Raw genomic sequence first — 144,179 nt, 5'->3', positions numbered from 1 at the left:
GTAATAATAATATGCATATATTAGCAATCTAGGACAGAATATCAGTCTGTCCCTGATGTTTTTCCTGGAGAGAAGGGGCTTCTTTGCTGCCCTTCTTGACACCAGGCCATCCTCCAAAGTCTTTGCCTCACTGTGCGTGCAGATGCACTCACACCTGCCTGCTGTCATTCCTGAGCAAGCTCTGTACTGGTGGTGCCCCGATCCCGCATCTGAATCAACTTTAGGAGACAGTCCTGGCGCTTGCTGGACTTTCTTGGGCGCACTGAAGCCTTCTTCACAACAATTGAACCTCTCTCCTTGAAGTTCTTGATGATCCGATAAATGGTTGATTTAGGTGCAATCTTACTGGCAGCAATATCCTTGCCTGTGAAGCCCTTTTTGTGCAAAGCAATGATGACGGCACGTGTTTCCTTGCAGGTAACCATGATTGACAGAGGAAAAACAATGATTCCAAGCACCACCCTCCTTTTGAAGCTTGCAATCTGTTATTCGAACTCAATCAGCATGACAGAGTGATCTCCAGCCTTGTCCTCGTAAAACACTCACACCTGTGTTAACGAGAGAATCACTGACATGATGTCAGCTGGTCCTTTTGTGGCAGGGCTGAAATGCAGTGAAAATGGGATTCAGTTCATTTGAATGGCAAAGAGGGACTTTGCAATTAATTGCAATTCATCTGATCACTCTACATACCATTCTGGAGTATATATTTTTGGGATAGGTGGCAGCATTTTCACTTTGGATGAATTCCATGCCCATAGTGAACTGCATCCTACTCTGCAAAAGGTACAGGGATTGGACTGCTGAGGACTGGGGTAAAGTCATTTTCTCTGATGAATCCCCTTTTCGATTGTTAGGGGTATCTGGAAAAAAAGCTTGTCTGGAGGAGACAAGGAGAGCGCTACAGTAAAGCATCCTGAGACCATTCATGTGTGGGGTTGCTTCTCAGCCAAGGGAGTGGGCTCACTCACAATTTTGCCTAAGAACACAGCCATGAATAAAGAATGGTACCAACACATCCTCCGAGAGCAACTTCTCCCAACCGTCCAGGAACAGTTTGGTGACAAACGATGCCTTTTCCAGCATGATGGAGCACCTTGCCATAAGGCAAAAGTGATAACTAAGTGGCTCAGGAAACAAAACATTGAGATTTTGGGTTCATGGCCAGGAAACTCCCCAGACCTTAAACCCATTGAGAACTTGTGGTCAACTCCAAAGAGGCGGCTGGACAAACAAAATCAAATCAAAGTTTACAACAGGTATAGATAGACCTTGCACCGAATACAACAGGTGTAGACCTTGCAGTGAAATGCTGACTTACAGGCTCTAACCAATAGTGCAAAAAAGGTGTTAGGTGAACAATGGGTAAGTAAAGAAATAAAATAACAGTAAAAAGACAGGCTATATACAGTAGCGAGGCTATAAAAGTAGCGAGGCTACATACAGACACCGGTTGTCAGGCTGATTGAGGTAGTATGTCCATGTAGATATGGCCGCGCCCTCAGAGCATGCGCAGACCAGCTGGCCGGTGTGTTTACGGACATATTCAATCAATCCCTATACCAGTCTGCTGTTCCCACATGCTTCAAGAGGGCCACCATTGTTCCTGTTCCCAAGAAAGCTAAGGTAACTGAGCTAAACGACTACCACCCCGTAGCACTCACTTCCGTCATCATGAAGTGCTTTGAGAGACTAGTCAAGGACCATATCACCTCCCCTACCTGACACCCTAGACCCACTCCAATTTGCTTACCGCCCAAATAGGTCCACAGACGACGTAATCTCAACCACACTGCACACTGCCCTAACCCACCTGGACAAGAAGAATACCTATGTGAGAATGCTGTTCATCGACTACAGCTCGGCATTCAACACCATAATACCCTCCAAGCTCGTCATCAAGCTCGAGACCATGGGTCTCGACCCCGCCCTGTGCAACTGGGTACTGGACTTCCTGACGGGCCGCCCCCAGGTGGTGAGGGTAGGCAACAACATCTCCTCCCCGCTGATCCTCAACACGGGGGCCCCACAAGGGTCCGTCCTGAGCCCTCTCCTGTACTCCCTGTTCACCCACGACTGCGTGGCCACGCACGCCTCCAACTCAATCATCAAGTTTGCGGACGACACAACAGTGGTAGGCTTGATTACCAACAACGACGAGACGGCCTACAGGGAGGAGGTGAGGGCCCTCGGAGTGTGGTGTCAGGAAAATAACCTCACACTCAACGTCAACACAACTAAGGAGATGATTGTGGACTTCAGGAAACAGCAGAGGGAACACCCCCCTATCCACATCGATGGAACAGTGGTGGAGAGGGTAGCAAGTTTTAAGTTCCTTGGCATACACATCACAGAGAAACTGAATTGGTCCACTCACACTGACAGCGTCGTGAAGAAGGCGCAGCAGCGCCTCTTCAACCTCAGGAGGCTGAAGAAATTCGGCTTGTCACCAAAAGCACTCACAAACTTCTACAGATGCACAATCGAGAGCATCCTGGCGGGCTGTATCACCGCCTGGTACGGCAACTGCTCCGCCCTCAACCGTAAGGCTCTCCAGAGGGTAGTGAGGTCTGCACAACGCATCACCGGGGGCAAACTACCTGCCCTCCAGGACACCTACACCACCCTATGTTACAGGAAGGCCATAAAGATCATCAAGGACATCAACCACCCGAACCACTGCCTGTTCACCCCGCTATCATCCAGAAGGCGAGGTCAGTACAGGTGCATCAAAGCTGGGACCGAGAGACTGAAAAACAGCTTCTATCTCAAGGCCATCAGACTGTTAAACAGCCACCACTAACATTGAGTTGCTGCTGCCAACACACTGTCATTGACACTGACCCAACTCCAGCCACTTTAATAATGGGATTGATGGGAAATGATGTAAATATATCACTAGCCACTTTAAACAATGCTACCTTATATAATGTTACTTACCCTACTATTCATCTCATATGCATACGTATATACTGTACTCTACATCATCGACTGCATCCTTATGTAATACATGTATCACTAGCCACTTTAACTATGCCACTTTGTTTACTTTGTCTACATACTCATCTCATATGTATATACTGTACTCGATACCATCTACTGTATGCTGCTCTGTACCATCACTCATTCATATATCCTTATGTACATATTCTTTATCCCCTTACACTGTGTATAAGACAGTAGTTTTGGAATTGTTAGTTAGATTACTTGTTGGTTATCACTGCATTGTCGGAACGAGAAGCACAAGCATTTCGCTACACTCGCATTAACATCTGCTAACCATGTGTATGTGACAAATAAAATTTGATTTGATTTGATTTAAAGTGACTATGCGTATATGATTAACAGAGAGTAGCGCAAAAGAGGGGTTGGCGGGTGGTGGGTGGCGTAACACAATGCAGATTTGCCAGGTTAACCAATGTGCGGGAACACTGGTTGGTCAGCCCAAAACCCACAAATTCTGACAAACTCCAAGCATTGATTAGGCAAGAATGGGCTGCCATCAGTCAGGATGTGGCCCAGAAGTTAATTGACAGCATGCCAGGGTGGATTGCAGAGGTCTTGAAAACACTGTTGGTGTTTACATACTGGAGAGGGAATGCAAAACAACGACGCTGGACAGAGTGGATTTCAGTTGTAACAAAAGGCAGTTTATTGAGTCAAAAGATATCTTGTCCTGCAGATTTAACGTGCACGGACCTAGTCATTTGACTCAGTAAGGAGTCAGGTGAAAAGGGGCCTATACAGATGTTACAATAGTTTTTATACATTGAATAATGTAGGTACAGTCTTGTCGTGTCGCCTTCTGAATGGTCCCGAAAGGTTGGAGGCGGACCTGCTCTAGCCAGAGCAGGAGCCCCATTGGTGCACAGCAGAGTCTTCTGCTCTGGGCACCCGACCAGTAGAGGGGGGATGAAGTGTGTGTGTTTATGCAAGAAGGTATTTGTGTGTCAGGGGATCGTGAGGTAGTAGAACTGAGGGGGGCAGTTTTATGGCTGGGTGTGTGTGTTCGTGCGATGGGATGTCTGTGTGTCCTGGGGTCGTGAGATAAGAGAACTGAGGGGCAGTTTATGGTTGGGTATGTGTGTTTGTTCCTGTTTGGGCAGGGATACGTGCAATGTCTTGAGTCAGGCGGATTCGTTTGGCGCTGTATAATATATGAGCTATGTGTATGAATATATATATAACAACACTGCAAATATTGACTCTTTGCATCAACTTCATGTAATTGTCAATAAAATGCTTTTAATAACTATACCTCAGTATTCCATAGTAACATCTGACAAAAATATCTAAAGACACTGAAGCAGCAAACTTTGTGTAAATTAATATTTGTGTCATTCTTAACTTTTGGCCACGACTGTATACTGTGTCTTTGGGGAGCCAGGTTGGTTGTAGTTATAACTGCTGTATACTGTGCCTTTGGGTTTCCAGGTTGTGGGTTCCTCCATGCAGCTGATCGGAGAGCACCAGGCAGAGGACAGGCAGCTCATCTCTGATCTGGTGCTGACTAAGATGAACCAGGCTCAGCCAAGGACGGCCACTCGCTCTCCTGTCCAGAAACCGGTAAGGAAGCTATCACTGTCCTGTCCAGAGACCGGTAAGGAAGCTATCACTGTCCTGCCCAGAGACCGGTAAGGAAGCTATCACTGTCCTGTCCAGAGACCGGTAAGGAGGCGATCACTGTCCTTTCCAGAGACCGGTAAGGAAGCTATCACTGTCCTGTCCAGAGACCGGTAAGGAAGCTATCACTGTCCTGTCCAGAGACCGGTAAGGAGGCGATCACTGTCCTTTCCAGAGACCGGTAAGGAAGCTATCACTGTCCTGTCCAGAGACCGGTAAGGAAGCTATCACTGTCCTGTCCAGGGACCGGTAAGGAAGCTATCACTGTCCTGTCCAGGGACCGGTAAGGAAGCTATCACTGTCCTGTCCAGAGACCGGTAAGGAAGCTATCATTGTCCTGTCCAGAGACCGGTAAGGAAGCTAGCACTGTCCTGTCCAGGGACCGGTAAGGAAGCTATCACTGTCCTGTCCAGGGACCGGTAAGGAAGCTATCACTGTCCTGTCCAGAGACCGGTAAGGAAGCTATCACTGTCCTGTCCAGAGACCGGTAAGGAAGCTAGCACTGTCCTGTCCAGGGACCGGTAAGGAAGCTATCACTGTCCTGTCCAGAGACCGGTAAGGAAGCTAGCACTGTCCTGTCCAGGGACCGGTAAGGAAGCTATCACTGTCCTGTCCAGAGACCGATAAGGAAGCAATCACTACTGTGTATCTGCATCCCTCAGTAGACACTATATCTGAGTTGCAGGTTAAAGATGTGAGGAGTGAAATGGAGATGAAGTTTGATCTTTGCTGTCATGTTGTTTTCAGAACAGTTTGTCTTCGCTCACGGCGCCCCCTGGTGGGGAGACTCATTATCGGCCCTTCCTCATTGTACATTCTGTCATGTTTATCTTTATATGTCAACAGCCTTATATGTTACAGTTTTTCTCAATTACTTGAGCACATTTGTCCAATCAGAATTCACTTTTTGAAAACTAGTAACACGCAGCCCCAAACTGAAACACGGTGGCCAAAATAACCCACTTAATTTGCAAATTGCATTACACCCCTATAGTCGATGTCTGGACTCCCGCAAAAATCAAATTAGCATAATACAACAATTCCCATAAAAATCTGTCAGTTTAAGCTAGAGATATTAGTTTTTTTCAATTGGATGTGTCTCAATCCACCACATCTGCCGATGTCACACTTCCACGGTAAAAGTTGTGTTTGTCAGACCATGAGACATCGCACAAAATCGTCTGTAGCGTCCGAATGGTTTGGCCTACATTTTGCTATAAGACCACTACAAGCGTGTGAAGTTGGTACAGCCGATCTGCCAATTTCTGTCTGTAGCATATGAACAGATTGAGCTACACCAGTTTGAGCTTTTCCCTCTGTGGAAAGGTGAGACTCTCACAAACACATAGTTTGTTTTGCTCTAGGATGCCCACAGGCCTCACAACACTCATCTGAAGGTCCCCCAGTACCAGTTGAATAAAATTAATGGAAGTATACAGTGCCTTTGGAAAGTTTTCAGACCCCTTGACTTTTTCCATGTTTTGTTACGTTACAGCCTTATTCTAAAATTGATGAGGGGAAAAAACAATTTACTCAATCTACACACAATACCCCATAATGACAAAGCAAAAACTGATTTTTTAAAATGTTTGCTAATTTATAAAATAAACAAACCCGGAAATAACCCATTTACATAAGTATTCAGACCCTTTACTGAGTACTTTGATGAATCACCTTTGGCAGCAAATACAGCATCGGGTCTTCTTGGGTATGACGCTACAAGCTTGGCACACCTGTATTTGGGGAGTTTCTCCCATTATCTCAAGCTCTGTCAGGTTGGATAAGGAGCTTTACTGCACAGCTATTCAGGTCTCTCCTGAAATGTCCGGGCTTTGGCTGGGCCACTCAGGACATTCAGAGACTTGTCCCGAAAGCACCCCTGTGGTGTCTTGGCTGTGTGCTTAGGGTTGTTGTCCTGTTGGAAGGTGAACATTCGCCTCCGTTCATCTTTGCCTCGATCCTGACTAGTCTCCCAGTCACCGCCGCTGAAAAACGTCCCCACAGCATGATGCTTCCACCACCATGCTTCACCATAGGGATGGTGCCACCACCATGTTTCACCGTAGGGATGCTTCCACCACCATGTTTCACCGTAGGGATGCTTCCACCACCATGTTTCACCGTAGGGATGCTTCCACCACCATGTTTCACCGTAGGGATGCTTCCACCACCATGTTTCACCGTAGGGATGCTTCCACCACCATGTTTCACCGTAGGGATGCTTCCACCACCATGTTTCACCGTAGGGATGCTTCCACCACCATGTTTCACCGTAGGGATGCTTCCACCACCATGTTTCACCGTAGGGATGCTTCCACCACCATGTTTCACCGTAGGGATGGTGCCACCACCATGTTTCACCGTAGGGATGGTGCCAGATTTCCTCCAGATGTGATGCTTGGCATTCAGGCCAAAGAGTTCAATCTTGGTTTCATCAGACCAGAGAATCTTACTTCTCATGGTCTGAGAGTCCTTTAGGTGCCTTTTGGCAAACTCCAAGTGGGCTGTCATGGGCCTTTTACTGAGTAGTGGCTTCCGTCTGGCCACTCTACCATAAAGGCCTAATTGGTGGAGTGCTGCAGAGATGTTTGTCCTTCTGGAAACTTTTCCCATCTCCACAGAGGAACTCTAGAGCTCTGTCAAAGTGACCATGATCACCTCTCTGACCAAGGCCCTTCTCCCCCGAATGCTCAGTTTGGCTGAGTGGCCAGCTTTAGGAAGAATCTTGGTGGTTCCAAACTTCTTCCATTTAAGATTGATGGAGAACACTGTGTTCTTGGAGACCTTCAATGCTGCAGATATTTAGTACCCTTCACCAAATCTGTGCCTCGACAAAATCCTGTCTCGGAGCTCTACAGACAATTCCTTCCACCTCAAGTCTTGGTTTTTGCTCTGACATGCACTGTCAACTGTGGGACCTTATATAGACCGATATGTGCCTTTCAAAATCATGTCCAATCAATGAAATGTATGACAGGTGGACTCCAATCAAGTTGAAGTTGATACTGAATACTTTATACTATTATACTAATACTATTTTTGTTTTTTAAATTGAATCCATTTGCCAAAATTTCTAAAACCCTCTTTCCCTTTTGTCATTATGGGGTATTGTGTTAAGATTGATGAGGTTTTTTTTATTTAATCAATTTTAGAATAAAACTGTAACACAACAAAATGTTGAAAATAATCAAGGGGTCTGAATACTTTATATATGTATATGGATACTGCTGAGTGCCAAAAAAATGGGGTTTAATAAATGTAAAAAGAACGAACAAATGTTTCTTGGTCTTTCTTATATCTCTCAGATATAGGAAAGACACTTCAGAACAAACTTCCTTTAGATTTTTTTGGGGGGGCTAGCTGTTCCATGTAGCGAATATAAACTATTCACTGTGTTTGTATGGGCTAATAGCAGTAAGGCCCCAAAAATGTTTTCATCAAATATATACAGTACCGGTCAAAAGTTTGGACACACCTACTCATTCAAGGGTTTTTCTTTATTTGTACTATTTTCTACATTGTAGAATAATTATGAAGACATCAAAACTATGAAATAACACATATGCAATCATGTAGTAACCAAAATAGTGGTAAACCCTTTGCCTTGATGACAGCTTTGCACACTCGTGGCATTCTCTCAACCAGCTTCACATGGAATGCTTTTACAACAGTATTGAAGGAGTTCACACATATGCTAAACACTTGTTGGCTGCTTTTCCTTCACTCTGCGGTCCAACTGATCCCAAACCATCTCAATCTCAATCTCAATCACTGCCTCATCGCCTGTATCCGCCACGGAGCCGCAGTCAAACGACCACCCTCATCACTGTCAAACGCTCCCTAAAACACTTCTGTGAGCAGGCCTTTCTAATCGACCTGGCCCGTGTATCCTGGAAGGACATTGACCTCATCCCGTCAGTTGAGGATGCCTGGTCATTCTTTAAAAGTAACTTCCTCACCATTTTAGATAAGCATGCTCCGTTCAAAAAATGCAGAACCAAGAACAGATACAGCCCTTGGTTCACTCCAGACCTGACTGCCCTCGACCAGCACAAAAACATCCTGTGGCGGACTGCAATAGCATCGAATAGCCCCCGTGATATGCAACTGTTCAGGGAAGTCAGGAACCAATACACGCAGTCAGTCAGGAAAGCTAAGGCCAGCTTCTTCAGGCAGAAGTTTGCATCCTGTAGCTCCAACTCCAAAAAGTTCTGGGACACTGTGAAGTCCATGGAGAACAAGAGCACCTCCTCCCAGCTGCCCACTGCACTGAGGCTAGGAAACACGGTCTCCACCGATAAATCCATGATTATCGAAAACTTCAATAAGCACTTCTCAACGGCTGGCCATGCCTTCCGCCTGGCTACTCCAACCTCGGCCAACAGCTCCGCCCCCCGTAGTTCCTCACCCAAGCCTCTCCAGGTTCTCCTTTACCCAAATCCAGATAGCAGATGTTCTGAAAGAGTTGCAAAACCTGGACCCGTACAAATCAGCTGGGCTTGACAATCTGGACCCGCTATTTCTGAAACTATCTGCCGCCATTGTCGCAACCCCTATTACCAGCCTGTTCAACCTCTCTTTCATATCGTCTGAGATCCCCAAGGATTGGAAAGCTGCCGCAGTCATCCCCCTCTTCAAAGGGGGAGACACCCTGGACCCAAACTGCTATAGACCTATATCCATCCTGCCCTGCCTATCTAAGGTCTTCGAAAGCCAAGTCAACAAACAGGTCACTGACCATCTCGAATCCCACCGTACCTTCTCCGCTGTGCAATCTGGTTTCCGAGCCGGTCACGGGTGCACCTCAGCCACACTCAAGGTACTAAATGATATCATAACCGCCATCGATAAAAGACAGTACTGTGCAGCCGTCTTCATCGACCTCGCCAAGGCTTTCGACTCTGTCAATCACCAAATTCTTATCGGCAGACTCAACAGCCTCGGTTTTTCGGATGACTGCCTTGCCTGGTTCACCAATTACTTTGCAGACAGAGTTCAGTGTGTCAAATCAGAGGGCATGCTGTCCGGTCCTCTGGCAGTCTCTATGGGGGTGCCACAGGGTTCAATTCTCGGGCCGACTCTTTTCTCTGTATTTCAATGATGTTGCTCTTGCTGCGGGCGATTCCCTGATCCACCTCTACGCAGACGACACCATTCTATATACTTTCGGCCCGTCATTGGACACTGTGCTATCCAACCTCCAAACGAGCTTCAATGCCATACAGCACTCCTTCCGTGGCCTCCAACTGCTCTTAAACGCGAGTAAAACCAAATGCATGCTTTTCAACCGATCGCTGCCTGCACCCGCATGCCCGACTAGCATCACCACCCTGGATGGTTCCAACCTTGAATATGTGGACATCTATAAGTACCTAGGTGTCTGGCTAGACTGCAAACTCTCCTTCCAGACTCACATCAAACATCTCCAATCAAAAATCAAATCCAGAGTCGGCTTTCTATTCCGCAACAAAGCCTCCTTCACTCACGCTGCCAAGCTTACCCTAGTAAAACTGACTATCCTACCGATCCTCGACTTCGGCGATGTCATCTACAAAATGGCTTCCAACACTCTACTCAGCAAACTGGATGCAGTCTATCACAGTAGTGCCATCCGTTTTGTCACTAAAGCACCTTATACCACCCACCACTGCGACTTGTATGCTCTAGTCGGCTGGCCCTCACTACATATTCGTCGCCAGACCCACTGGCTCCAGGTCATCTACAAGTCCATGCTAGGTAAAGCTCCGCCTTATCTCAGTTCACTGGTCACGATGGCAACACCCATCCGTAGCACGCGCTCCAGCAGGTGTATCTCACTGATCATCCCTAAAGCCAACACCTCATTTGGCCGCCTTTCGTTCCAGTACTCTGCTGCCTGTGACTGGAACGAATTGCAAAATCGCTGAAGTTGGAGACTTTTATCTCCCTCTCCAACTTCAAACATCAGCTATCCGAGCAGCTAACCGATCGCTGCAGCTGTACATAGTCTATAGGTAAATAGCTCACCCTTTTTCACCTACCTCATTCCCATACTGTTTTTATACTGTTTTTATTTATTTACTTTTCTGCTCTTTTGCACACCAATATCTCTACCTGTACATGCCCATCTGATCATTTATCACTCCAGTGTTAATCTGCAAAATTGTATTATTCGCCTACCTCCTCATGCCTTTTGCACACATTGTATATAGACTGCCCATTTTTTTCTACTGTGTTATTGACTTGCTAATTGTTTACTCCATGTGTAACTCTGTGTTGTCTGTTCACACTGCTATGCTTTATCTTGGCCAGGTCGCAGTTGCAAATGAGAACTTGTTCTCAACTAGCCTACCTGGTTAAATAAAGGTGAAATAAAATTTAAAAAAATTGGGTTGATGTTGGGGGATTGTGGGGGTCAGGTCATCTGAGGCAAAACTCCATTACTCTCTTTCTTGGTCAAATAGCCCTTACACAGTCTGAAGGTGTGTTGTGTCATTGTCTTCTTGAAAAACAAATGTCAAAAATGTCAAAAACAAATAGTCCCACTAAGAATAAACCAGATGGGATGGCGTATCGGTGCAGAATGCTGTGGCAGCCATGCTGGTTAAGTGTGCCTTACATTCCAAATAAATCACAGACAGTGTCACCAGCAAAGCACCCCCACACCATCACACCTCCTCCTCCATGCTTCACGGTGGGAACCACACATGCAGAGATCATCCGTTCACCTACTCTACATCTCACAAAGACATGGTGGTTGGAACCAAAAATCTCAAATTTGGACTCATCAGACCAAAGGACCGATTTCCACCAATCTAATGTCCATTGCTCATGTTTCTTGAGAGGTTGAGATGTGTCTGTCACTAGAACTCTGTAAAGCATTTATTTGGGCTGCAATTTCTCAGGCTGATAACTCTAATGAACTTGTCCTCTTCAGCAGAGGTAACTCTGGGTCTTCCTTTATTGTGGCGGTTCTCATGAGAGCCAGTTTCATCATAGCGCTTGATCGTTTTTGCGACTGCACCTGAAGAAACTTTAAAAGTTTTAGAAATTTTCCACATTGACTGACCTTCATGTCTTAAAGTGATGATGGACTGTTGTTTCTCTTTGGTTATTTGAGCTGTTCTTGACCTAATATGGACTTGGTCTTTTGCCAAATAGGGCTATCTTCTGTATACCACCCCTACCTTGGTACAACCAACTGATTGACTCAAACAAATTTAAGAAGGATAGAAATTCCACAAATTAACTTCGAACAAGGCACATCTGTTAATTGAAATGCTTCCAGGTGACTATCTCATGAAACTGGCTGAGAAAATGCCAAGAATGTGCAAAGCTGTCATCAAGGCAAAGGGTGGCTACTTTGAAGCATCTCAAATATAAATTATTTTTTGATTTGTTAAACACTCTTTTGGTAAACTACATGTGTTTTTTCATAGTTTTGATGTCTTCACTATTATTCTACAATGTAGAAAATTATGAAAAAAAAAGAAAACGAGTAGGAAAATGAGTAGGTGTGTCCAAACTTTTGACTGGTACTGTATGTGTATATATATATTTATAGTTCACAGGATTTTAAAAATCAAACAGCTAAATTATCCTTGGTATGACCTTATTAAAACAATTCCATATAGCTTAGTATATAATTATAGTATGCACCATAATAGGTACAAATATTATTATATTATTTTTTCCTAAAATGATTTGACCAAAGATGACCAATGCAGAAAGAATGTCACTAAAGAGCATGAATATCCAGAAACAAAAGGCTTTTCTTGAACGTTTTCCATTTGAACTTAGAGCTGAACATTCTTCCTCTATGGGCCCCTCTATCTCTCCTTTGTCCTTGCCCTTGGCATCTTACTTGGTCCATTCTTGCAAAAAGAAATTCAGAGGTGGCCTCTTTTATGCATGAATAAGGTCTAATTGAACAATAAGTTTTGCACATGAAGAGAAGAAGAGCTTCACATTCATGGGAGTAATTTGTATCAGCTTTAGTGTTTGCATTGTGTGTGAAAGCAATGAGAAATTGCTTACACTTTAGCTAAAAATAATACTGTTGTGCTCATTAGGTTCTGATGGGGATCAAGTGGACCCCAGTTCATTAAAAGTGTCTTAGCAATCCAGAAAAATGTAAATATGTGTTACAGCTGTCACAGACCTGTATTGTACTGCTGATTATGTTGCTGATACCTGAGCTATTCTACCATGTAACTATAACCGTGCTACCTGATACCTGAGCTATTCCACCATGTAACTATACCCATGCTACCTGATACCTAAGCTATTCCACCATGTAACTATACCCGTGCTACCTGATACCTGAGCTATTCCACCATGTAACTATACCCGTGCTACCTGATACCTAAGCTATTCCACCATGTAACTATACCCGTGCTACCTGTCATGATGTATGTCTATGTCTCTGTCTGTTTCAGAGGGAAGTGGCAGAGCCAACCAAGAACCCCGGACAGTGGCGCCAATCTCAAGGTTGTTTACATTACATCCTAGACCGTAATGGTGTTACTGTAGAAACCAGTCAAGTTCAGGTCAAGTGATTGGCCAGTTAGAAATCTCAGGCTGGCCTCCTGAGTGGCACAGTGGTCAAATGAACTGCATCGCAGTGCTTGGGGCATCACTACAGACCCGGGATTGATCCCAGGCTGGCCATGACCGGGAGACCCATGAGGCGGCGCACAATTGGCCCAGCGTCGCCCTGGTTAGGCGATGGTTTGGCCGGCCGGGATGTCCTTGTCCCGTCGGGCTCTAGCGACTCCTTGCGGCGGGCCAGACGCATGCAAGCTGACTTCGGTCACCAGGTGTACGTGTTTCCTGCGACACATTGGTAAGCTGGCTTGCAGTTTAAGCGAGGAGTGTGTAAAGAAGTAGTGCGGCTTGGCAGGGTCGTGTTTCGGAAGACGCACACAAAAGTGCACTGTATACTGTATGTAACTGTTATGAATTTTGTGTTGTCCATTTGTTGTCTACTGTATTAAAACGTCACTTTAAACATGTACATGTTACTGCAACAAAATGTCCTCATGGGGATTATAAGCAAAGTAAAGAAAGAGCCATAAATGTTTAAGCCATCTGAAATATTTCTATGAGAATTAGAAAGCAACTTACATTTAGGTTTTCCTGCATTAAGTACCAATTTTAAATCAACCAGGATTTTCTGCAAGGCAACCAAATCCGATTTCAGCGTAACGTAACCTGGTCAGCGATAAGGGCAATAGCGTACATAGCAGTGTAATCTGCATACAGATGAATGTTACAGGTTTTTGCAGATAGACTGACATTATTTTTCTATTAGTAAAGAGGACAGGTCCCAAAATCGATCACTGCAAATCAAATCAAATGCTATTTTATTTGTCACATACACATACAGCAGATGTTAATGCGAGTGTAGCGAAATGTTTGTGCTTCTAGTTCCGACAATGCAGTAATAACCAACGAGTAATCTAGCTAACAATTCAAAAACTACTACCTTATACACACAAGTGTAAAGGGATAAAGAATATGTACATAAAGCTATATGAATGAGTGATGGTACAGAGCGGCATAGGCAAGATGCAGTAGATGGTATCGAGTACAGTATATACATATGAGATGAGTATGTAAACAAAGTGGCATAGTTTAAAGTGGCTAGTGATACATGTATTACATAAAGATGTAGTAGATGATATAGAGTACAGTATATACGTATACATATGAGATAAATAATGTAAGGTATGTAAACATTATATTAAGTAGCATTGTTTAAAGTGGCTAGTGATATATTTTACATCAATTCCAATCAATTCCTATTATTAAATTGGCTGGAGTTGAGTCAGTGTGTTGGCAGCAGCAACTCAATGTTAGTGGTGGCTGTTTAACAGTCTGATGGCCTTGAGATAGAAGCTGTTTTTCAGTCTCTCGGTCCCAGCTTTGATGCACCTGTACTGACCTCGCCTTCTGGATGATAGCGGGGTGAACAGGCAGTGGCTCGGGTGGTTGTTGTCCTTGATGATCTTTATGGCCTTCCTGTGACATCGGGTGGTGTAGGTGTCCTGGAGGGCAGGTAGTTTGCCCCCGGTGATGCGTTGTGCAGACCTCACTACCCTCTGGAGAGCCTTACGGTTGTGGGCGGAGAAGTTGCCGTACCAGGCGGTGATACAGCCCGACAGGATGCTCTCGATTGTGCATCTGTAGAAGTTTGTGAGTGCTTTTGGTGACAAGCCAAATTTCTTCAGCCTCCTGAGGTTGAAGAGGCGCTGTTGTGCCTTCTTCACGATGCTGTCTGTGTGGGTGGACCAATTCAGTCTGTCTGTGATGTGTACGCCGAGGAACTTAAAACTTACTTCCTCTCCACTACTGTTCCATCGATGTGGATAGGGGGTGATCCCTAAATGCTGAGCTGTAGTCGATGAACAGCATTCTCACATAGGTATTCCTCTTGTCCAGATGGGCTAGGGCAGTGTGCAGTGTGGTTGAGATTGTGTCGTCTGTGGACCTATTTGGGTGGTAAGCAAATTGGAGTGGGTCTAGGGTGTCAGGTAGAGTGGAGGTGATATGGTCTTTGACTAGTCTCTCAAAGCACTTCATGATGACGGAAGTGAGTGCTAGTCATTTAGCTCAGTTACCTTAGCTTTCTTGGGAACAGGAACAATGGTGGCCCTCTTGAAGCATGTGGGAACAGCAGACTGGGATAGGGACTGATTGAATATGTCCGTAAACACACCCGCCAGCTGGTCTGCGCATGCTCTGAGGGCGCGGCTGGGGATGCCGTCTGGGCCTGCAACCTTGCGAGGGTTAACACGTTTAAATGTCTTACTCACCTCACTCACCTCGGCTGCAGTGAAGGAGAGTCCGCATGTTTTGGTTGCGGGCCGTGTCAGTGGCACTGTATTGTCCTCAAAGCGGGCAAAAAAGTTATTTAGTCTGCCTGGGAGCAAGGCATCCTGGTCTGTGACTGGGCTGGTTTTCTTTTTGTAATCCGTGATTGACTGTAGACCCTGCCACATACCTCTTGTGTCTGAGCCGTTGAATTGCGATTCTACTATGTCTCTATACTGACGCTTAGATTGTTTGATTGCCTTGCGGAGGGAATAGCTACACTGTTTCTATTCGGTCATGTTTCCGGTCACCTTGCCCTGATTAAAAGCAGTGGTTCACGCTTTCAGTTTCACGCGACTGCTGCCATCAATCCACAGTTTCTGGTTTGGGATTGTTTTAATCGTTGCTATGGCACGTTCTAATGAACTCACTCACCGAATCAGCGTATTCGTCAATATCGTTGTTTGACGCAATACTTGAACAGACCTCAGTGTGGGAGCTTCTTGTTTTAGCTTCTGTCTGTAGGCAGGGATCAACAAAATGGAGTCGTGGTCAGCTTTTCCGAATGGAGGGCGGGGGAGGGCCTTATATGCATTGCGGAAGTTAGAATAGCAATGATCCAAGGTTTTACCAGCCCTGGTTGCGCAATCGATATGCTGATACAATTTAGGGAGTCTTGTTTTCAGATTAGCCTTGTTAAAATCTCCAGCTACAATGAATGCAGCCTCAGGATGTGTGGATTCCAGTTTGCAAAGACTCAAATAAATTTCGTTCAGAGCCATCGATGTGTCTGCTTGGGGGGAATATATACGGCTGTGATTATAATCGAAGAGAATTCCCTTGGTAGATAATGCGGTCGACATTTGATTGTGAGGAATTCTAAATCAGGTGAACAGAAGGACTTGAGTTCCTGTATGTTGTTGTGACCACACCACGTCTCGTTAACCATAAAGCATACGCCCCCGCCCCTCTTCTTACCAGAAAGATGTTTGTTTCTGTCGGCGCGATGCATGGAGAAACCAGCTGGCTGTACCGACTCCGATAGCGTCTCTCCAGTGAGCCATGTTTCCGTGAAGCAAAGAATGTTACAGTCCTTGATGTCCCTTTGGAATGCTACCCTTGCTCGGATTCCATCAACCTTGTTGTCAAGAGACTGGACATTGGCGAGTAGTATGCTAGGGAGTGGCACCCGTCTCGCCTGATGTGCCCGTCTCCGGCTGGGATCCATTCCGCCTGACCAGAAGACCCGCCCGGGAAAGTCATATTCGTTTGCCTCTTTATATTCAGTAGTTCTTCGTTGTTAATGAAACCTAAGACGTCGTAAAAAAACAAAAAACTGCATAGTTTCCTAGGAACGCGAAGCGAGGCGGCCATCTCTGTCGCCGCCGGAAGTGTTGTCCCAAGACACCTTGGGGTAACATTGAGGTAACTTCATTTGACACCATCAGAATGCACACATTGTGCCTTATCTGACAGACAGTTCCCAAAGCACTTGCAAGAAACCTGTTCAAGGCCCATTTCAGACAACCTTTGAATGAGTAGGGGATGGTCGACAGTATCAAAAGCCTTTGATAGGTTTATAAATATGTCAGCACAGTGATTCATATGATCTAAGCAATTTAATACAACATTTAAGACAAGCATAGCAGCTGAAACAGTGCTATGTCCACGTCTAAAACCAGACTGGTGCACATTAAGAATATAATTTGAAGTTTAAAAAGTTCCTAGTTGAGAGTTTGCCAGTGTTTCTAATATTTTTGCAATGCATGATAGTTTAGAAATCGGATGGTTGTTATCTCGATCAGATGGACCCCCACTTTGTAAAGGGGAGGATATGTTCCAACTTCCAGATCATGGATAGCATCAGTAGCCATTGTTAAATAAAAAATGTGAGTCAAAGGTTATACAATGAGGGGGCAGAAAGCTGCAGTAGAAAGAGATCAAGCGAATCAGCTCCTGTGGATTTTTTTGCATAACTTTTTTTGCAATTGAAATGTTTCAAATGGAAAAAAGAGTGAGTGGAGGGGCATTATTCTCAACTATCTTTTTAGCGGTGAATAAAGGACTTCCTAGTGGAACTTGAGGTATGTTCAGAAACCATTCTTTCAAACAGATGGCCCCAGCTGAGGATAAATGGTTATCAAAAATACCACAAATATGGGGGGGGGGGTGTATTTATCAAAGATTTGACCACTTTCAAGAATTGAACTGGATTTCCACCACTCTCAGATACACAATTCAATCTATCAGTCTAGCCTTAGCCCAAGCTAAGTTTCTTACCTTCATCTCTTATATGGATCATGCTTATCTACATGTCTTAAAGTAATGACGGACTGTCGTTTCTCTTTGCTTATTTGAGCTGTTCTTGCCATAATTCCACAAATGTACTTTTATGAAGGCACACCTGTTAATAATTTAAATGCATTCCAGATGACTACCTCATGAAGCTGGTTGAGAGAATGCCAAGAGTGTGCAAAGCTGTCATCAAGGCAAAGGGTGGCTGTTTGAAGAATCTCAAATATAAAATATATTAACATTTGTGTAACAGTTTTTTGGTTGCTACATGATTCCATATGTGTTATTTCATAGTTTTGAAGTCTTCACTATTATTCTACAATGTGGTAACTTTTTACTGGTAGTGTACATAGTGCAGTAATACATACAATAATATGTAGTACCGTAATACATGAATTAATACAAAGTACAGTAATACATAGTACAGTACAACGGCTGGCCATGCCTTCCTCCTGGCTACTCCAACCTCGGCCAACAGCTCCGCCCCCCCCCCCACCCAAGCCTCTCCAGGTTCTCCTTTACCCAGATCCAGATAGCAGATGTTCTGAAAGAGCTGCAAAACCTGGACCCGTACAAATCAGCTGGGCTTGACAATCTGGATCCTCTATTTCTGAAACTATCCGCCGCAATTGTCGCAACCCCTATTACCAGACTGTTCAACCTCTCTTTCATATCGTCTGAGATCCCCAAGGATTGGAAATGTCACATTCTTTCAAAAACGAACCCAGAATCAGACCAGGACAAGGAGAGTAGGAAGAAGATGAGTATTTATTTACAAGTGAATGTGAATGGGTAGATATATCCAGGTGGCGTAGCGGTGGTGAGTTGATGGGAGTAAATAGGTGGATCCAATGGGGTAGCGGAATCCTCCGACGACCAGGCGGGAATGGGGTAAATGATCCGGGTGAGTAACTGAAGACAGAACAAACGGAGGTAAGTTTAAGGCAGGCAATACGTAAAAAACAACAAAACAAATTCTATCCAACTTGAGGCTGATACTATGGCACAACCTACTGTTCATGGCTAACGATCCGGCAGGGAATGGATGTCAGGTCAGAGCTTTTGAAGGGGAGAGGTGATGATCAGGACAGGTGTGCAGATTACTGATGGGATACAGGTGCGGGTGAACATCGATCTCCCAACAAGCTAATTCGCCCGGCAACCAGACAGGGTGCGTTCCAGGACACCGGAAACACACTCCAGGACAGAAACACAGGCAAACACAGACTCAGGAAGCGGGATTTGTGACAGTACCCCCCCTCCGACGAACACCACCGGGCGGACTACCTGGATCGCCAGGGTGGAGGCGGTAGAAGTCACGAAGCAGGTCGTCATCAAGGATCTGTCGCCGAGGAATCCAACTCCTCTCCTCTGGACCATATCCTTCCCAATCCACGAGATATTGGAAACCTCGACCCCGCCGTCTGGAATCCATTATGCGGCGCACCGTGTAGGCAGGACCACCTCCAATCTTCCGAGGAGGAGGAGGACGAGGAGGAGGGGGCAACAGAGGACTGAGGAGAACCGGCTTGAGGCAGGACACATGAAAGGTGGGGTGTACTCGAAGCGTTGCCGGCAATTTGAGTCGGACCACAACAGGGTTAATGATTCTCTCCACCACAAACGGACCAATGAACTTTGGTGACAGTTTCCTCGACTCAGTCCGTAGAGGAAGATCCCGTGTAGCCAACCAAATCTTATCTCCGATGGTATAAGCGGGAGCAGGAATACGGCAACGATTCGCCTGGATCTTATACCGGTCAGAAACTCTAAGGAGGACCTTCCTGGCCCGATGCCAGGTCCGGTGGCAACGACGAATGTGGGCCTGGACAGAAGGAACCGAAAGATCCCTCTCCTGAGAAGGAAACAAGGGAGGTTGGTATCCGTACAGGCATTGGAAGGGGGACATCCCAGTGGCAGATGAAGGAAGGGTATTATATGGGCATACTCGACCCAGGGTAATTGAGATGACCAAGAGGTGGGATCAGAGGAGACAAGACAACGCAGCGTGGACTCCATCTTCTGGTTGGCTCTCTCCGCCTGACCATTAGATTGTGGGTGAAAACCAGAAGTGAGACTGACTGTAGCTCCAATGGCCAAACAGAAGGATCTCCAGACAGCAGAGGTAAACTGAGGACCACGGTCAGAAACAATGTCACTGGGCAATCCGTGGACCCTGAAAACCTCCCTAACCAGGATCTCGGACGTCTCTGTGGCAGATGGAAGCTCGGAGAGAGGGACAAAATGAGCAAACTTGCTGAATCTGTCCACAATGGTCAGAATGACCGTGTTCCCAACAGAAGGGGGCAATCCCGTGACAAAATCCAGGGCCAGATGCGACCAAGGTTGCCGAGGAATAGGTAGGGGGTGAAGAAGCCCAGAGCTGGGCCGATTGGTACTTTTGTTCTGAGCACAAACAGGACATGCGGCAACAAACCTCCGGGTATCTTCTCCCATGGCAGGCCACCAAAATCGTCTGCGCAGTAGCGCCATAGTCCGAGCAACGCCAGGGTGACAAGCTATCTTGCTGGCGTGGGACCACTGAAGAACAGCAGAACAGACCGACTCAGGCACGAACAACCGACCGGGTGGACCGTTACCGGGGCCGGGCGGCGTCCGAAGGGCCGCCATCACATCCTCCTCAATCCTCCATGTAACGGCTCCCACGACAAGGTTCTGGGGAAGAATCGTCTCAGTCTTGGCCCCACTCTCATCCGTCTTGGAGAACATCCGGGACAAGGCGTACGCTTTGCCGTTCTTCGACCTAGGTTCTGGGGAAGAATCGTCTCAGTCTTGGCCCCACTCTCATCCGTCTTGGAGAACATCCGGGACAAGGTGTCCGCTTTGCCGTTCTTCGACCCAGCCCACCTGGCCTGACGGGAGTTGAGACGTTTAGCCGATTGCACGTAAGCCAGATTCTTGTGGTCAGTCCAGACCACAAACGGTTGCTCCGCTCCCTCCAACCAGTGACGCCACTCCTCCAAGGCAAGCTTCACAGCGAGAAGCTCCCGGTTACCCACATCGTAGTTTCTCTCAGCTGGTGAAAGACGACAAGAGTAGAAGACGCAGGGATGGAGTTTACCATCAGTGGAGCTACGCTGGGACAGGATGGCACCACCCCCACATCAGACGCGTCCACCTCAACAACAAACTGACGGGAAGTGTCAGGTTGAGAGAGAATCGGCGCGTTGGTGAATCGGCTCTTCAAGTTCAGAAATGCTCGGTCTGCCTCAGGAGTCCAACAGAAAATTCTGGTGCAAGACGTCAGAGCAGTTAAAGGAGCAGCCACCCGGCTGTAATCACGGATAAACCTCCGATAGAAGTTCGCAAGTCCCAGGAATCTCTGGAGCTGCAATCTCGTACCGGGCCGGGCCCAATCCCGAACCGCCCGAACCTTCTCTTGGTCCATCTTGATCTCACCCCTGGAGATGATGTACCCGAGGAAGGATGTAGTGTGGGCGTGAAAATCACACTTCTCTGCCTTCACAAACAGACGGTTCTCCAATAACCGCTGCAGGACCTGCTTAACATGCTGGATGTGGCTGGAAAGTTCCTTGGAGAAAATCAGGATGTCATCCAGGTAAACGAACACAAACAGACCGATCATATCCCTCAGCACGTCATTCACCAAACCTTGGAACACTGCTGGAGCGTTGGAAAGTCCAAACGGCATCACCTGGTACTCGAAATGTCCCATAGGTGTATTGAATCCAGTCAACCACTCGTCCCTCGTCTTTGATCCGAACCAGATGATACGCATTGCGTAGATCAAGCTTCGTAAACACAGTAGCACCCTGTAAAGAATCGAAAGCGGAGCTCATCAAGGGCAAGGGGTACTTGTTATTGACCGTAATATCATTCAACCCCCGATAATCAATACACGGTCGAAGAGAGCCATCCTTCTTACTCACAAAAAAAATCCAGCTCCCAGGGGTGATGACGAGGGACGAATGAGACCTGCAGCAAGAGACTCCTTTATGTAGGTCTCCAGGGCTTCCCGCTCAGGTCGAGAAATACTGTATAACCGTCTCTTGGGAAAGGCAGCTCCAGGGAACAGCTTAATAGTACAATCATAAGGTCGGTGGGGAGGATCATTGTTACTCTAACTTCCGCGACGCATATAAGGCCCTGCCCCGCCCCCCTTTTGGAGAAGCTGACCACGACTCCATTTTGCTGATCCCTGCCTACAGGCAGAAGCTAAAACAAGAGGCTCCCACGCTGAGGTCTGTCCAACGCTGGTCCGACCAAGCTGACTCCACACTCCAAGACTGCTTCCATCACGTGGACTGGGACATGTTTCGTATTGCGTCAGATAAAAATATTGACGAATACGCTGATTCGGTGTGCGAGTTCAATAGAACGTGCGTTGAAGATGTCGTTCCCATAGCAACGATAAAAACATTCCCTAACCAGAAACCGTGGATTGATGGCAGCATTCGCGTGAAACTGAAAGCGCGAACCACTGCTTTTAATCAGGGCAAGGTGTCTGGTAACATGACCGAATATAAACAATGCAGCTATTTCCTCCGCAAGGCTATTAAACAAGCTAAGCGTCAGTACAGAGACAAAGTAGAATCTCAATTCAACGGCTCAGACACAAGAGGCATGTGGCAGGGTCTACAGTCAATCACGGACTACAAGAAGAAACCCAGCCCAGTCACGGACCAGGATGTCTTGCTCCCAGGCAGACTAAATAACTTTTTTGCCCGCTTTGAGGACAATACAGTGCCACTGACACGGCCTGCAACGAAAACATGCGGTCTCTCCTTCACTGCAGCCGAGGTGAGTAAGACATTTAAACGTGTTAACCCTCGCAAGGCTGCAGGCCCAGACGGCATCCCCAGCCGCGCCCTCAGAGCATGCGCAGACCAGCTGGCCGGTGTGTTTACGGACATATTCAATCAATCCCTATACCAGTCTGCTGTTCCCACATGCTTCAAGAGGGCCACCATTGTTCCTGTTCCCAATAAAGCTAAGGTAACTGAGCTAAACGACTACCGCCCCGTAGCACTCACTTCCGTCATCATGAAGTGCTTTGAGAGACTAGTCAAGGACCATATCACCTCCACCCTACCTGACACCCTAGACCCACTCCAATTTGCTTACCGCCCAAATAGGTCCACAGACGACGCAATCTCAACCACACTGCACACTGCCCTAACCCACCTGGACAAGAGGAATACCTATGTGAGAATGCTGTTCATCGACTACAGCTCGGCATTCAACACCATAGTACCCTCCAAGCTCGTCATCAAGCTCGAGACCCTGCGTCTCGACCCCGCCCTGTGCAACTGGGTACTGGACTTCCTGACGGGCCGCCCCCAGGTGGTGAGGGTAGGCAACAACATCTCCTCCCCGCTGATCCTCAACACGGGGGCCCCACAAGGGTGCGTTCTGAGCCCTCTCCTGTACTCCCTGTTCACCCACGACTGCGTGGCCACGCACGCCTCCAACACAATCATCAAGTTTGCGGACGACACAACAGTGGTAGGCTTGATTACCAACAACGACGAGACGGCCTACAGAGAGGAGTAGAGGGCCCTCGGAGTGTGGTGTCAGGAAAATAACCTCACACTCAACGTCAACAAAACTAAGGAGATGATTGTGGACTTCAGGAAACAGCAGAGGGAACACCCCCCTATCCACATCGATGGAACAGTAGTGGAGAGGGTAGCAAGTTTTAAGTTCCTCGGCATACACATCACAGACAAACTGAATTGGTCCACTCACACTGACAGCGTCGTGAAGAAGGCGCAGCAGCGCCTCTTCAACCTCAGGAGGCTGAAGAAATTCGGCTTGTCACCAAAAGCACTCACAAACTTCTACAGATGCACAATCGAGAGCATCCTGGCGGGCTGCATCACCGCCTGGTACGGCAACTGCTCCGCCCTCAACCGTAAGGCTCTCCAGAGGGTAGTGAGGTCTGCACAACGCATCACCGGGGGCAAACTACCTGCCCTCCAGGACACCTACACCACCCGATGTTACAGGAAGGCCATAAAGATCATCAAGGACATCAACCACCCGAGCCACTGCATGTTCACCCCGCTATCATCCAGAAGGCGAGGTCAGTACAGGTGCATCAAAGCTGGGGCCGAGAGACTGAAAAACAGCTTCTATCTCAAGGCCATCTCAAGCCTTGACTGTTAAACAGCCACCACTAACATTGAGTGGCTGCTGCCAACACACTGACATTGACACTGACCCAACTCCAGCCACTTTAATAATGGGAATTGATGGGAAATTATGTAAATATATCACTAGCCACTTTAAACAATGCTACCTTATATAATGTTACTTACCCTACATTATTCATCTCATATGCATACGTATATACTGTACTCTATATCATCGACTGCATCCTTATGTAATACATGTATCACTAGCCACTTTAACTATGCCACTTTGTTTACTTTGCCTACACACTCATCTCATATGTATATACTGTACTCGATACCATCTACTGTATGCTGCCCCGTACCATCACTCATTCATATATCCTTATGTACATATTCTTTATCCCCTTACACTGTGTATAAGACAGTAGTTTTGGAATTGTTAGTTAGATTACTTGTTGGTTATTACTGCATTGTTGGAACTAGAAGCACAAGCATTTCGCTACACTCGCATTAACATCTGCTAACCATGTGTATGTGACAAATAAAATTTGATTTGATTTGATGCTATTGCAGTCCGCCACAGGATGTTTTTGTGCTGGTCGAGGGCAGTCAGGTCTGGAGGGAACCAAGGGCTGTATCTGTTCTTAGTTCTGCATTTTTTTGAACGGAGCATGCTTATCTAAAATGGTGAGGAAGTTACTTTTAAAGAATGACCAGGCATCCTCAACTGACGGGATGAGGTCAATGTCCTTCCAGGATACCCGGGCCAGGTCGATTAGAAAGGCCTGCTCACAGAAGTGTTTTAGGGAGCGTTTGACAGTGATGAGGGGTGGTCGTTTGACTGCGGCTCCGTAGCGGATACAGGCAATGAGGCAGTGATCGCTGAGATCCTGGTTGAAGACAGCGGAGCTGTATTTGGAGGGCCAGTTGGTCAGGATGACGTCTATGAGGGTGCCCTTGTTTACAGAGTTAGGGTTGTACCTGGTGGGTTCCTTGATGATTTGTGTGAGATTGAGGGCATCTAGCTTAGATTGCAGGACTGCCGGGGTGTTAAGCATAACCCAGTTTAGGTCACCTAACAGAACAAACTCTGAAGCTAGATGGGAGGCGATCAATTCACAAATGGTGTCCAGGGCACAGCTGGGAGCTGAGGGGGGTCGGTAGCAGGCGGCAACAGTGAGAGACTTATTTCTGGAGAGAGTAATTTTCAAAATTAGTAGTTCGAACTGTTTGGGTATGGACCTGGAAAGTATGACATTACTTTGCAGGCTATCTCTGCAGTAGACTGCAACTCCTCCCCCTTTGGCAGTTCTATCTTGACGGAAGATGTTATAGTTGGGTATGGAAATCTCTGAATTTTTGGTGGCCTTCCTGAGCCAGGATTCAGACACGGCAAGGACATCAGGGTTAGCAGAGTGTGCTAAAGCAGAGAGTAAAACAAACTTAGGGAGAAGGCTTCTGATGTTGACATGCATGAAACCAAGGCTTTTTCAATCACAGAAGTCAACAAATGAGGGTGCCTGGGGACATGCAGGGCCTAGGTTTACCTCCACATCACCCGCGGACCAGAGAAGGAGTAGTAAGAGTGTGCCCCTAAAGGCTATCAAAACTGGTCACCTAGAGCGTTGGGGACAGAGAATAAGAGGAGCAGGTTTCTGGGCATGGTAGAATATATTCAGGGCATAATTTGCAGACAGGGGTATGGTGGGGTGCGGGTACAGCGGAGGTAAGCCCAGGCACTGGGTGATGATGAGAGAGGTTGTATCTCTGGACATGCTGGTTGTAATGGGTGAGGTCACCGCATGTGTGGGAGGTGGGACAAAGGAGGTATAAGGGGTATGAAGTGTGGAACTAGGGGCTCCATTGTGAACTAAAACAATGATAAGTAACCTGAACAACAGTATACCAGGCATATTGACATTTGAGAGAGACATACAGCGAGGCATACAGTAATCACAGGTGTTGAATTGGGAAAGCTAGCTAAAACAGTAGGTGAGACAACAACAGCTAATCAGCTAGCACAACAACAGCAGGTAAAATGGCGTTGACTAGGCAACGGGGCCGACAGATAAAACAAACAAGCAGAATAGAGTACCGTGATTAATGGACAGTCCAGCGTGCATCAGCTATGTAGCCAAGAGATCAGTGTCCAGGGGGCAGCGGTGGATGGGGCAGGGAAGCTGGACTGGCGAGTGTTATCCAGATTTTAAAAAACTAACCATGACTAAATAGCTTGTAGCTAGTTAGCTGGTTAGCTTCTGGAGGTTCTTGAGTGTGTTCTAAAAAGTAAAAATAATAGCGATTCCGTATCACATTGGGTGAGGCAGGTTTTCGGAAGGTATAAACAAATAAAAAATCGAAAAGAGATAGAAAGTAAATATGGGTCCAGTGAGTGTTTGGGACGCGGCGATTCAGACGGTTAGCAGGCCTGTGCTAACAACCTAACAGTTCGTAGGCCGGGGCTAAACAAGGTAGCAGTTAGCAGACCGGAGCTAACAAGCTAGCAGTTAGCAGGCCGAATTAGCAAGCAAGGAGATAGCAAGGGCAAGAGAGTTAGCCTTTGGGGGACGTCGCGATGGGATGAGTCTGTTTATTCCTCTTCATGCGGTGACATCGATAGACCGGTCGTGGGCCCGGGTATTGTAGCCCAGGAGTATGCTATGGTGGTAGCACAGGTGCTCTGGCCGGGCTAGTTTCTAGCTAAGTGGGTGGAAACGCTAGCCAGGAGTAATCATCCGGGGTTGCGGTTTAGCTAGATAGCTAGTTGTGAAGATCCAGCTGAAAAATGTTCCGTTTGCGGTGGGAATCCGGGGATGAAAAATAAATAGGTCCGTTATGCTCTGGTTAGAGTCGCGTTGTTCGAACTGGCGAGAGCTTTCCGAGCTAAAGGTTAGCTGATGACCGGTTAGCTGAAGACCGCAAGCATAGCTGGTGGTTAGCTGGCTAGCTTCAGTTGAGGGGTTCCGGTTCCGAAGTAAATATAAATACTTTAGGAAAAATAGCTACATTGGGTGAGGCGGGTTGCAGGAGAGTATTTGGAAGCTTAGGTTTAGCAAAATGTTTTTTAAGAGGTATGCAAAGAAAAATATGTAAAAACGAAAAATAAACGATATATACAAGGGACACGACACGACAGGACGACTTACTGCTAAGCCATCTTGGAATTACATAATACATAGTAGAGTAATACATACAGTAATACATAGTCGAGTAATACGTACAGTAATACATAATACAGTAATACATAGTACAGCAATACATTGTACAGTAATACATAGTACAGTAATGTAGACCATATATTATGCTCTGCTCCTTCATCTCAGTTGATGAGACATATTTTCAGATGAATTATAGTTTGATTCTCTGCTTGTGTTTATACATTGCGGACATAAATTTGAATATTACGGTATGTCTGTTCAACCTCCCCAAGTTCTCCCATGTCACCCCGCTCCTCGTACACTCTACTAGCTTCCAGTTGATGCTCTCATTCACTTTAGAACCTGTAGCTGCAATACATATGGAATGTATAAAGATATAATCTACTACATATAGAACTACATAGAACACAACATATAGAAGAGGTTACATATACGATATTCAACACACTATCCCACATCTCCCTGCATAAAACCACATTATGTTTTTTCATGCATATGTTGGTGTAAATGACGTTTTAATTATGTCTTTAAGTCTCATTTGAGTCACAAGCAACCAGACCACAACCTTCAGTCTCTAACCCTCTTCACCCTCCAACACATCGACTCTATTCCCTTGCTGAGACCAGTGATGTCTGCCTGTCTGTCTGCCTGTCTGTCTCCATACACTTGATTTAGAAAGATTTTAAACAAAAGCTTTTTGGTTTTTGTTAGGGTTTTTCTTTATTTTGTGTTTTGTATTGTATTTTCCACTATGTATTATAACATGATACTGTTCTGTGCCCTACATTTAGGGGGTGCCGTGCAGGCCCAGCCCACTCAGCCACAGAGTGTGGAGCCTCCAGCAGAGTTGGCCCCCAAGGTGTCCCCTCCGCCAAAGCCAGCCCCCCCTCTAGTTTTAAGAGCGGCCACCATCCCCATTCAAAAGCAAGCCTCCACTCCAGTGGCAAAACCATACACTGCTCCAGTCTCTAGGCCAGCCCCTGCCCCAGTGCAAAAGCAATCCTCTTCCCCTCCACCAAAGCCACCCCCTCCTGCGGTGGTAAAGACGACCTCTGCTCAAGTACCAAAGCCTATCCCTTCCCCGGTGCAAAAGCCTGCTCCAGCTCCAGCTCCAGCCCTTGCCCCAGCCCATGTCTCAGCCTCAGTCCTATCCCCAAACCTGGCCACTGTATCAGTCCCTGCTCCTGTCTCACCCCCAGCACCAGCTCCAGCCCCAGCCTGTGTCTCAGCCCCAGTCCTATCCCCAATCCTGGCCACTGTCTCAGTCCCTGCTCCTGTCTCACCCCCAGCACCAGCTCCAGCCCCAGCCTGTGTCTCAGCCCCAGTCCTATCCCTAATCCTGGCCCCTGTCTCAGTCCCTGCCTCTGTCTCACCCCCAGCCCCAGCTGCTGCCCCTGTCTCAGCTCCAACCTCCAGCCTAGCACCCGCCTTACTCCCAGTCCTATCCCCGACCCCTTCTCCTGTCTCACCCCCAGTTCCACCCCCTGCCTCACACCCAACCCCTGCCCCCACTACACAGCAGCCCAAGCCCCAGCCTCAGGTGTCTCCATCAGCAGCCCCTCCCCCAGGAAAGCCAGCAGAGCTGCCCCCTCTGCCTCCCAAGCCCAAGCCTATACCTCCTGTACGCCGCAACTCCAAGCCCCTGATCCAGCCCAAACCCCAGACCCCCCTTCCACCCATTGGCCTGAAGCCCAGTCCTGATGCTGTGTTTTCATCCAGAGTGCCAGGCCAGTCCCTGTCCCCAAAGAGGTCCCCTGGGAGGGTGCAGTCCCCTTTCTTGCCCCAGTCTCCAGCTAAAGCTCAGCCTCCAACGGTCCTTTCCCCAGACTTTCACCCAGACCCTACCCCTATTATGATGCCCATGTCCTCCACTGGCACTGCCATGGCCCCTGAGCCTGCTCCAGAGCCTACACCAGTCTCAGTTTCAGTCTCATTCCCATCCCCATTCTCATCCCCAGTCTCAGCCTCATCCCCAGCTCCAGTCTCAGCCTCATCCCCAGCTCCAGTCTCAGCCTCATTCCCAGCCCCAGTCTCAGCCCCAGTCTCAGCCTCATCCCCACTACCAGTCTCAGCCCCAGCCCCAGCCCCAGAATCAGCTAAAGCTGAACCTCTGGTTGAAGAACCGCCAGCACCCAAGGGCCATCCACTGCTGAAGTAAGAGCTTTAGCTACATTAAACAAAAATGGTGACGTGGTGATAATTTTGTCAGAGCCATTACCCTGATCTACTGTGTGTTTGTTCTAGTAAGCTTTAGGGTTAGATTTAAGGTCAGGTTTAATGTGATGTCTCTGTCTCAGCAGTAAATCCCTGACCAGGTTAGCTTCAGGGTTTAAGGTCAGGTTTAACGTGATTTCTCTGTCTCAGCAGTAAATCTCAGTCCCTGACCAGGTTAGCTTTAGGGTCCTCTATGGGATCGATGTCCCTATACTGGGACGGTTGTTGCTAACCTGCGCTAATGTGACTAGAATGACGTTGTAACAACAAACTTTCCAGGACATGGGCGTATCTTATATTGGCAGAAAGCTTCAATTCTTGTTAATCTAACTTCAGTGTCCAATTTACAGTAGCTATTACAGTGAAAACAATGCTGTTGTTTGAGGAGAGTGCAAAACAACAAAACACTTTAATCACGGCAACTGGTTTGATACATTCACTCACGTCTGAAGGTAAACAATGTACTTACATTCAGTAATCTTGCTCTGATTTGTCACATTTACATTTACATTTACATTTAAGTCATTTAGCAGACGCTCTTATCCTGAGGGTCCCAGAAATAAAATGTAGCATAGTTTTGTTGATAAAATCTATTTTTATTTTAAAATGTAGGAACTGGGTTCTACAGTTTGAACCCCTGCTGTCTCTGGCTCCACAACCACCCTGCCTAGCCATCTATAGTTGAAGTCGGAAGTTTACATACACTTAAGTTGGAGTCATTAAAACTCGTTTTTCAACCACTCCACAAATTTCTTGATAATAACTATAGTTTTGACAAGTCGGTTAGGACATCTACTTTGTGCATGGCACAAGTCATTTTTCCAACAATTGTTTACAGAAAGATTATTTAACTTATAATTCACTGTATCACAATTCCAGTGGGTCAGAAGTTTACATACACTAAGTTGACTGTGCCTTTAAACTGCTTAGAAAATTCCAGAAAATGATGTCATGGCTTTAGAAGCTTCTGATTTACATAATTTGAGTCAATTGGAGGTGTACCTGTGGATGTATTTTAAAGGCCTACCTTCAAACTCAGTGCCTCTTTGCTTGACATCATGGGAAAATCAAAAGAAATCAGCCAAGACCTCAGAAAAAAATGTAGACCTCCAGAAGTCTGGTTCATCCTTGGGAGCAATTTTAAAACGCCTGAAGGCACCACGTTCATCAAATCAAATCAAATCAAATGTATTTATAAAGCCCTTCGTACATCAGCTGATGTCTCAAAGTGCTGTACAGAAACCCAGCCTAAAACCCCAAACAGCAAGCAATGCAGGTGTAGAAAACAATAGTACGCAAGTATAAACACCATGGGACCACGCAGCCGTCCTATATCGACATAACCTGAAAGGCCGCTCAGGAAGGAAAAAGCCACTGCTCCAAAACCGCCATAAAAAGTCAGACTACAGTTTGCAACTGCACATGGGGATAAAGGAGAAATGTCCTCTGGTTCGATGAAACAAAAATAAAACTGTTTGGCCATAATGACCACTGTTATGTTAGAATAAAAAAGAGGGAGGCTTGCAAGCCGAAGAACACCATCCCAACTGTGAAGCACGGGGGTGGCAGCATCATGTTGTGGGGGGGCTTTGCTGCAGGAGGGACTGGTGCACTTCACAAAATAGATGGCATCATGAGGATGGGAAATTATGTGGATATATTGAAGCAACATCTCAAGACATCAGTCAGGAAGTTAAAACTTGGTCGCAAATGGGTCTTCCAAATGGACAATGACCCTAAGCATGCTTCCAAAGTTGTGGCAAAATTGCTTAAGGACAACAAAGTCAATGTATTGGAGTGGCCATCACAAATCCCTGACCTCAATCCTATAGAACATTTGTGGGCAGAACTGAAAAAGCGAATGAGAGCAAGGAGGCCTACACACCTGACTCAGTTACACCAGCTCTGTCAGGAGGAATGGGCCAAAAGTCACCCAATTTATTGTGGGAAGCTTGTTGAGGGCTACCTGCAACATTTGACCCAAGTTAAGCAATTTAAAGGCAATGCACCAAATACAAATTGGGTGTATGTATACTTCTGACCCACTGGAAATGTGATGAAATAAGTAAAAGCTGAAATATATAATTCTCTCTACTATTATTCTGATATTTCACATTCTTAAAATAAAGTGGTGATCCTAACTAAACTAACTAAAACAGGGAATTTTTACTCTGATTAAATGTCAGGAATTGTGAAAAACTGAGTTTAAATGTGTTTGACTAAGGTGTATGTAAACCTCCGACTTCAACTGTAGATGTGTGAACGTTAGTGTATAAGCTAATGATGTATGACATTGCTGAGAGTTTGTAAACTTAAATGTTGTATTACCATAGGATTCTTGTATGCTCTCTGTACTTTTGTAGTTGAAAATGTATCAATTGACAAATTTGGCACATTTGGGCAGACTTGATACAAAATACTGTGAAACTATGCACACACTCTGGCCTTTCTCTTGCATTTCAAAGATGATGAAAATAATTATAATAGAAAACGCATGTTTTTTTGTTTTCATTATCTTTTACCAGATCTAATGTGTTATATTCTCCTACATTCATTTCACATTTCCACAAACATTCAAAGGTTTAATGTGATGTCTCTGCGGTAAGTCCCAGTCTCTGACCAGGTTAGCTTTTGTGTAAGGGTTTAAAGTCAGGTTTAATGTGATGTCTCTGTCTCTGCAGTAAATACCAGTCCCTGGCCAGATTAGGATTTAAGGTTAGGAGTTATTATTAGGGTTAACGGTATGTCTCTGTCTGTTTCAGTAAGTCCCAGTCCCTGACCAATGCCTTCAGCGCTTTGGGAGATGCGTCGTTCTTCCGCTCCAGCTCGACCAGCTCCTCGGCGGGTGGAGAGGACGAAGCCAAGGCCGAGACCATCCGGAACATCCGCAAGTCCTTCGCCAGCCTATTCTCCGATTAGTCCTCTCCCACATGTTCTAGGACTGGCAGATGACTTCATTGACATAAACGTGACCCAGTCTGAGATTAACTGTGTGTAACTGTATAACTCCCAAGTCCCGCCTCCATCCCCTGCCTCTCTGTGTCTCTGAGGACTCAATTGGCAAGTTGAGTGTGATGATGTCAAAGTGCCAGCTACGTGAAGCTTGGCCCTCGGTCAGTGTGTGAGGAGGAGGAGATATATATGACGGTCTAATGCATGAAGATGACGGCTACATCAGTAGGTGTTGTGGAGCAGAATGGATGTTTGTGTTGAGTTGATGTTACCCATTGCCTCTAGATGTTGTAGCCTTAATGTGATGATGTGTTTTATTACAGATTCGTGACTGTGAGTGGTGACCCCTGACTCCTGTATCACCATATGTACTTCCTGTGTAGTACAGATATCTGCAGTACGTTCTTCATCATTAACAGTTGTTCAATAATAATACCTCTGTTGTGGCTGTTGACCACAGTCACTCATACATACAAGTAGACCTTTCCTTTAATCAGTCAAACCTCTCCTTTAAGGTGTCAGACCTCTCCTTTAATCAGTCAAACTTCTCCTTTAATCAGTCAGACCCCTCCTTTAGTCAGTCAGACCTCTATTTAATCAATCAGACCTCTACTTTAATCAATCAGACCTCTCCTTTAATCAATCAGACCTCTCCTTTAATCAATCAGACCTCTCCTTTAATCAATCAGACCTCTCCTTTAATCAATCAGACCCCTCCTTTAATCTGTCAAACCTCTATTTAATCAGTCAGACCCCTCCTTTAATCTGTCAAACCTCTATTTAATCAGTCAGACCCCTCCTTTAATCTGTCAAACCTCTATTTAATCAATCAGACCTCTCCTTTAATCAATCAGACCTCTCCTTTAATCAATCAGACCTCTCCTTTAATCAATCAGACCTCTCCTTTAATCAATCAGACCTCTCCTTTAATCAATCAGACCCCTCCTTTAATCTGTCAAACCTCTATTTAATCAGTCAGACCCCTCCTTTAATCTGTCAAACCTCTATTTAATCAGTCAGACCCCTCCTTTAATCTGTCAAACCTCTATTTAATCAGTCAGACCCCTCCTTTAATCTGTCAAACCTCTATTTAATCAATCAGACCCCTCCTTTAATCTGTCAAACCTCTATTTAATCAGTCAGACCCCTCCTTTAATCAGTCAGACCCATCCTTTAATCTGTCAAACCTCTATTTAATCAGTCAGACCCCTCCTTTAATCAATCAGACCCCTCCTTTAATCAATCAGACCCCTCCTTTAATCTGTCAAACCTCTCCTTTAATCTGTCAAACCTCTATTTAATCAGTCAGACCGCTCCTTTAACTCAGTCAAACCTCTCCTTTAATCAATCAGACCCCTCCTTTAACTTGGTTAGACCTCTCTTTTATGGTGCAAGACCTCTCCTTTAAGGTGTCAGTCGTCTCCTTTAAGGTGTCAGACCTTCATTTAAGGTATCCGACCACTCTTTAAGTTGTCAAGTCAACACCAGAACCGGTCAGTTTCAATAACGTTTCAGATCATCTGTCCTGTAAACACCTTGGTGTTCTACCAACCTGTCAGCTTATATCAACTATATAAACAGCCATCTAACATGTTACATTGTTTAATTCATGCTTTGTAAATGTTGTATTGTACTGTTACTGTATGTGAGTCATCCAGGAGTTTATTTTGTAATAATGAATCATTCATAATGTATTGTAGGTTCCTGTACTCTTTTATTTGTCCGTATGCAGTACTGCCTTGCATGACCAATATGACCCAGTGACCCTTGGTACCATAGTAATGTTACCTGTACATAGATGTCAATAAATTAAGATGTGGTAAATCGTTCCACTAATGTATCTGTATTACTGACTCCTCCATTTACAATGACTAACTTGTTCTGTTATAAATGGATAAATGCAGCTTTTTGTCCAGAAGGTGGTGGAAGGGACCATTAATGTGATATATTGTGGTAGATATCTCTATGACTGATATATTGTGGTAGATATCTCTGACTGATATATTGTGGTAGATATCTCTATGACTGATATATTGTGGTAGATATCTCTGACTGATATATTGTGGTAGATATCTCTGTGACTGATATATTGTGGTAGATATCTCTGTGACTGATATATTGTGGTAGATATGTCTATGACTGATATATTGTGGTAGATATCTCTATGACTGATATATTGTGGTAGATATCTCTACGACTGATATATTGTGGTAGATATCTCTATGACTGATATATTGTGGTAGATATCTCGATGACTGATATATTGTGGTAGATATCTCTATGACTGATATATTGTGGTAGATATCTCTACGACTGATATATTGTGGTAGATATCTCTACGACTGATATATTGTGGTAGATATCTCTTTCGGATGGGACGTTAAACAGGTGTCCTGACTATGTGGTCACCAAAGATCCCATGGCACTTATCGTAAAAGTAGGGTTGTTAACTCCGGTGTCCTGACTAAATTCCCAAACTGGACTTGATACCATCCTGGCCACCTAATCATCCCCAGCTTACAATTGGCTCATTCATCCCCCCTATTCTCCCCTGAGCCTGAAGAAATGTGGCTTGTCACCCAAAACCCTGGCAAACTTTTACAGATGCACAATCGAGAGCATCCTGTCGGTCTGTATGGCAGCCTGGTAAGGCTCTCCAGAGGGTGGTGCGGTCTGCACAACGCATCACCAGGGGCAAACTACCTTCCCTCCATGACACCTACAGCACCCCATGTCACAGGAAGGCCAAAAAGATTATCAAGGACAACAACCACCACTGGGACTGAGAGACTGAAAAACAGCTTCTATCTCAAGGCCATTAGACTGCTAAACAGCAACCACTAACTCAGAGAGGCTGCTACCTACATTGAGACCCAATCACTGGCCACTTTAATAACTGGATCACCTGTCACTTTAAATAATGCCACTTGAATAATGTTTACATATTTTACATTACTCATATCATATGTATATACTGTATTTTATACCATCTATTGCACCTTGCCTATGCTGCTCAGACATCGCTCATCCATATATTTATATATACATATTCTCATTCACCCCTTTAGATTTGTGTGTGTTGGGGAATTGTTAGATTACTTGTTAGCTATCACTGCACTGTCGGAACTCGAAGCAAACGCGTATCGCTACACTCGCATTAACATCTGCTAACCATGTGTATGTGACCAATACAATTTGATTTGAAGAGCCCTCACTGCTGCTCCATCAACCTATTTTTCCAACTTAATTGAGGAGAATAAGAAAAATCCTAAATGTATTTTTGATACTGTTGCAAAGCTAACTAAAAAGCAACATTCCCCAAGAGAGGATGGCTTTCACTTCAGCAGTGATGAATTCATGAACTTCTTTGACAAAAAGATCATGATCATCAGAAAACAAATAATGGACTCCTCTTTGAATCTGTCTTTCTCCTGTCTGTAACCCCTAACCATAACCCCCAACCCCCACCCCCCTAACCCTAACACTAAACCTAACCCAAATGACAGACTCCTCTTTGAATCTGTCTGCCCTAACCCCCCCTAACCTAACCTAACCCCTAACCCCTTAACCCTAACCCCCCTAACCCTAAACCCAAATGACAGACTCCTCTTTGAATCTGTCTGCCCTAACCCCTAACCCCTAACCCTAACCCCTTAACCCTATCCCCAACCCTAAACCCAAATGACGGACTCCACTTTGAATCTGTCTGCCCTAACCCCCTAACCTAACCTAACCCCTAACCCCTTAACCCTAACCCCCCTAACCCTAAACCCAAATGACAGACTCCTCTTTGAATCTGTCTGCCCTAACCCCCCCTAACCTAACCTAACCCCTAACCCCTTAACCCTAACCCCCCTAACCCTAAACCCAAATGACAGACTCCTCTTTGAATCTGTCTGCCCTAACCCCCTAACCTAACCTAACCCCCCCTTAACCCTAACCCCCTAACCCTAAACCCAAATGACAGACTCCTCTTTGAATCTGTCTGCCCTAACCCCCCTAACCTAACCCCCCTTAACCCTAACCCCCTAACCCTAAACCCAAATGACGGACTCCACTTTGAATCTGTCTGCCCTAACCCCCCCTAACCTAACCTAACCCCTAACCCCTTAACCCTAACCCAAATGACAGACTCCTCTTTGAATCTGTCTGCCCTAACCCCCCCTAACCTAACCTAACCCCTAACCCCTTAACCCTAACCCCCTAACCCTAAACCCAAATGACGGACTCCACTTTGAATCTGTCTGCCCTAACCCCCCTAACCTAACCCCTAACCCCTTAACCCTAACCCCCCTAACCCTAAACCCAAATGACAGACTCCTCTTTGAATCTGTCTGCCCTAACCCCCCCTAACCTAACCTAACCCCCTAACCCCTTAACCCTAACCCCTAACCCTAAACCCAAATGACAGACTCCTCTTTGAATCTGTCTGCCCTAACCCCCTAACCTAACCTAACCCTAACCCCTTAACCCTAACCCCCCTAACCCTAAACCCAAATGACAGACTCCTCTTTGAATCTGTCTGCCCTAACCCCCTAACCTAACCTAACCCCTAACCCTTAACCCTAACCCCCCTAACCCTAAACCCAAATGACAGACTCCTCTTTGAATCTGTCTGCCCTAACCCCCTAACCTAACCTAACCCCTAACCCCTTAACCCTAACCCCTAACCCTAAATCCAAATGACAGACTCCTCTTTGAATCTGTCTGCCCTAACCCCCTAACCTAACCTAACCTAACCCCTAACCCCTTAACCCTAACCCCCCTAACCCTAAACCCAAATGACAGACTCCTCTTTGAATCTGTCTGCCCTAACCCCCTAACCTAACCTAACCCCTAACCCCTTAACCCTAACCCCCCTAACCCTAAACCCAAATGACGGACTCCACTTTGAATCTGTCTGCCCTAACCCCCCCTAACCTAACCTAACCCCTAACCCCTTAACCCTAACCCCCCTAACCCTAAACCCAAATGACGGACTCCACTTTGAATCTGTCTGCCCTAACCCCCCCTAACCTAACCCCTAACCCCTTAACCCTAACCCCCCTAACCCTAAACCCAAATGACAGACTCCTCTTTGAATCTGTCTGCCCTAACCCCCCCTAACCTAACCTAACCCCTAACCCCTAACCCTAACCCCCTAACCCTAAACCCAAATGACAGACTCCTCTTTGAATCTGTCTGCCCTAACCCCCCTAACCTAACCTAACCCTAACCCCTTAACCCTAACCCCCTAACCCTAAACCCAAATGACGGACTCCACTTTGAATCTGTCTGCCCTAACCCCCCTAACCTAACCTAACCCCTTAACCCTAACCCCCTAACCCTAAACCCAAATGACGGACTCCACTTTGAATCTGTCTGCCCTAACCCCCCCTAACCTAACCCCTAACCCCTTAACCCTAACCCCCTAACCCTAAACCCAAATGACAGACTCCTCTTTGAATCTGTCTGCCCTAACCCCTAACCTAACCTAACCCCTAACCCCTTAACCCTAACCCCCCTAACCCTAAACCCAAATGACAGACTCCTCTTTGAATCTGTCTGCCCTAACCCCCTAACCTAACCTAACCCCTAACCCCTTAACCCTAACCCCCCTAACCCTAAACCCAAATGACAGACTCCTCTTTGAATCTGTCTGCCCTAACCCCCCCTAACCTAACCTAACCCCTAACCCCTTAACCCTAACCCCCCTAACCCTAAACCCAAATGACAGACTCCTCTTTGAATCTGTCTGCCCTAACCCCCTAACCTAACCTAACCCCTAACCCCTTAACCCTAACCCCCCTAACCCTAAACCCAAATGACAGACTCCTCTTTGAATCTGTCTGCCCTAACCCCCCCTAACCTAACCTAACCTAACCCCTAACCCCTTAACCCTAACCCCCCTAACCCTAAACCCAAATGACAGACTCCTCTTTGAATCTGTCTGCCCTAACCCCCCCTAACCTAACCTAACCCCTAACCCCTTAACCCTAACCCCCCTAACCCTAAACCCAAATGACGGACTCCACTTTGAATCTGTCTGCCCTAACCCCCCCTAACCTAACCTAACCCCTAACCCCTTAACCCTAACCCAAATGACAGACTCCTCTTTGAATCTGTCTGCCCTAACCCCCTAACCTAACCTAACCTAACCCCTTAACCCTAACCCCCCTAACCCTAAACCCAAATGACGGACTCCACTTTGAATCTGTCTGCCCTAACCCCCACTAACCTAACCCCTAACCCCTTAACCCTAACCCCCCTAACCCCAAACCCAAATGACAGACTCCTCTTTGAATCTGTCTGCCCTAACCCCCTAACCTAACCTAACCCCTAACCCCTTAAACCTAACCCCTAACCCTAAACCCAAATGACAGACTCCTCTTTGAATCTGTCTGCACTAACCCCCTAACCTAACCCCCCTAACCCCTTAACCCTAACCCCCTAACCCTAAACCCAAATGACAGACTCCTCTTTGAATCTGTCTGCCCTAACCCCCTAACCTAACCTAACCCCTAACCCCTTAACCCTAACCCCCCTAACCCTAAACCCAAATGACAGACTCCTCTTTGAATCTGTCTGCCCTAACCCCCCTAACCTAACCTAACCCCTAACCCCTTAACCCTAACCCCCCTAACCCTAAACCCAAATGACAGACTCCTCTTTGAATCTGTCTGCCCTAACCCCCCCTAACCTAACCTAACCCCTAACCCCTTAACCCTAACCCCCTAACCTAACCTAACCCCTAACCCCTTAACCCTAACCCCCCCTAACCTAACCTAACCCCTAACCCCCCTAACCCTAACCCCCCTAACCCTAACCCCCCTAACCCTAAACCCAAATGACGGACTCCACTTTGAATCTGTCTATTTCTCCAAAGTTCCGTTGTCCTGAGTCTGCACAAATCAAATCATATTGTATTGGTCACATACACATAGTTAGCAGATGTTGATGTGAGTGTAGCGAAATGCTTGTGCTTGTACCATGCAGTAATATCATGCAGTAATATCTAACAAGTAAGCTAACAATTTCACAACAACTACCTTATACACACACAAGTGTAAAGGAATGAATAAGAATATGTCCATATAAATATATGGATGAGCGATGGCCGAACGGCATAGGCAAGATGCAGTAGATGGTATAGAGATGAGTAATGTAGAGTATTTAAACATTATATAAAGTGTCAATGTTCCGTTGTCCTGAGTCTGCACAACACTGCCAGGACCTCGAATCAATGGACTCACTAAAGTTTTTTAATCCTATGTCTCTTGACACATTCATAAAAATAGTCATGGCCTCTAAACCTTCAAGCTGGACCCTTTTCCAATTAAACTACTGAAAGAGCTGTTTCCTGTGCTTGGCCCCCCTATGTTGAACATAATAAATGGCTCCCTATCCACCTGATGTGTACCAAACTCACTAAAAGTGGCAGTAATAAAGCCTCTCTTGAAAAAGCCAAACCTTGACCCGGAAAATGTAATAAACTAACGGCATATCGAATCTCCCATTCCTCTCAAAGATTTTAGAAAAAGCTGCCTTCCTGAAGACACACATTGTATACGAAACCGTTCAGTCTGGTTTAGACCCCATCATAGCACTGAGACTGCACTCAGGAAGTTGGTAAATTACCTTTTAATGGTGTCAGACCAAGGCTCTGCATCTGTCCTCGAGCTCCTAGACCTTAGTGCTGCATTTGACACCATCGAGCACCACATTCTTTTGGAGAGATTGCAAACCCTAATTGGTAAATACGGACATGTTCTGGCGTGGTTTAGATCTTATATGTCGGAAAGATATCAGTTTGTCTCTGTGGACGGTTTGTCCTCTGACAAATCAATTGTAAGTGTCGGTGTTCCTCAAGGATCCGTTTTAGGACCACTATTGTTTTCACTATATATTTTAACCCCTTGGTGATGTCAATCAGAAACATAATGTTAACTTTTGCGGACGATCCACATCTGTAGAGAGACGCAGACTTGGTCTCAGCCTTTATTGAAGACTCATCTCTTCAGTAGGTCCTATGATTGAGTGTAGTCTGGCCCAGGGGTGCGAAGGTGAAAAGAAAGGCACTGGAGCGACGAACCGCCCTTGCTGTTTCTGCCTGGCAGGTTCCCTTCTATCCACTGGGATTATCTGCCTCTGAACCTATTATGGGGGCTGAGTCCCTGGCTTACTGGTGCTCTTCCATGCTGCCCGTAGGAGGGGTGCCGGGTTGGCGTACAGGAAGATCGTGCCGTGGGGGAGAGTTTCCTGGGTTATACTAAGCCTTGTCTCAGGGTAATACGTTGGTGGTTTGCGGATATACCTCTAGTGTTGTGGGGTCTGTGCTTTTACCTGAGCCCTGGGACCATGCCTCAGGACTACCTGGCCTGATGACTCCTTGCTGTCCCCAGTCCACCTGTCCGTACTGCTGCTCCAGTTTCAACTGCTTTTCCTGCGGCTATGGAACTCTGACCTGTTCACTGGACGTGCTACCGTTTCCCGGACCTGCTGTTTCCGACTCTCTCTCTCTACCTTACCTGCTGTCTCGAACTCTGAATGCTCGGCTATGAAAAGCCAACTGACATTTACTTTTGAGGTACTGACCTGTTGCACCCTCGACAATCTTTGTAATTATTATTATTTGACCTTGCTGGTCATCTATGAATTTTTGAACATCTTGGCCATGTACTGTTATATTCTCAACCCAGCACAGCCAGAAGAGGACTGGCCACCCCTCAGAGCCCTTTTCCTCTCTATGTTTTTTCTAGGGAGTTTTTCCAAGCCACCGTGCTTCGACATCTGCATTGCCTGCTTTTTGCCGTTTTAGGATGGGTTTCTGTATGGCACTTTGTGACATCGACTGATGTGAAAAGGGCTTTATAAATACATTTGATTGACTGGACACATGATGCACCTGAGTTCAATTGCAAGCCTCATAGCAAAGGCTCTGAATACTTATGTAAATAAATAAATACACATTTCTAAAAACCTGTTTTCACTTTGTCATTATGGGGTATTGTGTGTAGATTAAATTAATTGTTTTCCTCATTAATCCATTTTGAATAAGGCTGTAACATAACAAAATGTAGAAAAGGTCAAGGGGTCTGAATACTTTCAGAATGCTCTGTAAATGTATGTTGGTATTACTGACGGTGGCTCGCAATAATGTCTAATATTTAACATGACACAAATTGTAAAATAAAACTGAGAAATGTATATAATTAAAACATTCTGAAGTGTATACATCAACTTGGCATGTTCGGTCCTATAGAAACCTATAGCTTGGGTTCAGCCCTATAGAAACCTATAGCTTGGGTTCAGCCCTACAGAAGACTATAGCTAGGGTTCAGCCCACAGCAGACTATACCTTGGGTTCATCCCTATAGAAGCCAATAGCTTGGGTTTGGCCCACAGCAGACTATAGCTTGGGTTCAGCCCTACAGAAACCTATAGCTTGGGTTCAGCCCTATAGAAGCCTATAGCTTGGGTTCAGCCCTACAGAAACCTATACCTTGGGTTCAGCCCTATAGAAACCTATAGCTTGGGCTCAGCCCACAGCAGACTATAGCTTGGGTTCAGCCCTATAGAAGCCTATAGCTTGGGTTCAGCCCAACAGAAGCCTATAGCTTGGGTTCAGCCCAACAGAAACCTATAGCTTGGGTCTCCAAAATTCAACCAAGCAAATTGAGGGCACACAATTAAAATTGTGAATAACAACACAGCTATGTATAGCCTACTTCACTATGGAAGAGGAGTCACAATACATGTCATGTTGATAGGACTTTCAGTTTGCTTCCATATAACTGGTTTCACATTCATCTCTAGGAAAACTCATGTAAAACAATGAATGTGTATTTTACAAACCCCTTCTCCAATCAGATGACTCATTTACCTAGCTCTTATCAATAGATCTCATCAATTTATAAATTACAGTGCATGGAGAATGCTATTTCTATCAGGAAAAAGGAGATGCTTTTTCCACTTGGAAACGGAAGGTTCGCTCCACCGTATTCATGGTCTCCTCGCGCGTAGGGGGAGGTCAAGGTCCGAATATAGCATTACTATAGCAACACCTTCATTTCTTAGATCTCCACCCAGAACAATTAGCAGGTGAATAGCATGCTATCGTCAAAAACTACGACACACCCACCCACACCATTCCAGCCGTACAACCAGGGTTGTGAACCGCAGGATATAAAGCAGTACTATATTGTCTGGCCTCAATCTATACATTAACCCCTATGTTAAAGGGAGGTGAAATAACACTCATATTACTCTGCTGTCAAACATTTTCTTTATTGAATGAATGGACTGCTGCTATTGAATTTCTTTTTGGAAATAATCATTCAAACTGAAAAGAAATTGGATAAATAAAAGCCAACATAGTGATTCTGATTTCCCATAGAATATACATTAAACACGGTAGTATAATATTATCTAAACACTATAGTTTAGTCTCCCCAGGCAGCTTCACTCAATACATTAGATAATAGAGACGACTACTGGTAGGAGCTCATTCCTCTGCACCTCTACAGGCTGACTGATAGATCACCCAGGGTCTGCTTTATTCTCTTACTATAGACGAATGATGTAGGATAATAAGGTCAACATCATTTTATACCATTAAAAGGATAAAGTCACTAAACCTCATAATGTGTGCATCCATCAACACTAAATAGTTCCTATAGAACTAGTTGCAACGTAAATGTAAAAGCCTCTAAATTAACACACCATACCTTCATGGACAACGAGTATGTAACAGACTTGGGGCTCTATTCAATCCGTATTGTGGAAGTTCAGCCTTACAGCAGCATTTAAATTTAAAGGTTACTGCGTCAGCAGAGACCGCATTCACAGTGGTCCTTCTGTAGCACAGTTGGTAGAGCATGGCGCTTGTAACGCCAGGGTAGTGGGTTCGATTCCCGGGACCACCCATACGTAGAATGTATGCACACATGACTGTAAGTCGCTTTGGATAAAAGCGTCTGCTAAATGGCATTTATTATTATTATTATTATTATTACAGTGAACACTGAATATGTCGGCTCAATCGAAAATGAAAGTAATTCCTATCACTTCAGCAATCCAGCTTGAATAGAGCCCCTGGGTGCATTGATTTGAATTCCACGTTTTGTTTCTTTTAAAAATGTCTATATGTGACCTAACTGTAACACATGTTGTGGCCTGGCTGAGAGGCTGTCTGATCTATCTAAACAACCTCAAACTGATTCTATAGATCCAATGAAAAGAAAGTAAAGGCATTTCACTGTACTTGAAAACTATGACCTTATGGTTCATTCTATAGATGTCTACCCCATTCATATAAAAAGCCTTCCAGAGATAAATTATCTAAAACATATCCAGAAAATATAGCAGCTTCTCTAACAGAACCATTACAGCTCTATGTACAGATTTACTATGTTATTTTCCACACAAATGTACCATGAGTAAAAATATCATTTAAAAAAAGCCTGAAACCATCAACATGAAAGGCTTACTAGTGAGTACATTTTATTGTCCAGTGTCGTATGTATGTTTGCATTTTGATATGAGCCGTTGGTCAGAGTGCTGGGGCTAGGCCTGGATAACAGGTAGTTAGGGCCCCAGGTTGAGGGCTCAGGGCTGGGCAGACACTGCACTGCTCTCCTCCCCTCCTGGACCAGACATCTGCATGAAGAGTTCTCTCAGTTCGCTGACCTCATCTTCCTGCGGCTGGGCAACACTGCGCTGCTCGCGCTCCTCGATGAAGTCCCACAGACGGACAGAGTTCAGGAACTACAAGACAACACAGGAGAAATCACACCAACTACTTTAATTTTTGTACCAGTTTAGTATTAGCATCATGTTAGTGTTGTATAGAGAGCTACGGAGCTGTGAGGGGAACGGCACCTCAGTACCTCCAGGCTCTGATCAGGCCCTACACCCAAACAAGGGCACTGCGTTCATCCACCTCTGGCCTGCTCGCCTCCCTACCACTGAGGAAGTACAGTTCCCGCTCAGCCCAGTCAAAACTGTTCGCTGCTCTGGCCCCCCAATGGTGGAACAAACTCCCTCACGACGCCAGGACAGCGGAGTCAATCACCACCTTCCGGAGACACCTGAAACCCCACCTCTTCAAGGAATACCTAGGATAGGGTAAGTAATCCTTCTCACCCCCCCCCCCTAAAAAGATTTAGATGCACTATTGTAAGTGGCTGTTCCACTGGATGTCATAAGGTGTATGCACCAATTTGTAAGTCGCTCTGGATAAGAGCGTCTGCTAAATGACTTAAATGTAAATGTAATGTAGAGGTTCAGTATTAGCAGTGGGCCCCCGAGTGGCGCTGCGGTCCAAGGCAATGTATATCAGTTCTAGAGGCACCACGAAAGACCCTGGTTCGATTTCAGGGTGTATCACAACCGGCCGTGATTGAGGGTCCCATAGGGGGATGCAAAGTTGGCCCAGCGTCGTCCAGGTTAGGGTTTGGCCGGTGTAGGCAGTCATTGTTCTTGACTGACTTGCCTAGTTATATAAAGTTTAAATAAATAAAAATAAAATCATGGTAGGGGCTCAGTATTAGCATCATGGTAGTGTTGTATGGAGGTTCAGTATTAGCATCATGGTAGTGTTGTATCGAGGCTCAGTATTAGCATCATGGTAGTGTTGTATAGAGTTTCAGTATTAGCATCATGGTAGTGTTGTATAGGGGTTCAGTATTAGCATCATGGTAGTGTTGTATAGAGGCTCAGTATTAGCATCATGGTAGAGTTGTATAGAGGCTCAGTTTTAGCATCATGGTAGTGTTGTATAGAGGTTCAGTATTAGCAATGTTGTGCTGCTATTTTATTGACCTGGCCAAAGCTTTTGATACGGTAGACCATTCTTGTGGGCCGGCTAAGGAGTATTGGTATCCCTGAGGGTCTTTGGCCTGGTTTGCTAACTACCTCTCTCAAAGAGTGCAGTGTGTAAAGTCAGAAAATCTGCAGTCTCAGCCACTGCCTGTCACCAAAGGAGTACCCCAAGGCTCCATCCTAGGCCCCACGCTCTTCTCAATTTACATCAACAACATAGCACAGGCAGTAGAAAGCTCTCTCATCCATTTATATGCAGATGATACAGTCTTATACTCAGCTGGCCCCTCCCCGGATTTTGGGTTAAATGCTCAACAACAAAGATTTCTTAGGGTCCAACAAGCTGTCTCTACCCGTGACCTTGTTCTGAACACCTCCAAAACAAATGTCATGTGGTTTGGTAAGAAGAATGCTGGTTTCCCCACATTACTATGTCTGGGACACATGATTCCATTTCTGTTAGTCACATGTCTGTGGAACTTGTTCAGTTTATGTCTCAGTTGTTGAATCTTATGTTCATACAAATATTTACACATGTTAAGTTTGCTGACAATAAACGCAGTTGACAGTGAGAGGACGTTTATTTTTTTGCCTGTCCCCGCAGGAGGCATTTTGCCTTTTGGTAGGCCATCATTGTAAATAATAATTTGTTCTTAACTGACTTACCTAGTTAAATAAATGTTCAATAATTTGTATTTATTTAAATTGCATCATGGTAGTGTTGCATAGAGTTTCAGTATTGTATTGGTCACATACACATGGTTAGCAGACGTTATTGGTCACATGGTTAGCAGACGTTATTGGTCACATGGTTAGCAGACGTTATTGGTCACATGGTTAGCAGACGTTATTGGTCCCATGGTTAGCAGACGTTATTGGTCCCATGGTTGGCAGACGTTATTGGTCCCATGGTTGGCAGACGTTCCCATGGTTAGGGTCCCATGGTTAGCAGGCGTTATTGGTCCCATGGTTAGCAGGCGTTATTGGTCCCATGGTTAGCAGACGTTATTGGTCCCATGGTTAGCAGGCGTTATTGGTCCCATGGTTAGCAGTTATTGGTCCCATGGTTATTTATTGGTCCCATGGTTAGCAGGCGTTATTGGTCCCATGGTTAGCAGGCGTTATTGGTCCCATGGTTAGCAGACGTTATTGGTCCCATGGTTAGCAGACGTTATTGGTCCCATGGTTAGCAGGCGTTATGGTTAGGTCCCATGGTTAGCAGACGTTATTGGTCCCATGGTTAGCAGACGTTATTGGTCCCATGGTTGGCAGACGTTATTGGTCCCATGGTTAGCAGACGTTATTGGTCCCATGGTTAGCAGACGTTATTGGTCACATGGTTAGCAGACGTTATTGGTCACATGGTTAGCAGACGTTATTGGTCACATGGTTAGCAGACGTTATTGGTCACATGGTTAGCAGACGTTATTGGTCACATGGTTAGCAGACGTTATTGGTCACATGGTTAGCAGACGTTATTGGTCACATGGTTAGCAGACGTTATTGGTCACATGGTTAGCAGACGTTATTGGTCACATGGTTAGCAGACGTTATTGGTCACATGGTTAGCAGACGTTATTGGTCACATGGTTAGCAGACGTTATTGGTCACATGGTTAGCAGACGTTATTGGTCACATGGTTAGCAGACGTTATTGGTCACATGGTTAGCAGACGTTATTGGTCACATGGTTAGCAGACGTTATTGGTCCCATGGTTAGCAGACGTTATTGGTCCCATGGTTAGCAGACGTTATTGGTCCCATGGTTAGCAGACGTTATTGGTCCCATGGTTAGCAGACGTTATTGGTCCCATGGTTAGCAGACGTTATTGGTCCCATGGTTAGCAGACGTTATTGGTCCCATGGTTAGCAGACGTTATTGGTCCCATGGTTAGCAGACGTTATTGGTCCCATGGTTAGCAGACGTTATTGGTCACATGGTTAGCAGACGTTATTGGTCACATGGTTAGCAGATGTTATTGGTCACATGGTTAGCAGACGTTATTGGTCACATGGTTAGCAGATGTTATTGTTAGTGATGACTATTTAACAGTCTGATGGCCTTGAGATAGAAGCTGTTTTTCAGTCTCTCTGCCCCAGCTTTGATGCACCTGTACAGACCTCATCTCCTGGATGATAGCAGGGTGAACAAGCAGTGGCTCAGGTGGTTGTGGTCCTTGATCTTTTTGGCCTTCCTGTGACATCGGGTGCTGTAGGTGTCCTGGAGGGAAGGCCGTTTGCCCTCTGTGATGCTTTGTGCAGACTGCACCAACCTCTGGAGAGCCCTGCGGTTGAGGGCGGTGCAGTTGCCCTACCAGGCTGATACAGCCCGACAGGTTGCTCTCAGTTGTGCACCTGTAAAAGTTTGTGAAAGTTCTAGATGACAAGCCACATTTCTTCAGCCTCCTGAGGTTGGAGAGACGCTGTTGAGCCTTCACCACACTGTCTGTGTGTTTGGACCATTTCAATTTGTCCGTGATGTGTACACAGAGGAACTTTAAAAAAAAAAAAAAAATTCACCTTCTCCACTGCTGTCCCGTTAATGTGGATAGGGGGGTGCTCCCTCTGCTGTTTCCTGAAGTCCACGATCATCTCCTTTGTTTTGTTGACGTTAAATGAGAGGTTGTTATCCTGACACCACACCCCGAGAGCCCTCACCTCCTCCCTGTAGGCGGTCTCGTCATTGTTGGTAATCAAGCCAACTACTTTTGTGTTGTCTGCAAACTTGATGATTGAGTTGGAGGTGTGCATGGCCACGCAGTCATGGGTGAACAGGGAGCACAGGAGGGGGCTGAGCACGCACCCCTGTGGGGCCCCAGTGTTGAGGATCAGCGAAGTGGAGATGTTGTTTCCTACCTTCAACACCTGGGGGCAGCCCGCCAGGAAGTTCAGGACCGAATTGCACAGGGCGGGGTTGAGACACAGGGCCTCAAGCTTAAAGATGAGCTTGGAGGGTACCATGGTGTTGAATGCTGAGCTGTAGTCAATGAACAGCATTATAGGTATTATTCTTGTCCAGGTGGGATAGATAGGGAAATGTGCAGTGTGATGGCGATTGCATCGTCTGTGGACCTATTGGGGTGGTAAGCAAATTGAAGTGGGTCTAGAGTGACCGGTAAGGTGGAGGTGATATGATCCTTGACTCTCAAAGCACTTCATGATGACAGATTTGAGTACTAATTGGCGGTTGTCATTAAGTTGGCGGTAGTCAGTTATCTTTGCCTTCTAGGGTACAGGAACAATGGTGGCCATCTCGAAGTATGTGTGGACAGCGATTGAATATGTCCGTAAACACACCAGCCACCACCGGACTCCGATAGTATATCTCGAGAGAGCCATGTTTCCGTGAATCAGAGGAAGTTACAATCCCCGATGTCTCTCTGGAAAGCAAGCCTTGCCCTAATTTCGTCTAGAGACTGGACATTAGCGAATAATATACTCAGAAGTGGTGGGTGGTTTGCACGCCTCTGAAGTTTGACCTGAAGACTGCTCCCTCTACCTCTTCTCTGGTGACGTTGTTTTGGGTCAGCCTCTGGAATCGGTGCAAATGCCCTGGGTGGTTTGGACAAAGGATCCGCTTCGGGAAAGTCGTATTCCTGGTCGTGGTGCTGGTAAATTGACGTTACTCTGATATCCAATAGTTCTTCACGGCTGTATGTGTTAATACTTAAGAGTTATGGGCTAACAATGTAAGAAATAATACATAAATAAACAAAATAATGCAGTTTCCTTAGGACTGGAAGCAAGGCAGCCCCCTGTCGGTGCCATTTTGGGATTAAGCGCCATTTGGGATTAGCATCATGGTAGTGTTGTATAGAGGTTCAGTATTAGCAATGGGACCATCTCGGAGAAATGACCTAGTGTTTAGAGCGTTGGGCCAGTAACCGAAAGGTTGTTGGATCGAAGCCCCGACAAGGTAAAAATCTGTCATTCTGTCCCTGAACAAGGCAGTTAACCCACTGTTCCCCAGTAGGCAGTCATTGTAAATAAGAATTAGTGGTGACAGTAGTGGTGATAGTCTTATCAGAGCAGTCATTAACCCATAAAATTGCACCTTTATAATAAAGCATTCCATGCATCTATCATCACATTTGCAGACTAAGAAGGCCTATTATTACTAATGTGATGATTAGATTGGATAGTCATAATTGAGCCTAATAATATAACTTAATCACTGTTGGCTGAGTAAGTAGTGGTGTAGAGTAGTCCTAGGCTATATCAGGTATAGTGCATTCAGAAAGTATTCAGACCACTTCCCTTTTACCACATTTTGTTACGTTAGTCTTATTCTAAAATGGACCAAATATGTTTTCCCCCCTCAATCTCAACACAATAACCCATAATGAAAAAGCGAAAACAGGCTTAGAAATGTATGCAAATTTATTCAAAATAAAATAAACTTATTTAGATAAGTATTCAGACCCTTTGCTATGAGATGAAATTGAGCTCAGGTGCATCTTGTTTCCATTGATCATCCTTGAGATGTTGATGATTTGGAAAGGCACACACCTCTCTATATAAGGTTCCACAGTTAAAAGTTGTTGTGACTATCATTAATGTGATGACATGATATTCATCAAATAATTACCTAACGTTGAATTATTACCCGATTAAACCCGATTAAATTAATAATGTATCATCCCTACCGGGCCTTCACGACTGGACTACCGACGTTATCTGCCCAACTGGCCCCTCTGTCGCGACGTTACCTGAACGCCCATCTGCGGCCCACTAATCGTTAGCTGTCTTATCGACTGCTATCTGAATAGGTCTATCAGACAATTTTTCTTGGGTCACTATAACTATATATATATTTTGCCAATTGGATTGATCCCCTCTACCACACGGAACCCCACTAATCTACCGACGGAAACGCACGGGGTGGCTAAAAACAGACCTCCATCCTACGCTAGCTTGCTACCGATGGCCCGGCTAGCTGTATGAATCACCAAGACCCCAACCAACCTCACTACTCACTGGACCCTTATGATCACTCGACTAAGCATGCCTCTCCTTAATGTCAATATGCCTTGTCCATTGCTCTTCTGGTTAGTGTTTATTGGCTTATTTCACTGTAGAGCCTCTAGTCCTGCTCATTATACCTTATCCAACCTTTCAGTTCTACCACCCCCACGCGATGACATCACCTGGTTTCAATTATGTTTCTAGAGACAATGTCTCTCTGATCATCACTCAATATCTAGGTTTACCTCCAGTGTATTCACATCCTACCATACCTTGGTCTGTACATTATAACTTGAAGCTATTTAATCGCCCCCAGAAACCTCCTTTTACTCTCCGTTCCAGCCGTTCTAGACGACCAATTCGCATAGCTTTTAGCCGTACCCTTATCCTACTCCTCCTCTGTTCCTCTGGTGATGTAAAGGTTAATCCAGGCCCTGCAGTGCCTAGCTCCACTCCTATTCCCCAGGCTCTCTCTTTTGATGACTTCTGTAACAGTAATAGCCTTGGTTTCATGCATGTTATAATAATAATAATATAATATATGCCATTTAGCAGACGCTTTTATCCAAAGAGACTTACAGTCATGTGTGCATACATTCTACGTATGGGTGGTCGCGGGGATCGAACCCACTACCCTGGCGTTACAAGCGCCATGCTCTACCAACTGAGCTACAGAAGGACCACTGTTAACATTAGAAGCCTCCTCCCCAACTTTGTTTTATTCAATGCTTTAGCACACTCTGCCAACCCAGATGTTCTAGCCGTGTCTGAATCCTGGCTTAGGAAGACTACCAAAAATTCTGAAATCTACAACATTTTCAGACAAGATAGAACTGTCAAAGGGGGGCGGTGTTGCAATTAACTGCAAAGATAGCCTGCAGAGTTCTGTCCTACTATCCAGGCCTGTACCCAAACAATTTGAACTTCTACTTTTAAAAATCCACCTCTAAAAACAAGTCTCTCACCGTTGCCGCCTGCTATAGACCACCCTCTGCCCCCAGCTGTGCTCTGGACACCATATGTGAACTGATTGCCCCCCATCCATCTTCAGAGCTCGTGCTGCTAGGCGACCTAAACTGGAACATGCTTAACACCCCAGCCATCCTACAATCTAAGTTTGATGCCCTCAATCTCACACAAATGATCAATGAACCTACCAGGTACCACCCCAAAGCCGTAAACAAGGGCACCCTCATAGATATCATCCAAACCAACTTTCCCTCTAAATACACCTCTGCTGTTTTCAACCAAGATCTCAGCGATCACTGCCTCATTGCCTGCATCCGTAATGGGTCAGCGGTCAAACGACCTCCACTCATCACTGTCAAACGCTCCCTGAAACACTTCAGCGAGCAGGCCTTTCTAATCGACCTGGCAGTGGTATCCTGGAAGGATATTGATCTCATCCCGTCTGTAGAGGATGCCTGATTTTTATTTTTTAAATGCCTTCCCCACCATCTTAAATGAGCATACCGCATTCAAGAAATTTAGAACCAGGAACAGATATAGCCCGTGGTTCTCTCCAGACCTGTGTCATGACGTTGCGCTCTTTGGGTACAGCAAGCCCCATCCCCCTCTCCCTGCCTCCCCCATGCCTCCTTCAACTAGGCTGCTGTGGTCAGAGAGAGGTCGTACATTCCTGAGGAGAAGACCCTGCCTCATGGCCACACAGTATAAGAGACAGAGTGAATTTTCATAGAGAACAAAGGAATTTCTTCCACTTCACAGAACATGAGGTCCGAACAAATTTCATGTTCCGGAGAAGGTATAAAAGATCGGTGAAGAACCCAGTTACGAACTGGTCCGTTTGTCACAACTTGGGGAAGCTCATGGGAGACGGTGTGGCCACATTACCATAACGCGGTTTATATAATAGCCTCAGATATGAGGTTTACATCCAATTGTTGTAAAAGATGAATGAGTGAGTATGATACTGTTTACACGATTTTACAATGTGATTTTGGACTGTTTAATGAAGGAAACTCCAATTCCCTTTTGAGTTGAACTAAATCAGAGGACCGCCCCTGAGCCCAGTTAGGGTCAGGCATCTTGGGACAGCCCCTTCTCTGCAAATCCAAATAAAACCCAACTTTGAGAAATTATCACCAGACCATGTTTCTCTCAAAGTACAACGGTTGCAGACCATTGCTGAATCTTTTAACCATACCACATGGTTAAACTCTTAGACTATCGATACCGACAGAATAAGAACAAGTCTTTGATATTAATTACTAGTCTGCAACTAGGAATTCAGTATCATTGAATGTGAAGAACGACAACCGCCGAAACATACATTCTACAACAACATGAATGAATGTCACTCTGAACCATCCACTATAACCACAACAGAGAGAGAGAGAGAGACTGAGGATTCTACAAAATAAACAAACTTTTCAACAGCGATCATGACGACACACTGAGCGTAAATATATATATTGATTGCAATTGTTCCCAGGTGAGTGAGCGTTCATGTGTAAAGGAATAGCATTTCAATTGTTATAATTATCAACTCTGTAGTGACTTCTCAGCTGACCCCCACTCCCCATTTTGTCCACCAAGCCGCGATGCCGGTTTAGCCCACTGGGGCACATTCCCTTATGATTTCTTGTAACCATATTGACTTTGTTTGTTTATGCATTTCTGTGAATTACTTACTTAATAATAAATAAATGATTTTAAGACAACTGATGTATGGATGACTCATAGTGAAGACTGGGTTCGTGCAGATAACCAACAATTTACGACGTTTGGAATGAGACTAACGCGAGTTAAAATAAATAATTCATTAATCAGAAGACTATTTGATCAGACATAAAATATCTGAAAAGTTATTTTAGGAAATTATAACTTTGTAATCTGAATATTTTCTTTGGTGCCCCGACTTCCTAGTTCATTTCTTGCGTCGAGCCATCCCGGATCCGGGATCGTGAATACAGCCTCAAGCTCATTACCATAACGCAACGTTAACTATTCATGAAAATCGCAAATGAAATGAAATCAATATGCTAGCTCTCAAGCTTAGCCTTTTGTTAACAACACTGTCATCTCAGATTTTCAAAAATATGCTTCTCAACCATAGCAAAACTAGCATTTAGCACTAGCATTTAGCGTTAGCATTAGCAGGCAACATTTTCACAAAAACCAGAAAAACATTCAAATAAATAATTTACCTTTGAAGAACTTCGGATGTTTTCAATGAGGAGACTCTCAGTTAGATAGCAAATGTTCAGTTTTCCTGAAAGATTATTTGTGCAGGAGAAATTGGTCCGTTCTCTGCGTCATGTTTGGCTACCAAAAAAAAACGAAAATTCAGTTATAAAAACGCAGAACTTTTTCCAAAATAACTCCATAATATCGACTGAAACATGGCAAACGTTGTTTAGAATCAACCCTCAAGGTGTTTTTCTACATATCTCTTCAATGATGTATCGTTCCTGGAAGTGTGCTTCTCCCTCTGAAACGCATGGTAAAATGATTGCAGATGAGAATTACGCACCAACTTAGACAAAGGACACCGGGCAGACCCCTGGCAAATGTAGTCTCTTATGGCCAATCTTCCAATGATATGCCTACAAATAACGTCACAATGCTGCAGACATCTTGGACGAACGGCAGAGAGCATAAGCTCGTTCACGGCACATTCACAGCCATATAAGGAGACGATAGTAAAACAGAGCCTCAAAAATTCTGCTAATTTCCTGTTTGAGGTTTCATCTTGGTTTCGCCTGTAAGCATGAGTTCTGTGGCACTCACAGAAAATATCTTTGCAGTTTTGAAAACATCAGAGTGTTTTCTTTCCAAAGCTGCCAATTATATGCATAGTCGAGCATCTTTTCGCGACAAAATATTGCGCTTAAAACGGGAACGTTTTTTTATCCAATAATGAAATAGCGCCCCCATAGCTTAAACTGGTTACTTACAGTTAAATGATGAATCAGTTTAATCGGTTGCAGTGCGTGGTCATCCTAGTCTGGTATGTTAATTCTTAATTAAAATGCTTTATACCCTCGGGTAGAAAGAGGTGTTTCTGTCTTGCTGGCAGGCTCTCTGGGTTCCCTGGGGCGTAGCTAGTTACGAGGCAAGGTATCACAATTTACTATGATCTGATAGAGAACTAAATATATAGTGTCCCGTGTCCATTGTTTTGTCGCGATACGAAACCTTCAGCCCCGCCCCTTGGCCGGCAGCGGGGTGCTAGAGGTGGTTAGTGTCCCGTTCCCTGGATTGGACAGGGCACTATAGATACTTCAGGTTATATCGGTATAACCAGGACCGCTCGCGTAGCCCTGCCTCTCTTTATTTGTCGATACGTTGTCTGCGTAGAGAGGTCTTTTGCCTTGTCACTCTCAACGTTCTAGCTCTAGCTGGGATGTGTGAACCCCAAGAGAGGTCTTTTGCCTTGTCACTCTCAACGTTCTAGCTCTAGCTGGGATGTGTGAACCCCAAGAGAGGTCTTTTGCCTTGTCACTCTCAACGTTCTAGCTCTAGCTGGGATGTGTGAACCCCAAGAGAGGTATTTTGCCTTGTCACTCTCAACGTTCTAGCTCTAGCTGGGATGTGTGAACCCCAAGAGAGGTCTTTTGCCTTGTCACTCTCAACGTTCTAGCTCTAGCTGGGATGTGTGAACCCCAAGAGAGGTCTTTTGCCTTGTCACTCTCAACGTTCTAGCTCTAGCTGGGATGTGTGAACCCCAAGAGAGGTCTTTTGCCTTGTCACTCTCAACGTTCTAGCTCTAGCTGGGATGTGTGAACCCCAAGAGAGGTCTTTTGCCTTGTTACTCTCAACGTTCTAGCTCTAGCTGGGATGTGTGAACCCCAAGAGAGGTCTTTTGCCTTGTCACTCTCAACGGTCCAGCTCTAGCTGGGATGTGTGAACCCCACCTTTATCCTCTAGACTCCTTTTACACCACTAATGGATCCTTGAGTTGTTATTAAGCCTTCTTCCTACCAGTCTCTATATGATTTCCCCTCAGGTTGAGTATTTCCCTTCTGTGATGCATCTAGTTTAAAGTGTGGAGACCTTTAGTCAACTTAGTCTCACTACTCTGCCCATCGGCTATGTATCGCTTGGATAATAAAACTTAGATCGACAAAACAATTAATGAATCACTACTGGACACACCTTCCTCCTTGTCTTTTAACCTCTTCAACCTATGGGGGCGCTATTTCATTATTGGATAAAAAAACGTGCCCGTTTTAAGCGCAATATTTTGTCACAAAAAGATGCTCGACTATGCATATAATTGACAGCTTTGGAAAGAAAACACTCTGACGTTTCCAAAACTGCAAAGATATTATCTGTGAGTGCCCCAGAACTGATGCTACAGGCGAAACCAAGATGAAACTTCAAACAGGAAATTAGCAGGATTTTTGAGGCTCTGTTTTTCATTGTCTCCTTATATGGCTGTGAAAGCGCCAGGAATGAGCCTGCCCTTTCTATCGTTTCTCCAAGTTGTCTGCAGCATTGTGACGTATTTGTAGGCATTACATTGGCCATAAGAGACTACATTTACCAAGTGTCCGCCCGGTGTCCTTTGTTGAAATTGCTGCATAATCTCCAAGCTGCTCGCATTCATCCATGTGATTGAGACAGAGAGGAGAATTCCAGGAACGATATAGCATGAAGAGATATGTGAAAACCACCTTGAGGATTGATTCTAAACAACGTTTACCATGTTTCAGTCGATATTATGGAGTTAATGTGGAAAAAAGTTTGTCGTTTTGATGAATGAATTTTTTATTTATTTTTTGGTAGCCAACCATGACGCAGAAAACGGACCGATTTCTCCTGCACAAATAATCTTTCAGGAAAAACTGAACATTTGCTATCTAACTGAGAGTCTCCTCATTGAAAACATCCGAAGTTCTTCAAAGGTAAATTATTTTATTTGAATGGTTTTCTGGTTTTTGTGAAAATGTTGCCTGCTGAATGCTAACGCTAAATGCTAACGCTAGCTATCAATAGCTATCAATACTGTTACACAAATGCTTGGTTTTGCTATGGTTGAGAAGCATATTTTTGAAAATCTGAGATGACAGTGTTGTTAACAAAAGGCTAAGCTTGAGAGCTAGCATATTTATTTCATTTCATTTCCGATTTTCATGAATAGTTAACGTTGCGTTATGGTAATGAGCTTGAGGCTTTATTCACGATCCCGGATCCGGGATGGCTCGACGCAAGAAGTTAATGGTAACTCACTTTGTCATGGAGTATTGGTCTCCGTTTCCAGTGTCCCGGTAGAGGGGAGTGTCAGAGTTGTTATCTCCCGTGCCGTTAACCTGTTAAGTCGACCCTCTACTTTTTCAAACATTATGTTAAAAATCGCGCAACATTTCAGCGCCCTGCTACTCAGGCCAGGAATATAGTATATGCATATTATTAGTATGTGTGGATAGAAAACACTCAGACGTTTATAAAACTGGTTAAATCACGGCTGTGACTATAACAGAACGTGCGTTTCATCGAAAAGTGCAGGAAAATCTGATCACTGAAAATGGAAATAAATATCCTTGCGCTACTTCCAGGAATTGTTCAAAGTGAACCGAATTAAATGAGGCCGAGGTTGCAGTGCCTACAGCTTCCACACGTTGTCTAGAGTCTTGTCATTTGATTCAGCTTTGATTCTTGGTCTAACCGAATCAAGGGAATCGATTCCCTCCGGTCTCCGACCTGATGTTTTGGTCGAGCTCTCTCCAAGACATTTTTTCGAGACGGACACCTATAGAATTGACATCGCCTCCTGATGAATTTTATCGCTTATTACCGTGTACTAATACCTAAAGTTGCATTACAAAAGTATTTCGAAGTGTTTTGTGAAAGTTTATCGTCGACTTTTTGAACTTTAAAAAATGATGTTACGTTATGAAACGCAATTTTTTTCCGTTTATCACACAGTCTTCATAGATCGATATCTAGGCTATATATGGACCGATTTAATCGAAAAAAAGACCCAATAGTGATTATGGGACATCTAGGAGTGCCAACAAAGAAGATGGTCAAAGGTAATGAATGTTTTATATTTTATTTGTGCGGTTTGTGTAGCGACGACTATGCTAATTATTTTGTTTACGTCCCCTGCGGGTCTTTTGGGGTGTTACATGCTATCAGATAATAGCTTCTCATGCTTTCGCCGAAAAGCATTTTAAAAATCTGACTTGTTGCCTGGATTCACAACGAGTGTAGCTTTAATTCAATACCCTGCATGTGTATTTTAATGAACGTTTGAGTTTTAACTAATACTATTAGCATTTAGCGTAGCGCATTTGCATTTCCAGAGCTCTAGATGGGACGCCTGCGTGCCAGGTAGGAGCAAGAGGTTAACTGTCTTGGGAGGGTGTTTTACTCGAGACAAAATAAGACTACCGTTTATTTTTGGAAACACTCTGTTTTTTGTCTTTTACAATCAAACACACTTCAAAATACACAATTTGTTACTTGGTTACACACAGCGTTACTCAAAAACAAGCAAATGCCTTAATGCTCTACAATGCCTGGTACAATGATAACACTTATCTCTAATAAAATATAATATTTCAACTTAATTACCTTTAAAAGATGACAGGGAGACCCACGAGCTCAGGAGCGGTGTTGCAGTCGGTCAGAGATCTTTTAAGAATCTAGTTAGGTAGCGACTCCCCTCTACTGGCTGAGAGGGGTTGAATTGGAGTCGGCGCTTTACTAAATTGAGAGATTCAAGTTTGGACTGGATGAGAGAACCCGCTGGTGATCCCCAGCCCCAATGGAATATCGAAGAGTCTGTGGCACGCAACAAGGCCGAGGTACTGAGCTCAATCGAGAGGTTACGTTTCTGAGACTTTCTCTGGATGTAATTTGCGTCAGTATACACGCACCAAGGCCGCAGGCGACAGGGTCAATTCAGATAACCATAGGTATAAGCAGGAGATCAACTAAAGAACTAGAGTGACTCTCAGTCCCGTTGAACTACCGCAGCGTCCGTACCATGCAACGAGGGTGAGGTACTGAGCTCAATCGAGAGGTTAAGTTACTGAGACTTTCTCCAGACTTATTGCATCAGTATACACGCACCAAGGCCGCAAGCGACAGGACAGCTGTTCAATAGTTAAACGGTATATCGGAGAGACACTTCTTAGATCCAACAAGTTAGAATCTTTAAGTCATTTGAGTCAGGTGCCAATTACCCGAAGTCAAACGGTTGTCTAAATGAATTCAGAATTCAAGAAGTCAGCGCCGAAGTATCGGCAGTTTCTCTATATATACCTTTTTATCCCTCACTCGAGGTCACGTGAGTGTCCTCCCCTCTACAAACTTGGAGGACACACAGCTGCTTGCCCACACATTAACAACAGTACATATATGGGCATCCATTTATGACAGTGCCCTTACTCTTATAACAGTACATATATGGGCATCTGTTTATGACAGTGCCCTTACTCTTATAACAGTACATATATGGGCATCCGTTTATGACAGTGCCCTTACTCTTATAACAGTACATATATGGGCATCCGTTTATGACAGTGCCCTTACTCTTATAACAGTACATATATGAGCATCCGTTTATGACAGTGCCCTTACTCTTATAACAGTACATATATGGGCATCCGTTTATGACAGTGCCCTTACTCTTATAACAGTACATATATGAGCATCCGTTTATGACAGTGCCCTTACTCTTATAACAGTACATATATGAGCATCCGTTTATGACAGTGCCCTTACTCTATCAGCAATGAGTCTAACAGCTGTTCCCATTCAGAGGTGTCACTTGAGGCAGAGGATGGTTCTTCCTGACACCAGTCTTGTTCAGTAGTTGGTTGGCTTGAGTCATCTTCTGGTGACGTTGCCCAATCCGGTATTTCAGTAGGCGTGGTCATCTCTGTCTCTACAATTGGTGGGTAAGGCAGGGGAAGAGGACCAGGAGGTAGATCCATTTGGAGTTTCACTGCAGTTTGATGTGGTTGTTTTGGGTTGTAAACTCTACATAAAGGCACAAAGACATTCTAGTTGCCTATGCTAGAGCATAAAGGAATCATCTGCTGCCTTACAATTTACAAATGGGCGTGAGGTGTCATAAAACCCCCATCCCAATCCATCTCCCCCTCTGTGGGAGAGACAGAGAGTTCTGTAGAGCTGATACACTGTAACCTGATCCTTTGTATCCTCACAGGAGAGTCATGACACAGTGCATGCCAGAGCAAAAACCAAGCCATGAGGTCAACGGAATTGTCCGTAGAGCTACGAGAAAGGATTGTGTCGAGGCACAGATCTGGGGAAAGGTACTACATTTTTTGCAGCATTGAAGGTCCCCTAGAACACAGTGACCTTAATCATACTTAAATGGAAGAAATTTGGAACCACCAAGACTCTTCCTATAGCTGGCCGCCCGGCCAAACTGAGCAATCAGGGGAGAAGGGCCTTGCTCAGGGAGGTGACCAAGAACCCGATGGTCACTCTGACAGAGCTCCAGAGTTCCTCTGTGGAGATGGAAGAACCTTCCAGAAGGACAACCATCTCTGCAGTACTCCACCTATCAGGTCTTTATGGTCGAGTGGCCATACGGAAGACATTCCTCAGTAAAAAGGCACATAACATCCCTGTTGGAGTTTGCCAAAAGGCACCTAAAGGACTCTCAGACCATGAGAAACAAGATTCTCTGGTCTGATGAATCCAAGATTGTGGCTTCGGGACAAGTCTCTGAATGTCCTTGAGTGACCCAGCCAGAGCCCAGACATGAACATCTCTGGAGAGACCTGAAATTAGCTGGGTAGCGACACTCCCCACCCAACCTGAGGGAGCTTGAGAAGATCTGCAGAGAAGAATGGGAGAAACTCTCCAAATACAGGTGTGCCAAGCTTGTAGCATCATAGCCAAGACTGTAATTGCTGCCAAAGGTGCTTCAACAAAGTACTGACTAAAGGGTCTGAGTATTATTGAAAATTATGTAAATGGTCTGAATATTTTCCAAATGCATTTTATGTTGCTTGGCATTTTATAAACACATTTCATGCAATTCTAATTCACTTTATGTACAAAAACACATTTAAGTGGTACTGACCCAACAATGATAAAGAGTAAATATGTGCACTCACCGGGGATAAGGATAAATCGCTCTGCTGTTTAGCCAATAAGACAGGCTATACTGTTCAGTCAATTAAGTCTAGAATTTGAATAACTGCAAAAGACAGTGTTTCTCATTCTTCACAGTAATCGCTATTTGCTTTCCAAACTATGATGAAATATTGCGAAATGCCTGGCTGGGCCTCTTTACTGACCGACGTAACTCCAAAAATTGTGGGCCCTTCCGACTATAGGCAATGCAATTTAAAACAATCCACAGCGTATTCCTTTTAAAGAAGGTAATGATTCTCTGTGGCTAAATCATGGTATAGTAGCCTATTCTGAATTATTACATTTATGTCTGTATAGACAGGAGTCTGATAATTCGGCTACATAATTTCGCGGATTTAATTCAAATGTACTTTAGGAGAAGATGGACAGGCCACCATGTCTGTAGTGCACTTGTGACTGAGTTTTCAAAACAAATGGCCACTCGATTGATGCAAATAATCATGATTCTGCCAGGTAGGCATATGCTACTTTGTAGTTACCTTTTAAATAGCCTTTCCTTCTACTCAAAGACTATTAGGCTATCATTAGTATTGCTAGCAGCTACACAGTGGTAGACATATAGGCCCTACGCACACTGCACACAAACAGAAAGGGACATTCCCATGCGGTTGTTGCCACTTCAGAATGCTGGCTTATTTTTTAGGTCAATTAAACATTACTGTTTGAATAAATCATGATAATAAAAAAAGATAATTGTGAAACAAGAACGAACCATGACCAGGTACATGTTTTCCCTTGGACCCTGGCGAGCAATTAAAATTGTGTCGCACTGCCAAAGAAAAAACGATCACAAACGCAACCGTTTTGGTCTCAGTATCGAACCAAGTGGTGATAGTGTTGTCAGAGCAGAGTCATTGAGTAATGATAGTAGTAGTGAAGTCTAAATCACAACAGAGTCATTGAGTAATGATAGCAGTAGTGAAGTCTAAATCAGAACAGAGTCATTGAGTAATGATAGTAGTAGTGAAGTCTAAATCAGAACAGAGTCATTGAGTAATGATAGCAGTAGTGAAGTCTAAATCAGAACAGAGTCATTGAGTAATGATAGCAGTAGTGAAGTCTAAATCAGAACAGAGTCATTGAGTAATGATAGTAGTAGTGAAGTATAAATCAGAACAGAGTCATTGAGTAATGATAGTAGTAGTGAAGTATAAATCAGAACAGAGTCATTGAGTAATGATAGTAGTAGTGAAGTCTAAATCAGAACAGAGTCATTGAGTAATGATAGTAGTAGTGAAGTCTAAATCAGAACAGAGTCATTGAGTAATGATAGTAGTAGTGAAGTCTAAATCAGAACAGAGTCATTGAGTAATGATAGTAGTAGTGAAGTATAAATCAGAACAGAGTCATTGAGTAATGATAGCAGTAGTGAAGTCTAAATCAGAACAGAGTCATTGAGTAATGATAGTAGTAGTGAAGTCTAAATCAGAGCAGAGTCATTGAGTAATGATAGTAGTAGTGAAGTCTAAATCAGAACAGAGTCATTGAGTAATGATAGTAGTAGTGAAGTCTAAATCAGAACAGAGTCATTGAGTATTGATAGCAGTAGTGAAGTCTAAATCAGAACAGTCATTGAGTAATGATAGTAGTAGTGAAGTATAAATCAGAACAGAGTCATTGAGTAATGATAGTAGTAGTGAAGTCTAAATCAGAACAGAGTCATTGAGTAATGATAGCAGTAGTGAAGTCTAAATCAGAACAGAGTCATTGAGTAATGATAGCAGTAGTGAAGTCTAAATCAGAGCAGAGTCATTGAGTAATGATAGTAGTAGTGAAGTCTAAATCAGAACAGAGTCATTGAGTAATGATAGTAGTAGTGAAGTCTAAATCAGAACAGAGTCATTGAGTAATGATAGCAGTAGTGAAGTATAAATCACAACAGAGTCATTGAGTAATGATAGTAGTAGTTTAGTCTAAATCAGAACAGAGTCATTGAGTAATGATAGTAGTAGTGAAGTATAAATCAGAACAGAGTCATTGAGTAATGATAGTAGTAGTGAAGTCTAAATCAGAACAGAGTCATTGAGTAATGATAGCAGTAGTGAAGTCTAAATCAGAACAGAGTCATTGAGTAATGATAGTAGTAGTGAAGTCTAAATCAGAACAGAGTCATTGAGTAATGATAGTAGTAGTGAAGTATAAATCAGAACAGAGTCATTGAGTAATGATAGTAGTAGTGAAGTCTAAATCAGAACAGAGTCATTGAGTAATGATAGCAGTAGTGAAGTCTAAATCAGAACAGAGTCATTGAGTAATGATAGCAGTAGTGAAGTATAAATCAGAACAGAGTCATTGAGTAATGATAGCAGTAGTGAAGTCTAAATCAGAACAGAGTCATTGAGTAATGATAGTAGTAGTGAAGTATAAATCAGAACAGAGTCATTGAGTAATGATAGTAGTAGTGAAGTCTAAATCAGAGCAGAGTCATTGAGTAATGATAGTAGTAGTGAAGTCTAAATCACAACAGTCATTGAGTAATGATAGCAGTAGTGACGTATAAATCAGAACAGAGTCATTGAGTAATGATAGTAGTAGTGAAGTATAAATCAGAACAGAGTCATTGAGTAATGATAGTAGTAGTGAAGTCTAAATCAGAACAGAGTCATTGAGTAATGATAGTAGTAGTGAAGTCTAAATCAGAACAGAGTCATTGAGTAATGATAGCAGTAGTGACGTATAAATCAGAACAGAGTCATTGAGTAATGATAGTAGTAGTGAAGTATAAATCAGAACAGAGTCATTGAGTAATGATAGTAGTAGTGAAGTCTAAATCAGAACAGAGTCATTGAGTAATGATAGCAGTAGTGAAGTCTAAATCAGAACAGAGTCATTGAGTAATGATAGTAGTAGTGAAGTCTAAATCAGAACATAGTCATTGAGTAATGATAGTAGTAGTGAAGTCTAAATCAGAGCAGAGTCATTGAGTAATGATAGCAGTAGTGAAGTATAAATCAGAACAGAGTCATTGAGTAATGATAGTAGTAGTGAAGTATAAATCAGAACAGAGTCATTGAGTAATGATAGTAGTAGTGAAGTATAAATCAGAACAGAGTCATTGAGTAATGATAGTAGTAGTGAAGTCTAAATCAGAACAGAGTCATTGAGTAATGATAGTAGTAGTGAAGTCTAAATCAGAACAGAGTCATTGAGTAATGATAGTAGTAGTGAAGTCTAAATCAGAACAGAGTCATTGAGTAATGATAGCAGTAGTGAAGTCTAAATCAGAACAGAGTCATTGAGTAATGATAGTAGTAGTGAAGTCTAAATCAGAACAGAGTCATTGAGTAATGATAGCAGTAGTGAAGTCTAAATCAGAACAGAGTCATTGAGTAATGATAGTAGTAGTGAAGTCTAAATCAGAACAGAGTCATTGAGTAATGATAGTAGTAGTGAAGTCTAAATCAGAACAGAGTCATTGAGTAATGATAGCAGTAGTGAAGTCTAAATCAGAACAGAGTCATTGAGTAATGATAGCAGTAGTGAAGTCTAAATCAGAACAGTCATTGAGTAATGATAGTAGTAGTGAAGTCTAAATCAGAACAGAGTCATTGAGTAATGATAGTAGTAGTGAAGTCTAAATCAGAACAGAGTCATTGAGTAATGATAGTAGTAGTGAAGTCTAAATCAGAACAGAGTCATTGAGTAATGATAGTAGTAGTGAAGTCTAAATCAGAACAGAGTCATTGAGTAATGATAGTAGTAGTGAAGTCTAAATCAGAACAGAGTCATTGAGTAATGATAGTAGTAGTGAAGTCTAAATCAGAACAGAGTCATTGAGTAATGATAGCAGTAGTGAAGTATAAATCAGAACAGAGTCATTGAGTAATGATAGTAGTAGTTTAGTCTAAATCAGAACAGAGTCATTGAGTAATGATAGCAGTAGTGAAGTATAAATCAGAACAGAGTCATTGAGTAATGATAGTAGTAGTGAAGTCTAAATCAGAACAGAGTCATTGAGTAATGATAGCAGTAGTGAAGTCTAAATCAGAACAGAGTCATTGAGTAATGATAGTAGTAGTGAAGTCTAAATCAGAACAGAGTCATTGAGTAATGATAGTAGTAGTGAAGTATAAATCAGAACAGAGTCATTGAGTAATGATAGCAGTAGTGAAGTCTAAATCAGAACAGAGTCATTGAGTAATGATAGTAGTAGTGAAGTATAAATCAGAACAGAGTCATTGAGTAATGATAGCAGTAGTGAAGTATAAATCAGAACAGAGTCATTGAGTAATGATAGTAGTAGTGAAGTCTAAATCAGAACAGAGTCATTGAGTAATGATAGTAGTAGTGAAGTCTAAATCAGAACAGAGTCATTGAGTAATGATAGTAGTAGTGAAGTCTAAATCAGAACAGAGTCATTGAGTAATGATAGTAGTAGTGAAGTCTAAATCAGAACAGAGTCATTGAGTAATGATAGCAGTAGTGAAGTCTAAATCAGAACAGAGTCATTGAGTAATGATAGTAGTAGTGAAGTCTAAATCAGAACAGAGTCATTGAGTAATGATAGTAGTAGTGAAGTCTAAATCAGAACAGAGTCATTGAGTAATGATAGTAGTAGTGAAGTATAAATCAGAACAGAGTCATTGAGTAATGATAGTAGTAGTGAAGTCTAAATCAGAACAGAGTCATTGAGTAATGATAGTAGTAGTGAAGTATAAATCAGAACAGAGTCATTGAGTAATGATAGTAGTAGCGAAGTCTAAATCAGAACAGAGTCATTGAGTAATGATAGAACAGTAGAGTGAAGTAGTAAATCAGAACAGAGTCATTGAGTAATGATAGTAGTAGTGAAGTCTAAATCAGAACAGAGTCATTGAGTAATGATAGTAGTAGTGAAGTCTAAATCAGAACAGAGTCATTGAGTAATGATAGTAGTAGTGAAGTATAAATCAGAACAGAGTCATTGAGTAATGATAGTAGTAGTGAAGTCTAAATCAGAACAGAGTCATTGAGTAATGATAGTAGTAGTGAAGTCTAAATCAGAACAGAGTCATTGAGTAATGATAGTAGTAGTGAAGTCTAAATCAGAACAGAGTCATTGAGTAATGATAGTAGTAGTGAAGTCTAAATCAGAACAGAGTCATTGAGTAATGATAGTAGTAGTGAAGTCTAAATCAGAACAGAGTCATTGAGTAATGATAGTAGTAGTGAAGTCTAAATCAGAACAGAGTCATTGAGTAATGATAGTAGTAGTGAAGTCTAAATCAGAACAGAGTCATTGAGTAATGATAGTAGTAGTGAAGTCTAAATCAGAACAGAGTCATTGAGTAATGATAGTAGTAGTGAAGTCTAAATCTAAATCAGAGTAATGATAGTAGTAGTGAAGTCAGAGTCATTGAGTAATGATAGTAGTAGTGAAGTCTAAATCAGAACATCAGAGTCATTGAGTAATGATAGTAGTAGTGAAGTCTAAATCAGAACAGAGTCATTGAGTAATGATAGTAGTAGTGAAGTCTAAATCAGAACAGAGTCATTGAGTAATGATAGTAGTAGTGAAGTCTAAATCAGAACAGAGTCATTGAGTAATGATAGTAGTAGTGAAGTCTAAATCAGAACAGAGTCATTGAGTAATGATAGTAGTAGTGAAGTCTAAATCAGAACAGAGTCATTGAGTAATGATAGTAGTAGTGAAGTCTAAATCAGAACAGAGTCATTGAGTAATGATAGTAGTAGTGAAGTCTAAATCAGAACAGAGTCATTGAGTAATGATAGTAGTAGTGAAGTCTAAATCAGAACAGAGTCATTGAGTAATGATAGTAGTAGTGAAGTCTAAATCAGAACAGAGTCATTGAGTAATGATAGTAGTAGTGAAGTCTAAATCAGAACAGAGTCATTGAGTAATGATAGTAGTAGTGAAGTCTAAATCAGAACAGAGTCATTGAGTAATGATAGCAGTAGTGAAGTCTAAATCAGAACAGAGTCATTGAGTAATGATAGCAGTAGTGAAGTCTAAATCAGAACAGAGTCATTGAGTAATGATAGTAGTAGTGAAGTCTAAATCAGAACAGAGTCATTGAGTAATGATAGTAGTAGTGAAGTCTAAATCAGAACAGAGTCATTGAGTAATGATAGTAGTAGTGAAGTCTAAATCAGAACAGAGTCATTGAGTAATGATAGCAGTAGTGAAGTCTAAATCAGAACAGAGTCATTGAGTAATGATAGTAGTAGTGAAGTCTAAATCAGAGCAGAGTCATTGAGTAATGATAGTAGTAGTTTAGTCTAAATCAGAACAGAGTCATTGAGTAATGATAGTAGTAGTGAAGTCTAAATCAGAACAGAGTCATTGAGTAATGATAGTAGTAGTGAAGTATAAATCAGAACAGAGTCATTGAGTAATGATAGTAGTAGTTTAGTCTAAATCAGAACAGAGTCATTGAGTAATGATAGTAGTAGTGAAGTCTAAATCAGAACAGAGTCATTGAGTAATGATAGTAGTAGTGAAGTCTAAATCAGAACAGAGTCATTGAGTAATGATAGTAGTAGTGAAGTCTAAATCAGAACAGAGTCATTGAGTAATGATAGTAGTAGTGAAGTCTAAATCAGAACAGAGTCATTGAGTAATGATAGTAGTAGTGAAGTCTAAATCAGAACAGAGTCATTGAGTAATGATAGTAGTAGTGAAGTCTAAATCAGAACAGAGTCATTGAGTAATGATAGTAGTAGTGAAGTCTAAATCAGAACAGAGTCATTGAGTAATGATAGTAGTAGTGAAGTCTAAATCAGAACAGAGTCATTGAGTAATGATAGCAGTAGTGAAGTCTAAATCAGAACAGAGTCATTGAGTAATGATAGTAGTAGTGAAGTATAAATCAGAACAGAGTCATTGAGTAATGATAGTAGTAGTTTAGTCTAAATCAGAACAGAGTCATTGAGTAATGATAGTAGTAGTGAAGTCTAAATCAGAACAGAGTCATTTATGTATAAATCAGAACAGAGTCATTGAGTAATGATAGTAGTAGTGAAGTCTAAATCAGAACAGAGTCATTGAGTAATGATAGTAGTAGTGAAGTCTAAATCAGAACAGAGTCATTGAGTAATGATAGTAGTAGTGAAGTATAAATCAGAACAGAGTCATTGAGTAATGATAGTAGTAGTTTAGTCTAAATCAGAGCAGAGTCATTGAGTAATGATAGCAGTAGTGAAGTCTAAATCAGAACAGAGTCATTGAGTAATGATAGTAGTAGTGAAGTATAAATCAGAACAGAGTCATTGAGTAATGATAGTAGTAGTGAAGTCTAAATCAGAACAGAGTCATTGAGTAATGATAGTAGTAGTGAAGTCTAAATCAGAACAGAGTCATTGAGTAATGATAGTAGTAGTGAAGTCTAAATCAGAACAGAGTCATTGAGTAATGATAGTAGTAGTGAAGTCTAAATCAGAACAGAGTCATTGAGTAATGATAGTAGTAGTGAAGTATAAATCAGAACAGAGTCATTGAGTAATGATAGTAGTAGTGAAGTCTAAATCAGAACAGAGTCATTGAGTAATGATAGCAGTAGTGAAGTCTAAATCAGAACAGAGTCATTGAGTAATGATAGTAGTAGTGAAGTCTAAATCAGAACAGAGTCATTGAGTAATGATAGTAGTAGTGAAGTCTAAATCAGAACAGAGTCATTGAGTAATGATAGCAGTAGTGAAGTCTAAATCAGAACAGAGTCATTGAGTAATGATAGCAGTAGTGAAGTCTAAATCAGAACAGAGTCATTGAGTAATGATAGTAGTAGTGAAGTCTAAATCAGAACAGAGTCATTGAGTAATGATAGTAGTAGTGAAGTCTAAATCAGAACAGAGTCATTGAGTAATGATAGTAGTAGTGAAGTCTAAATCAGAACAGAGTCATTGAGTAATGATAGTAGTAGTGAAGTCTAAATCAGAACAGAGTCATTGAGTAATGATAGCAGTAGTGAAGTCTAAATCAGAACAGAGTCATTGAGTAATGATAGCAGTAGTGAAGTCTAAATCAGAACAGAGTCATTGAGTAATGATAGTAGTAGTGAAGTCTAAATCAGAACAGAGTCATTGAGTAATGATAGCAGTAGTGATGCGCCTTACCCTCACGTTCCCCTCAGAGCCCAGCTGCTTGCGGGGTTTGTCCGGCTCGGCCCGTGTTCCGTCAGGGTAAGCATGCATGTAGAAACACTTCCCTCCAAACGGACAGGTTCCCCGGCCCTGGTCAAAGTACTTACACGCCTTCTTACTACAGAAGGAAGACAACAGGACAGGAGAGAACAGGACACTGGGCAGGGTTAGAGTTAGGGACCAGCACCCTGGTCAAAGTATTTGTATGGCTAACTGCAGAAGGAAGACAATGACTTTTCAATGATCCAAAACCAGCTCAGTTAATCCCTACCATGACAATGAGTCATCATAAGGCTGCATCAAATTTACATGATCCTAGGGGCATTGACAAACACAATGTAAGAAACACAATTTGTGTGCCCCTAATTGCATGGAATACCTCTGTTTATCCTACAGCTATTGTAAGCAGCCTATGAACCAGAGTTACACTGTTAGCACTGAGTGGGAAGACCACTTTATGCAGCTCACTATCAGCTCCAATGTAAATAACATGAGTAAGTCTACCTCTGATAAGCTTCCCAGTAAAACATTAAAAACAATCAAGCAACCCTGAAAAGTGCTAAAAATAACCCATATTAACATATGTAGCCTAAGAAACAAGGTCCATGAAGTCAATAAATTAAAATAAAATTACATTGGTCACATACACATGGTTAGCAGAAGGTATTGCGAGTGTAGTGAAATGCTTGTGCTTCTAGTTCTGACAGTGCAGCAATATCTAACGGCCCACGCTTGATTGCGTCCTACCTGACAGGTCGCTCCTACCAGGTGGCGTGGCGAGAATCTGTCTCCTCACCACGCGCTCTCACCACTGGTGTCCCCCAGGGCTCTGTTCTAGGCCCTTCTTATTCTCGCTATACACCAAGTCACTTGGCTCTGTCATAACCTCACATGGTCTCTCCTATCATTGCTATGCAGACCACACACAATTAATCTTTCCTTTCCCCTTCTGATGACCAGGTGGCGACAACATCTCTGCATGTCTGGCAGACATATCAGTGTGGATGACGGATCACCACCTCAAGCTGAACCTCAGCAAGACGGAGCTCCTCTTCCTCCCGGGGAAGGACTGCCCGTTCCATGATCTCGCCATCACGGTTGACAACTCCATTGTGTCCTCCTCCCAGAGCGCTAAGAACCTTGGCGTGATCCTGGACAACACCCTGACGTTCTCAACTAACATCAAGGCGGTGTCCCGTTCCTTTTCATGCTCTACAACATCCGCAGAGTACATCCTGCCTCACACAGGAAGCGGCGCAGGTCCTAATCCAGGCACTTGTCATCTCCCGTCTTGATTACTGCAACTCGCTGTTGGCTGGGCTCCCTGCCTGTGCCATTAAACCCCTACAACTCATCCAGAACGCCGCAGCCCGTCTGGTGTTCAACCTTCCCAAGTTCTCTCACGTCACCCCGCTCCTCCGCTCTCTCCACTGGCTTCCAGTTGAAGCAGCATCCGCTACAAGACCATGGTGCTACCACGGAGCTGTGAGGGGAACGGCACCTCAGTACCTCCAGGCTCTGATCAGGCCCTACACCCAAACAAGGGCACTGCGTTCATCCACCTCTGGCCTGCTCGCCTCCCTACCACTGAGGAAGTACAGTATCCCGCTCAGCCCAGTCAAAACTGTTCGCTGTCTGGCCCCCAATGGTGGAACAAACTCCCTCACGACGCCCAGGACAGCGGAGTCAATCACCACCTTCCGGAGACACCTGAAACCCCACCTCTTCAAGGAATACCTAGGATAGGGTAAGTAAGGGTAAAATTAGGTAATCCTTCTCCCCCCAACAAGATTTAGATGCAAGTGGCTGTTCCACTGGTTGTCATAAGGTGTATGCACCAATTTGTAAGTCGCTCTGGATAAGAGCGTCTGCTAAATGACTTAAATGTAAATGTAAATGTAATATCTAACAATTCCACAACAAATACCTCATAAACACAAATCTAAGTAAGGAATGGAATAAGAACATATAATATATGGATGAGCAATGTCAGAGCGGCATAGACTAAGCTGCAAATGATAGAATACAGTATATACAGTGGGGCAAAAAAGTATTTAGTCAGCCACCAATTGTGCAAGTTCTCCCACTTAAAAAGATGAGGCCTGTAATTTTCATCATAGGTACACTTCAACTATGACAGACAAAATGAGAAAAAAAATCCAGAAAATCACATTGTAGGATTTTTAATTAATTGATTTGCAAATGATGGTGGAAAATAAGTATTTGGTCAATAACAAAAGATTCTCAATACTTTGTTATATACCCTTTGTTGGCAATGACAGGTCAAATGTTTTCTGTAAGTCTTCACAAGGTTTTCACACACTGTTGCTGGTATTTTGGCCCATTCCTCCATGCAGATCTCCTCTAGAGCAGTGATGCTTTGGGGCTGTTGCTGGGCAACACGGACTTTCAACTCCCTCCAAAGATTTTTTATGGGGTTGAGATCTGAAGACTGGCTAGGCCACTCCAGGAGCTTGAAATGCTTCTTACGAAGCCACTCCTTCCTTGCCCAGGCGGTGTGTTTGGGATCATTGTCATGCTGAAAAACCCAGCCACGTTTCATCTTCAATGCCCTTGCTGATGGAAGGAGGTTTAGCTGGTATTATGTTGTTCCACTATGAGGTTAGCTGGTATTATGTTGTTCCACTATGAGGTTAGCTGGTATTATGTTGTTCTACTTTGAGGTTAGCTGGTATTATGTTGTTCCACTATGAGGTTATCTGGTATTATGTTGTTCTACTATGAGGTTAGCTGGTATTATGTTGTTCCACTATGAGGTTAGCTGGTATTATGTTGTTCTACTTTGAGGTTAGCTGGTATTATGTTGTTCTACTATGAGGTTAGCTGGTATTATGTTGTTCTACTATGAGGTTAGCTGGTATTATGTTGTTCTACTATGAGGTTAGCTGGTATTATGTTGTTCCACTATGAGGTTAGCTGGTATTATGTTGTTCTACTATGAGGTTAGCTGGTATTATGTTGTTCCACCATGAGGTTAGCTGGTATTATGTTGTTCTACTTTGAGGTTAGCTGGTATTATGTTGTTCTACTATGAGGTTAGCTGGTATTATGTTGTTCTACTATGAGGTTAGCTGGTATTATGTTGTTCCACTATGAGGTTAGCTGGTATTATGTTGTTCTACTATGAGGTTAGCTGGTATTATGTTGTTCCACCATGAGGTTAGCTGGTATTATGTTGTTCTACTATGAGGTTAGCAGGTATTATGTTGTTCTACTATGAGGTTAGCTGGTATTATGTTGTTCCACTATGAGGTTAGCTGGTATTATGTTGTTCTACTATGAGGTTAGCTGGTATCATGTTGTTCTGAGGTTAGCTGGTATTACGTTGTTCCACCATGAGGTTAGCTGGTATTACGTTGTTCTGAGGTTAGCTGGTATTACGTTGTTCCACCATGAGGTTAGCTGGTATTATGTTGTTCTACTATGAGGTTAGCTGGTATTATGTTGTTCCACCATGAGGTTAGCTGGTATTATGTTGTTCCACTATGAGGTTAGCTGGTATTATGTTGTTCTACTATGAGGTTAGCTGGTATTATGTTGTTCTACTATGAGGTTAGCTGGTATTATGTTGTTCCACTATGAGGTTAGCTGGTATTATGTTGTTCTACTATGAGGTTAGCTGGTATTATGTTGTTCCACTATGAGGTTAGCTGGTATTATGTTGTTCTACTATGAGGTTAGCTGGTATTATGTTGTTCCACCATGAGGTTAGCTGGTATCATGTTGTTCTGAGGTTAGCTGGTATTACGTTGTTCCACCATGAGGTTAGCTGGTATTACGTTGTTCTACTATGAGGTTAGCTGGTATTATGTTGTTCTACTATGAGGTTAGCTGGTATTATGTTGTTCCACCATGAGGTTAGCTGGTATCATGTTGTTCTGAGGTTTAGCTGGTATCATGTTGTTCTGAGGTTTAGCTGGTATTATGTTGTTCCACTATGAGGTTAGCAGGTATTATGTTGTTCCACTATGAGGTTAGCTGGTATTATGTTATTCTACTATGAGGTTAGCTGGTATTATGTTGTTCCACCATGAGGTTAGCTGGTATTATTTGGTTCTGAGGTTAGCTGGTATTACGTTGTTCCACTATGAGGTTAGCTGGTATCATGTTGTTCTGAGGTTTAGCTGGTATCATGTTGTTCCACTATGAGGTTTAGCTGGTATTATGTTGTTCCACTATGAGGTTAGCTGGTATTATGTTGTTCTACTTTGAGGTTAGCAGGTATTATGTTGTTCTACTATGAGGTTAGCTGGTATTATGTTGTTCTACTATGAGGTTAGCTGGTATTATGTTGTTCCACTATGAGGTTAGCTGGTATTATGTTGTTCTACTATGAGGTTAGCTGGTATTATGTTGTTCTACTATGAGGTTAGCTGGTATTATGTTGTTCTACTATGAGGTTAGCTGGTATTATGTTGTTCTACTATGAGGTTAGCTGGTATTATGTTGTTCTACTATGAGGTTAGCTGGTTATGTTGTTCTGGTATTATGTTGTTCTACTATGAGGTTAGCTGGTATTATGTTGTTCCACCATGAGGTTAGCTGGTATTATTTGGTTCTGAGGTTAGCTGGTATTACGTTGTTCCACTATGAGGTTAGCTGGTATTATGTTGTTCTACTATGAGGTTAGCTGGTATCATGTTGTTCCACCATGAGGTTAGCTGGTATTATGTTGTTCTACTATGAGGTTAGCTGGTATTATGTTGTTCCACCATGAGGTTAGCTGGTATTACGTTGTTCTACTATGAGGTTAGCTGGTATTATGTTGTTCCACCATGAGGTTAGCTGGTATTATGTTGTTCTACTATGAGGTTAGCTGGTATTATGTTGTTCCACCATGAGGTTAACTGGTATCATGTTGTTCTGAGGTTAGCTGGTATTACGTTGTTCCACTATGAGGTTAGCTGGTATCATGTTGTTCTGAGGTTAGCTGGTATTACGTTGTTCCACCATGAGGTTAGCTGGTATTATGTTGTTCTACTATGAGGTTAGCTGGTATCATGTTGTTCTGAGGTTAGCTGGTATTACGTTGTTCTACTATGAGGTTAGCTGGTATTATGTTGTTCCACCATGAGGTTAGCTGGTATCATGTTGTTCTGAGGTTAGCTGGTATTACGTTGTTCCACCATGAGGTTAGCTGGTATTATGTTGTTCTGAGGTTAGCTGGTATTACGTTGTTCCACCATGAGGTTAGCTGGTATTATGTTGTTCTACTATGAGGTTAGCTGGTATTATGTTGTTCCACCATGAGGTTAACTGGTATCATGTTGTTCTGAGGTTAGCTGGTATTACGTTGTTCCACTATGAGGTTAGCTGGTATCATGTTGTTCTGAGGTTAGCTGGTATTACGTTGTTCCACCATGAGGTTAGCTGGTATTATGTTGTTCTACTATGAGGTTAGCTGGTATTATGTTGTTCCACCATGAGGTTAACTGGTATCATGTTGTTCTACTATGAGGTTAGCTGGTATTATGTTGTTCTGAGGTTAGCTGGTATTATGTTGTTCTACTATGAGGTTAGCTGGTATTATGTTGTTCCACCATGAGGTTATCTGGTATTATGTTGTTCTACTATGAGGTTATCTGGTATTATGTTGTTCCACCATGAGGTTATCTGGTATTACGTTGTTCTACTATGAGGTTAGCTGGTATTATGTTGTTCCACCATGAGGTTAGCTGGTATTACATTGTTCTTCTATGAGCAAACAACCACTCCAAGGCTCAGCGAGCGAGTGACGTTTGAAACGCTATTAGCGCACGCTAACTAGCCAGCCATTTCACTTTGGTTACACCAGCCTCATCTCGGGAGTTGATATGCTTGAAGTCATAAACAGCGCAATGCTTGATGCACAACGAAGAGCTGCTGGCAAAACGCACGAAAATGCTGTTTGAATGAATGTTTACGCGCCTGCTTCTGCCTACCACCGCTCAGTCAGATACTTAGATACTTGTATGCTCAGTCAGATTATACGCACTGCATGACACGCTAGATAATATCTAGTAAAATCATCGACTAGTGCTTGATTAATTGTTTTTTATAAGATAAGTTTAATGCTAGCTAGCAACTTACCTTGGCTTACTGCATTCGCGTAACAGGCAGTCTGCTTGTGGAGTGCAACAAGAGGCAGGTGGTTATTGAGTTGGACTAGTTAACTGTGAGGTTGCAAGATTGGATCCCCCGAGCTGACAAGGTGAAAATCTGCCGTTCTGCCCCCACACCGTTCCTAGGCCGTCATTGAAAGTAAGAATGTGTTCTTAACTGACTTGCCTAGTTAAATAAAGATTAAATAAAGGTGAAAAAAAAAGGGTGTCTAAAAATATCGATTTCCGATTGTTATGAAAGCTTGAAATCGGCCCTAATTAAATCGGTCATTCCGATTAATCGGTCAACCTCTAATCCAGATACTGACTGTTAGCACTTGGTGGTCTATAGCAGCTTCCCACAAGAATGGGCTTTAGGTGAAGCAGATGAACCTGTAGCCATATTACTTCCAACAGTATTTAACATTAGATTGTCTCTAAGCTTTACAGGAATGTGGTTCTGAATATAGACCGCAACACCGCCGTTGGCAGTTCTGTCTTTTCTGTAGATGTTATAGCCATGTATTGCTACCAATGTATCATCAAAGGTGTCATCTAAGTGAGTTTCAGAGATAGTCAGAATATGAATGTGTACCAGTCAAAAGTCCATCATTACTATATATAGATATATACAGTGCCTTGCGAAAGTATTCGGCCCCCTTGAACTTTGCGACCTTTTGCCACATTTCAGGCTTCAAACATAAAGATATAAAACTGTATTTTTGTGAAGAATCAACAACAAGTGGGACACAATCATGAAGTGGAACGACATTTATTGGATATTTCAAACTTTTTTAACAAATAAAAAACTGAAAAATTGGGCGTGCAAAATTATTCAGCCCCTTTACTTTCAGTGCAGCAAACTCTCTCCAGAAGTTCAGTGAGGATCTCTGAATGATCCAATGTTGACCTAAATGACTAATGATGATAAATACAATCCACCTGTGTGTAATCAAGTCTCCGTATAAATGCACCTGCACTGTGATAGTCTCAGAGGTCCGTTAAAAGCGCAGAGAGCATCATGAAGAACAAGGAACACACCAGGCAAGTCCGAGATACTGTTGTGAAGAAGTTTAAAGCCGGATTTGGATACAAAAAGATTTCCCAAGCTTTAAACATCCCAAGGAGCACTGTGCAAGCGATAATATTGAAATGGAAGGAGTATCAGACCACTGCAAATCTACCAAGACCTGGCCGTCCCTCTAAACTTTCAGCTCATACAAGGAGAAGACTGATCAGAGATGCAGCCAAGAGGCCCATGATCACTCTGGATGAACTGCAGAGATCTACAGCTGAGGTGGGAGACTCTGTCCATAGGACAACAATCAGTCGTATATTGCACAAATCTGGCCTTAATGGAAGAGTGGCAAGAAGAAAGCCATTTCTTAAAGATATCCATAAAAAGTGTTGTTTAAAGTTTGCCACAAGCCACCTGGGAGACACACCAAACATGTGGAAGAAGGTGCTCTGGTCAGATGAAACCAAAATTGAACTTTTTGGCAACAATGCAAAACGTTATGTTTGGCGTAAAAGCAACACAGCTCATCACCCTGAACACACCATCCCCACTGTCAAACATGGTGGTGTCAGCATCATGGTTTGGGCCTGCTTTTCTTCAGCAGGGACAGGGAAGATGGTTAAAATTGATGGGAAGATGGATGGAGCCAAATACAGGACCATTCTGGAAGAAAACCTGATGGAGTCTGCAAAAGACCTGAGACTGGGACGGAGATTTGTCTTCCAACATGACAATGATCCAAAACATAAAGCAAAATCTACAATGGAATGGTTCAAAAATAAACATATCCAGGTGTTAGAATGGCCAAGTCAAAGTCCAGACCTGAATCCAATCGAGAATCTGTGGAAAGAACTGAAAACTGCTGTTCACAAATGCTCTCCATCCAACCTCACTGAGCTCGAGCTGTTTTGCAAGGAGGAATGGGAAAAAATGTCAGTCTCTCGATGTGCAAAACTGATAGAGACATACCCCAAGCGACTTACAGCTGTAATCGCAGCAAAAGGTGGCGCTACAAAGTATTAACTTAAGGTGGCTGAATAATTTTGCACGCCCAATTTTTCAGTTTTTGATTTGTTAAAAAAGTTTGAAATATCCAATAAATGTTGTGATTGTGATTGTGTCCCACTTGTTGTTGATTCTTCACAAAAAAATACAGTTTTATATCTTTATGTTTAAAGCCTGAAATGTGGCAAAAGGTCGCAAAGTTCAAGGGGGCCGAATACTACCTAGGATAGGATAAAGTAATCCTTCTCACCCCCCCTTAAAATATTTAGATGTACTATTGTAAAGTGGCTGTTCCACTGGATGTCATAAGGTGAATGCACCAATTTGTAAGTCGCTCTGGATAAGAGTGTCTGCTAAATGACTTAAATGTAAATGTAAATGTAATACTTTCGCAAGGCACTGTATATATATATATATATAGATAGATAGACACACACACACCTGACTCCAGACTTGAAGTCCTCTATCAGTCTGTTCTTCTCATCCTGGTCCTCCACCCAGTAACCACTGGGGATGACAAACTCAGACACCACTCTGCACTCTGGACATGACCTGACCACAGACAGACAGAGACACACAGTTACCCACAACATTGTATACTATGTCCAGTCATTCTGTGCTACTTCATAACTGCTGAGTACCACAATGCCACTACAGTGGCATCCTGTTGAAACTCTCTGAAGTGATCAGGGTTACATGATTAACTGATACAGTATTACTCAGTAATAACAGTGGAGGTTAGACATGCCTTAATATTAGCCCCCTGGTGGTTACTGTGGTAAATCAACTATCACATCCTCACTATTATGTAGAAGCTCCACTACCACAGTATATTAGCAACCATCAACACTTGATGATCTTGTTCTCAAACTGCTTGGTGTTTATAGTAGTTATCAACTCACTTGTTTTCAAACTGCTTGGTGTTTATAGTAGTTATCAACTCACTTGTTTTCAAACTGCTTGGTGTTTATAGTAGTTATCAACTCACTTGTTCTCAAACTGCTTGCTGTTTATAGTAGTTATCAACTCACTTGTTCTCAAACTGAGTAGGTTTTCAAACTGTATGTTTATAGTAGTTATCAACTCACTTGTTCAAACTGCATAGGAAGTTCTCAAACTGCTTGCTGTTTAGGTTATCAACTCACTTGTTCTCAAACTGCTTGTGTTTATAGTAGTTATCAACTCACTTGTTCTGAGGGAGAGGCAGTATGTGTGGCAGCAGGAAGAGAGGATCCCGAAGCGTCTCTCTGAGGCAGCGGCTTTCTCATAAACCACCTCCATACAGATAGAACACACCTTGTCCTGGCTGTGCTGCGCTGCAAACGCCTTCTCCATGTCCGCCTCAAACACCAACATACACATCTGACAGAGGCGGGTGATACATGTACCTATTAATATCCTAAACAGTATCATCTTCAGACAACAGTTTTCTTTGACTTGCCCATTGTCCTCCACATAGGACACACTTCTATCAACATAAAGATGCATCAGGCAGTTTAATTAGAGACTCCAGAACCACGTGGCCTCATACCTTCTGGTGAGCTCTCCTCTGCTCAGGGTCATGTGGGGGTTAGGGTTAAAATATGGGTCCTACCTTCTCGTGAGCTCTCCTCTGCTCAGGGTTGTGTGGGTGGAGCACCTGCAGACGGCAGATATCACACATATCACCGTGGAGATAGGGACAGGTGTTTCCGTAGTTACACTGTCCTGCAGCGGCGTAGGGACAGAGCTGTGGCTGGGGGCCAGCGACATGGTAGGGGCCGGCCGTGGCAGAACACTCCAGACCGGTCCTGATGGCATCCAGGTAGGAGTGTGGAGGTTTGGCATGGGCACTGTTGTCATGGTACTCCGTCCAACAGTCCACCTCTGAGCCACCCCCACCGAATGGCATCATTGTACTGTCACACCCCAGGGCTGGAACACACAGGCACAAACAGAGAGAGAAAGACAGTTAAAGTCAAGGCCACAGAACACTGGATTCACCATTGATACTACTGGCTGCATCACATGGACACCTCCTAGTGACAAACTACATACTGAAATGATTGGTTTAAATTTGAGACAACCATACAGTTGAAGTCAGAAGTTCACATACACTTAGGTTGGAGTCATTAAAACTTGCTTTTCAACCACTCCACAAATTTCTTGTTAACAAACTATAGTCTTGGCAAGTTGTTAGGACATCTACATCTACCGACAGATTATTTCATAAAAATATCACAATTCAAGGCCAGACCTTTAAACAGGGATAAATTCCAGAAAATTTATCATGCAACTGCATCATTTGAGGGACAAAGATCATACCTTTTGGAGAAATGTCCTCTGGTATGATGAAACAAAAATAGAACTGTTTGGCCATATCTATGACCATCGTTATGTTTGGAGGAAACATGGGGACAAAGGGAGAAATGTCCTCTGGTATGATGAAACAAAAATTGTTTGGCCATAATGACCATCGAAGAACACACCATCCCAACCGTGAAGCACGGGGGTGGCAGCATCATGTTGTGGGGGGGCTTTGCTGCAGGAGGGACTGGTACATTTCACAAAATAGATGGCATCATGATGACGGAAAATGATGTGTATATATTGAAGCAACATCTCAAGACATCAGTCAGGAAGTTAAATCTTGGTCACAAATGGGTCTTCCAAATGGATAATGACCCCAAGCATACTTCCAAAGTTGTGGTAAAACAGATTAAGGACAACAAAGTCAAGGTGAAACGTTTGACCCAAGTTTAAATTGTTTAAGGCAATGCTACCAAATACTAATTAAGTAAATACTAATTGAGTGCATGTAAACTTCTGACCCACTGGGAATGTGATGAAAGAAATAAAAGCCTCTCTCTATTATTATGTACATTTCATTAAAATAAATTGGTAATCCAAATGCATAATGCGCGATCACTTGTTCAGACGAAATGTCAAAACAGTTCTATTACAGATCGTAGAAGCATGTCAAACGATGTATAGAATCAATCTTTAGGATGTTTTTATCATAAATCTTCAATAATGTTCTAACCGGAGAATTCCTTTGTCTTTAGAAATGCAAATGGAATGCAGCCACCGCTCACGGGCACACGCGTGATCAGCTAATGGCACTCTGCCAGACCTCTGGCTCAAACAGCTCTCTTTCACTCCCCCTTCACAGCAGAAGCCTGAAACAAGGTTATAAAGACTGTTGACATCTAGTGGAAGCCTTAGTAAGTGCAATATGACCCCATAGACACTGTATTCGATAGGCAATGACTTGAAAAACTACAAACTTCAGATTTCCCACTTCCTGGTTGGATTCTTTTCTCAGGTTTTTCATATGAGTTCTGTTATACTCACAGACAGCATTCAAACAGTTTTAGAAACCTCTGAGTGTTTTCTATCCAAATCTACTAAGTATATGCATATTCTAGCTTTTGGGCCTGAGTAGCAGGCAGTTTACTCTGGGCATCTTTTTATCCAAGCTACTCAATACTGCCACCCAGTCACAAAGAAGTTAAGGGGAAACATTTAAATGTCTTGGAATGGCCTAGTCAAAGCCCAAAGCTCAACCCAATTGGGAATCTGTGGGATGACTTAAAGATTGCAGTACACCAGCAGAACCCATCCAACTGGAAGGAGCTGGAGCAGTTTTGCCTTGAAAAATGGGCAAAAAACCCAGGGGCTAGATGTGCCAAGCTTATAGAGACATACCCCAAGAGACTTGCAGCTGTAATTGCTGCAAAAGGTGGCTCTACAAAGTATTGACTTTGGGGTGGTGAATAGTTATGCACACTCAAGTTCAGTTTTTTTTGTCTTATTTCTTGTTTGTTTCACAATGAAAAATATTTTGCTTCTTCAAAGTGGTAGGCATGTTGTGTAAATTAAATGATACAAACCCCCCCAAAAAAATATTTTTTAATTCCAGGCAACAAAATAGGAAAAATGCTAAGGGGGTGAATACTTTCACAAGCCACTGTAGATGTTGGAACATCGCTCCCAGCAGCACTCGGAAGCACTGCATCTCAGTGCTAGAGGCGTCACTACAGACCCTGGTTTGATTCCAGGCTGTATCACAACCGGCCGTGATTGGGAGTCCCGTAGGGCAGCGCACAATTGGCCCAGCGTCGTCCGGGTTCGGCCGGGGTAGGCCGTCATTGTAAATAGATAGTTAAATAAAAGTAAAACATCGCTGTAGGGACTTGCTTCCATTCAGCCACAACAGCATCGGCGTTCCAATTCAGTCGGCTTTCCAATTCATCCCAAAGGTGTTAAAAATGGGGTTTAGGTCAGGGCTCTGTGCAGGCCAGTCAAGTTCTTCTACACCAATCTCAATAAACCATTTAAATTTGGACCTCACTTTGTGCATGCGGGAATTGTCATGCTGAAACAGGAAAGGTCCTTCCCTACACTGTTTCCACAAAGTTGTCTAGAATGTCATTGTATGCTGGAGCATTAAGATGTCCTTTCACTGGAACTAAGAGGCTTAGCCTGAATCATGAAAAACAGCCCGACCATTATTCATCCTCCAAACTTTACAGTTGCCACTATGCATTCGGGCAAGTAGCATTCTCCTGGCATCCACCAACCCAGATTTGTCCATCATACTGCAAGGTGGTGAAGGGTGATTCATAGTTAAATAAAAGTTAAATACATTTCCACTACTCCAGAGTCCAATAGCAGCGAGCTTTACACAACTCCAACTTTTGGCATTGCACATGGTGATCTTAGGCTTGTGTGCGGCTGCTCGGCGATGGAAACTCATTTCATGAAGCTCCTGACGAACAGTTATTGTGCTGATGTTGCTTCCAGAGGCTGTTTGGAACTTGGTACTGAGTGTTACAACTGAGGACAGACGATTTTAACGCGCTACAGCACTCTGCCGTCCCACTCTGTGAGCTTGTGTGGCCTAACACTTCGCGGCTGAGCCGTTGAAGCTCCTAGACGTTTCCACTTCCCAATAACAGCACTTACAATTGACTGGAACAGCTCAAGCAGGGCAGAAATTTGATGAACTGACTTGTTGGAAAGGTGGCATCCTATAACGGTGCCATGTCACTAAGCTCTTAAGTTAAACATTGGCAGTAGAATGGCCTGTCTATGAAGATTGCATGGCTATGTGAAGAAATGTGTTTCTTAGTTCTCAGCTTTTCATTTCCTTAAAACCAGTCAAACTCATGACATTTGGACATTTTGTACAGGAACAATCTTTCCACTGATCCACAGATCAATGTAAGACTATCTTGAAGTCTAATTGATTTAGTCTTCTAGGCCAGGTCAACAAGTTAAGACAGAAGAGAAGCTGCATATATCTAACTATAGTTGACAAACAAATGGCCAACCAAATGTTGGAAATTATAAGCAGAAACTTAATTTAAATTATAGTAAATTAATGATAGTAGGCTAAATATCTATGGTGGATCGAACTGTGCAGGTAACCTACTTTCTGAAGTGATCTTTTTGAAAATAGAAGAATATTTCAAAGATAAATACAAATTACTCTGTCTCTGTGTTGTGTAAGTCGCTCTGGATAAGAGCGTCTGCTAAATGACTTAAATGTAAATGTAATGTAAATGTAAGCGTCAAGAGGACGAGAAGTCAATAGACAACGATCAACGGAAATAGTGGTTTTTCTGTAATATGGAATTATTTATCAAATGGGTCAGAGACATAGGAGGAATTTGTCTATGCAGTGAGCCTGAAATAGGATACTTGTTATTGGGCCATTGGCTCAGTTGTACTGTAAGGACTTCTAATTGGTCAACCACAGGCTAGGGCTGGATTTTAAAACTAGATCCTGTCCCTTTGATCTGTGGAGATAATCACAGTGGAGAACCACAGGAGAGAATCACTGGAGAGCATCACTGAGGACAGGGGAGAATTGCCATCTACTTCCAAGCATGATTTGTCCTTTTTGAATAAACCTATTATTTTCCTCCCCTGATTTTCTTTGGGGTCTGTGTTATTAAAGAATAACATAAACTGCTAACAACAATCAGATGAAAACATCACACAACACCTATGACATTTTTTATTTCACCTTTATTTAACCAGGTAGGCCAGTTGAGAATAAGTTCTCATTGACAACTGCGACCTGGCTGAGATAAAGCAAAGCAGTGCGACAAAAACAACACAGAATTACACATAAATAAACGTACAGTCAAAAACACAATAGAAAAGAAACATAGTAAACTCTATGAACAGTGTGTGCAAATGTAGAAGAGTAGGGAGGTAGGCAATAAATAGGCTATAGAGGCGAAATAATTACAATTTAGCATTAATAATGGAGTGATTGATGTGCAGATGATGATGTGCAGGCTGAGATACTGGGGTGAAAAAGATCAAGAGAAGAGCAAGAGGGTAAGTAATGATAGGCTCACCTTGGGGTCATGATAGGGGCTGCACCAAATGTTTGATGTATTATAATAATTGATTGAGTTTGAGTTTATTTTTTACAGGGACAGTGCACATTAACCAACGTTTCAGTAAAGGCGCCGGTTTTAGCCAGCCAGCTCATTTTCAAGCGCAGTCCCTGGTTATGCTTTTGTTGTATTAATAGAAGGTGAAGGGCTATAAGACCCCTCCTCCACTACATTTATAGGGTCCTGGACTACAGATTAGCAATATATATATATGCATTATAAGGTTTAATATTGTTCCACAGTTCTTTTCTAGTCTCTGCCTCTAAGAAATGGTCTGAGAGATGTGTCAGTTATTGCAGTCAAAATAGGGTGTCTGTGAGAAAGCACCTCAAGGATAAAGGAGATTCCTAGACACAGAACCCTGCAAAGGACTGAAAGAGATAAGAGACAAGTCAGACATACCACTATAAAGCCACACGGAAAATTACTGCTGAGCCCTTAGAAAACACTGGAACTATTGTTCTCCCCTGCAAGTTTGTAAAACTGTTATTGTTCACTGTCTTTTTTACTGTTGTTTTACTTACCGATTGTTCACAGAATACCTTTTTTGCACTGTTGGTTAGAGCCTGTAAGTAAGCATTTCACTGTGAGGTCTACACCTGTTGGTTAGAGCCTGTAAGTAAGCATTTCACTGTGAGGCACGTGACAAATAAACTTTGCATGGGCTTGGTCTCATGTGAAGAAGGTTTTGAAGTAGGCAGTTACATCACTAGGGGTTGACTAAAAGCAACTTTTCCTATTTTGCAGAACTCAGGAGAGAAATCATTTGTATGTTTGATCCTTGACTTCTGTCTACAGCTGTATTTTGATTCAAATGTATATGATTTATAAGTGCACATTGAAAATTAATTATTAAATAGAAGCCCAAGAAAATAAGCCCAACAGTAATAATATGGGGATGAGGTAGTAGGGTGTGTTATTTACACATTGGATGTGTACAGGTACAATGATGGGTAAGCTGCTCTGACAGCTGATGCATAAAGTTAGAGAGGGAGATAAGACTCCAACTTCAGAGATTTTTGCAATTCGTTCCAGGAAGGAATAGTAAGTGTTGGCTTTGGGGATGACCAGTGCAATGTACCTTCTGGAGCGCGTGCTATGGGTGGGTGTTGCTATGGTGACCAGTGAGCTGAGATAAGACAGGGCTTTACCTAGCAAAGACTTATAGATGACCTAGAGCCAGTGGGTTTGGCGACAGATATTTATAGTGAGGGCCAGCCAACGAGAGCATACAGGCCGCAGTGGTGGGTAGTATATGGGGCTTTGGTGACAAAACGGATAGCTACATAGACTACATCCAGTTTGCTGAGTAGAGTGTTGGGGGCTATTTTGTAAATGACATCGCCAAAGTCAAGGATAGGTAGGATAGTCAGTTTACAAGGGTATTTTTTTTTATCTTATTTGTATTTTTTTACTTTTATTTTACTAGGCAAGTCAGTTAAGAACAAATTCTTATTTTCAATGACGGCCTGGGAACAGTGGGTTAACTGCCTTGTTCAGGGGCAGAACGACAGATTTGTACCATGTCAGCTCGGGGATTTGAACTTGCAACCTTCCGGATACTAGTCCAACGCTCTAACCACATGGCTACCCTGCCCCATGTTTGGCAGCATGACTGACGGAGGCTTTGTTGCGAAATAGGAAACCGATTTCTAATTTTGGATTGGAGATGCTTAATGTGAGTCTGGAAGGAGAGTTTACAGTCTAACCAGACACCTAGGTATTTGTTGTTGTCCACATATTTGAGGTCAGAACCGTCCAGAGTAGTGATGCTAGTCAGGCCGGAGGGTGCGGGCAGCAATTGGTTGAAGAGCATACATTTAGTTTCACTAGCATTTAAAAGTAGTTGGAGGCCACGGAAGGAGTGTTGTATGTCGTTGAAGCTCATTTGGAGGTTTGCTAGCACAGTGTCCAAAAGGCCTGATGTAGACAGAATGGTGTCGTCTGCATAGAGGTGGATCAGAGAATCACCAGCAGCAAGAGCGGCATCATTGATACAGTTGAAGTCAGGAGTGTACATACACCGTAGCCAAATGCATTTAAACACCGTTTTCAAAATTCCTGATATTTAATCCTAGTAAAATTTCCCTGTCTTAGGTCAGTTTGGATCAACATTTTAAGAATGTGAAATGTCAGAATAATAGTAGAGAGAATGATTTATTTCAGCTTTTATTTATTTCATAACAATCCCAGTGGGTCAGAAGTTTACATCCACTCAATTAGTATTTGGTTGCATTGCCTTTAAATTGCTTAACTTGGGTCAAACGTTTCCCGTAGCATTCCACAACCTTCCCACAATAAGGTGAATATTGGCCCATTCCTCCTGACAGAGCTGGTGTAACTGAGTCAGGTTTGCAGGCCTCCTTGCTCGTGCACGCTTTTTCACTTCTGCCCCCCAAAAAATATATGAGATCGAGGTCAGGGCTTTGTGATGGCCACTCCAATAACTTGACTTTGTTGTACTTAAGCCATTTTGCCACAACTCTAGAAGTATGCTTGGTGTCATTGTCCATTTGGAAGACCCATTTGCGACCAAGCTTTAACTTCCCGACTGATGTCTTGAGATGTTGCTTCAATATATCCACAATTTTCCACCCTCATGATGCCATCTATTTTGTGAAGTGCACCAGTCCCTCCTGCAGCAAAGCCCCCCCACAGCATGATGCTGCCACCGCCATGCTTCACGGTTGGGATGGTGTTCTTGAGCTTGCAAGCCTCCCCCTTTTTCCTCCAAACATAATGATGGTCATTATGGTCAAATAGTTCTATTTTTGTTTCATCATACCAGAGGACATTTCTCCAAAAAGTACAATCTTTGTCCCCATGTGCAGTTGCAAACCGTAGTCAAACTTTTTTTATGGCGGTTTTGGAGCAGTGGCTTCTTCCTTGCTGAGAGGACTTTCAGGTTATGTCGACGTAGGACTTGTTTTACTGTGGATATAGATACTTTTGTACCAGTTTCCTCCAGCATTTTCACAAGGTCCTTTGCTGTTGTTCTGGGATTGATTTGCACTTTTCACACCAAAGTACGTTCATCTCTAGGAGACAGAATGAGTCTCCTTCCTGAGCAGTATGATGGCTGCGTGGTCACATAGTGTTTATACTTATGTACTATTATTTGTACAGATGAACGTGGTATCTTCAGGCGTTTGGAAATTGTCCCAAGGACGAACCAGACTTGTGGAGGTGGACAATTTATTTTCTGAGGTTTTGGCTGATTTATTTTGATTTCCCCATGATGTCAAGCAAGCAACGAAGGACTGAGTTTGAAGGTAGGCCTTGAAATACATCCACAGGTACACCTCCAATTGACTCAGATGATGTCAATTAGTCTATCAGAAGCCTTCTAAAGCCATGACATCATTTTCTGGAATTTTCCAAGCTGTTTAACTTCTTGGCGCACCCATCCCGCTAGCGGGATCATTTTCCTCAACATCCGCTGAATTGCAGAGCGCCAACTTCAATTTAAATTACTACAAATATTTGATTTTCATGAAATCACAAGTGAAATATAGCAAAACACAGCTTAGCTTGTTGTTAATCCACCTGGCATGTCAGATTTCAAAAAAGCTTTACAGCTAAAGCAAACCAAGCGTTTATGTAAGGACATCTCTCTCAGCAGACAAAACATTACAAACAGCTAGCAAAGTAGATTTGTCAAGAAAGTCAGAAACGCAATCAAATTAATCGCTTACCTTTGGATGTTTGCACTCACAAGACTCCCAGTTACACAATAAATGTTCCTTTTGTTCCATAAAGATTATTTTTATATCCAAAATACCTCCATTTGGTTGGCGCGTTATGTTCAGTAATCCACAGGCTCGAGCGGTCACGACATAGCCTATAGGGAGGAGGTCAGAGACCTGGCAGTCTCATCGTTGTCAGTGATCAGGCCTACCACCCGGCCTACCACTGTTGTGTCACCAGCAACTTAATGGTGTCGGACTCGTGCTTGGCCAAGCAGTCGTGGGTGAAGAGGGAGTACAGGAGGGGACTAAGCACACACCCCTGAGGGGCCCCGTGTTAAGGATCAGTGGGGCAGATATGATGCCGCCTACCCTTACCACCTGGGCACGGTCCGTCAGGAAGTCCAGGATCCAGCTGCAGAGGGAGGGGGTTCAGTGCCAGGGTCCTTAGCTTAGTGATGAGCTTTGTGGGTGCAATAGGTTGAAAACAAAGTCACTATAAACAGACACCCCTTATTATTTGTAACTAATTTGCTTATGCATTTGTCTTAATCTAAATTGTATATACCACATGCTTTAGCATTATGCTTTGTCCATGCTTTAGTCATTAAGTGGCATTCAATCTTAGTCCTGTATTGACACTTTTCATGTTTGATGGTTCGTCTGAGTGCATAGCGGGATATGTTATAAGCGTCTGGATTATTGTCCCCATCCTTGAAAGGTGCAGCTCTGTTGCCTGTAATCCATGGCTTCTGGTTGGGATATGTACGTACGGTCACTGTGGGAACGACATCGTCGATGCACTTATTGATGAAGCCGATGACTGAGGTGGTATACTCCTCAATGCCATTGGATGAATCCTGGAACATATTCGAATCTGTGCCCGCAAAACAGTCCTGTAGCGTAGTATCCGCGTCATCTGACGAGTCCCTGGTACCTCCTGCTTTAGTTTTTGCTTGTAAGCAGGAATCAGGAGGATAGAATTATGGTCAGATTTGTATGCGTCTCTGTGTGTAGAGTAAAGGTGGTCTAACATTTTTTTTTAATCTCTGGTTACACATGTAACATGCTGGTAGAAATTAGGTCAAACTGATTTAAGTTCCCCTGCATTAAAGTCCCCGGTCACTAGGAGCGCCGCTTCTGGATAAGCATTTTCTTGTTTGCTTATGGCCTTATACAGCTGGTTGAGTGTGGTCTTAGTGCCAGCATCGGTTTGTGGTGGTAAATAAAACGTCTACGAAAAATATAGATGAAAACTCTCTTGGTAGATAGTGTGGAAAACACTTGGCAGACCAGCTGTTATTGACAAATAGTTTCACACCCACCCATCGTCCTACCAGACACAGCTGTTCCGTCCTGCCGATGCACAGAAAACCCAGCCAAAATAATATTATCCGTTCGTCGTTCAGCCACAACTCGTGAAACATAAATTTAATTTTTATGTTCCGTTGGTAGGATAGTCTCAGGCGGAGATCATCCAGTTTATTTTCCAGTGATTGCACGTTGGTCAATAGAATGGATGGTAGAGGCGGGTTACACACTCGCAGACAAATGCTCACAAGGCCCCCTGAATTTCCTTATTTTCTTCACACCAATGACTGATATTTGGAGGAGAAGTTGACTGATATGGCCGATTCTGTTGGACCAAACCTCAAATGCAACTAGCGAGTTGAAACCGCTTTGTCAGAAGGGAAGATGTGACCTCTCAATGTTGTTGGCGTGAGAGGAAGGGGAGGGGCTTGGTGTGGTGTGTAAACCATAGAGGAAGGTGCAAAGCGAGAGGTTTCACTCTTGATAAAATCTGTCCAAAATAAGGCCAAAGCTTTTCTATGGGCTTATTTTGTCCTTAAGCTTGTCGCCTGCCTTCCTACCTTTGAGACGACTCCCATTGTTACGACGGAGACGTGAGCATCTCGTCATTATATACAGATCTCTGGTGTAAATGGGAAGATGCACAGCACAGAAGGAGCGAACGAGACCAAAAAGACAACATGAGAACAAGCGGACAAACATTCATAAAAGTGAAAAATAACAAAACCTTGATTCTTGGTACAGGCATTTCCAATATCACGCAAAAACATAACATTTAAATGAATCCAATTAATTTGATATATCGCCCAGTCCTAGCGTCAACTCAAAAACAGAATAATAATGGGACACTGGTGTGCATGTAAATGTGGTCAGTGAGATTCCACCTTGCATACCTCGATCTCTCAGCACCAGCGGTTTCTTCCCCCCCTGATGCCTGGCTTGGGGAGCAGTGGGGGCGAGAGGTCCAGGCACCCCAGGGGGGATGAAGGCCCCAGCAGTGATGGGGTTTCTGTTAGGGAGGTCCATGGGCACACCTCTCCCTCCTCCTCCACCACCACCACCAGATGGCTTGATGTGGTCATACCTACAACACAGACAGTCCAAACACACACAATGATAATAAACACACATTTACTGAACACTATAGATGAGCATAAAACTCATACAGTAACTGTACATTCCAGCCCATCAGTGTGGTCAGGATATTGGATCTTACCTGCAGCGGTCTCCGTAGGCACACACACCTCTCTGGTAGAACTTACAGATGGTTGAAGGTTTACTGGTGGTCAGGTCATGAGAGAACATGCACCTATTCCCCTCTCGGCAGACTCCGTGGAGAAAATACCTGCATAGCAACACACACAAAAACAGCAGAATAAGCAAGCTAGCTAGCGTGTGGATTAGAGGTCGACCGATTATGTTTTTTTCAACGCCGATACCGATTATTGGAGGACCAAAAAAGCCGATATAAAAATACAAAATTAAATTATTATTATCATTTTTTTTATTTTTAAATCGGCCGATTTAATTGGTATGTATTTGTAATAATGAAAATTACAACAATACTGAATGAACACTTATTTTAACTTAATATAATACATCAATAAAATCAATTTAGCCTAAAAAAAAACATGTTCAATTTGGTTTAAATAATTCAAAAACAAAGTGTTGGAGAAGAAAGTAAAAGAGCAATATGTGCCATGTAAAAAAAGCTAACGTTTCAGTTCCTTGCTCAGAACATGAGAACATATGACAGCTGGTGGTTCCTTTTAACATGAGTCTTCAATATTCCCAGGTAAGAAGTTTGTAGTTATTATAGGAATTATAGGACTATTTCCCTCTATACCATTTGCATTTCATTAACCTTTGACTATTGGATGTTCTTATAGGCACTTTAGTATTGCCAGTGTAACAGTATAGCTTCCGTCCCTCTCCTCGCTCCTCCCTGGGCTCGAACCAGGAACACAACGACAACAGCCACCATCGAAGCAGCGTTACACATGCAGAGCAAGGGGAACAACCACTCCAAGTCTCAGAGCGAGTGACGTTTGAAAAGCAATTAGCGCGCACCCCGCTAACTAGCTAGCCATTTCACATCGGTGGCACCAGCCTCATCTCGGGAGTTGATATGCTTGAAGTCATAAACAGCGCAATGCTTGACGCACAACGAAGAGCTGCTGACAAAACGCAACAAAGTGCTGTTTGAATTAATGTTTACGAGCCTGCTGCTGCCTACCACCGCTCAGTCAGATTATATGCAACACAGGACACGCTAGATAAACTAGTAATATCATCAACCATGTGTAGTTAACTAGTGATTATGATTGGTAGATTTTTTAAAAATAAGATAATGCTAGCTAGCAACTTACCTTGGCTTACTGCATTCGCGTAACAGGCAGTCTCCTTGGAGTGCAACGAGAGGCAGGTGGTTATAGCGTTGGACTAGTTAACTGTAAGGTTGCAAGATTGGACCCCGAGCTGACAAGGTGAAAATCTGCCGTTCTGCCCCTGAACGAGGCAGTTAACCCACCGTTCCTAGGCCGTCATTGAAAATAAGAATGTGTTCTTAACCGACTTGCCTAGTTAAATAAAAAGGTATAAAAATTATATATATATAAAAAAATGTAATTGGCAAATTGGCACCCATAAATACAGATTTCCGACTGTTTTGAAAACCTGAAATCGGCCCCAATTAATCTGCCATTCCTATTAATCGGTCGACCTCTAACACACACACGCGCGTCAAAAGTGTGGACACGCCTACTCATCCAAGGGTTTTTCTTTATTTTTTACTATTTTCTACATTGTAGAATAATAGTGAAGACATCAAAACTATGAAATAACACATATGGAATAATGTAGTAACCAAAAAAAAGTGTTAAACAAATCAAATATGATTTATATTTGAGATTCTTCAAAGTAGTCACCCTTTGCCTTGATGACAGCTTTGCACACTCTTACAATTGTTTCAACCAGCTTCACCTGGAATGCTTTTCCAACAGTCTTGAAGAAGTTCCCACATATGCTGAGCACTTGGCTGCTTTTCCTTTGCTCTGCGGTCCAACTCATCCCAAACCATATCAATTGGGTTGAGGTCTGGTGATTGTGGAGGCCAGGTCATCTGATGCACTACTCCATCACTCTCCTTGATGAAATAGCTCTTACACAGCCTGGAGGTGTGTTTTGGGTCATTGTCCTGTTAAAAAAATATATATATAAATATAGTCCCACTAAACGCAAACCAAATGGGTTGTCGTATCGCTGCAGAATGCTGTGGTTGCCATGCTGGTTAAGTGTGCCTTGAAATCTAAATAAATCAGTGTCACCAGCAAAGCACCCCCACACCATCTCACCTCCTCCTCCATGCTTCATGGTGGGAACAACACACCATCACACCTCCTCCTCCATGCTTCACGGTGGGAACAACACACCATCTCACCTCCTCCTCCATGCTTCATGGTGGGAACAACACACCATCTCACCTCCTCCTCCATGCTTCATGGTGGGAACAACACACCATCACACCTCCTCCTCCATGCTTCATGGTGGGAACAACACACCATCTCACCTCCTCCTCCATGCTTCATGGTGGGAACAACACACCATCTCACCTCCTCCTCCATGCTTCACGGTGGGAACAACATGTGGAGATCATCCGTTCACCTACTCGGTGTCTCACAAAGACACAACGGTTGGAACCAAAAATCTCAAATTTGGACTAATCAGAGCAAAGACAGATTTTCCACAGGTCTAAATGTCCATTGCTCGTGTTTCTTGGCCTAAGCAAGTCTCTTCTTATTGGTGTCCTTTAGTAGAGGTTTCTTTGCAGCAATTTGACCAATAATGCCTGATTCACACAATCTCCTCTGAACGGTTTCTGTTGAGAGGTCTGTTACTTGAACTCTGTGAAGCATTTATTTGGGCTGCAATCTGAGGTGCAGTTAACTAATGAACCTATCCTCTGCAGCAGAGATAACTCTGGGTCTTCCTTTCCTGTGGCGGTCATCATGAGAGCCAGTTTCATCATAATACTTGATGGTTTTTGCGACTGCACTTAAAGAATATTTCAAAGTTCTCGAAATGTTCCAGATTGACTGACCTTCATGTCTTAAAAGTAATGATGGACTGACCTTCATGTCTTAAAGTAATGATGGACTGACCTTCATGTCTTAAAGTAATGATGGACTGACCTTCATGTCTTAAAGTAATGGTGGACTGTCATTTCTCTTTGCTTATTTCAGCTGTTTTTGCTATAATATGGACTTAGTCATTAACCAAATAGGGTTATCTTCTGTATACCACCCCTACCTTGTCACAACACAACTGATTGGCTCAAATGCATTAAGAAAATAAATTCCACAAATGAACTTAACATATCAAATGTTATTGGTCACATACACATGGCTAGCAGATGTCATTGCGGTTGTAGTGAAATGCTTGTGCTTCTAGTTCCGACTGTGCAGAAATATCTAACAAGTAATCTAGCAATTTCACAACATATACCCAATACACACAAATCTAAGCAAAGAATAGAATTAAGAATATATAAATATATGGACGATCAATGTCAGAGCGGCATAGACTAAGACAGTAGAATAGAATACAGTATATTCTATATATAATATATATAATACAATAGAATACGAGATGAGTAATGCATGATACATTTTTTTTTTTAGGTAGGTCAGTTAAGTTAGTCAGTTAGGTCAGTTAAGATCAAATTCTTATTTACAATGTTGGCCTACCACAGCCGACACTGGGCCAATTGGGACTCCCAATCACGGCCGGATGTGATGCAGCCTGGATTCGAACCAGGGACTGTAGTGACAGTATGGAGATATTATTAAAGTGACTAGTGTTCAATTTATTAGTGGCCAATGAAAGTCTGTGTATATGAGAAGCAGCCTCTCTGTGTTAGTGGTGGCTATTTAACAGTCTGATGGCCTTGAGACAGCTGTTTCCCTGTCTCTCAGTCCCAGCTTTGATGCACCTTTACTGATCTCGCCTTCTGGATGGTAGCAGGGTGAACAGGCAGTGGCTTGGGTGGTTGTTGTCCTTGATGACCTTTTTGGCCTTCCTGTGACATCGGGTACTGTAGGTGTCCTGGAGGGCAGGTAGTTTGCCCCCGGTGATGCGTTGTGCAGACCGCACCAACCTCTGGAGAACCCTGCAGTTGAGGGCTGTGCAGTTGCCGTACCAGGCGGTGATACAGCCTGACAGGATACTCTCAATTGTGCATCTGTAAAAGTTAGTGAGGGTTTTAGGTGACAAGCCAAATTTCTTCAGCCTCCTGAGGTTGAAGAGGCGCTGTTGCGCCTTCACCACACTGTCTGTGTGGGTGGACCATTTCAGTTGGTCTGTGATGTGTACACAGAGGAACTTGAAGCTTTCCACCTTCTCCACTGCTGTCCCGTCGATGTGGATAGGGGGCGTGGCTCCCTCTGCTGTTTCCTGAAGTCCACGATCATCTCCTTTGTTGATGTTAAGTGAGAGGTTGTTTTCCTGACACCACACTCAGAGCCCTCACCTCCTCCCTGTAGGCAGTCTTGTCGTTGCTGGTAATCAAGCCTACCACTGTTGTGTTATCTGCAAACTTGATGATTGAGTTGGAGGCATGCTTAGCCACGCAGTCATGGGTGAACAGGGAGTACAGTTGGGGGCTGAGTACACACTTTATGGGACCCCAGTGTTGAGGATCAGCGAAGTGGAGATGTTGTTTCCTACCTTCACCACCTGGGGGTGGCCCGCCAGGACGTTCAGGACCCAATTGCACAGGGCGGGGTTCAGACACAGAGTCTCAAGCTTAATGATGAGCAGCATTCCTCATCCAGATGGGATAGGGCAGTGTGATGGCGATTGCATCGTCTGTGGACCCATTTGGGCGGTAAGCAAATTGAAGTGGGTCTAGAGTGACAAGTAAGATGATCCTTGACTAGTTTCTCAAAACACTTCATGATGACAGAAGTGAGTGCTACGGGGCGGTAGTCATTTATTTCAGTTACCTTTGCATTCTTAGGTACAGGAACAATGGTCGCCATCTTGAAGCATGTGAGGACAGCAGAATGGCATAGGGAGAGATTTAATATGGCAGTAAACACACCAGCCAGCTGGTCTGCACATGCTCTGAGAACGTGGCTAGGGATGCCTTCTGGGCCGGCAGCCCTGCGAGAGTTAACATGTTTAAATGTCTTACTCACATCGGCCACAGAGAAGGAAAGCCCACAGTCCTTGGTAGCGTGCCGAGTCGGTGGCACTGTGTTATCCTCAAAGCGGGCAAAGAATGTGTTTAGCTTGGCCGGAAGCAAGATGTCGGTGTCCGCGACGTGGCTGGTTTTCCTTTTGTAGTCCGTGATTGTCTGTAGACCCTGCCACATACTTCTCGTGTCTAAGCCGTTGAATTGCGACTCCACTTAGTCTCTATACTCACAAGGCATACCTGTTAATTGAAATGCATTCCAGGTGACTACCTTATGAAGCTGGTTGAGAGAATGCCAAGCGTACGCAAAACTGTCATCAAGGCAAAGGGTGGTTACTTTGAAGAATCTCAAATATAAAACATTTTGATTTATTTAACACTTTTTTGTTATTACATGATTCCATGTGTTATTTCGTAGTTTTGATGTCTTCACTATTATTCTACAATGTGGAAAATAGTCTAAATAAATAGAAACCCCACACACACACACTTTGAAATTGTGGTGCCAGTGACAACAAAAAAAAATCCTCATTTAAAAAAAATTGAATTCAAGCTGCAACACAACAAAAAGTGGAATAACTCAAGGGGTGTGAATACTTTCTGAAGGCACTGTTTAGTCTAGTGAGTGTGCGTAGGATTAGTGTAAGACAAATCAGTGCAGATAGTTTGAGTACCATTAATTGACTAATTAGCAGTCCAGCTATTTAGCAGTTTTATGGCTTGGGGGTATAAGCTGTCACGGAGCCTGTTGGTCCAAGAGCCGATACTCCAGTACCGTTCGCCGGATGGAAGCAGAGTGAACAGTTGATGGATGGGTGGCTGGAGTCTTTGGGAATTTTTCGGGCCTTCCTCTGATGCCGCCTGATATAAAGTTCCTGGATGGCAGGGAGCTCGGCACTGGGCTGTCCGCACCACCATCTGTAGCTCTTTTAGTTTTTTATTTGTTTTTACCTTTATTTAACTAGGCTAGTCAGTTAAGAACACATTCTTATTTTCAATGGCGGGCTAGGAGCAGTGGGTTAACTGCCTTGTTCAGGGCCATAATGACAGATTTTGACCTTGTCAGCTCGGGGATTCGATCTTGCAACCGTCTGGTTACTAGTCCAACGCTCTAACCACTAGGCTATCTGCCTCTCTTTGCAGTCAAGGACGATGCATTTGCCATATCCAAGCGGTGATGAAGCCAGTCAAGATGCTCTCAATGGCGCAGCTGTTGAACTTGAGGATGCGAGGGCCCATGCCACATTTGTTCAGCCTCCTGAGGGGGAAGCGGCGCTGTCATGCCCTCTTCATGACGGTGTGGGTGTGTGTGTACCATGTTAGTTCGTTAGTGATGTGGACGCCAAGAAACTCGAAGCTACTGACCTGCTCCACAACAGCCTTGTCAATGTGTATAGGGCGTGCTCTCCCCTCTTTCTCCTATGGTCCACAATCAGCTCCTTGGTCTTACTGATGTTGAGGGAGAGGTTGTTGTCCTGGAACCACACTGCTAAGTCTCTGACCTCCTCCCTGTAGGCTGAATCATTGCCGTTGGTGATCAGGCCTACCACCGTCGTGACGTTAGCAAACTTAATGATGGTGTAGGAGTCCTGAGTGGCCAGACAGTCATGGATGAACAGGGAGTACAGGAAGTGACCCCTGAGGGGCCCCCGTGTTGAGGGTCAACATGGCGTAGTTGCCTACCCTCACCACCTGGGGCCGGCCCGTCAGGAAGTCCAGGATCCAGTTACAGAGGGATGGGTCAGTCCCAGGGTTCCTAGCTTGGTAATGAGCTGGGAAGGGACTATGGTGTTGAATGCTGAACTGTAGTCTATGAACAGCATTCTCACATAGTTGTGTCCCCTCATCCAGGTGGGAGAGGGCAGTGTGAAGCGCAACTGAGGTTGCATCATCTTTGAAATGCGAACTGGAGTGGGTCTAGGGTGTCTGGGATGATGGTGTTGAATTGTGTCATAATCAGCCATTCAAAGCACTTCATAATTACAGATGTGAGTCCTACAGGGCAACAGTCATTTAGGCAGGTTACCTTGGAGCGCTTGGGAACAGGGACAATGATGGTCAGCTTGAAACATGTTGGGATTACAGACTAGGCCAGATTGAAAATGCACATGATTAAATAGCTATATTATTGGTTCTTTGTTCTCTCATGTACAAATATTAATGTTTTCTGGAACCCGACAGCTTCACTGGAATGATCAAACGGCAAGAGACAAACAGGTCGTATAGGCCCGGTTTAATTGAGACTCTTCACAGGTAGGCTGGTAGTATTTTTTGAAATGATTATTTTTCACCTGATTTACAGTACACCTGTCTTAACTGAAAATTGACATAAATTTCATTAGCTAGCTACACTGACAGCTGTCAGGCTGAGGTTAGCATGTCAGCTAGCTACACTGACAGCTGTCAGTCAGTGGCCTATTTGTGGTTATTTCTCTGCTAAATGTGGAAATCCCCACAACATTCCCACTTCCAATTCCTGAATATATATTTGCAGGCTGCATCAGTCTTAGAGGTGGAACCAAATAAACAATGTCCACTCTCGGACAGGAATTACTGGAAATTGGTGCAGCAACTTCCTCTTAGGACGGCCTTTTAGTAATCCAACAATGGGTACGCCGCCATCTTGTCTATTTCAAATCTCTCATTAATCAAGACAGGCAAGTGTCATCATGGCGAGGCACTTTGGGGTGGACCCACCTGTCTCACTCAATGAGAAGATTTGAAATGGACAGATGGCGGCGTACACATTGTTGGATTACATAGAGAAAAATGCATTTTCTAAATTCAAATGCGCCACCTGCAACTACACACCGACATTTTAAAAGATACATGTTTGGCCGAAACGAGAACAAAGATAGTATAAGTTGGCCGAAAATTCTCTGTGCTACATCACAATACCTAACTTGTAACTCCCAGTAATGGAAACCATAAATCTTTGGTTAAATCACATGATCTGTTATAACACTCTGTAGCTGCACTTTTTGTAGCCTAGGCAGCCAATAGCAGGCAGCAGATCTGCAATATCATCTAGGATTGATGTGGATTCCAGGCAATACACTGGTGTTCCAGCTTGTACATAAAGCATTCAGGCTGCAAAGAATCACTTACCGTCCTAATGAAACCAGTTTTCCATTAACTTAGGACGTTGCACACCCTTGGCTGAATGTGGTGTGCAACAACCTACATTTTCCGAAAATGGTGGACATTTTTTTTTTATGAAGACAGTGCACATTTTTCCCGTTTTTTCCCCCAACAGCTGCCATTATAGCTAGATAGGGAGGGAAATGATGTCAACTGATTATTCGGAATGGCCGATTAATTAGGGACGTTTTCAAGTTTTCATAACAATCGGAAATCTGTATTTTTGGGCGCCAATTTACGATTATTAAAAAAAAAAGTTTTTTTATACCTTTTATTTAACAAGGCAAGTCAGTTCAGAACACATTCTTATTTTCAATGACTGCCTAGGAACTGTGGGTTAACTGCCTTGTTCAGGGGCAGAACGACAGATTACTAAGTAAACATCTGTACCTTGATGGTGTCAACTGTGTTTGTCTGCGTAATGAGAAAGCAGGAAAAAAATTAAAACTTTGGGCTATCTCTGGTTTAGTGATCAGTGACAACCGAGCTCACTGCCTAGCCTTAGATAATTACAAAGAGGAGATTCTCCTGATTAAAATGGTGCCTGACTTGAAAAAAATCTAAATATACATAATGAAATATTTGGTGAAATAGACCGGCATGCATCTCCATAGGAAAACAATGGGGGGAGCTCAGTGTTCCAAGGGCAAAAAGTATTTTGAGCTAGCATTGGATGACAACAGAGCTCGCTGCCCAGACTTACATGATTAGAAAGAGGAGATTCTCATGATTAAAATGGTGTCAGACTTGAAAAAAAAAAAAATCGAAATATGCACATTGCGAGATATTTCCATATAGGAAACAATGGGACGACCAGAGTTCAATGAGTCATTTTTTGTTGTTGTTTACAATTTAACTACCAGCAACGTGGGCAGGTCTCACATCATCACCACATCCACACTGCAAAATAAATCATTGCTTGCGCACCTCAGCGAGAGAATGCGTAGTCAGGCGTTAAATTAGAAATAGGTTCTATTTGTGATGCTCAACACGCTGCAAGTCCAGCCTCTCCCATCTCCTCATTGACACCGATTATATTGCACTCCACGAGGAAACTGCGTGGCAGGCTGACCACCTGTTACGCGAGTACAGCAAGGAGCCAAAGTAAGTTGCTAGCATTAAACTTATCTTATAAAAAAAACAATCAATATTCACTAATTAACTACACATGGTTGATATGAATTAACTAGCTTGTCCTGCGTTGCATATAATCAATGCGGTGCCTGTTAATTTATCATCGAATCACAGCCTACTTCGCCAAACGGGTGATGATTTAACAAAAGTGCATTCGCGGGGGGAAAAAAGCACAATCGTTGCACAAATGTAACCATAAACATGCCTTTTTCTTTTCTTTTTTAACCTGTTACTCCTACCCCCTACTTTTTCGAACATTCTGTTAAAAATCGCGCAACATTTCAGCGCCCTGCTGCTCATGCCAGGAATATAGTATATGCATATGATTAGTATGTGTGGATAGAAAACACTCAGACGTTTATAAAACTGGTTAAATCACGACTGTGACTATAACAGAACGTGCGTTTCATCGAAAAGCGCAGGAAAATCTGATCACTGAAAATGGAAATATATATATCCATCCGCCACTTCAACCCATTGATAAAGGCAAACCACAATAAATGGGGCTGAGGTTGCAATACCTACAGCTTCCACACGATGTCAACAGTCTTGTCATTTGCCTAGGCTTTGTTTCTTGGTCAAACGAAGAAGAGACAAGCCATTTGTTCAGGTCTCCGACCAGATATTTTGGTTGAGATTTACCCGGACATTATTTCCAGACGGACAGCTAAAGAATATACATCGCCTCGTGATCAATTTGATTGCTTATTAACGTGTACTAATACCTAAAGTTGCATTACAAAAGTATTTCGAAGTGTTTTGTGAAAGTTTATCGTCGACTTTTTTAATTTTAAAAAATGACGTTACGTTATAAGACGCTATTTTTTCCGTTTATCACACAGTCTTCATAGATCGATATCTAGGCTATATATGGACCGATTTAATCGAATAAAAATACCCAATATTGATTATGGGACATCTAGGAGTGCCAACAAAGAAGATGGTCAAAGGTAATGAATGTTTTATATTTTATTTGTGCGGTTTGTGTAGTGCCGACTATACTAATTATTTTGTTTACGTCCCCTGCGGGTCTTTTGGGGTGTTACATGCTATCAGATAATAGCTTCTCATGCTTTCGCCGAAAAGCATTTTAAAAATCTGACTTGTTGCCTGGATTCACAACGAGTGTAGCTTTAATTCAATACCCTGCATGTGTATTTTAATTAACGTTTGAGTTTTAACTAGTACTATTAGCATTTAGCGTAGCGCATTTGCATTTCCAGATGTCTAGATGGGACGCCTGCGTGTCAGGTAGGAGCAAGAGGTTAAACCTGCGTATTTAGTTAAAAGAAATTCATGTTAACAGGCAATATTAACTAGGGAAATTGTGTCTCTTCTCTTGCGTTCATTGCATGCAGAGTCAGGGTATATGCAATAGGTTGGGCCGCCTGGCTCGTTGCAAACTAATTTGCAAGATTTTTGGCCAGCCTCAGTGACCTAAGGCTCGTATTTCTGTGTTTATTATAATTAAGTCTGATTTGACATTTGATAGAGCAGTCTGACTGAGCGGTGGTAGGCAGCAGCAGGCACGTAATCATTCAGTCAAACAGAAGCTCTTAGCAATGCTGGGATGAATAGCGCTGTTTATGACTTCAAGCCTATCAACTCCCGAGATTAGGCTGGCAATACTAAAGTACCTATTACAACATCCAATAGTCAAAGATATGAAATACAAATGGTATAGAGAGAAATAGTTATAATTGCTATAACAAGTTCAAACAGGTGCCATTAATACAGGTAACGAGTGGAGGACAGAGGAGCCTCTTAAAGAAGAAGTTACAGGTCTGTGAGAGCCAGAAATCTTGCTTGTTTGTTATTGACCAAATACTTATTTTCCACCATAATTTGAAAATCAATTCATTAAAAATACTACAATGTGATTTTCTGGATTTTTTTTTCTCCTCATTTTGTCTGTCATAGTTGAAGTGTACCTATGATGAAAATTACAGGCCTCTCATCTTTTTAAGTGGGAGAACTTGCACAATTGGTGGCTCACTAAACACACACACACACACACACACACACACACACACACACACACACACACACAGGTTGGAGTCATTAAAACTTGTTTTTCAACCACTCCACAAATTGCTTGTTAAACTATAGTCTTGGCAAGTCGGTTAGGACATCTACTTTGTGCATTTCCAACAATTGTTTACAGACAGATTATTTCACTGTATCACAATTCCAGTGGGTCAGAAGTTTACATACACTAAGTTGACTGTGGCATTAAAAAGCTTGGAAAATTCCAGAAAATTACGTCATGGCTTAAGAAGCTTCTGACATCATTCGAGTCAATTGGAGGTGTACCTGTGGATGTATTTAACAGCCTACCTTCAAACTCAGTGCCTCCTTGCTTGACATCATGGGAAAATCAAAATAAATCAGCTAAGATCTCAGAAAAAAAAATTGTAGACCTACACAAGTCTGGTTCATCTTTGGGAGCAATTTCCAGATGCCTGAAGGTACCACGTTCCATCTGTATAAACAACAGTACGCAAGTATAAACACTTTGGTGTGAAAAAGTGCAAATCAATCCCAAAACAGCGAAGGACCTTGTGAAGATGCTGGAGGAAACACGTACAAAAGTATCTATATCCACAGTAAGATCAGTCCTATAATCGGCACAACCTGAAAGGCCGCTCAGCAAGGAAGAAGCCACTGCTCCAAAACCACCATAAAAAAACAGACTACGGTTTGCAACTGCACATGGGGACAAAGATTGTACTTTGGTCTTTGGAAATGTCCTCTGGTCTGATGAAACAAACATAGAACTGTTTGGCCATAATGACCATCGTTATGTTTGGAGGAAAAGGGGAGGCTTGCAAGCCAAAGAACACCATCCAAATTGTGAAGCACGGGGGTGGCAGCATCATGTTGTGGGGGTGCTTTGCTGCAGGAGGGACTGGTGCACTTCACAAAATAGATGCCATCATGATGATGGACAATTATGTGGAAAGATATTGAAGCAACAAACGGCTTAAGGACAACAAAGTCAAGGTATTGGAGTGGCCATCACAAAGCCCTGACCTCAATCCAATAGAACAAAGCGTATGCGAGCAAGGAGGCCTACAAACCTGACTCTGTTACACCAGCTCTGTCAGGAGGAATGGGCCAAAATTCACCCAACTTATTGTGGGAAGCTTGTGGAAGGCTACCTGAAACGTTTGACCCAAGTTAAACAATTTAAAGGCAATACTACCAAATACTAATTGAGTGCAGGTAAAATTCTGACCCACTGGGAATGTGATGAAAGAAATAAAAGCTGAAATAAATCATTCTCTCTCCTATTATTCTGAAATGTCACATTCTTAAAATAAAGTGGTGATCCTAACTTGACCTAAAACAGGGAATTTTTACTAGGATTAAATGTCAGGAATTGTGAAAAAACAGATCTTAAATGTATTTGACTAAAGTGAATGTAAACTTACAACGATATATATAAATAAATAAAATAAATAAATGTATTTATCGGTATCGGCTTTTTTTGGTCCTCCAATAAATCGGCATCGGTGTTGAAAAATCATAATCAGTTGACCTCTAGTAAAGTCGGTTGCCAACTGCCATATAAAGTCCAAAAAGTAAAAAAGAAGCCTGAGGAAGGAGGAGAGATGATGAGAAAGGAATTTGGTTTACAGTTTTAACTGTGGATTAATTGTCGGAGTAGAGGACCTTGTGCATTTCAGGTAAAATAACAACCCAATGTTTATATCCCAGGACAAATTAGCTAGCAACAGCAAGCTAGCTAAATAGGACAAATTAGCTAGCAACAGTAAGCTAGCTAAATAGGACAAATTAGCTAGCAACAGCAAGCTAGCTAGCTAGCTAAATTACCATAAACGTTTAATGCATTTTGACTTCTCCCCAAATTAATAGAATTGGTTCAGTTTGTTTTGATATTTACAGCTGCATGTCCTGGTCGTGGTGGTGTGGGGGTACAAAAATCAACATCCGGTCGTGCGCCATCATTCGCACATTGATTTTGTCCCCCTACACCAAACGCAATCACGACCCACGGGTTGAAATATCAAAAACTCTGAACCAATTATTTTAATTTGGGGACAGGTCGAAGAGCATTAAACATTTATGGCAATTTAGCTAGCTGGCTTGCAGTTTCTAGCTAATTTGTCCTATTTAGCTAGCTTGCGGTTGCTAGCTAATTTGTCCTGGGATATAAACGTTGAGTTATTTTAGCTGAAATGCACAAGGTCCTCCACTCCGACAATTAATCCACTCATAAAACAGTCAACAGAATCATTTCTAGTCATCATTATTAACTTTCATAGTTACCATGACAACCGACCTAACTCAGTTCATCTTTCAATCAAACACGTGGGTATAACCAATGAGGAGATGGGAGAGGCAGGACTTGCACCGAGTTCAGCGTCACAAATAGAACTGACTTCTATTTTAGTGCTTGGCAAAGCAGAGCTCATTGGTGCAATAATTATATAACATGAATGTTTAAATTTATTTTGCAATGCTCGTGGATGCGAGCTGTGTAGTCAGCATGATTGCGAACAATAGCGAAGCAGAAATTGTGACATAGAACAATGGGCCGGGAATAGTACATTCAGAAGGAGAGTTGGTGCCATGGTGCTCAATATAACTAATAGGAGCTGGTAGGGTGAAAAATGCCCTAAAATAAGGCCTGTTTTTCGTGATTACTTCAAAAGTACGGCAAGTAGCTGAGAATTATGGTCATATTATGAAACCGGGCTCCCCGGTGGATGCAATGAACTAGTTATCTGAAAAGCTTTGTTAAATGTCATGTGTCCAGCCTATTTATATAAAACCGGTCCAACTGGCTTCATCATCAATCCTAGTTGATTATAATGCAGATCTAGCGCCCACTGTCGGCTGCCTAGGCTACACTTTAGTGTTAACTAGCCAACAAAAGCACCAATCGCGTGATCCATGAACATGTTCAATCTGAGCAACACACTACCGCATGTTCTCATATGTTGCACCAGACTGGTCTCAGCTTCAACGCTAACGTTAGGAAGCTAACTAGCAACGGTAAAGAGTTAGCTAATGTTGGCCAGCCAGCCAGCTAGCTAAGAAGCTCGCTAACATTTCCTAATTGCAAGACCGGAAACATCACACAGCTCGAGGCAAGAAACGTACTCAAGGAATAGTTAAACCATTAAACAGTTCTACCTGCAGGTGACTTGCTTCGTGCTCATTTTTGTTCATCAATAACATTGGCGCAACAGTATTTATGTTATCGTTGTCACGTTTGAGTGCAAACCGAAACACCCGCCTATGAACCTCCAGAATCAATTAAAATAAGGTTCCGATGTTAAGGTTCCGGACGCGTTGTTGGCAGACTGGTCGCCGGGGAAATGGCTGAAGCAGAAGGGTCGTTTGAAGCGAAAAGCTGAAAGCACGTCCAGTACAGTTAGCGAGAAAAATCAGTGGACAACAGTGAAGTCTTAGAATGGATTTATTTGGGGAAACCCGTTTGAAGTCAAGAGGATGGTGAAGAAGGCGTTGGGAAAAGTGACCAGGAGGTGGATGGTGTTAATGTTGGACATTGATAAACAATATCATAGGCTAAAAATTCCAGAAGTAGTTAATGCACGTCTAATGACCCGTATGGGGAAAGGGAGCAAAGTGTATCTGTATTACTGATGTTTGATGAGTATTAACCACTCGATGTAAAGTTGGGATATAAAATATACACGTCAGAGCATTCGTGCAAAACCCAATGCAATGCAAGAAGTGTAAAAAGGTTCAGAGTTTGAGCCCCACATGATTAGTGTAATCTTATTTTTGCCTGTTTTGAATGTTATTTTGGCATTAATAGGTGTCACTATCAGTTTACAAACTGGGGAAAAAAACAATTTAATATAGCTGCGAACAAACATGGTTTCTTTTTTGCTGTCTTGAGTAAGGCAGCTCCAAAATGCAACAATACGAACAATGCATTTTCCAGCATGATTGAGCACCTTGCCATAAGGCAAAAGTGATAACTAAGTGGCTCGGGGAAACAAAACATCAATATGTTGGGTCCATGGCCAGGAAACTCCCCAGACCTTAATCCCATTGAGAACTTGTGGTCAATCCTCAAGAGGCGGGTGGACATAAAAAAAACACAACTTGTGACAAACTCCAAGCATTGATTATGCAAGAATGGGCTGCCATCAGTCAGGATGTGGCCCAGAAGTGAATTGACATCATGCCATCAGTCAGGATGTGGCCCAGAAGTGAATTGGCAGCATGCCAGGGCGGATTGCAGAGGTCTTGAAAAAGAAGGGTCAACACTGCAAATATTGACTCTTTGCATCAACTTCATGTAATTGTTAATAAAAAGCCTTTGACACTTATGAAATGCTTGTAATTATACTTCAGTAATCCATAGTAACATCTGACAAAAATATCTGAAGACACTGAAGCAGACTTTGTGAAAATGTATGTGCCATTCAAAACTTTTGGCCATGACTGTACAGTATATATAGGCCTAATAGTACACAACAACACATCATTGACAGTTACCAGCTAGACCAAAATTGTCAAATTGAGGATTCTCTCATGTGTCTGGAAGTGCTGTTGTGAGGCAGCAGCGTAGCCAATATTAGCCAGTTAGCTTGAGTGCTGTTGTGAGGCAGCAGCGTAGCCTAGTGTGCTCTTAACTTACAGCTTTGTCACTGAAATCTGGACAATAATATTACGTTAAGAAATTGTATACAGCTCCTTTTTATATATACATTTTAGAGTATTCTTTCCGATTGATACGATTAGTATGTGAAATTAACTTCTTGTTCAATTTGGCTGGATGTCCTTTGGGTGGTTGACCATTCTTGATCCACACGGAAAACTGTTGAGCGTGAAAAAGCAGCATTGCAGTTCTTGACACAAACCGGTGCGCCTGGCACCTACTACCATACCCCTTTCAAAGGAACTTCAATCTTTTGTCTTGCCCACTATCCATCTGAATGGCACACATACACAATCCATGTCTCAATTGACTCAAGGTTTAGAAATCCTTCTTTAACCTGTCTCCTCCCCTTCATTTACACTGATTGAAGTGGATTTAGCAAGTGACATCAATAAGGAATCAAAGTTTTCACCTGGATTCACCTGGTCAGTCTGTCATGGAAAGAACATGTTGTCCACTCAGTGTATATTTAAGTCCTGCTGGGGAGTGAGACACTAGTTCCTATGGTCTTACTGTCACATGACCTAGCCTCCTCCAATCTGTTTACAGGTCAGTACAGGGTGATGGGAGGCATGAGATGAGGGACTAAAGCAGAAACATTCAACTGGTCAATAATGGGAATGCTAGAATCAACACTACCAGTAGTGGAAAGGAATGATGGACAATATTTATTCAGATGAAAATAGAGTTTACTTCGGAAAATGTAAAATTGTAAAAAAAAAGTTATTTATTTACAAGGCTTGTAACATTACATCATGATATAACACAATGTGGTTCTGTACCTCCAACAGACCAAACAAGACATTATCCCATTCACATGACTAACCTGGTCCCAGGTCTGTTCCTGCTACAGCCAAATCTCTGATTAGTTTAGTACTAGCACTAAGAATAAGAAGGAGCTGGTTATATAGTCTGGGAAAAGCAGGTCATGACACCTCATCCCAACATTAATTCAGTCCTTCAGCCCTAGACCTATAGATAGATCTCTCCTCCCTCTCTCCACTCCAGCCTATTCAGTCCTAGATCTCCATCTCTCCACTACAGCCCCAGTAGTGTCTTGGCCTCCTCACTTTGGGCCATCAGGGTCTCACTGGCGTACTTCTGAAGGAGCTCCATCTTCTTCCTTCTCACCAACGCCTCCTCAATCTAGAAACAAAGATTTATTCAAGAGGCTCTTAGCCAGTAGTTCTGAAAGTAGCATTCACGTCCCAGAAAACAGTGTACGTCATCGCTCTGCTGTGTGTGTGTATGATGTGCCTCTTGCTAGCTGTCACTCAAATGGCGAGGGGCAGAAGCTCATTGGCTAGAATTCGAACTGCTAGGGTGCTGGCCCATATAGGGAAAAATGGTGCCACAGTTTCCAGAAAACAGTCCCCTTCAAACTAGGGATTTCATTCCTAATTGAGGTAAAACAGTCCCCTTCAAACTAGGGATTTCATTCCTAATTGAGGTAAAACAGTCCCCTTCAAACTAGGGATTTCATTCCTAATTGAGGTAAAACAGTCCCCTTCAAACTAGGGATTTCATTCCTAATTGAGGTAAAACAGTAAGTCTGCTCATATATTATGCATGTATGAAATACACATAACAAATCCAGCCCAAAGCGTTTAAAAAAATACTTTGTCGACTACTAAGTTCCTGTGCATGTTTTTAACTTAACCTGAAGAGGATCAAAGACATATCATTAAACTAGCCCTAACCATTTCCAATCTGGAAACAGAGATTTACATACTAATAGATTAACATTAATATACTGAGCCACACTCAGACGAGTTGGAACATGACTTTCTACAGTCTAGAGATCTGTGTGTGAATGCAGGCACCTCTTTCTGAGACGGCACAGGGACGTGAGCGATAAAGGATGTGAGAGTTCCATCCTCTCCTTCCATCTGTTCTCTAGTCTCGTCATCTGAATGCTGAGAAACAGATCAAAACGTTAGGTTATCATCTGAATGCTGACAGACAGACAGATGTTATGCTTACAAGTAGGCCACACATGGGAATACCTTTTGACTTTAAATGGCCAGTAAATGGGAACAGAGTCCGTATGTTTTGACTGATATTCACCTCATCCTCCTTTACAGCATACATATGTTCCTCCTCTTCCTCGACCTCCTCTCTTCCTCCTGCAAGACGCGCTTCTCTCTCCGTTTTCCATTTCTCCACTGCCTTCAATATCACTGACACACACACACACACACACACACACGTTTCTTGAGGCGATTAAGTAGAGTTGTATTAGGTTATGTGTAGTGTATTGGGCCAAGTATAGTGTATTGGGCCAAGTGTAGTGTATTGGGCCAAGTATAGTGTATTGGGCCAAGTATAGTGTATTGGGCCAAGTATAGTGTATTGGGCCAAGTATAGTGTATTGGGCCAAGTATAGTGTATTGGGCCAAGTATAGTGTATTGGGCCAAGTATAGTGTATTGGGCCAAGTAATGTGTATTGGGCCAAGTAATGTGTATTGGGCCAAGTATTGTGTATTGGGCCAAGTATTGTGTATTGGGCCAAGTATTGTGTATTGGGACAAGTATTGTGTATTGGGTTATTTTTTATTTAACTAGGCAAGTCAGTTAAGACCATATTCTTATTTACAATGACGGCCTACACCGGCCAAACCCGGACTACACTGGGCCAATTGTACGCCGGCCTATGGGACTCCCAATCACGGACAGTTGTGATACAGCCTGGGTTGGGTTGTATCAGGTTAAGTATTGTGTATTGGGCTAAGTACTGTGTCTTGGGTTATATTGTGCTGAGTATTGTGTATTGGGTTACATATTGGGCTAAGTATTGGTTTAAGTACAGGGTTGTTTTGGGCTAAGTATTGTGTAGTATTGGGTTAAGTATTGGGTTGTATTGGACTAGTGAAGATGGCGCCGGAGGGGATGGCTGCCATCTTATTGGCTCTTAACCAACCATGCTATTTTGTTTGTAACTTGTTTTGAACACAATTTCAACCCCTCCCTGACGGAGTCTGCAATACCAACATGTTTCAAGCAGACCACCATAGTCCCTGTGCCCAAGAACACTAAGGTAACTTGCCTAAATGACTAGCGACCGGTAGCACTCACGTCTGTAGCCATGAAGTGCTTTGAAAGGCTGGTCATGGCTAACATCAATGCCATTATCCCAAAAACCCTAGAGCCACTCCAATTTGCATACCTCCCAAACAGATCCACAGATGATGCAATCGCTATTGCACTCCACACTGCCCTTTCCCAACTGGTCAAAGGGAACACTTACATGAGAATGCTATACATTGACGACAGCTCAGCATTCAACACCATAGTACCCTCAAAGCTCATCACTAAAGTAAGGATCCTGGGACTAAACACCTCCCTAAGCAACTGGATCCTGGACTTCCTGACGGGCCTCCACCAGGTGGTAAGGGTAGGTAACAATACATCCGCCACGCTAATCCTCAACACAGGGGCCCTCAGGGGTACGTGCTCAGTCCCCTCCTGTACTCCCTGTTCACCCACAACTGCATGGCCAGGCACGACTCCAAAACCATCATTAAGTTTGCAGACGATACAACAGTGGTAGGCCTGATCACCGACAACGACGAGACAGCCTATAGGGAGGAGGTCAGAGACCTGACCGGGTGGTGCCAGAATAACAACCTACCCCTCAACGTAACCAAGACTAAGGAGATGATTGTGACTACAAGAAAAAGAGGACCGAGCACGTCCCCATTCTCATCGACGGGGCTGTAGTGGAGCAGGTTGAGAGCGTCCACCTCAATAAACTAACATGGTCCAAGCACACCAAGACAGTCGTGAAAAGGGCACGACAAACCTATTCCCCCTCAGGAGACTGAAAAGATTTGGCATGGGTCCTCAGATCCTCAAAAGGGTTTACAGCTGCAACATCGAGAGCATCCTGACTGGTTGCATCACTGCCTGGTACGGCAACTGCTCAGCCTCTGACCGCATGGCACGACAGAGGGTAGTGCGTACGGCCCAGTACATCATCGGGGCCAAGCTGCCTGCCATCCAGCACCTCTATACCAAGAGATGTCAAAGGAAGGTCCTAAAAATGGTCAAAGACTCCAGTCACCCTTGTCATAGACTGTTCTCTCTGGTACCGCATGGCAAGCGGTACCAGAGCACCAAGTCAAGGTCCAAGAGGCTTCTAAACAGCTTCTACCCCCAAGCTATAAGACTCCTGAACAGCTAATGAAATGGCGACCCAGACCATTTGCATTGCTCCCAACCCCCTCCCAACGTTGCTACTCTTATCTATGCATAGTCACTTTAATAATTCTACCTAGATGTACAAATTACCATCTGTATATAGCCTGCTATTATTTACTGCTGCACTTTAATTTTTTGTCATTCTTTTTCTTACTTTTTTAAAAAGGTATTTTGTTAACTGCATTGTTGGTTAAGGGCATGTAAGTAAGCATTTCACTGCATTTCACTGAATGTGACAAATAAAATGTGATTTGATTGGCCTAAGTATTGTGTAGTATTGGGTTAAGTATTGTGTAGTATTGGGTTCAAGTGTGTTGTGTATTGGATTGTATCGGGTTAAGTATTGTTTTTTGTGAGGTTCTTTTTACCTTTATTTAACTGGGCAAATCAGTTAAGAACAAATTCTTATTTACAATGACAGCCTAGGAACAGTGGGTTGACTGCCTGTTCAGGGGCAGGACGACAGATTTTTAACTTTGTCAGCTCGGGGATTTGATCTAGCAACCCTTCGGTTACTGGCCCTGCCGCCCCTTATTGGGCTAAGAATTGTGCATTGGGCTGTATTGGGCTAAGTATTGTGTATTGGGCTAAGTATTGTGTATTGGGTTGTTTAAGGCACAAATTCAGGGGAGAGATACCATGACACCAACAATACTGCTTTGTTCCAGAATATCATGATGAAACAGAAAGCAGGAGACATGGAGAGTGAATGAGAGATGAATTGAAGCTAGAGGCCACCATCCTCTAGTAGAGGCCACCATCCTCTAGTAGAGGCCACCATCCTCTAGTAGAGGCCACCATCCTCTAGTAGAGGCCACCATCCTCTAGTAGAGGCCACCATCCTCTAGTAGAGGCCACCATCCTCTAGTAGAGGCCACCATCCTCTAGTAGAGGCCACCATCCTCTAGTAGAGGCCACCATCCTCTAGTAGAGGCCACCATCCTCTAGTAGAGGCCACCATCCTCTAGTAGAGGCCACCATCCTCTAGTAGAGGCCACCATCCTCTAGTAGAGGCCACCATCCTCTAGTAGAGGCCACCATCCTCTAGTAGAGGCCACCATCCTCTAGTAGAGGCCACCATCCTCTAGTAGAGGCCACCATCCTCTAGTAGAGGCCACCATCCTCTAGTAGAGGCCACCATCCTCTAGTTGAGGCCACCATCCTCTAGTTGAGGCCACCATCCTCTAGTTGAGGCCACCATTCTCAAGTTGAGGCCACCATTCTCAAGTTGAGGCCACCATCCTCAAGTTGAGGCTAGAGACCCCCCTCTAGTTGAGGCTAGAGGTCTCATGAGGCTATTAGTGGTCCTGCGCTCCATGTATAAGACAAAAATATTAGACATTTACTCTAATAGGGAACACATGGTCTCTGAGCACCATCACATCACCGATTACCATCAGGTCACAAGACCACAGCAGGATACAGCTGGATAGAGCTCCTACACAGATAGCCTCCCTCTCCACCGGGACAACAGAGGGAAAGGCTAAAGTCACAACAGAGGGAAAGGCTAAAGTCACAACAGAGGGAAAGGCTAAAGTCACAACAGAGGGAAAGGCTAAAGTCACAACAGAGAGAAAGGCTAAAGTCACAACAGAGAGAAAGGCTAAAGTCACAACAGAGGGAAAGGCTAAAGTCACAACAGAGGGAAAGGCTAAAGTCACAACAGAGAGAAAGGCTAAAGTCACAACAGAGAGAAAGGCTAAAGTCACAACAGAGGGAAAGGCTAAAGTCACAACAGAGGGAAAGGCTAATGTCACAACAGAGGGAAAGGCTAATGTCACAACAGAGGGAAAGGCTAATGTCACAACAGAGGGAAAGGCTAATGTCACAACCTGGGACAACAGAGGGAAAGGCTAATGTCACAACCTGGGACAACAGAGGGAAAGGCTAATGTCACAACCTGGGACAACAGAGGGAAAGGCTAATGTCACAACCTGGGACAACAGAGGGAAAGGCTAATGTCACAACCTGGGACAACAGAGGGAAAGGCTAATGTCACAACCTGGGACAACAGAGGGAAAGGCTAATGTCACAACCTGGGACAACAGAGGGAAAGGCTAATGTCACAACCTGGGACAACAGAGGGAAAGGCTAATGTCACAACCTGGGACAACAGAGGGAAAGGCTAATGTCACAACCTGGGACAACAGAGGGAAAGGCTAATGTCACAACCTGGGACAACAGAGGGAAAGGCTAATGTCACAACCTGGGACAACAGAGGGAAAGGCTAATGTCACAACCTGGGACAACAGAGGGAAAGGCTAATGTCACAACCTGGGACAACAGAGGAAAGGCTAATGTCACAACCTGGGACAACAGAGGGAAAGGCTAATGTCACAACCTGGGACAACAGAGGGAAAGGCTAATGTCACAACCTGGGACAACAGAGGGAAAGGCTAATGTCACAACCTGGGACAACAGAGGGAAAGGCTAATGTCACAACCTGGGACAACAGAGGGAAAGGCTAATGTCACAACCTGGGACAACAGAGGGAAAGGCTAATGTCACAACCTGGGACAACAGAGGGAAAGGCTAATGTCACAACCTGGGACAACAGAGGGAAAGGCTAATGTCACAACCTGGGACAACAGAGGGAAAGGCTAATGTCACAACCTGGGACAACAGAGGGAAAGGCTAATGTCACAGCAGGGAGGATATTCATCTACTGCAGAGGGGTGTCACCCAGCAGGGAGGATATTCATCTACTGCAGAGGGGTGTCACCCAGCAGGGAGGGATATTAATCCACTGCAGAGGGGTGTCACCCAGTAGGGAGGATATTCATCTACTGCAGAGGGGTGTCACCCAGCAGGGAGGATATTAATCCACTGCAGAGGGGTGTCACCCAGCAGGGAGGATATTAATCCACTGCAGAGGGGTGTCACCCAGCAGGGAGGATATTAATCCACTGCAGAGGGGTGTCACCCAGCAGGGAGGATATTCATCTACTGCAGAGGGGTGTCACCCAGCAGGGACAATATTCATCTACTGCAGAGGGGTGTTACAGAACAGGGGACTACCTTCTTTTTCGTACTCTTGCTCCAGAGGGACCAGCGCCCCATCATCCTCATCTCTGTATCCGTAGTACTCAGCATCGATGTCCTTCATCAGCTCCGCTCTGCTCTTCCTGGGGGGAGGGATGGCTGGGGGGGTGATCAGTACACATTCCATAGTGGTATCAAACATGGTATTAACCTAAACTGGATATCATCCTTGGAGTATCAATTGTCAGTAAACCTACGTTCTTTCTCAAACAGCTCTCTGACTCCAGGCAGGTCTTTAGCTGCTCCAAAGTATTTATATCCTCTGTTTCCTGGGACCTCCTTCCCTTCATGGTCCAGCATCTTTGGTCCCACTCTCTGGAAGATAGACACAAGAGAACATAAAGATTGTTCAGGACAAGACTAACACTGTACTGAGAGTCACTTAATATCTCATTGACATTACATCAGTGATCAGGTAATGACTTAACTAGCTGTTTGATTTGGCTTTGGAATTTAGCCATTTTACCAGTGTCTTGGTTGTCTTCATGTGTTTCGTTCAGCTTTTTCACTTTGAACTTATCTGCTCCACCACACACCTGTTTGTTAAGGTTGAACACGACTTGTCCTACTCAGCTTCACGACTAAAACTTCTCCCACTAGTGTGTGAAACCTATTCCCGTTGCCTGCTGCTTGGATTACACCTGGTGATCTGTTCACCGTCTGCCCTGGCCTGTCTCCCCTTGTCTGGTACAGGTACCCCCGCCACACTCCCCCCTTCTGTCCCAAGCTTTTTTTCACCTCCAGCACATACGCATTTACACACACCGCAGGTTTTGGACTGATCAGAATTTTAGGGAGGCTAATTATATGAGCTTACTCAGAAACGCTTTAATTAACTAGTATAGACCTAGAGAGCTACTCTCTCAAGTTATCTTGTTGGGGCGAGTGACTGAACTTACAATGGCCCCAAGTCATGACATTATTTTTCTTGTCCTTTAAGGTATTTGCCTCATGACTCCTGCGCGTTTTGTTGACTATGAACTTGCTTGTTTACCCAGCCGTGGGACAGAATGTGTTTGTTCCCACACTCACGACTGACTCTCTATTGGTTTCACAGACTCTTGCCTCCCATCCTATTCTAACCACCTCTCGCCGGGTTTGTATTAATGTTACCTGATGAAATTGCTGTACAATATGACCTTGTTGCCATCTGATGCACATTCAGATGTCATAAATCAACACTGCAGAGCTCTCTCTGTCCTCTGCCGTGCCCTGATTGTATTACTGTTGATGATATCTGGAAATGTGCATGTACAGCCTGGCCCATCTACGGTTGCTAGCCCCAATTCTGACTTGTGCTCCGATTTCTGCTTTGTGGATTTTTGCTCTTGTAAAACAACCGACATGTACGTGTTTGCGAGAGTCTCGCCTTTCCACAGATGGTGTGTGTAGCCCAAACTGTTAGGACACCACATACAGAAGTTGTCAGATTGGCTGGTCCAACTTCAGACAAGTCCCAAGACGCTTGTGGGGGTTGGAGAACACCATAGTGTTTGTGAGAGTCTCATTTCTCCACAGATGGTTCATAATAGTTTTTAAGCCAAACAGTTTGTACGCTACAGACGATTTTGTGAGAATACCGATTTGAGATGCCTCATGGTCAGACAAACACCAGTCGAACTCTGTCACCTTTCACCGCAGATGCGGAAGAGTGACATAGGCAGATGCAATGGACTGAGACGCTCAAGGGCAGACAGATTTGTCACCTTGTCGGCTCGGGTATTCAAACCAGCAACCCTTTTCATACTTCCATAGAAGGTTTTGGAATGATAGAGTAAGACATGTGACAATTCCAGAGCAATAAAAATGTGTCTTGTCCAGGCCACAGAGCAGTGCGCCATAGCCAATCAGAGCTACAGTAGGCCTATATGCAAGCAAGCCATTTGCCGCAGTCATATTGACAGTAGCACTCTCGCCGGTAAAACACCGGATCACTGCTGCTCTAACTTCCGTGATGCATACAAGGCCCTACTTCGTCCTCCTTTCGGGCAAATCTGACCACGACTCCATTTTTCTCCTCCCTTTCTATAGGCAGAAACTCAAAACAGGATGTACCCGTGCTAAGGACTATTCAAAGCTGGTCTGACCAATCAGAATCCACACTTCAAGATTGTTTTGATCATATGGACTGGGACTGTGTAGCCTCAGAATAATATTGGCGTATACACGGAGTCGGTGAGTGAGTTTATAAGGAAGAGTATAAGAGATGTTGTACCTACTGTGACTATTAAAACCTAACCTAACCAGAAACCGTTGATAGATGGCGGAATTCGCACAAAACAAAGCGTGAACCACTGCATTTAACCATGGAAGGGTGACTGGGAATATGAATAGTTATTCACTCCGCAAGGCAATCAAACAAGTGAAATGTCAGTATAGAGACAAAATGGAGTCGCAAATCAACGGCTCAGACACAAGACGTATGTGGCAGGGTCTACAGACAATCACAGATCACAAAAGGAAAACCAGTCACGTCACGGACACCTACGTCTTGCTTCCAGACAATCTAAACACCTTCTTTGCCCGCTGTGAGGATAACACAGTGCCACCGATGCAGTGTTGTTTGCATTAACTTCTTAGGCAGTTTCACCAAAACCCCATTGTGAGGTAGTGCTATGATGCGTCTTACCCCATAGGGTTGGTCAATACTAATGCTATAATGAGTCTTACCCGATCAGATTGGTCAATACTAATGCTATGATGCGTCTTACCCAGTAGGGTTGGTCGATACTAATGCTATGATGAGTCTTACCCCATAGGGTTGGTCGATACTAATGCTATGATGAGCCTTACCCCATAGGGTTGGTAGATACTAATGCTATGATGAGTCTTACCCCGTAGGGTTGGTAGATACTAATGCTATAATGCATCTTACCCAGTAGGGTTGGTAAATACTAATGCTATGATGCGTCTTACCCCATAGGGTTGGTCAATACTAATGCATCTTACCCCATAGGGTTGGTCGATACTAATGCTATGATGTGTCTTACCCCATAGGGTTGGTAGATACTAATGCTATAATGCATCTTACCCAGTAGGGTTGGTAGATACTAATGCAATGATGTGTCTTACCCCATAGGGTTGGTAGATACTAATGCTATGATGAGTCTTACCCAGTAGGGTTGGTAGATACTAATGCAATGATGTGTCTTACCCCATAGGGTTGGTAGATACTAATGCTATGATGAGTCTTACCCAGTAGGGTTGGTAGATACTAATGCTATGATGTGTCTTACCCAGTAGGGTTGGTAGATACTAATGCTATGATGAGTCTTACCCAGTAGGGTTGGTCGATACTAATGCTATGATGAGTCTTACCCAGTAGGGTTGGTAGATACTAATGCTATGATGAGTCTTACCCCATAGGGTTGGTAGATACTAATGCTATGATGCGTCTTACCCCATAGGGTTGGTCGATACTAATGCTATGATGAGTCTTACCCAGTAGGGTTGGTCGATACTAATGCTATGATGAGTCTTACCCAGTAGGGTTGGTAGATACTAATGCTATGATGCGTCTTACCCCATAGGGTTGGTAGATACTAATGCTATGATGTGTCTTACCCCATATGGTTGGTCAATACTAATGCTATGATGCGTCTTACCCCATAGGGTTGGTAGATACTAATGCTATGATGAGTCTTACCCAGTAGGGTTGGTAGATACTAATGCTATGATGCGTCTTACCCCATAGGGTTGGTAGATACTAATGCTATGATGCGTCTTACCCCATAGGGTTGGTCGATACTAATGCTATGATGTGTCTTACCCAGTAGGGTTGGTCGATACTAATGCTATGATGAGTCTTACCCAGTAGGGTTGGTCGATACTAATGCTATGATGCGTCTTACCCAGTAGGGTTGGTCGATACTAATGCTATGATGAGTCTTACCCCATAGGGTTGGTCGATACTAATGCTATGATGAGCCTTACCCCATAGGGTTGGTAGATACTAATGCTATGATGAGTCTTACCCCGTAGGGTTGGTAGATACTAATGCTATGATGTGTCTTACCCCATAGGGTTGGTCGATACTAATGCTATGATGAGTCTTACCCAGTAGGGTTGGTCGATACTAATGCTATGATGAGTCTTACCCAGTAGTGTTGGTAGATACTAATGCTATGATGCGTCTTACCCCATAGGGTTGGTCGATACTAATGCTATGATGCGTCTTACCCCATAGGGTTGGTAGATACTAATGCTATGATGCGTCTTACCCCATAGGGTTGGTCAATACTAATGCTATGATGCGTCTTACCCCATAGGGTTGGTCGATACTAATGCTATGATGCGTCTTACCCCATAGGGTTGGTCGATACTAATGCTATGATGCGTCTTACCCCATATGGTTGGTCAATACTAATGCTATGATGCGTCTTACCCCATAGGGTTGGTAGATACTAATGCTATGATGCGTCTTACCCCATAGGGTTGGTCGATACTAATGCTATGATGCGTCTTACCCCATAGGGTTGGTAGATACTAATGCTATGATGAGTCTTACCCAGTAGGGTTGGTAGATACTAATGCTATGATGAGTCTTACCCAGTAGGGTTGGTAGATACTAATGCTATGATGTGTCTTACCCCATAGGGTTGGTAGATACTAATGCTATGATGCGTCTTACAGTAGAAAAATACGTCTATATACAATGTGAGCAAATGAGGTCATGGTGGCTAAGTAAATACAATATGGCAAGTAAAAAACTAAAAAATGTAATTAAAAAAATGTTGTCCTATAACCTCACTACGGTACGACAGCCTGTTCCTCAAGATTTGCCATTGCCTGCACTTGGCATCTGCCCAGGCTTTCAACATTATCATATTTTGTCATGATTCACCCGATTGCATTCTATTTCGCACAATATCATTTTTTATTTTTGTTCCTATAAGGCACAGAGGGGGACTGAGGATGCTACACTGACCTTGGTGAACATGGTGACTAGTCACCTTCAACATGCTAAATCATATCACATTTTACTGAACCTCAGCAAGACGGAGCTCCTCTTCCTCCCGGGGGAAGGACTGCCCGTTCCATGATCTCGCCATCACGGTTGACAACTCCATTGTGTCCTCCTCCCAGAGCGCTAAGAACCTTGGCGTGATCCTGGACAACACCCTGACGTTCTCAACTAACATCAAGGCGGTGTCCCGTTCCTGTAGGTTCATGCTCTACAACATCCGCAGAGTACGACCCTGCCTCACACAGGAAGCGGCGCAGGTCCTAATGCAGGCACTTGTCATCTCCCGTCTTGATTACTGCAACTCGCTGTTGGCTGGGCTCCCTGCCTGTGCCATTAAACCCTACAACTCATCCAGAACGCCGCAGCCCGTCTGGTGTTCAACCTTCCCAAGTTCTCTCACGTCACCCCGCTCCTCCGCTCTCTCCACTGGCTTCCAGTTGAAGCTCGCATCCGCTACAAGACCATGGTGCTCGCCTCACGGAGCTGTGAGGGGAACGGCACCTCAGTACCTCCAGGCTCTGATCAGGCCCTACACCCAAACAAGGGCACTGCGTTCATCCACCTCTGGCCTGCTCGCCTCCCTACCACTGAGGAAGTACAGTTCCCGCTCAGCCCAGTCAAAACTGTTTGCTCTGGCCCCCAATGGTGGAACAAACTCCCTCACGACGCCAGGACAGCGGAGTCAATCACCACCTTCCGGAGACACCTGAAACCCCACCTCTTCAAGGAATACCTAGGATAGGGTAAGTAATCCTTCTCACCCCCCCTTCTCACCCCCCCCAACAAGATTTAGATGCAAGTGGCTGTTCCACTGGTTGTCATAAGGTGTATGCACCAATTTGTAAGTCGCTCTGGATAAGAGCGTCTGCTAAATGACTTAAATGTAAATGTAAATGTAATTTTATTTATTGATTTTAGTTCAGCTTTCAATACAATGCAAATCCACACACTGCTGAAACGACTACTGGACCTGAAAGTCAACGGAGGCCTGGCAGGTTGGATCAAGGACTTCAACTGATCGCACAGAGGGTCCTTGTGATGGGGCCTCTCTGATCAACTGACCTGAACACAGGGGGGCCTCATGAATGGGCCCTCTCTGATGAACTTATCCTGAACACAGGGGGGCACCAGGGTTGAGTCCCCTCTCTGATGAGCTGAACACAGGGGCGCCCCAGGGCTGTGTCCTCTCTCTGATGAACTGACCCTGAACACAGGGGCGCCCCAGGGCTGTGTCCTCTCTCTGATGAACTGACCCTGAACTCAGGGGGACCCCAGGGCTGTGTCATTTCACCGTTGTTGGTCTTTACCTCCAAGGAAACAATGTGAGCCTTTTCAAGCACGCGGATGACATGGCTCTGGTAGGACTCTTTATTAAAGATGCTACGTCAGATGGGGACAGCTATTTATAAACAGACCAACAACCTTCAAGAATGGTGCCGGTCAAGTGCCCTCCACATCAATGTGGAAGAGACAAAAGGAGCTCATCATCAATGGCAACAACCTGCCAATGTCTCAACCACTGTCTCTGAACGACCAACCAGTGTTTCAAATACCCAGGGACACAAATTGATAACAATCTGAGTTTTACAGAGAATACAGACTTAAAATAAATACAAAGCAAGTCAGCGCCTGTTTTTAAAATCAGGAAATTTAAGGGGGTTGGGGTCAGCCAGGATGTTCTGGAGGATGTACAGCAGTCTGGTGGAGAGCAACCTCACATTCATTATGACAGTCTGGTAATCTGAGTTAATATATAATAATATATGCCATTTAGCAGACGCTTTTATCCAAAGCGACTTACAGTCATGTGTGCATACATTCTACGTATGGTGAAGAGGATCCTCACATTCATTATGACAGTCTGGTAATCTGATCTGGTGGAGAGCAACCTCACATTCATTATGACAGTCTGGTAATCTGATCTGGTGGAGAGGATCCTCACATTCATTATGACAGTCTGGTAATCTGATCTGGTGAAGAGGATCCTCACATTCATTATGACAGTCTGGTAATCTGATCTGGTGAAGAGGATCCTCACATTCATTATGACAGTCTGGTAATCTGATCTGGTGGAGAGCAACCTCACATTCATTATGACAGTCTGGTAATCTGATCTGGTGAAGAGCATCCTCACGTTCAATATGACAGTCTGGTAATCTGAGTTGGTGAAGAGGATCCTCACATTCATTATGACAGTCTGGTAATCTGATCTGGTGAAGAGGATCCTCACATTCATTATGACAGTCTGGTAATCTGAGTTAATATATAATAATATATGCCATTTAGCAGACGCTTTTATCCAAAGCGACTTACAGTCATGTGTGCATACATTCTACGTATGGTGAAGAGGATCCTCACATTCATTATGACAGTCTGGTAATCTGATCTGGTGAAGAGGATCCTCACATTCATTATGACAGTCTGGTAATCTGAGTTGGTGAAGAGGATCCTCACATTCAATATGACAGTCTGGTAATCTGATCTGGTGGAGAGCAACCTCACATTCATTATGACAGTCTGGTAATCTGATCTGGTGAAGAGGATCCTCACATTCAATATGACAGTCTGGTAATCTGAGTTGGTGAAGAGGATCCTCACATTCATTATGACAGTCTGGTAATCTGATCTGGTGGAGAGCAACCTCACATTCATTATGACAGTCTGGTAATCTGATCTGGTGGAGAGCAACCTCACATTCATTATGACAGTCTGGTAATCTGATCTGGTGAAGAGCATCCTCACATTCAATATGACAGTCTGGTAATCTGAGTTGGTGAAGAGGATCCTCACATTCATTATGACAGTCTGGTAATCTGAGTTGGTGAAGAGGATCCTCACATTCAATATGACAGTCTGGTAATCTGATCTGGTGAAGAGGATCCTCACATTCATTATGACAGTCTGGTAATCTGAGTTGGTGAAGAGGATCCTCACATTCATTATGACAGTCTGGTAATCTGAGTTGGTGAAGAGGATCCTCACATTCATTATGACAGTCTGGTAATCTGATCTGGTGAAGAGGATCCTCACATTCATTATGACAGTCTGGTAATCTGATCTGGTGGAGAGGATCCTCACATTCATTATGACAGTCTGGTAATCTGAGTTGGTGAAGAGGATCCTCACATTCATTATGACAGTCTGGTAATCTGAGTTGGTGAAGAGGATCCTCACATTCATTATGACAGTCTGGTAATCTGATCTGGTGAAGAGGATCCTCACATTCAATATGACAGTCTGGTAATCTGAGTTGGTGAAGAGGATCCTCACATTCAATATGACAGTCTGGTAATCTGAGTTGGTGAAGAGGATCCTCACATTCAATATGACAGTCTGGTAATCTGATCTGGTGAAGAGGATCCTCACATTCAATATGACAGTCTGGTAATCTGAACATGAGTAAAAGCAAACAAACAAGAATAGTAAACACAGCCAGCAAAGTAGTTGGTCAACCACAGTCACATTTGAGCAGTTTGTTCAGCAAGGCAACCAAAAGGAAGGCACTGGCTGTCGTTGGTGACCCCTCCCACCCTCTCCACACCTTCAGTTTGAGAGGCTTCCCTCTGGCCGACGCTTCAGAATGCCCATGGCCAAGAAGGTGTTCTAACATTCATTCCTTCCTTGTACTGTTGGACTACTAAATGCAAAGTAAATTGTATCGGTATATGTACTTACAGTTGAAGTCGGAAGTTTACATACACCTTAGCCAATTACATTTAAACTCAGTTTTTACAATTCCTGAGATTTAATCCTAGTAAAAAAGGTTTTTAAGTCAGTTAGGATCACCAATGTGAAATGTCAGAATAATAGTTCAGAGAATGATTTATTTTAGCTTTTTTCCATCACATTCACAGTGGGTCAGAAGATTACATGCACTCAATTAGTATTTGGTAGTATTGCCTTTAAATTGTTTAACTTGCCTCAAACGTTTTGAGTAGCCTTCCACATGCTTCCCACAATAAATTGGTTGAATTTTGGCCTCCTTGCTCGCACAGGCTTTTTCAGGTCTGCCCACAAATTTTCTATAGGATTGAGGTCAGGGTTTTGTGATGGCCACACCTCGACTTTGTTGTACTTGAAGCCATTTTTCCACAACTTTTGGAAGTATGCTCGGGGTCATTGTCCATTTTTTGAAGACCTCTTTGCGACCAAGCTTTAACTTCCTGACTGATGTCTTGAGATGTTACTTCAATATAACCACATAATTTTCCATCCTCGTGCACCAGTCCCTTCTGCAGCAAAGCACCCCCACAACATGATGCTCCCACCCCCGTGCTTCACGGTTGGGATGGTGTTCTTTGGCTTGCAAGCATCCCCTGTTTTCCTCCAAACATAACGATTGTCATTATGGCCAAAAATATATATTTTTGTTTCATCAAACCAGAGGAAGTTTCTCCAAAAAGTATAACCTTTGTCCCCATGTGCAGGTGCAAACTGTAGTCTGGCTTTTTATGGCGGTTTTGGAGCAGTGGCTTCTTCCTTGCTGAGCGGCCTTCCAGGTTAAATCAAGATAGGACTAGTTTTACTGTGGATATAGATACTTTGTACCTGTTTCCTCCAGCATCTTCACACGGTCCTTTGCTGTTGTTCTGGGATCGATTTGCACATTTCGCACCAAAGTACATTCATCTCTAGGAGACAGAACGCGTCTCCTTCCTGAAAGGTATGACAGCTGCGTGGTCCCATGGTGTTTATACTTGCGTACTATGGTTTGTACAGATGAACGTGGTACCTTCAGGCGTTTGGAAATTGCTCCCAAGGTTGAACCAGACTTGTGGTCTACAATTGTTTTTTCTTCTGAGGTCTTGGCTGATTTCTTTGGATTTTCCCATTATGTCAAGCAAAGAGGCACTGAGTTTGAAGGTAGGCCTTGAAATACATCCACAGGTCCACCTCCAATTTGACTCAAATTATGTCAATTGGCCTATCAGAAGCTTCTAAAGCCATGACATAATTTTCTGGAATGTTCCAAGCTGTTTAAAAGGCACAGTCAACTTAGTGTATGTAAACTTCTGACCCACTGGAATTGTGATAGTGAAAACTAACTTGTGTCATGCACAAAGTAGATGTCCTAACTGACTTGCCAAAACTGTAGTTTGTTAACAAGAAATCTGTGGAGTGGTTGAAAAAAAGTTGTTAGTGAATGTATTAATGTCCTCTGTGTTGTTAGTGAATGTAACATGATGGACTGACTGGTTTAAATGTGATGATGTAAGAATGTATGTGATCCTTTTAATGGAAGGTGATATAAAAGAAACAGTTCTATCCTGGATGAGGGGGGAGGCACATAACCACCATAGGATAAAGATTGAAATCTCCCAACTCTATTACCCCGTAGTCAGGTCCTCCCAGCTCCTTGATCCTGACCTCCCAGTGACCTTTCTCTCTCAGCAGCTTATTGATCTCATCGTTCAGGTCCCGGATCTTAAACTCTCCCAGACCAGCTATCAGAGAATAACAGGCAAACACATAGATGAGGTTATGCTCTTCATTCATAAACATTTATTAACGGTTCAATGTCACATGTAGGACAACTCACCATTTTGAATCTGAGCAACTTTCTTGGAGATCTCACTGATAATCTGTCGTCTCCACTTCTCTGCTTTAGGCAGCTCAGTACATTCTGAGGCCAGGAACGGTCTCCTCTCCTGGAACAGTCAACAAACATGTCAGGATAACAACACAAGAGCCACTTTATGGTGTTTAGTGAACTCTGGGACAAGAAATCTAAAATTTGTAATCATTCCCCTAAAGGACATTAGGACATCATCATCATCATCATCATCATCTTCCTCACCCTGACTTTGCCCTCCTCCAGCTGAGCATTTCTGAACCGGGCCAAGGCCGTCCTGGGGAGACGAGGTGTATTTCACAAGTTAATACAAATACATACTGAAAAATAATACATTCATGACCAGTACATAGAGTAGCCAGCCAGGCGCCCCCGGCCCGGGGGACTTGGCCACTTTGGGTTCACATCTGGGGCGGCAGGGTAGCCTAGTGGTTAGAGCGTTGGACTAGTAATCGGAAGGTTGCAAGTTCAAACCCCCGAGCTGACAAGGTACAAATCTGTCGTTCTGCCCCTGAACAGGCAGTTTACCCACAGTTCCTCGGTCAGTCATTGAAAATTAGAATTTGTTCTTAACTGACTTGCCTGGTTAAATAAAGGTAAAATAAAAACAATTTTAAAAAAATCCGATGCACCCAAATGCCCCCCTGGTGCAACCAAATGCATTGGTTCAATCTGAAATACACAAAACGGATGGCACTGTGATAAACCGCATCCAGTTTGCTGAGTAGAGTGTTGGAAGCAATTTTGTAGATCGCCGAAGTCGAGGATCGGTAGGATAGTCAGTTTTACTAGGGTAAGTTTGGCGGCGTAAGTGAAGGAGGCTTTGTTGCGGAATAGAAAGCCGACTCCTGGTTTGATTTTCAATTGGAGATTTTTATTTTACCTTTACTTTATTAGGCAAGTCAGTTAAGAACAAATTCTTATTCTCAATGACGGCCTAGGAACAGTGGGTTAACTGCCTGTTCAGGGGCAGAACGACAGATTTGTACCTTGTCAGCTCGGGGATTCGAACTTGCAACCTTCCGATTACTAGTCCAACACTCTAACCACTAGGCTACCCTGCCGCCCCTGTTTGATATGAGTCTGGAAGGAGAGTTTACAGTCTAGCCAGACACCGAGGTACTTATAGATGTCCACATATTCAAGGTCGGAACCATCCAGGGTGGTGATGTTGGTCCGGCGTGCGGGTGCAGGCAGCGAACGGTTGAAAAGCATGCATTTGGTTTTACTAGCGTTTAAGAGCAGTTGGAGGCCACGGCATTGAAGCTCGTTTGGAGGTTAGATAGCACAGTATCCAAGGACGGGCCGGAAGTATATAGAATGGTGTCGTCTGCGTAGAGGTGGATCAGGGAATCGCCCGCAGCAAGAGCAACATCATTGATATATACAGAGAAAAGAGTCGGCCCGAGAATTGAACCCTGTGGCACCCCCATAGAGACTGCCAGAGGACCGGACAGCATACCCTCCGATTTGACACACTGACCTCTGTCTGCAAAGTAATTGGTGAACCAGGCATGGCAGTCATCCGAAAAACCGAGGCTACCAATAATAATATGGTGATTGACAGAGTCGAAAGCCTTGGCAAGGTCGATGAAGACGGCTGCACAGTACTGTCTTTTATCGATGGCGGTTATGATATCGTTTAGTACCTTGAGCGTGGCTGAGGTGCACCCGTGACCGGCTCGGAAACCAGATTGCACAGCGGAGAAGGTACAGTGGGATTTCGAGATGGTCGGTGACCTGTTTGTTGACTTGGCTTTCGAAGACCTTAGATAGGCAGGGCAGGATGGATGGATATAGGTCTGTAACAGTTTGGGTCCAGGGTGTCTCCCCCTTTGAAGAGGGGGATGACTGCGGCAGCTTTCCAATCCTTGGGGATCTCAGACGATATGAAAGAGAGGTTGAACAGGCTTGTAATAGGGGTTGCGACAATGGCGGCGGATAGTTTCAGAAATAGAGGGTCCAGATTGTCAAGCCCAGCTGATTTGTACGGGTCCAGGTTTTGCAGCTCTTTCAGAACATCTGCTATCTGGATTTGGGTAAAGGAGAACCTGGAGAGGCTTGGGCGAGTAGCTGCGGAGCTGTTGGCCGAGGTTGGAGTAGCCAGGCGGAAGGCATGGCCAGCCGTTGAGAAATGCTTGTTGACGTTTTCGATAATAATGGATTTATCGGTGGTGACCGTGTTACCTAGCCTCAGTGCAGTGGGCAGCTGGGAGGAGGTGCTCTTGTTCTCCATGGACTTCAGTGTCCCAGAACTTTTTGGAGTTGGAGCTACAGGATGCAAACTTCTGCCTGAAGAAGCTGGCCTTAGCTTTCCTGACTGACTGCGTGTATTGGTTCCTGACTTCCCTGAACAGTTGCATATCGCGGGGACTATTCAATGCTATTGCAGTCCGCCACAGGATGTTTTTGTGCTGGTCGAGGGCAGTCAGGTCTGGAGTGAACCAAGGGCTATATCTGTTCTTAGTTCTGCATTTTTTGAACGGAGCATGCTTATCTAAAATGGTGAGGAAGTTACTTTTAAAGAATGACCAGGCATCCTCAACTGACGGGATGAGGTCAATGTCCTTCCAGGATACCCGGGCCAGGTCGATTAGAAAGGCCTGCTCACAGAAGTGTTTTAGGGAGCGTTTGACAGTGATGAGGGGTGGTCGTTTGACTGCGGCTCCGTAGCGCATACAGGCAATGAGGCAGTGATCGCTGAGATCCTGGTTGAAGACGGCAGAGGTGTATTCCTTGATGGTTCCTTGATGATGTGTGTGAGATTGAGGGCATCTAGCTTAGATTGTAGGACTGCCGGGGTGTTAAGCATATCCCAGTTTAGGTCACCTAACAGAACAAACTCTGAAGCTAGATCAATTCACAAATGGTGTCCAGGGCACAGCTGGGAGCTGAGGGGGGTCGGTAGCAGGCGGCAACAGTGAGAGACTTATTTCTGGAGAGAGTAATTTTCAAAATTAGTAGTTCGAACTGTTTGGGTATGGACCTGGAAAGTATGACATTACTTTGCAGGCTCTCTCTGCAGTAGACGGCAACTCCTCCCCCTTTGGCAGTTCTATCTTGACTGAAGATGTTATAGTTGGGTATGGAAATCTCTGAATTTTTGGTGGCCTTCCTGAGCCAGGATTCAGACACGGCAAGGACATCAGGGTTAGCAGAGTGTGCTAAAGCAGTGAGTAAAACAAACTTAGGGAGGAGGCTTCTGATGTTGACATGCATGAAACCAAGGCTTTTTCGATCACAGAAGTCAACAAATGAGGGTGCCTGGGGACATGCAGGGCCTGGGTTTACCTCCACATCACCCGCGGAACAGAGGAGGAGGAGTAGTATGAGGGTGCGGCTAAAGGCTATCAAACCTGGTCACCTAGAGCGTTGGGGACAGAGAATAAAAGGAGCAGATTTCTGGGCATGGTAGAATATATTCAGGGCATAATGCGCAGACAGGGGTATGGTGGGGTGCGGGTACAGCGGAGGTAAGCCCAGGCACTGGGTGATGATGAGAGAGGTTGTATCTCTGTACATGCTGGTTGTAATGGGTGAGGTCACCGCATGTGTGGGGGGTGGGACAAAGGAGGTATCAGGGGTATGAAGAGTGGAACTTGGGGCTCCATTGTAAACTAAAACAATGATAACTAACCTAAACAACAGTATACAAGGCATATTGACATTTAAGAGAGACATACAGCGAGGCATACAGTAATCATAGGTGTTGAATTGGGAGAGCTAGCTAAAACAGTAGCTGAAACAGTAGGTGAGACAACAACAGCAGGTAAAATGGTGTTGACTAGGCAGGGAGGGTCGGATTAACTACACACAGAGCCTGAGTGCGGCTGGGGCCGACAGATAAAACAAACAAGCAGAATGGAGTACCGTGATTAATGGACAGTCCTGCTATGTAGCCAAGTGATCAGTGTCCAGGGGGCAGCGGTGGATGGGGCAGGGAAGCTGGACTGGCGAGTGTTATCCAGGTTTTTAAAAAACTGTCTGGCTGTGCTGAAGGTAAAAGGTAAAAGCCGCTAACAATGACTGAATAGCTTGTAGCTAGTTAGCTGGTTAGCTTCTGGAGGTTCTTGAGTGTGTTCTAAAAATGTTAAATAATAGCGATTCCGTATCACATTGGGTGAGGCAGGTTACCGGAAGGTATAAACAAATTAAAAATCGAAAAGAGATAGAAAGTAAATATGGGTCCAGTGAGTTTTTGGGACGCGGCGATTCAGACGGTTAGATGGTTAGCAGGCCTGTGCTAACAAGCTAACAGTTAGTAGGCCGGGGTTAAACAAGGTAGCAGTTAGCGGACCGGGGCTAAACAAGGTAGCAGTTAGCAGGCCGAATTAGCAAGCAAGGAGATAGCAAGGGCTAGAAAGTTAGCCTTTGGGGGACGTCGCGATGGGGTGAGTCTGTTTATTCCTCTTCATGCGGTGACATCGATAGACCGGTCGTGGGTCCGGATATTGTAGCCCAGGAGTATGCTTCAGTGGTAGCACAGGAGCTCTGGCCGGGCTAGCTTCAGGCTAAGTGGGTGGAAACGCTAGCCAGGAGTAATCATCCGGGGTTGCGGTTAGCTAGATAGCTAGTTGTGAAGATCCAGCTGAAAATGTTCCATTTGCGGTGGGAATCCGGGGATAAAAAACAATAATAGGTCCGTTATGCTCTGGTTAGAGTCACGTTGTTCGAACTGGCGAGAGCTTTCCGAGCTAAAGGTTAGCTGATGACCGGTTAGCTGAAGACCGCTCGCAATGGTTTGCTGACTGATAGCTGGTAGTTAGCTGGCTAGCTTCAGTTTAGGGGTTCCAGATCCGAAGTAAATATAAATACTTTAGAAAAAATAGCTACATTGGGTGAGGCGGGTTGCAGGAGAGTATTTAGAAGTTGAGGTTTAGCTAAATGTTTTAAAAGATATGCGAAGAAAAATATGTTAAAAAAATACAATTAATTTTTTTAAATTAAAAACGATATATACAAGGGACACGACACGACGTCTGACTACTACGCCATATTGGAGCACAAGATGGATTATTTTCTAAGTAAGAGAACAGTAAACCTTTAACATTTAAATTGTCTTCTCTTGCAATTAAAATATTCTTCACAGTTTTACAACAAAATATGAATTGCCACAAAGATGTTTGTTATTCAAATTATGAATTATATAAATTTGAAATTAAGTAAATAGGCCACATTATCTTGAAAAATAAATTAATTTTTGTTTTCAGCATGATTTTGTTTTTTACAGAAAAACAACTAAATGGAATGTTAAGTCCACAACAATGCTTAAACCACATGAGGAGAACACTTTTGAGGTGTGGGAAAATCTGAGAAATGTATTTGTGGTTTTAGTTATCCTTTAATTCAAGTGAACACCAAGCAAGAGGCCGTTTTGCTGGGTTTTTGTAGTTCACGAGTGATGGTAGAGTTTGCCAAACAAACACCCACTGGTTGATGAAAATCATCATGATATCATTCTGCCAGGTAAACATAGGCTCAGGTTTTTGGGAAAACCTTTCCCTCTCCCAGAAGACTGTTTTCATTAGCATCATCGCTAACAGCTACATAAATGCATTCTGGTTGCCTATTCAGACATTTGCGGGAAATACGAATCACTGAAGCATTCGGTTCATGTCTTATGATAAACTTGGGAAAATGAATAAGTGTTCAATACATTCAGTTGATTCCCTACTAAGGTCAATACATTTCTGAAAATGGTTTCATTCTGTTTTAATGTGTGAATTCTGTGAGGGCCCTAACGATCATATTTGGACCAGAAATATTTGGACCAGAATGAGGCTCTCCACTACCAACAGTGATGATTCACCATCTTCATAGAATATTTTCATAATTTATCTGCAGATGTTCACCAAAAAGTCCACCAGTATCCTATGAAAATTAGGGAGCCAAATGAACAGCTTTCTCACCGTTGTGATTCGGTGGGCTACACTGACTAATCATTGTCTGGCAAGCCCCAATATCCTAGGAAAGGAAACCTAGGAATTATTTTGGTTTACTTGTCCCGATGCGATTCGTTAAGTATTCAACCCCCTTTACTTTTCCCACATTTTGTTACAGCCTTCTTCTAAAATTGTTAAAGTTTTTTCCCCCTTCACCAATAGACACACAATACACACACACCCCATAACGACAAAGCAAAATCCTTGGATTACCAGGACGTGGGTTAGGGTTAGAACTCAAAGCATGCATGGACCGCCTGGCAAGTATTATACCTTACATGTTTCAAGTAGACCAGCATAGTCCCTGTGCCAAAGGAAGCGAAGGTAAACTGCCTAAATGAATACCGTAACCTGCCTAAATGATTACACACACACCCCATAACGACAAAGCAAAATCCTTGGATTACCAGGACGTGGGTTAGGGTTAGAACTCAAAGCATGCATGGACCGCCTGGCAAGTGTTATACCTTACATGTTTCAAGTAGACCAGCATAGTCCCTGTGCCAAAGGAAGCGAAGGTAAACTGCCTAAATGAATACCGTAACCTGCCTAAATGATTATGGCTCACATTAACAGCATCCTCCCGGACACCCTAAACCCACTCCAAATCGCATACCGCCCCAACAGATCCACAAATCCGCACTGCCCTTTCCCACCTGGACAAAGGGAACACCTATGTGAGAATGCTGTTCATTGACTACAGCTCAACACCAGAGTGCCCACGAAGTTCATCACTAAGCTCAGGACTCTGGGACTAAACACCTCCCTCAGCAACTGGATCCTGGACTTCCTGACAAGCCACCCCAGGTGGTAAGGGTAGGCAACAACACGTCTGCCACGCTGATCCTCAAAACTGGGGCCACACAGGGGTGTGAACTTTAGTCCCCTCCTGTACTCCCTGTTTACTTCCGGCGCCGACAGAGATGGCCGCCTCGCTTCGCGTTCCTAGGAAACTATGCAGTTTTGTTTTTTTACGTGTTATTTCTTACATTAGTACCACAGGTCATCTTAGGTTTCATTACATACAGTCGAGAAGAACTACTGAATATAAGATCAGCGTCAACTCACCATCAGTACGACCAAGAATATGATTTTCGCGACGCGGATCCTGTGTTCTGCCTTTCAACCAGGACAACGGCATGGATCCCAGCCGACGACCCCAAAAAAAAACAACTCCGTAAAAGAGGGAAACGAGGCGGTCTTCTGGTCAGACTCCGGAGACGGGCACATCGTGCACCACTCCCTAGCATTCTTCTCGCCAATGTCCAGTCTCTTGACAACAAGGTTGATGAAATCCGAGCAAGGGTAGCATTCCAGAGGGACATCAGAGACTAACGTTCTTTGCTTCACGGAAACATGGCTCACCGGAGAGACGCTATCGGAGGCGGTGCAGCCAGCGGGTTTCTCCACGCATCGCGCCGACAGAAACAAACATCTTTCTGGTAAGAAGAGGGGCGAGGGCGTACGCCTTATGGCTAACGAGACGTGGTGTGATCAAAGAAACATACAGGAACTCAAATCCTTCTGTTCACCTGATTTAGAATTCCTCACAATCAAATGTTGACCGCATTATCTACCAAGAGAATTCTCTTCGATTATAATCACAGCCGTATATATTCCCCCCCAAGCAGACACATCGATGGCTCTGAACAAACTTTATTTGACTCTTTGCAAACTGGAATCCATTTATCCGGAGGCTGCATTCATTGTAGCTGGGGATTTTAACAAGGCTAATCTGAAAACAAGACTCACATTGACTCGGTACCGGTACCCCCTGTATATAACCTACACCCCCTCACATTGACTCGGTACCGGTACCCCCTGTATATAACCTACACCCCCTCACATTGACTCGGTACCGGTACCCCCTGTATATAACCTACACCCCCTCACATTGACTCGGTACCGGTACCCCCTGTATACAGCCTCGTTATGTTACTTTATTTTTTTGTAAATATTTTCTTAACTCTTCTTGAACTGCACTGTTGGTTAAGGGCTTGTAAGTAAGCATTTCACAGTAAGCTCTACATGTGACAAATACTTCTTGATTTGATTGAAAAAACAGGTTTTTATAAATTTGGGCAAATGTATATCTAAAAAACTCAGTATTTTGTTGAAGCACCTTTGGCAGCGATTACAGCCTCGAGTCTTCGTGGGTATAACCATACAAGGTTGGCACACCTGTATTTGGGGAGTTTCTCCCATTCTTCTCTGCAGATCCTCAAACTCTGTCAGGTTGGATGGGGAGTGTTGCTGCAAATCTATTTTTAGGTCTCTCTAGAGATGTTCGATCGGGTTCAAGTCCGGGCTCTGGCTGGGCCACTCAAGGACATTCAGAGACTTGTCCCGAAGACCATCCTGCGTTGTCTTGGCTCTGTGCTTAGGGTCGTTGCCCTGTTGGAAGGTGAACCTTCGTCCCAGTCTGAGGTCCTGAGTGCTCTGGAGCAGGTGTTCATCAAGGATCTCTCTGTACTTTGCTCCGTTCACCTTTGCCTCATCCCCGACTGGTCTCCCAGTCCCTGCCGCTGAAAAACATCCCCACAGCATGATGCTGCCACCACCATGCTTCACCGTAGGGATTTTTTAATTTTACCTTTATTTAACCAGGCAAGTCAGTTAAGAACATATTCTTATTTTCAATGACGGCCTGGGAACAGTGGGTTAACTGCCTGTTCAGGGGCAGAACGACAGATTTGTACCTTGTCAGCTCAGGGGTTTGAACTCACAACCTTCCGGTTACTAGTCCAACGCTAACCACTAGGCTACGCTGCCGCCCCGGGATGGTGCCAGGTCTCCTCCAGACGTGACACCTGGCATTTCAGGCCAAAGAGTTCAATCTTAGTTTCATCAAATTAAAATTGTATTTGTCACATGCGTCGAAAACAACAGGTGTAAGTAGACCTTACAGTGAAATTCTTACTTAACTTGCAGTTAAGAAAAAAATGTTCAATAACAGTAACAAATAATTAAAGAGCAGCAAGAAATATCAATAGTGGCCATATACAGGGGGTACCGGTTAGTCGAGGTAATATGTACAGGGGGTACCGGTTAGTCGAGGTAATATGTACAGGGGGTACCGGTTAGTCGAGGTAATATGTACAGGGGGTACCGGTTAGTCGAGGTAATATGTACAGGGGGTACCGGTTAGTCGAGGTAATATGTACAGGGGTACCGGTTAGTCGAGGTAATTTGTACAGGGGTACCGGTTAGTCGAGGTAATATGTACAGGGGTACCGGTTAGTCGAGGTAATATGTACAGGGGTACCGGTTAGTCGAGGTAATATGTACAGGGGTACCGGTTAGTCGAGGTAATATGTACAGGGGTACCGGTTAGTCGAGGTAATATGTACAGGGGGTACCGGTTAGTCGAGGTAATATGTACAGGGGGTACCGGTTAGTCGAGGTAATATGTACAGGGGGTACCGGTTAGTCGAGGTAATATGTACAGGGGGTACCGGTTAGTCGAGGTAATATGTACAGGGGGTACCGGTTAGTCGAGGTAATATGTACAGGGGGTACCGGTTAGTCGAGGTAATATGTACAGGGGGTACCGGTTAGTCGAGGTAATATGTACAGGGGGTACCGGTTAGTCGAGGTAATATGTACAGGGGGTACCGGTTAGTCGAGGTAATATATACAGGGGGTACCGGTTAGTCGAGGTAATATGTACAGGGGGTACCGGTTAGTCGAGGTAATATGTACAGGGGGTACCGGTTAGTCGAGGTAATATATACAGGGGGTACCGGTTAGTCGAGGTAATATATACAGGGGGTACCGGTTAGTCGAGGTAATATGTACAGGGGGTACCGGTTAGTCGAGGTAATATGTACAGGGGGTACCGGTTAGTCGAGGTAATATATACAGGGTGTACCGGTTAGTCGAGGTAATATATACAGGGTGTACCGGTTAGTCGAGGTAATATATACAGGGGGTACCGGTTAGTCGAGGTAATATATACAGGGGGTACCGGTTAGTCGAGGTAATATGTACAGGGGGTACCGGTTAGTCGAGGTAATATATACAGGGGGTACCGGTTAGTCGAGGTAATATATACAGGGGTACCGGTTAGTCGAGGTAATATGTACAGGGGGTACCGGTTAGTCGAGGTAATATGTACATGTAGGTAGAGGTACAGTGACTATATACAGGGGGTACCGGTTAGTCGAGGTAATATGTACATGTAGGTAGAGGTACAGTGACTATGTACAGGGGGTACCGGTTAGTCGAGGTAATATGTACATGTAGGTAGAGGTACAGTGACTATGCATCAGACAAGATAACCTTGTTTCTCATGGTTAGAGTCCTTTAGGTGCCTTTTACTGAGGAGTGGCTTCCCTCTGGTCACTACCATAAAGGCCTGATTGGTAGAGTGCTGCAGAGATGGTTGTCCTTCTGGAAGGTTCTTCCATCTCCACAGAGGAACTCTGGAGCTCTGTCAGTGGCCATAGGGTTCTTGGTCACCTCCCTGAGTAAGGCCCTTCTCCCCCCAATTGCTTAGTTTGGCTGTGCGGCCAGCTCTAGGAAGAGTCTCGGTGGTTTGAAACTTCTTCCACTTCAGAATGATGGAGGCCACTGTGTTCTTGGGGACCTTTAATGCTGCAGAAATGTTTTGGTACCCTTCCCAGGATCTGTGCCTCGGCACAATCCTGTCTCGGAGCTCTACAGACAATTCCTTTGACCTCATGGCTTGGTTTTTGCTCTGACATGCACTGTCAACTTTGGGACATTATATAGACAAGTGCGTCTTTCCAAATCATGTCCTATCAACTGAATTTACCACAGGTGACTCCAATCAAGTTGTGTAAACATCAAGGATGATCAATGGAAACAGAATGCACCGGAGCATAATTTCAAGTTCTCATAGCAAAGGGTCTGAATACTTATGGAAATAAGGTATCAGTTTTTTTATTTGTAATAGTTTTGCAAAATGTTCTAAAAACCCGTTTTCACTTTGTCATCATGGGGCATTGTGTGTAGATTGATGAGGATGTTATTTATTTCATACATTTTAGGATAAGGCTGTAATGTAACAAAATGTGGAAAAAGTCAAGGGGTCTGAATACTTCCCGAAAGCACTGTACAACCACATGGCATGATTTAAGAATGGCAAAGGGATATTTTATTTATTTTTAACTAGGCAAGTCAGTTAATAAGAACACATTCTTAATTACAATGACAGCCTAGGAAGACACCCAGGAAGTGGGTCAACTGCCTTGTTCAGGGGCAGAACACCAGATTTTTAACCTTGTCGGCTCGGGGATTCGATCTAGCAACCTTTCGGTTACTGGCCCAGCGCTCTAACCACTAGGCTACCTACCGCCCCATAGAGACTTTATTCAGTCAGGTTAACACCTTCTATATAAACTAGTCAGCACTTGCTGTTCAGTTTAGAGGTCAATGCCGATACCAATGAAAACAGGCCATTTTTCTTTCTTTCTTTGTAATGACAATTACAACAATACTGAATGAACTTAATATAATACATCAATAAAATCAATTTAGCCTCAAATAAATAATGAAACATGTTCAATTTGGTTTAAATAATGCAAAAACAAAGTGTTGGAGAAGAAAGTAAAAGTGCAATATGTGCCATGTAAGAAAGCTAACGTTTCAGTTCCTTGCTCAGAACATGAGAACATATGAAAGATGGTGGTTCCTTTTAACATGAGTCTTCAATATTCCCTGGTAACAAGTTTTAGGTTGTAGTTATTATAGGACTATTTCTCTCTATATCATTTTGTATTTCATATACCTTTGACTATTGGATGTTCTTATCGGCACTTTAGTATTGTGTAACAGCATAGCTTCCGTCCCTCTCCTCGCTCCTCCCTGGGCTCGAACCAGGAACACATCGACAACAGCCACCATCGAAGCATCGTTACACATCTCTCCACAAAAGCCGTGGCCCTTGCAGAACAAGGGGAACAACCACTCCAAGGCTCAGAGCGAGTGACGTCACCGATTGAAAAGCTATCAGCGCGCACCACCGCTAACTAGCTAGCCATTACACATCGGTTACACCAGCCTAATCTCAGGAGTTGATAGGCTTGAAGTCATAAACAGCTCAATGCTTGAAGCACAGCGAAGAGCTGCTGGCAAACGCACGTAAGTGCTGTTTGAATGAATGCTTACGTGCCTGCTTCTGCCTACCACCGCTCAGTCATATACTTAGATACTTGTCTGCTCACAGTCAGACTGCTCTATCAAATCATAGACTTAATTATAACATAATAACACACAGAAATACAAGCCTTAGGTCATTAATATGGTAAAATCCGGAAACTATCATTTCGAAAACAAAACGTTTACTTTTTCAGTGAAATACGGAACCGTTCTGTATGTTATCTAACGGGCGGCATCCATAAGTCTAAATATTCCTGTTACATTGCACAACCTTCAATGTTATGTCATAATTACGTAAAATTCTGGCAAATTAGTTTGCAATGAGCCAGGCGGCCCAAACTGTTGCATATACCCTGACTCTGCATGCAATGAACACAAGAGAAGAGACAATTTCCCTAGTTAATATTGCCTGCTAAACTTTTAACTAAATATGCAGGTTTAAAAAATATACTTCTGTGTATTGATTTTAAGAAAGACATTGATGTTTATGGTTAGGTACATTCGTACAACGATTGTGCTTTTTTCGTAAATGCGCTTTTGTTAAGTCATCCCCCGTTTGACGAAGTTGGTCTTCACACAGTTCACAACGAGCCAGGAGGCCCAAACTGCTGCATATAGCCTGACTCTGTTGCACAGAACGTAAGAGAAGTGACACAATTTCCCTAGTTAAAATAAATTAATGTTAACAGGCAATATTAACTAAATATGCAGGTTTAAAAATATATACTTGTGTATTGATTTTAAGAAAGGCGTTGATGTATATGGTTAGGTACACATTGGTGCAACAACTGCTTTTTTTCGCGAATGCGCTTGTTAAATAACCGTTTGGCGAAGTAGTCTATGATTCAATGGTAAATTAACAGGCACCGCATAGATTATATGCAACGCAGGACAAGCTAGATAAACTAGTAATATCATCGACCATATTATCAACCGTTAACTAGTAATTATGTTAAGATTGATTGTTTTTTTTATAAGATACGTTAAATGCTAGCTAGCACCTTACCGTGGCTCCTTGCTGCAGTCACATAACAGGTAGTCAGCCTGCCATGCAGTCACCTCGTGGAGTGCAATATAATCGACATGATCGGTGTCCAAAAATGCCGATTACAGATTGTTATGAAAACTTGAAATCGGCCATTCCGATTAATCGGTCGACCCCTAATTGTTGTCAATCAAAGCACAGTAAATAACCTACTGTCGCCATGACTTCGAGTGGCTGGCTATGTGAAACACAAAAAAATAAAATGAGTGTGTCAAAAAACAATAATTAGTCTAAGGGGATTGACTCATCATTACCACTTACATTATATGGGACATGCAAATTCAGGAGCATCATGCTCTCTCTTCCTCCTTGGTGTAAAGAAATTCAACTGCAACTAGAGATGTGTATATAATGAGATGCTCACTTCTCCACCCTTACAATGGGAGTTGTTGTCGTTGTCCCAAAGGCGGGAAGGCAGGAGACCAAATTAAGTCCATAGAAATGCATAGGGCTTATTTTGGACAGATTTTGTCGAGAGTGAAACCTGTCGCGTCGCCTCTTCCTCTCTGCTGTTATTCCATTATCGCTGGCTTTGTGACTGACTGTCCTATCAATAGATCACCTGGAGATGCATATTGTTCATTCTCGCAGGAAAGGACTCGACAGACTAGCGAATTGAAACTTTTAAAAGAAAAGTAGCCTAGTTAATATAAAATGGAAAACGTAGCTTGGTTGAAAATGAGCCTGTAACCAGCTGATTAGTCGACAGCCGGCGTGAATAGAAAACACTGTATCAGTTAGACACCAGAGCATAACATAGTGAGTGACATGTTCAGTGGCTACATGACAGAGACACCACGTGGACTATTCTCTCACATTAATTTATGACAGTGGGCCTATGGCTCAATATAATCACAATATAAGGCAAGCATATACTTACATGGCCTTCTCTGCATTACGAGCCTATTAGAAAGAAAACAACAAATGATCAATCCATTTGAACCCAATCGCTGACAGCACACCTTTCTATTTGAAAGAAACTTTCCATACATATTTGCCCATTATAGAAGTGCTCAGAGAGTTCATTTTTGCACCTAAATGCCAAAACAAACGATAACAGGGTTTTTAACTTGTGCGAAAAGAGTCCATAACACCATCGGCCAAACGGGTGACTGAAAACAAGTAAAGCACATAGGAGGGATCTGAAATAATTGTCTGCGCTTGGTTGGTGACCACCGCCATAGGCAATGTTAACGCCCCCTAGCGGCCAGCTATAAAAGAAAATGTACCATAAAAAAGACTGCGGTAGTCGAGGTGTATCTGTGGTACTATAGAGATGTGTAGTAGTCTAGGTCTATCTGGTACTATAGAGATGTGTAGTAGTCTGGGTCTATCTGGTACTATAGAGATGTGTAGTAGTCTAGGTCTATCTGGTACTATAGAGATGTGTAGTAGTCTGGGTCTATCTGGTACTATAGAGATGTGTAGTAGTCTAGGTCTATCTGGTACTATAGAGATGTGTAGTAGTCTAGGTCTATCTGGTACTATAGAGGTGTAGTAGTAGTCTAGGTCTATCTGGTACTATAGAGATGTGTAGTAGTCTAGGTCTATCTGGTACTATAGAGATGTGTAGTAGTCTAGGTCTATCTGGTACTATAGAGATGTGTAGTAGTCTAGGTCTATCTGGTACTATAGAGATGTGTAGTAGTCTAGGTCTATCTGGTACTATAGAGATGTGTAGTAGTCTAGGTCTATCTGGTACTATAGAGATACTATATCTGGTACTATAGAGGTGTGTAGTAGTCTAGGTCTATCTGGTACTATAGAGATGTGTAGTAGTCTAGGTCTATCTGGTACTATAGAGATGTGTAGTAGTCTGGGTCTATCTGGTACTATAGAGATGTGTAGTAGTCTAGGTCTATCTGGTACTATAGAGATGTGTAGTAGTCTAGGTCTATCTGGTACTATAGAGATGTGTAGTAGTCTAAGTCTATCTGGTACTATAGAGATGTGTAGTAGTCTAGGTCTATCTGGTACTATAGAGATGTGTAGTAGTCTAGGTCTATCTGGTACTATAGAGATGTGTAGTAGTCTAGGTCTATCTGGTACTATAGAGATGTGTAGTAGTCTGGGTCTATCTGGTACTATAGAGATGTGTAGTAGTCTAGGTCTATCTGGTACTATAGAGATGTGTAGTAGTCTAGGTCTATCTGGTACTATAGAGATGTGTAGTAGTCTATCTATCTGGTACTATAGAGATGTGTAGTAGTGTCTATCTGGTACTATAGAGATGTGTAGTAGTCTATCTATCTGGTACTATAGAGATGTGTAGTAGTCTAGTAGTCTGGGTCTATCTGGTACTATAGAGATGTGTAGTAGTCTAGGTCTATCTGGTACTATAGAGATGTGTAGTAGTCTAGGTCTATCTGGTACTATAGAGATGTGTAGTAGTCTAGGTCTATCTGGTACTATAGAGATGTGTAGTAGTCTGGGTCTATCTGTGGTACTATAGAGATGTGTAGTAGTCTAGGTCTATCTGGTACTATAGAGATGTATAGTAGTCTAGGTCTATCTGGTACTATAGAGATGTGTAGTAGTCTAGGTCTATCTGGTACTATAGAGATGTGTAGTAGTCTGGGTCTATCTGGTACTATAGAGATGTATAGTAGTCTAGGTCTATCTGGTACTATAGAGATGTGTAGTAGTCTAGGTCTATCTGGTACTATAGAGATGTGTAGTAGTCTAGGTCTATCTGGTACTATAGAGATGTGTAGTAGTCTAGGTCTATCTGGTACTATAGAGATGTGTAGTAGTCTAGGTCTATCTGGTACTATAGAGATGTGTAGTAGTCTAGGTCTATCTGGTACTATAGAGATGTGTAGTAGTCTAGGTCTATCTGGTACTATAGAGATGTGTAGTAGTCTAGGTCTATCTGGTACTATAGAGATGTGTAGTAGTCTGGGTCTATCTGGTACTATAGAGATGTGTAGTAGTCTGGGTCTATCTGGTACTATAGAGATGTGTAGTAGTCTGGGTCTATCTGGTACTATAGAGATGTGTAGTAGTCTGGGTCTATCTGGTACTATAGAGATGTGTAGTAGTCTGGGTCTATCTGGTACTATAGAGATGTGTAGTAGTCTGGGTCTATCTGGTACTATAGAGATGTGTAGTAGTCTGGGTCTATCTGGTACTATAGAGATGTGTAGTAGTCTAGGTCTATCTGGTACTATAGAGATGTGTAGTAGTCTGGGTCTATCTGGTACTATAGAGATGTGTAGTAGTCTAGGTCTATCTGGTACTATAGAGATGTGTAGTAGTCTAGGTATGATCTGTGGTACTATAGAGATGTGTAGTAGTCTAGGTCTATCTGGTACTATAGAGATGTGTAGTAGTCTAGGTCTATCTGGTACTGAGATGTGTAGTAGTCTAGGTATGATCTGTGGTACTATAGAGATGTGAAGTCTGGTCTATCTGGTACTATAGAGATGTGTAGTAGTCTAGGTCTATCTGGTACTATAGAGATGTGTAATCTAGGTATGATCTGTGGTCCAGCAGGTCAGGTGATTCATATCCACTGAGGTGATGGTTGAATGGTCATCAGGGCTGCAGATTCACTGTCCTCAGAACTGAATTTAATCACCAGGTCATATTCACTGAGTGGTTTAATAGACCAGGTCATATCCACTGAGGGGTTTAATAGACCAGGTCATATCCACTGAGGGTTTAATAGACCAGGTCATATTCACTGAGGGGTTTAATAGACCAGGTCATATTCACTGAGTGGTTTAATAGACCAGGTCATATCCACTGAGGGGTTTAATAGACCAGGTCATATTCACTGAGGGGTTTAATAGACCAGGTCATATTCACTGAGGGGTTTAATAGACCAGGTCATATTCACTGAGGGTTTAATAGACCAGGTCATATTCATATTCACTGAGGGGTTAATAGACCAGGTCATATTCACTGAGGGGTTTAATAATCAGACCAGGTCATATTCATATTCACTGAGGGGTTTAATAGACCAGGTCATATTCACTGAGGGGTTTAATAGACCAGGTCATATTCATATTCACTGAGGGGTTTAATAGACCAGGTCATATTCATATTCACTGAGGGTTTAATAGACCAGGTCATATCCACTGAGGGGTTTAATAGACCAGGTCATATTCATATCCACTGAGGGGTTTAATAGACCAGGTCATATTCACTGATAATTCATATTCACTGAGGGTTTAATAGACCAGGTCATATCCACTGAGGGTTTAATAGACCAGGTCATATTCACTGAGGGGTTTAATAGACCAGGTCATATTCACTGAGGGTTTAATAGACCAGGTCATATTCACTGAGGGTTTAATAGACCAGGTCATATCCACTGAGGGGTTTAATAGACCAGGTCATATTCATATCCACTGAGTGGTTTAATAGACCAGGTCATATTCACTGAGGGGTTTAATAGACCAGGTCATATCCACTGAGGGGTTAATAGACCAGGTCATATCCACTGAGGGTTTAATAGACCAGGTCATATTCACTGAGGGGTTTAATAGACCAGGTCATATTCACTGAGGGTTTAATAGACCAGGTCATATTCACTGAGGGTTTAATAGACCAGGTCATATTCACTGAGGGGTTTAATAGACCAGGTCATATTCACTGAGGGTTTAATAGACCAGGTCATATTCACTGAGGGTTTAATAGACCAGGTCATATTCACTGAGGGTTTAATAGACCAGGTCATATTCACTGAGGGTTTAATAGACCAGGTCATATTCACTGAGGGTTTAATAGACCAGGTCATATTCACTGAGGGTTTAATAGACCAGGTCATATTCACTGAGGGGTTTAATAGACCAGGTCATATTCACTGAGGGTTTAATAGACCAGGTCATATTCACTGAGGGTTTAATAGACCAGGTCATATTCACTGAGGGTTTAATAGACCAGGTCATATTCACTGAGGGTTTAATAGACCAGGTCATATTCACTGAGGGGTTTAATAGACCAGGTCATATTCACTGAGGGTTTAATAGACCAGGTCATATTCACTGAGGGTTTAATAGACCAGGTCATATCCACTGAGGGTTTAATAGACCAGGTCATATCCACTGAGTGGTTTAATAGACCAGGTCATATCCACTGAGTGGTTTAATAGACCAGGTCATATCCACTGAGTGGTTTAATAGACCAGGTCATATCCACTGAGTGGTTTAATAGACCAGGTCATATCCACTGAGTGGTTTAATAGACCAGGTCATATCCACTGAGGGTTTAATAGACCAGGTCATATCCACTGAGGGGTTTAATAGACCAGGTCATATCCACTGAGGGGGTTTAATAGACCAGGTCATATCCACTGAGGGTTTAATAGACCAGGTCATATCCACTGAGGGGTTTAATAGACCAGGTCATATCCACTGAGGGTTTAATAGACCAGGTCATATCCACTGAGGGGTTTAATAGACCAGGTCATATTCACTGAGGGGTTTAATAGACCAGGTCATATTCACTGAGTGGTTTAATAGACCAGGTCATATCCACTGAGGGTTTAATAGACCAGGTCATATCCACTGAGGGTTTAATAGACCAGGTCATATTCACTGAGGGTTTAATAGACCAGGTCATATTCACTGAGGGGTTTAATAGACCAGGTCATATCCACTGAGGGTTTAATAGACCAGGTCATATCCACTGAGGGTTTAATAGACCAGGTCATATTCATATTCACTGAGGGTTTAATAGACCAGGTCATATCCACTGAGGGTTTAATAGACCAGGTCATATTCACTGAGGGTTTAATAGACCAGGTCATATTCATATTCACTGAGGGTTTAATAGACCAGGTCATATTCACTGAGGGGTTTAATAGACCAGGTCATATTCATATTCACTGAGGGTTTAATAGACCAGGTCATATCCACTGAGGGGTTTAATAGACCAGGTCATATTCATATCCACTGAGTGGTTTAATAGACCAGGTCATATTCACTGAGGGGTTTAATAGACCAGGTCATATCCACTGAGGGGGTTTAATAGACCAGGTCATATTCACTGAGGGGTTTAATAGACCAGGTCATATTCACTGAGGGTTTAATAGACCAGGTCATATTCACTGAGGGTTTAATAGACCAGGTCATATTCACTGAGGGTTTAATAGACCAGGTCATATTCACTGAGGGTTTAATAGACCAGGTCATATTCACTGAGGGGTTTAATAGACCAGGTCATATTCACTGAGGGGTTTAATAGACCAGGTCATATTCACTGAGGGTTTAATAGACCAGGTCATATTCACTGAGGGTTTAATAGACCAGGTCATATTCACTGAGGGGTTTAATAGACCAGGTCATATTCACTGAGGGTTTAATAGACCAGGTCATATTCACTGAGGGTTTAATAGACCAGGTCATATTCACTGAGGGTTTAATAGACCAGGTCATATTCACTGAGGGTTTAATAGACCAGGTCATATTCACTGAGGGTTTAATAGACCAGGTCATATTCACTGAGGGGTTTAATAGACCAGGTCATATTCACTGAGGGTTTAATAGACCAGGTCATATTCACTGAGGGTTTAATAGACCAGGTCATATTCACTGAGGGTTTAATAGACCAGGTCATATTCACTGAGGGTTTAATAGACCAGGTCATATTCACTGAGGGTTTAATAGACCAGGTCATATCCACTGAAATAGACCAGGTCATATCCACTGAGTGGTTTAATAGACAGGTCATATCCACTGAGTGGTTTAATAGACCAGGTCATATCCACTGAGTGGTTTAATAGACCAGGTCATATCCACTGAGGGTTTAATAGACCAGGTCATATCCACTGAGGGTTTAATAGACCAGGTCATATCCACTGAGGGGTTTAATAGACCAGGTCATATCCACTGAGGGTTTAATAGACCAGGTCATATCCACTGAGGGTTTAATAGACCAGGTCATATCCACTGAGGGTTTAATAGACCAGGTCATATTCACTGAGGTTTAATAGACCAGGTCATATTCACTGAGGGGTTTAATAGACCAGGTCATATTCACTGAGGGTTTAATAGACCAGGTCATATTCACTGAGGGTTTAATAGACCAGGTCATATCCACTGAGGGGTTTAATAGACCAGGTCATATTCACTGAGGGTTTAATAGACCAGGTCATATCCACTGAGGGTTTAATAGACCAGGTCATATTCACTGAGGGTTTAATAGACCAGGTCATATCCACTGAGGGGTTTAATAGACCAGGTCATATTCACTGAGTGGTTTAATAGACCAGGTCATATTCATATCCACTGAGTGGTTTAATAGACCAGGTCATATTCACTGAGTGGTTTAATAGACAAGGTCATATCCACTGAGGGTTTAATAGACCAGGTCATATTCACTGAGTGGTTTAATAGACCAGGTCATATTCATATCCACTGAGTGGTTTAATAGACCAGGCCATATTCACTGAGGGGTTTAATAGACCAGGTCATATCCACTGAGTGGTTTAATAGACCAGGTCATATTCATATCCACTGAGTGGTTTAATAGACCAGGTCATATTCATATCCACTGAGTGGTTTAATAGACCAGGTCATATTCACTGAGTGGTTTAATAGACAAGGTCATATCCACTGAGGGGTTTAATAGACCAGGTCATATTCACTGAGTGGTTTAATAGACCAGGTCATATTCATATCCACTGAGTGGTTTAATAGACCAGGTCATATTCACTGAGTGGTTTAATAGACCAGGTCATATTCATATCCACTGAGGGGTTTAATAGACCAGGTCATATTCATATCCACTGAGGGGTTTAATAGACCAGGTCATATTCACTGAGGGGTTTAATAGACCAGGTCATATTCACTGAGGGGTTTAATAGACCAGGTCATATTCATATCCACTGAGTGGTTTAATAGACCAGGTCATATTCAATGAGGGTTTAATAGACCAGGTCATATTCACTGAGGGGTTTAATAGACCAGGTCATATTCACTGAGGGTTTAATAGACCAGGTCATATTCACTGAGGGGTTTAATAGACCAGGTCATATTCACTGAGGAGTTTAATAGACCAGGTCATATTCACTGAGGGGTTTAATAGACAGGTCATATTCACTGAGGGTTTAATAGACCAGGTCATATTCACTGAGGGGTTTAATAGACCAGGTCATATCCACTGAGGGGTTTAATAGACCAGGTCATATTCACTGAGGGGTTTAATAGACCAGGTCATATTCACGGAGGGGTTTAATAGACCAGGTCATATTCACTGAGGGGTTTAATAGACCAGGTCATATCCACTGAGTGGTTTAATAGACCAGGTCATATTCATATCCACTGAGTGGTTTAATAGACCAGGTCATATTCACTGAGTGGTTTAATAGACCAGGTCATATTCACTGAGTGGTTTAATAGACCAGGTCATATTCACTGAGGGTTTAATAGACCAGGTCATATTCACTGAGTGGTTTAATAGACCAGGTCATATTCACTGAGGGGTTTAATAGACCAGGTCATATCCACTGAGTGGTTTAATAGACCAGGTCATATTCACTGAGGGTTTAATAGACCAGGTCATATTCACTGAGGGTTTAA

At 43.4% G+C, this 144,179-nt stretch overlaps 4 protein-coding genes and 4 long non-coding RNA genes across 53 annotated transcripts in view; 4 read left to right on the top strand and 4 right to left on the bottom strand.

Moving 5' to 3' along the window:
* Nucleotides 1-33,274, top strand: part of LOC118389593 (synapsin-1-like) — a gene marked incomplete at its 5' end in the record, with an annotated part of 57,948 nt that extends 24,674 nt beyond the window's left edge. The window contains 4 exons of the mRNA XM_052510269.1: nucleotides 4,435-4,566; nucleotides 13,041-13,092; nucleotides 27,781-29,143; nucleotides 31,966-33,274. Of these exons, the coding sequence (XP_052366229.1) occupies nucleotides 4,435-4,566; nucleotides 13,041-13,092; nucleotides 27,781-29,143; nucleotides 31,966-32,122 (1,704 nt within the window). The remainder of the gene's footprint in view (nucleotides 1-4,434; nucleotides 4,567-13,040; nucleotides 13,093-27,780; nucleotides 29,144-31,965) is intronic.
* Nucleotides 33,275-42,402: 9,128 nt separating this feature from the next.
* LOC118388190 (E3 ubiquitin-protein ligase makorin-2-like) lies at nucleotides 42,403-103,394 on the bottom strand. The gene is made up of 9 exons (XM_052510268.1): nucleotides 103,260-103,394; nucleotides 88,842-88,970; nucleotides 88,519-88,709; nucleotides 77,828-78,147; nucleotides 77,413-77,595; nucleotides 77,084-77,112; nucleotides 76,675-76,785; nucleotides 68,083-68,227; nucleotides 42,403-43,900 (listed from the first exon to the last, which is right to left on the bottom strand). Exons 1-9 carry the CDS (start codon nucleotides 103,283-103,285, stop codon nucleotides 43,742-43,744), a joined length of 1,293 nt encoding a protein of 430 aa, XP_052366228.1. The 5' UTR covers nucleotides 103,286-103,394; the 3' UTR covers nucleotides 42,403-43,741.
* LOC127925394 (uncharacterized) lies at nucleotides 70,276-73,762 on the top strand. Of its 37 annotated transcripts, XR_008120775.1 has the most exons (8): nucleotides 70,276-70,793; nucleotides 70,949-71,010; nucleotides 71,042-71,204; nucleotides 71,329-72,191; nucleotides 72,281-72,405; nucleotides 72,437-72,591; nucleotides 72,637-73,117; nucleotides 73,351-73,550. It is a non-coding gene; the product is annotated as an uncharacterized LOC127925394 (long non-coding RNA). The 37 variants fall into 37 exon arrangements; XR_008120785.1 differs by lacking the exon at nucleotides 71,042-71,204 and having other exon boundaries at nucleotides 70,276-71,010; nucleotides 71,290-71,351; nucleotides 71,621-72,191; XR_008120765.1 differs by having other exon boundaries at nucleotides 70,276-71,010; nucleotides 71,135-71,196; nucleotides 71,290-72,191.
* A 2,011-nt stretch (nucleotides 103,395-105,405) lies between the features above and the next one.
* On the bottom strand, nucleotides 105,406-136,550 carry isy1 (ISY1 splicing factor homolog). Its single transcript, XM_052510266.1, has 9 exons — nucleotides 136,532-136,550; nucleotides 122,767-122,818; nucleotides 122,509-122,617; nucleotides 122,301-122,413; nucleotides 112,201-112,318; nucleotides 111,980-112,102; nucleotides 106,828-106,940; nucleotides 106,584-106,676; nucleotides 105,406-105,906 (listed from the first exon to the last, which is right to left on the bottom strand). Coding segments are annotated over exons 1-9 (831 nt in total). The 5' UTR covers nucleotides 136,534-136,550; the 3' UTR covers nucleotides 105,406-105,798.
* Nucleotides 106,950-111,973, bottom strand: LOC127925391 (uncharacterized). 3 transcript variants are annotated; one of them, XR_008120739.1, is made up of 3 exons: nucleotides 111,269-111,973; nucleotides 110,838-111,235; nucleotides 106,950-110,793 (listed from the first exon to the last, which is right to left on the bottom strand). It is a non-coding gene; the product is annotated as an uncharacterized LOC127925391 (long non-coding RNA). The 3 variants fall into 3 exon arrangements; XR_008120740.1 differs by having other exon boundaries at nucleotides 110,872-111,235; XR_008120741.1 differs by having other exon boundaries at nucleotides 110,906-111,235.
* LOC127925390 (uncharacterized) lies at nucleotides 118,130-120,185 on the bottom strand. 2 transcript variants are annotated; one of them, XM_052510264.1, is made up of 3 exons: nucleotides 119,611-120,185; nucleotides 118,859-119,194; nucleotides 118,130-118,682 (listed from the first exon to the last, which is right to left on the bottom strand). In XM_052510264.1, the coding sequence occupies exons 1-3, from the start codon at nucleotides 120,147-120,149 to the stop codon at nucleotides 118,592-118,594; spliced, it is 966 nt and encodes a 321-aa protein (XP_052366224.1). In that variant the 5' UTR covers nucleotides 120,150-120,185; the 3' UTR covers nucleotides 118,130-118,591. The 2 variants fall into 2 exon arrangements, with proteins under 2 accessions (XP_052366224.1, XP_052366225.1); XM_052510265.1 differs by lacking the exon at nucleotides 118,859-119,194.
* On the top strand, nucleotides 130,710-136,524 carry LOC127925392 (uncharacterized). Of its 7 annotated transcripts, XR_008120748.1 has the most exons (5): nucleotides 130,710-131,636; nucleotides 131,823-132,110; nucleotides 132,143-132,206; nucleotides 132,271-132,334; nucleotides 132,399-132,494. It is a non-coding gene; the product is annotated as an uncharacterized LOC127925392 (long non-coding RNA). The 7 variants fall into 7 exon arrangements; XR_008120745.1 differs by lacking the exon at nucleotides 132,399-132,494 and adding an exon at nucleotides 132,558-136,524 and having other exon boundaries at nucleotides 132,143-132,334; XR_008120744.1 differs by having other exon boundaries at nucleotides 132,143-132,334; nucleotides 132,431-132,508.
* Nucleotides 136,551-139,229: 2,679 nt separating the features above from the next.
* Nucleotides 139,230-143,942, top strand: LOC127925393 (uncharacterized). The gene is made up of 7 exons (XR_008120749.1): nucleotides 139,230-139,296; nucleotides 139,389-139,481; nucleotides 139,583-139,687; nucleotides 141,032-141,140; nucleotides 141,772-141,848; nucleotides 143,303-143,469; nucleotides 143,720-143,942. It is a non-coding gene; the product is annotated as an uncharacterized LOC127925393 (long non-coding RNA).
* The last annotated feature ends 237 nt before the right edge of the window (nucleotides 143,943-144,179 follow it).

Source organism: Oncorhynchus keta, unplaced genomic scaffold (assembly GCF_023373465.1).
Source record: "Oncorhynchus keta strain PuntledgeMale-10-30-2019 unplaced genomic scaffold, Oket_V2 Un_contig_5523_pilon_pilon, whole genome shotgun sequence".
In the NCBI taxonomy this organism is placed as follows: domain Eukaryota; kingdom Metazoa; phylum Chordata; class Actinopteri; order Salmoniformes; family Salmonidae; genus Oncorhynchus; species Oncorhynchus keta.
This window is presented reverse-complemented; position numbering and strand designations above follow the sequence as displayed.

Coding starts and splice junctions, on each gene's coding strand:
- LOC118388190 (XM_052510268.1), bottom strand. CDS start 103,285: ATGAGCACGAAGCAAGTCACCTGCAG. Junction 78,148..88,518: donor GCTGGTGCTGAGAGATCGAG/GTATGCAAGGTG, acceptor TGTGTGTTCCAG/CCCTGGGGTGTGACAGTACA. Junction 43,901..68,082: donor GCTCTGAGGGGAACGTGAGG/GTAAGGCGCATC, acceptor GTTGTCTTGTAG/TTCCTGAACTCTGTCCGTCT.
- LOC127925390 (XM_052510264.1), bottom strand. CDS start 120,149: ATGAATGTGAGGATCCTCTTCACCAACTCAGATTACCAGACTGTCATA. Junction 119,195..119,610: donor ACTGTCATAATGAATGTGAG/GTTGCTCTCCAC, acceptor AATGAATGTGAG/GATCCTCTTCACCAGATCAG. Junction 118,683..118,858: donor ACTGTCATAATGAATGTGAG/GTTGCTCTCCAC, acceptor AATGAATGTGAG/GTTGCTCTCCACCAGACTGC.
- isy1 (XM_052510266.1), bottom strand. Junction 122,618..122,766: donor TGGAGGAGGGCAAAGTCAGG/GTGAGGAAGATG, acceptor TGACTGTTCCAG/GAGAGGAGACCGTTCCTGGC. Junction 106,677..106,827: donor ATGCTGTAAAGGAGGATGAG/GTGAATATCAGT, acceptor TCTGTTTCTCAG/CATTCAGATGACGAGACTAG.